The sequence below is a fragment of the Muntiacus reevesi genome, chromosome 22, assembly GCF_963930625.1.
Source record: "Muntiacus reevesi chromosome 22, mMunRee1.1, whole genome shotgun sequence".
Lineage (NCBI taxonomy): Eukaryota > Metazoa > Chordata > Mammalia > Artiodactyla > Cervidae > Muntiacus > Muntiacus reevesi.
Window position 1 is genome coordinate 48,092,646 of NC_089270.1, and position 144,179 is coordinate 48,236,824.

The following is a 144,179-nucleotide window of genomic DNA, read 5'->3' on the forward strand; positions in this document are numbered from 1 at the left end:
TCCAGTCCTATCACTTCATGGCAAGTAGATGGGGAAACAATGGAAACAGTGACAGACTTTCTTTTCTTGGGCCCCAAAATCACTGCAGATGGTACTGCAGCCATGAAATTAAAAGACGCTTGCTCCTTGGAAGAAAAGCCGTGACCAACCCAGATGGTCAATTAAAAAGCAGAAGCACTACTTTGCGGACGAAAGTCTGTCTCGTCAAAGCTGTGATTTTTCCAGTAGTCATGTTTGGATGTGAGAGTTGGACAATAAAGAAGGCTGAGTGTCAAAGATGTGATGCTTTTGAACTTTGGTGTTCGAGAAGACTCTTGAGAGTCATTTGGACAGCAAAGATATCCAACCAATCAGTCCTAAAGGAAATCAGTCCTGAATATTCATTGGAAGGTCTGGTACTGAAGCTGAAGCTATAGTACTTTGGCCACCTGATGTGAAGAGCTGACTCACTGGAAAAGACCCTGATGCTGGGAAAGCTGAAGGCAGGAGGAGCAGGTGACAACAGAGGATGAGAGGGCTGGATGACATCATTGACTCAATGGACATGAGTTTGAGCAAGTTCTGGGAGATGGTGAAGGACAGGGAAGGCTGACTTGTTACTGTCTGAGAGGTCACAAAGCATCGGACACAACTCATTGATGAACAACAAAAGCTTTCTAGATTTCTCACTAGAATGCCTGAAAGAAGTATGTATGGACAGGTTTATAAGACTATATAGGAGGTGGTGATCAAAACTACATATTGTCACACATCTTTAACGTCCATGGCTTGCTTATTAACTCTTGTTCCATTAATTCCTTGCTTAGAGGGCCCTAACCTTGCAGAAACATGAAAATATTTACTTGTTGGCAAAGAAAGAGAAAGAAAAAACTGAGGTAAAAAGATGGCAGAATACAATAAAAAGGGGGGGGGGTTACAACAAGTAATCAGATTCTAGGAACTAACATAAATGTTAGTCTGAGCAAGACAACCTATAGAACTCATTCAAAACTGCATGAATCAAGGTAGACCTGTGGGATTAAATATGAGAAGGCAGCTAAAACAATACAAAAGATGTAAGTAATGAGCTGAGGCACTGTGAAGAGAGCCCCGAGGAACATGAACTTGTACGAGACGAAGACCATTGCAAGGATCCCAAGAGAGAATATCCATAGGACTAAAATAAAATCAAAGGAATCTGTAGTGTTACAAAAAGTAGAAAACTTTAAGATGAGCAGGACTGTCAAATATTCTTTTAAGCAATTTAACAGAGGCAAAATATTGCTACGAAGTATAATAAATAAGAAGATATTGGCTAGAGATGTTCGTAGGAACACAAAATGTGTTCAAGCTCTTTGAGGAATGATTGGATGGCACTGATGGGGTGATACAAATTTAATTTTGGAAAGTTATTAAGAGACAGGAAAGAGTAAATAAATAACTGGAAAAAGAAACTGTGTTATGCTGACATGTTTGAAACTTCATAAATGTTGTTAACTATATAATTCATAGAGTAAGGGTCCTGAGAAGGGCTGGAGATGGCATAGGCAGAAGCTATCAATGGACAGGAAGAAGAGTCGTTCTTTAATAATATAAAAAGAGAAAATGTCAGGCAGATATGTTCTTAGGTTCCAGGACAGAAATTTGAGAGACTTATCTTCTGATGCCTTGATTTTCTCCATGAATTAGAAGGTGGGTGATGAGGGACAAAATGGAATCATAAGAGTGGGTAACTATTTCAACAGATGCTATAGAGAATTGAAGAGTGAAGAGTAAAGAAACAAGGACACTTGGCTAGGCAGCGATAAATGTTGAAACCATTGTGTGATTGTTTTTTTAAGCATCACTCAGAAACCCAGCAATGGGAATAAAGAAGATAAAATGTTGAGTGTTCAGGATTGGTGTGTCTCAGGGTGTCTGTGACAGATGGACAATGGGTAAACAGACATAAGGATATCGGCAAGAAAAAAGGTTGACATTACACATTTTCATGAGTCAATTTTGTTCCCCAAAGGACATCTGATAATCTTGGAGATATTATTGATTGTCATAAGAATAGGCTATGGGTGAAATAGCAGTTATTTTAAATTATAGCTCTGATATAAACTTTAGTACAAAGAACTAGTGGTCACTGTTGGCAGAATTGCCAGAAGCCCAACTTTAGGCTTGCCCTGACATTCAAAAGGAATTCCTTACCTAAAATAGATCTAGGACCTTCCAAAATTGGTCTAGAAGTTCAGTAAGGAAGAAATAAACATGAACACACTTATCAATATGATTTTCCCACCCTCTGCGGGGCTCCCTTCTGGCTTCACTCTTTGTAGAAAGACTTGTACTTTTACAGAACTGTGGAGCTTTTGATGAATTTCTTCACCACCAAGGATCATGACTTTTTTTGTTGGTTTTTTTTTTTTTTTTTTCAGATTAAAAGCTCATCGATCATTTCTGTTGGATGAACCTCTCTGGTATACCATCTGAAGGGTATTAGGGAAAAAAATGTCATATTCCTCTAAAGACTGAAAAAGAAACATGATATTACTGATTCAACATGATAGCTGTTTCGAAGGCAGAATTAAAGGAACATAATTTCAGCAGCTTCCTCTTTTCCTCTAATCCCAGAGTTCATTGTTATTTTATACACTGAGGCACTTTGGAACCTCTCAGATGCTTTTAATCTGGCACTTCCTAGTTGGCAATTACTACTTCATCCTCGGTCTTTATGCTCTCAAGAATTTGAGCTCATAAAACAACATTGTTCTTATAATTGTGGAAAAACCACAGGAAAAGAAAAATTCCCTGTCTTGATCAAGCCCCACTTGTGAACATTTCTATATTTATTATACTTATTATACTTTAACATGTTTTAAATTTAAGGTGGAATTGCACTCTCTTTTTGGAAAAGGGGGAGAAATCAAGAAATCATTCTCACTGAACTACACTGGGAACATACATTAAGGGGTGTAAAAAAATTAAAGCGACTCCCCATGTTGCAAAATGAAGTTTAAAAGGCGTCTGAACTAAAGCTAACATCGCATGCGGCCAATGCCCTGGCAGAATGGAGGGATGCTAACTATGCCTGCCTGCAGTGTCACAGGAGCCAATTCATGGGAGAAGAATGATGGGACTTAATTAAAGGTGGATGATGTCACTTGAAACAACTTTTGGACTGAGGTTAGGTCAGGGTTAAGTTAAATTCTATGAGGAGTCCCTCTATGCCATGTCAGTGGACAGTTCAAACAAAGTTGATAGAAGGGAGGTAAAAGCCAAGAAGTTAAAAGTCGCACAGTAAAATAAGTATCAATGTGTAAAAAAATGATGACAGTTTAAAGCATTTTGAATGCTGAAAATGTTTAAGCAGGAGCATCAGAAACAGGCTTACAAAAGCTGTTAGACCCCAGTAAGGGTGGAGCTTTTATAAGATATATCCAATGAATCCTGGCTCTTTGAAAAGGGCTCCATTTCAAATGAGTCACTTACATACTTTCCCCTGCACATCAAGAGCACCATCTTAAAAGGACCAAGGAACACTAGAGAAATCTCGTGGATAGTACACATTTTAATAGCATGTTAAGATTATGTAGGCAGGGTACACGGTTGAGAAATGTGAATTTGATCTACATAAGTAAATGATCTTTGTAAAATAATTTTAAGGAAGAAAAATTTACTCTTGGTACTATGAATTTTGCCTAAAATGTTTGACAAACAAGATATATCAATGTAATAGTCAAGAAATATGTATTGATTTCCCCATTGATAGACATTAATATAATGTCTGGAAATGTTTTAGAAAATGTAAAGATGAAATGGACATGACCATATCTTTAACAAGTAAGAGAAACAGGTATTAAACAAATGGTAACAATTAATTTAGGTAGGCATAGATATAAGAAGTCTATAACAGGTATAATCAATGTCATGAGGAATGATAGGTATAATCAATGTCATGAGGAAAATGATAGGTATGATCAACATCATGAGGAAAAATTATGGCCTCCTTCACCTAGGAATAGTAACAATTATATGATAGGTATAACCAAAGTTGTGAGGAAAAAAAAAACAACAACCAGTATCCTTCACCTAATTTAGAATTATAAACATGGATTATAAGCCTACCCCAGTAAGACTGGTGCATCTAACCACATGAACCAGGTCTAATCACATGGTTCCTCTAACCACGTGGACCACACCCTTGTCTAACTTAATGAAACTATACACCGTGCCAAGTAGGATCACCCAAGATGGACGAGTCATGGTGAAGAGGTCTGACAGAATGTGGTCCACTGGAGAAGAGAATGGCAAACCACTTCAGTATTCTTGTCTTGAGAACCCCATGAACAGAATGAAAAGGCAAAAAATAGGGCGCTGAAAGACGAACTCCCCATTCGGTAGGTGTCCGATATGCTACTGGAGATCAGTGGAGAAATAACTCCAGACAGAATGAAGAGACAGAGCCAAAGCAAAAACAATAGCCAGTTGTGGATGTGACTGGTGATGAAAGAAAGGTCTGGTGCTGTAAGAGCAATATTGCATAGGAACCTGGAATGTTAGGTCCATGAATCAAGAAAAATTGGAAGTGGCCAAGCAGGAGATGGCAAGAGTGAACGTCGACATTTGAGGAATCAGCAAATTAAAATGGACTGGAATGGGTGAATGTCACTCAGATGATCATTATAACTGCTACTGTGAGCAAGGATCCCTTAGAAGAAATGTAGTAGCCATCATAGTCAACAAAAGAGTCTGAAATGCAGTACTTGGATGCAATCTCAAAAAACAACAGAATGGCCTCTGTTTGTTTCCAAGGCAAACCATTCAATATCACGGTAATCCAAGTCTATGCCCCAAACCGTAATGCTGAAGAAACTGAACTTGAAGAGTTTCTTCAGCAGAAGAACAGAAGAAACTTGAACGCTTCTATGAAGACCTACAAGACCTTCCAGGACTAACACCCAGAAGGATGTCCTTTTCATTATAGGGGACTGGAATGCAAAAGCAGCAAGTCAAGAAACACCTGGAATAACAGACAAACTTGGCCTTGGAGTACAGAATGAAGCAGGGCAAAGGCTAATAGAGTTCTGCCAAGAGAATGCACTGGTCATAGAAAACACCCTCTTCCAAAAACATAAGAGAAGACTTTACAAATGGACATCACCAGGTGGTCAACATTGAAATCAGACTGATTATATTCTTTGCAGCCAAAGATAGAGAAGCTCTATACAGTCAGCAAGAACAAGACCGGGAGCTGACTGTGGCTCAGATGATGAACTCCTTATTGCCAAATTCAGGCTGAAATTGAATAAAGTACAGAAAACGACTAGACCATTCAAGTATGACCTAAATCAAATCCCTAATGATTATACAGTGGAAGTGAGAAATAGATTTAACGGACTAGATCTGATAGACGAGGGCCTGTGTTTCTCCACTTCCCCCTCCAGCCTGTGACCCTGGTGCTTCTTTTCATCACAGCCCCCACTGAATGCTCAGGGCACAGCTGGTAAGTGAATAGATCAGAGGCTCCATTCCTCCACTGAGAAGCTCGGATGCTAGTAGGAGGAGGTATAGGCCAGGTCAGGGGCAGGGGAATGTGTAGGAGTGCAAGGGCCACTCTCCTCGCCCCCGCACTGGACACATGACCCCTTTGATGGGAACCTCTCATACTGCACACCCAGCAGGGAAAGCACAGCACAGACCCTACCTCTGAGAGACTTCAGGACACCAGCATTCCGTGGGCCCCAGGAGGGAATGTGAGAGGATCCACAGGAAGCAGGGGCTTTGAGAGGGACCTTGAAGAGGACCCTCAGCCTCCTCTTGTCCACTTCAGCCGGGGGGTGTCTCATTCGCTTCTCAGGACTCCTCACCACAGCCAGTGCAGATGTCCTGACCTTGATTCCATACGAGGTCCAACAAGGTGGTCTTTGCCTCAGTCCAGGAGAAATGACGCATGTTTCTGTCACCGTTGCCACCCCAAGGTCCACCCCTCCCCTGACCCCACTGCCTATGCTCCCTTCCTCTGACGTATGTCAGTGTGTACTTGTGTGCACACGCAGAGAATCTGCTCCACATTGCCAAAATATCCTGGGGTCTCAGGACCTCTAGTTCCCACGGCAAACTACGTGGCAGGGAGACAGCGCTAGCCTAGGAGATCCTAACTCTCCCTTCATCTCAAGACTCTGCCCCTGCCGAGGCTGATTAGTAGTAACACACACACACACACACACACACACACACACACACACACACACTAAATAAAACTTCACAGGCTAAAACGTATTGACTGAAAATTTATAGAAGCAATAGATAAGTTTGGTACCTATTATCTGACTCAGTTGACCAAGTAGAAATTATTATTCTTAAATCTTACAAAGACAGAATCTATAGTCATGAAATGATGATTAGGATAAGAAAACTTGACATTTATTTTTTTAAACAACTGATATCAAGTCCAACACTCTAAGGAAATGTAAAGTCAGGATTTTCCAGCCAGGAGTCCTGGGGCTGACAAACGCCCCTCCCCGCCCCCACTGGGCCTGGAGCGAGTGCGCAGGCGCGAGAGGCTGCAGGTGCGAGTGCGCAGGCGCGAGCGGCCACAGGCGAGTGGGCGGAGGCACAGGGACGCCAGAGCTCCCGGACCGCTCCTGAGGGGAGGGAAGGTGGAGACTGGGTCGGTCCCCACTGCGAAAGGCCCCGGACCGGGGAGCAGCGCAGACACGAGTAAGTGCAGCTCTATCCGCAGCCCCTCACCGCGCGCCCCCGCCTGCCCAACGGCCAGCGGCCCCCGACTCCTCCAGCCTCGGGGAGCGCGAGCCTCGCTGGGTCCTCGGGTCCGGGGTCGCCGCCACCGGCCGCAGGGTGAGGACCCCGGGCCGGGGCCCAAGACGGTCGTGGAACTGTGGGCGCCCCGCGCGCTCGCAGCCCTCCCTAACTCGGCGCCCCTCGACCGCGGGGGGCGGCCTCTGGGTCTGTGGGCGCCGCCTGGACCCGGTCGCCGCGGGCTCGCGGGTTCGGGAAGGGGAGGTGCCTCCGAGGAGCCCGAAGTCGGGGCCGCGGGGTGCGCGTCGGGCGCGTTGGGTCCGCGGGTGTGAAGAGGTCTCTGCTCCCGGATGCGCGCCGGTGATGGGGGCGCCCAGCTCGGGATCCTGTTCGCTGGCCGCCAACAGCGGGTGTTCAGGTGGGACTCCGTGCTCTTTGCTAAAGCCTTCTGGAGGATAGGCTACAAAAGGTTATTAACGTTCACTTTCAGCGTTTTCAGGCTTTATTGACGGTCACTGACTCTAAGAGCGCGTCTTGGAGGGCAGTTTGTGACATACTAACATCTAAGCAAAGTTTGAAATAAAACTATTCCCGCCTTTGTATGTTTTGGGGTATGGTGAAGAGTTTTTCTTGATTCCGTTAGGCTTTTCAAGCCTAACGACTTTTGGCGACTTTTGGCGGAGCTGCACTGCTCTTAAATGGTGACAGTATTGTCGCTAAGTCATGTCCCAACTCTTGGGACACCGTGGACTGACTGTAGCCCTTCAGGCTCCTCTGTCCGTGGAATTCTCCAGGCAGGAATACTTGAGTGCGTTGCCATTTGCTTCTCCAGGAGATCTTCCCAACCCAGGAATCGAAGCCGAGTCTCTGGCATTGTAGGCAGATTCTTTAGCAACTGAGCTACTAGGGAAGCTCCTAAGTTAAATGAGCATTTAAAAAATACTTCTTTGAGCAGTTACCATAGACGCTCAAATATTTGAGAATTTTAGTTATAGTAATGGGCGTGGTTTCTTTGGTTTTTTGTTTGGTTTTGGGTCTTTGGTTATTTTTTGTTGTTGGTTGGCTGGTTTTGGGATTTTTGGATTTCTTTGGGTCGGGGTAGAGTTTGCATCAGGAGGAGATGGTATCCAAATCAGGAGAAATGTTTATTTCATGGTGTTCTGGTATGCAGTGTTGCAGTTTAAAGTATCTAATCCTGGTTAAATCTCAGATTGGCTCCAGCAAATGGATATTTTTATTGAGAATAGTTTGGGTTTTGTTCTGTGGGTTTTTTATGTGCTTTTCTTTTTTAGTACAATCTGCTTATTTAGCATGCTTCAAATCATAATAGATTGTAGTTAACACTGGTGGTTGATGCAAGGAACAATGCTTTGTAACACAGAGATGGGTTGTCTTTTTCTACAGAAATTTGTTCTTGAGTCAGTAAATTTCCACGTAAAACTCTCAGGAGTGACTTTTGCTATAGCACTTTGGTCTCTGTAATGAGGAATAAAGCATATCATTTCACTGTTGAAGATAATGGCATATACTATAAAGATAGGCATCGGGTACATAAAAGGAATTCGAGCCTTGAGTTTGGTGAATTAGTGTCCTCAATGAAACGGCTTGTCTCTTCGAAGAGAAGGAGCGCGATAACCACATGGTGATGACCAGGGTTCTTTCCCTACCTTGAACACCAAGAGGAACGGGAGGAGACAGAGTGATTTTCAGAAGAACTGACGTTCATTTATCAACCACGTACCCTCGTTCCTTGCTGTTTCTTAATTCCCAGAGAAATTAAAAAACGTGGTTCCTAACCAGGATATTTGAATGGGAAAGGTCCTTTCAGTTCCCAGGCAGGTAACTGAATCCGTTGTATAAGCGTTCATCTGCCTGTACCTTGGAAGTAACACTGAGAAAATCGTCTTCTCTAATGGATGAAGTGGGCAGAATAGGAGGGTGGTGGAGCTTTTTGGGGCAAGTTTTCCAAAAGTTGGAGCAAAAGTAAATCAGTCTCTTCAAAGGAACAGACTCATTAGATACCAGCATTTGGGCCTTAAGGTCTTTTGCAACATCATGTAGCTTGTTAGTAAAAATACTCCAGACCAGAGAAAAATCCACGTGGTCAAATGCTTATTGGATGAAAAGTAATGAAAGAAAAAGAACATGCTGAAGATTTTTAATATCTGGTATTTGACCCAGATCAGTTGACTGAGTACAAATAAAGGTCAGTCAAGAAATCTTCCAGAGAGAGAATTTAGTCATTCAGCTGTGATGTGGACAAGAAACCTGCTATTTATTTGTTAAAAATTAATCCCAACTAAAATACTTTGTTAATTAGCAATAAATATGGATAAACTGCAAGTAGTTTACTATGCTGTGTTTTCAAAGCAGGATCAAGGAATTAAAAGTTACTGAAGTTTTCTCTGGAAAGTACTTTCTCAACATTATTTTTCAAATATTGTAATTCTGATTGCAGTGTGTATGAATCTCAGAGTAAAATCTGTTGAGGAATTGATATTCTCTGAGGTCAAATGACTGATTCAGAAGAGCAGGGTTAAATTGGAGGGTAAAAGTGTCAATAACACAAATTGATGTCTGTCATTTTAAATGTACTAGATTGAGGGCCATTTAAGTGGATCGTATAATTAGCATAATTGTGCGTATAATGGTTTATGCTAAATTACCACACAACTCCCCAAATTTCAGCAGCACAGCACTATGGTTCCCACATCACAGCCCTGGGTGGGTATTCACTTTGGGGAGACTGCACTCCTTCAGATGGTCATTCAGGAACCCAGACTCCTCCCATCCTATACCGTCTCCCTTCCCTTAGACCTCATCCCCATCTGCATCCATCAGCAGAAGGGGTCAAGAATATGGAGAAATGCATATGGAAGTTTCTGATGAGCCAGCTCTGGAAGGATCCAGGTCAGTTTCTCTGCTGCTGTTTTGGCCACAGTCCATTTCTGTGGCCACAAGAGAGACTGGGGATTCTTCCAACTGTTCTCCCCAGGAAGGGAGAACAATTAAAGTTGTCAGCAACTTTATGAATGTCAGTCATTCATTTCGATTTAATTCGTTTTCAAATCTTTATTGGCTGTTTGCCATACACCAAGCGCTGTGCAGAGTGTGACCTGAGAATTGGTTGAGCAGCATCTTGATCTTGGAGGAGTTGTGAATCCTCAGGAGAGAAGACAGAGTATGAAGTGCCTGCCATCCTAGGAGAAAGGGATTAAGAGAACCTGCTTTGAAAGTTCAGGGAATGATTCTAGATTTGAAAGCTGCCTGGAAATGATTGATTTGGATTCCACTTTCAGAGATGAACAAGATATGATTGTGAAAGAAGCTGGCATCAGGAGCCGTAGAAACAGGTCCTGCGATACAGGGTATCATAAAGAATATCATGTCGTCATTGTTCAGTTGCTAAGTTGTGTCGGTCTCTTTGCGACTCCATGGAACTAAGAAGAGATATATCATTTTACAGCTAAAGCAGCTGAAGCCTAGAGTAGGAAGGTGACCATCCAGGTCAGGTAAAGGGGTTGAAGATCAGGTTTCAAGCTGAGAAAGAGTCCACGGGGACTCAGTCTGAGCAGTTCCAACACTGAAAGGAGACCACTAATGTTCTGGGAAGGCTGGCATCTGGCCTCAGTGTGGGATTTGAGACAGAGAGTGGGCCCAGGGGGAACTGAGCCTCCGCAGTGGGCAGAGGAGGCCACCCCATCTCCGAAAAGTGCCACTGACCTCAGAGTGGGTGGAATGAGCAGTGAATTCTAGTCCACCTGAGAAAGCAGTCCAATCTGAATAACTCTGAGTTTAGGTTTATCTTACAAACTTCTTAAGAAAGAACTTGGACAAGGCCAAGTCAAGTGCAGCCTCTTGAATTCCACACCCAGTATTCATTGGTGGAAGTGCTTAAACCCTCCAAGTGATTCCAGTATTTTAATTTTACTCTGTATTTAATTCCAACAGTCCTATGATTACTTAATGAGCAAATAACTGGAATCAAAAAGAGTGTGAATGTATTTTTAATGTGAGGACAGGTGAAGTGAAGCAGTCTGGAAGAGGGAACCAATAAAAAGGGATCTTGGTAAATAAATAAAGACATCGTTTAGAAATGGAGAGGTATTTGGAAGGAAATTAGTGCCTGACACCATACTCTGCTCTTTGCATGTTTAGGAGCTAGTTTCTGATGTTATTTTCACCACAGATCTCCCTGTGGTGAATTGTATTTGACCTCCACACTGTTTATCTCCTGGACACATTGTGAAATTTTGAGAAGAAGCAGGTATTAGAATTTGTCTTGAGAGCAGCTATAAACATTTCCTGGAACCCCTCTAGGGTAGAAGAAAAAGGAAAGGAAAATGGAAACAAGGGATAAAGACAGCTAATAATGTTGGAGATACCACTGGGATTTGTGGTCTCTTTTTGAAATGGCTTCCCTGGTGGTTGAGACAGGAAAGAATCCACCTGCAATGCAGAAGTCCTGGGTTCGATCCCTGGGTTGGAAAGATCCCCTGGAGAAGGGAACGACTACCCACTCCAATATTCTGGCCTGGAGAATTCCATGGACAGAGGAGCCTGGTGGGCTACAGTCCATGGGGTCACAAAGAGTCGGACACAACGGAGCACTTTCAATTCACTTTTTGAAACTAAATAGAAGAAGTCAGAACGTGACTGTTTCTTGATCATGGTTTGTTTTCATTTTTGTCTTTTTTTTCTTACTCCTTCATCAGTTATTCCAGTTGATAGAACATTATGTCATCTTCAGTTTCAGTGTGAGTGCTTGTCTTGCTTCCATTTGTATTATTCATGCAAACGTTGATTGAACTGATGACCCCAAGTCATCAAGGAAACATTAAATACACTGATGAATACATTTCTTAATTTTAGAAAAAATTAATGAGTGAAGGTTAAAATACTCTTCTTAAATTTGTCATTTAAAAAATTCTCATATGCATACCTCATTGCCTAATACTGCCAGAAAAATGAAGAATTCCTATGTGTTAATGAGCCTGTATATTTTTTTACAGGTATGACTATTACCGAGTGTAACAGCCCAGTTTGCTGGCCACGTCCTGTCTCCAGGAAAGTTGTAGCTGCTGTTGTTTCAGGTAGTCCCTTGGGTACCAGAGGTGAGTTTATGAAGCTATACGACCTTTTACACTTATTTAAAAAAATTGAAGTGTCGTTGATTTACAGTGTTGTATGTCAGCTGTACAGGTAAGTAATTCAGTTGTGTGTGTGTGTGTGTGTGTGTGTGTGTATTCTTTTCCATTACCGTTTATTACAAGGTATTGAGTAAGTTCTCTGTGCGATACAGTGGGTTCTTATTGTTTATTTTATATATAATATGCCTTGCGTGATTCACGCTGGTCAGACAACGTGATTATGTTCACTTCTGATATAATCTTTTTAGGTACAGCCTTAAAGTCTTTGATAAGATATTTTAAAATAATTTTAGCATGTGTGTGTTCTAATTCCAGTGGTAGTTATTAGAGATATGATTTTGCATGAAGTATTTCTCGTTTTGTCCTTTACCAATTAAAAAAATTGTTTTTTTTTTTTTTTTCTGATTGGTTTGCTAGATATTTGTGACTACATTAAAAATGTTAACTTTTGTCTCATCTTAAAATACGATCTGAATTAGCAATGAATATTGTGCTATACATAAGCGCTGTGACATAAATATAGTTTCTAACTTCATAAACACATAATCTAGAAGGGAACACAGACACATATGTAACAACTGCATTTGTTTACTGAGTGAAATAGTGAGATGGATAAAGTTCTAGTAAGCCTTGAACAGCCAAATCAGCTTCAGAAATAGATGTGCAGTTATTTTAAAATATTTTAAACATTTTCCAGCTACATGCAGAAAATAGTGTGAAAAAGGTATGGTTTTTACTATAAGCAATTTAGCATTTTGACATTCTGAGCATCCTCATCATGAAATTAAGTCCAGAAGGAGTTTTTTTCCATGTCTCTTGAAATGGTCCTTGTTCGTCCACAACATTTCCCATAATAACAGAGGTGCTTCCAAGGGCAGGAAACGTCAACATTATTAAAGTTTCACAAAGCAAAGTCAGTTTTAAGAATATGATGTCCCCAAACTGACAAAGGTCTTGAAAAATAATTTCAAGGGAGGCATAAATTATTTTCTGCTTGTCAAAGGGCAGAAATATTTAGGTTGAGCTAATGAATGGTTGAGTTTTAGAGTGGAGAATATCCTTAAAATATTACATAGATTTATACTGTCAGTAGATGCTACCTACATGAGGTTATTTGTATTTAAACAAATTTTAAAATTAAAACTTCAGTTTCTCAGTTGGATTTGCCATATTTTAAAGATGTTTATTAGCTACATGTGGCTAGTGAATACTGCATTGGATAGTACAGATGCAAAACATTTTCATTATCATAAAAAATTCTATTGAGCAATACTAAATATATACCCAGATATTCATAGAGGAGGCAACCAAATCTCAAGGAAGTAATAAAACTTCCAGAGGTCACACAGCTGTGTTTTTAAAGAAACGCAGAATGATGCAAAGGAAGTAATAACAGAGGCATTAAAGAAACCCAGGAGGTTTCTGGAACAGATAAAGTAGAGTTTAACCGTGCAGGCTTAGTTGTTAGCAGGGTTGAAGCTCATGATCATTAGGACGACCTACCTGATTGAATTTGGACAGTTAAAATTTTATGCAGTGAATTAAAAGCAGAAAAATATTTCAATTTCAATCAAAAGCTGCCAGCTCCATATTTTTAGCCTGTGCTCTGCTTCCAGATTATGTTTATCACTTTAGTATACAGGGCACCACTCAAACCAAACCCGAAGTTTGGTTTGCCTGGCCCCAAGAAATGAAACAATCTTGAGGGGTTATGGCTATATTTGAAAAGGTTGATTTTTCAATGCATCATGCAGACTGGCCCTGTTTTAAAAGGGACTCCTGCCACCACATAGTCGAAATGTGAACTCTTTTCTCACTTGGCAAAAGTCAAAGATAGGCCCTGCCTTTTTATTATTTCATTAAAATCCAAATATTATTTTTCCATTTTCTACCTTGTTTTCATCACAGTGTGATCAACTGTAGTCAAGAAAGGAAAGGTTAGATTTATCAATCGAAGTGTGATAAAGGCCCTCTAAATAATTGAACCCTCAGGAGAAACAATCCTCATGTATTCTTTTTCTGTTGCTTCAATATCTTCATAAAAAGTCATTTCAGTATGTTTGGTCCTGTAGCAGAGATTCTGTGAAGTGCTTATCTTCCTCGGAGGTCCAGAAAGCCTGTGAGTGTGTGGATAAAGGTGGGTCTTAGAGAGAGAGAGGGAGGATGGAGAGAGACTTGATGCTGAGAGAGGACAATGTTCTAAAACCTCCTTGGGTTGAAGGTAGGGGAGCAGAAATACCCATGAGTAATCTAGAGTAAAAGTTAAATAATCAAGGAGATGAATACTCTGAAGGAACATGGTAACTTCCCTCCTAGAAATAAAAGTTACCCTTATTAATTCTCTTCCTTTTGCCCCAGAAAAGCATTAGTTAGGTCTAGAGAGGGGTATTATTGCCAGAAATGGAAAAGGCAGTTTGAAGAGACTAGCCTGGAGCAGAGAGAGCAAGAAAGCTGAGCCAGTAGATGGAAAGCAGACTTCATGGAAGTCTCCAGCTCAAGTTCTGGGAACACCAAGTTCAAGTCCAAAAGGGCCCACATGGGAACTGAGGAAGACTGGCAGAGAGGGCAAAGTTACACTGAAGGTACAGTATTTATTATGGGATTGAACTTCTGAAAGGCCTTCCAGTAGCTTCCGATCTGTTCAAGAATCCTTCATGTCCTGCTGCTTCCCAGTGAGTGGCTCACAGCTTCAAGACCTCTTCTCCAGGCTAAAGAACTATTTGTAATATACCCTGCCTGTATTTTTTACTTTGGCAACCCGGACAAGGAAAGTTGAACAATTTTCAGATTCTAGAGCTTTTGCCCCAGCCCTGGAAATGCTGCAGACAGCCAATCTCAGCTAAAGGGAGCCACTTAGCCCAGGGTCACATCACCCCTTCGTACAATGCCCTTCATCCAATGACAGGTGTAAGAATATAAAAGTTAAGACATCCTCCTGAATTGGGACATCCCCCTGAAGGGGTCATCTCATTTTAAGAACTCTCCCCCAAAGGGTCACCTGAGGTTTCCTGAGGCTGCAACACAACTTTACTTCTACCTTTGCCCAATCTGATGTCCTTTTCTTCCATACGTTGTTGATGCCAAGAGTTGTCCCTAATTAATCTCTTAGACACTAATCACTGTCTCAGGGTTAGCTCTGAACATGGTGGCATTTGTTTATGATTTGGAGTGCATACCTAGACTTTAAAGTGCAGCAGTGCCCAATTGCACAAATATGTCTTTGTATTTCTCTCTCTCATCTCTGTTTTCATTTTCTCGCTGCTAGATTAGTCAGGGGACTCCCAAGTTCTTCATTGTGTCATCCTGGTACCAAGATTCTCCTGGAAATTATGAAGTTATTCACCTTCTACATCAAGTACTTCTTATTTTTCCCTAGAAACATAAATCATCCTTAAAAGGAATTAGAGTGTCAAATCTTAAATATATTTTAGTTTCTCCACCACTTTATACATTAAATGCTTTTTCCTGGAGACTGCTTCTGACATTGGCGTTCACTGTGCTCTCAAACTGCCTAATTTGGAAGCTACTCCTGTTTCCAAATGCTGCCTTCTGCTGGTCTCCTGAAGTTCTGAAGTCTGCCCTGCCTCCACTATTAGGTATAGTTCAGTAGTTGTCTACCTCAAGGTAATAGGGTATCTTTTGGAAGCTTTATTCTTTTTCCATTTACACAACACACACACACGTATATGATTACATATATTATATAATTCTAATACTTAAGCGTCTGTGTGACCACAGCTTTATCTGCAGCCCACAGGTTTTGCTACAGTATATTTTCATTCAGTTCAGTTCAGATGCTCAGTCATATCTGACTCTTTGCGACCCCATGAACTGCAGCATGCAAGGCCTCCCTGTCCATCACCAACTCCCAGAGTCCACCCCAACCCATATCTGTTGTGTTGGTGATGCCATCCAACTGTCTCATCCTCTGTCGTCCCCTTCTCCTCCTGCCCTCAATCTTTCCCAGCATCAGGGTCTTTTCAAATGAGTCAGTTCTTCACATCAGGTGGCCAAAGTATTGGAGTTTCAGCTTCAACATCAGTCCTTCCAATGAACACCCAGGACTGGTGTCGTTTAGGATGGACTGGTTGGAGCTCCTTGCAGTCCAAGGGACTCTCAAGAGTCCTCTCCAACACCACAGTTCAAAAGCATCAATTCTTTGGTGCTCAACTTTATAGTCCAACTCTCACTTCCATACATGACCACTGGAAAAACCATAACCTTGACTAGACGGACCTTTGTGGCCAAAGTAATGTCTCTACTTTTTAATACGCTGCCTGGGTTGGCCATAACTTTCCTTCCAAGGAGTAAGTGTCTTTTAATTTCATGGCTGCAGTCACCACCTGCAGTGATTTTGGAGCCCAGAAAAAGAAAGTCAGCCACTGTTTCCACTGTTTCCCCATCTATTTGCCATGAAGTGATGGGACCAGATGCCATGATCTTCGTTTTCTGAATGTTGAGCTTTAAGCCAACTTTTTCACTCTCCTCTTTCACTTTTATCCAGAGGCTCTTTAGTTCTTCTTCACTTTCTGCCATAAGGGTGGTGTCATCTGCATATCTGAGGTTATTGATATTTCTCCAGGCCGTCTTGATTCCAGCTTGTGCTTTCTCCAGCCCAGCGTTTCTCATGATGTACACTGCATGTAAGTTAAATGAGCAGGGTGACAATAGACAACCTTGACGTACTCCTTTTCCTAATTCTGGAACCAGTCTGTTGTTCCATGTTCAATTCTAACTGTTGCTTCCTGACCTGCATACAGGTTTCTCAAGAGGCAGGTCAGGTAGTCTGGTATTCCTATCTCCTTCAGAATTTTCCACAGTTTATTGTGATCCACACAGTCAAAGGCTTTGGCATAGTCAATAAAGCAGAAATAGATGCTTTTCTGGACCTCTCTTGCTTTTTCGATGATCCAGCGGATGTTGGCAATTTGATGTCTGGCTCCTCTGCCTTTTCTCAAACCAGCTTGAGCATCTGGAAGTTCACGGATCAGGTATTGCTGAAGCCTGGTTTGGAGAACTTTGAGCATTACTTTACTAGTGTGTGAGATGAGTGCAATTGTGCGGTAGTTTGAGCATTCTTTGGGATTGGAATGAAAACTGACCTTTTCCAGTCCTGTGGCCACTGCTGAGTTTTCCATATTTGCTGACATATTGAGTGCAGCACTTTTACAGCATCATCTTTCAGGATTTGAAATAGCTCAACTTGAATTCCATCACCTCCACTAGCCTTGTTCGTAGTGATGCTTACTAAGGCCCACCTGATTTCATATTCCAGGATGTCTGGCTCTAGGTCAGTGTTTCATTATCATTCAATTAATGAAATTCTAATTCCTATTATGACTTTATCTTTGACATCCATATTTATCAGAAGTATGTTTTGGTTTTTTTTTTTTAATTTAATTTGTTTATTCAGCTGCACCTGGTCTTAGTTGTGGCTTTCAGGATCTTCAGTCTTCATTGTAGCATGCAAGGTCGTTTAGTTGTGGCATGAAAACTCTTTGTTTGTGGGAACCAGTTCCCTGACTCGAGATGGAATTCAGGCTCCCTGCATTGGGAGTATGGAGTCTTAGTCACTGGACCACCATGGAAATCCAGAAGTGTGTTTTTAATGTCCAAATATTTGATAAAATATTGGTTATACATTTTTAAATTTCTTGATTATTCTGAGTCTTGTTTTATACCCAGCATTCAGTCAACTTAAAAATGTGCCATGTACACCTCAAAATTTGTATGTAAATGTGCATTTCATTCTTGTTAATGCAGTGTTTTATGCAAATGTAGGCCAAAGAGTTTTTCAATTAATTTATTTTAATTGGATATAGTTACATTAAGGATATTGTGATGGTTTTTGCCATAGGTCAACATGAAATGGCCACAGGTATACATGTGTCCCCCCCAATTCTGAACCTCCTCTCCCATTTCCCACCCCACTGTATTCCTCTGGGTTTTCTCAGAGCACCGACTTTAGGTGCCCTGGTTCATGCATCAAATTTGCACAGGTCATCTATTTTACATATGGTAATGTACATGTTTCAATGCTCTTCTCTCAAATCATCCCACTCTCATCTTTTCCCCCTGAGTCCAAAAGTCTGTTCTTTACATCTGTGTCATCTTTGCTGCCATGCATGTAGGATTGTTGGTACCATCTTTCTAAGTTCTCTCTATATGCATTAATATAGAGTATTTGTCTTTCTATTTCTGGCTTACTTCACTCTGTATAATAGGCTCCAGGTTCATCCACCTCATTAGAACTGACTCAGATGCATTCCTTTTTATAGCTGAGTAATATTTCATTGTGTGCATATAGCACAACTTTCCTATCCATTCATCTGCTGGTGGACATCTAGGTTGCTTCCTTGTCTAGCTTTGTAAATAGTGCTGCAGTGAATGTTGGGGTACATATGTCTCTTTCAATTCTGGTTTCCTCGGGGTGTATAGGCCAAAGACTTTAACAATGGTATTCAGATCTTCTGTAGTTTACTGATTTGTTGTTGTTCTGAATTATTGATCTAGGTAATTTAGATTTTATTTCTAGTTAGTTTTCAGAATTTCCCTTCATATATTGCCTCGAAGTTTAGTTTTATGACATGTTCCTTGTAAAGTAATGGTTGGTTTTATTATCCTGTCTTATCTCCAGTGATACTTTTTGCTTTCACATCTCCCATTATTTTTTTTTTTTCAGTTTTGCTTATTGTTTTTATGACATAAGTTTTGCATCCTTTAACTTGCAGTCTGACTATGGTGTCTTGTAAGGGGCATAGAATTAAGATTTTTGTTTGTTTCAAAAAATCTCTGCCCTTTAATGTGACTATTTACAGTTAACGTATCTTATTATAGACCTTTTACTCCTTGTTTTCTGCTTGTCCTTCCTTTTTATGTTCCTCTGGCTCTTCCTTTTAAATTCATCAAACTCCATTTTCCCTTTATTAGCTCACAATGCTTATATAGGTAGCAGTTACACATGCACCGTGACTTATTAGCTCCTTTACTGCTTCTCAAGCAGTGCTGAGACCTTAAATTTATTTTATTACTTTTTCCTCTTCCTCTTGTTTTAATGCATTCTAATTTTTATATATTTCATTATTACTCTTATGTGCAGTTAGATTTTATTCAGATTTATTCACTTACGCTTCCTTTCTGTTCTATTTAATTCCTTTGTCAAGTCCTTATTTTCCTCTATGATAATTTTCCTTCTGCCTGCGGGTCTCCCTTTCAGTTGGTTCTGATGAGAACATATTCTCTAAATTTTGTTTGTTTGCAGATTTCCTTATTTCATCTTCCAAACAACATTTTCTCTGCCTCTAGAATTCTCAGTGAGCAGTTATTTTCTTTAGCACGTTCCATTATTTTCTAGTATTAATCATTTTTGTTGAGAAGTAAGCAGTAATCTTAATCTCATGCGTTGTTGAAAGGTCAACTGTTGTTTTTCCTCTGGTTACTTCTAAGGTGTTCTGTTTTTCTTTGCTATTTGTAAATTGTACTCTGGTGGTGTTAGATATGGTTTCTTTATATTTACTCTTGTTGCGTTTTTTAGTGCTTGTTGAATTTATGGCTTGATATATTCTTTTTAGTTTTTGAGAACTCTCAGCTATTATTTCTAAATATTGTTCTCGCCCGAATCTCTCTCTTCTTTTCCCTTTGGACTCCAATGTAAACATATGATGAAAATGTTTACTGTGGCCCATATGTTTCAAATGCTCTTTTCTGTACTTTTTTATCCTTTTTGTTTTCCACGTTTAGTCTTCCTATTTTTACTGCTACTCTGTCTTCCAGTTCATTTATCTTTCTTCACCTGTGTTCGGCCCACTACTGAGTTTAATTTTGAATTCTGTCAGTTCAACTTTAATCAGTTTCTAGTTGTCTAGTTAAATTCTCTACCTTGTCATCTATTTTCCTGAACTTGGTAATATTTATCAAAATATATTTGAACTTTAATATCTAGGTCATCCATGATTCTGATTCTGTTTTTTATTCTAATTCTCCTTTTCTTGGGAGTCTTGGTGGTTCTTTGATGAACACCAGACTTGGGATATGACAAGTTGTAGAGAATCATAATGACATTCCAGTTGACCTTTGAACAACCTGGATTTAGATTGCACAGATCCACTTATATATGGATTTTTTCCCAACAACTGCAGCACTGCATGATCCGTGGTTGGTTGAATCCTCAGATGCAGAACCATAGATAGGAAGGGCCGCCTATCAAGTGATATGTGAATTTTTGACTGCATAGGGAGTCGGTGTCTCTAAGTCTTGTATTGTTGAACGGTCAACTGTCCTTTTTTCAAGAGAGAATTTCCTATTCCCAGGTAAGGAGCAGAAGGAAAGATCAGCTTATTGATCTTCAGTCATTGCACAAGCTTCATACTCATTTTCCTTCTTTATAGATGTTTCCATCAAGGTAGCTGTTTCATCAACCTTCCTAACACACATTCACGTGGACACAGATACATATAGAAACCTCCAGTGTCCTAATTCATATCATTAGCTTTCCACCGGGCCACTATTCTTTGGTGGGTTCTGAACCTCAGTTTTATCTCCTCAGCATTACAAGACTCCTGAGTCTTTGCTTTTGACTTCAGTTAGCTTTTGTTTGACTTCTTAACATCTTGCCTTGTCTACCTACGTGGAAAATGTGATAACGTCAAGGGACCACTGTTGCTGAATTGAGCTCGAGTCTCTGAATCTTTCCCATCTCTGGGATTTTGATCCTTAAAATTCTAGCTGCCTTGTTATTTCTAAAGTCCAACCCTGCTCTCTCCTCAGTCCTCCAATATTGTCCTAAGATCTACTGGCTTTTCTGCCTCTTAGGAGCCATATTTGGTTTCTCATGCTTTTGATTTTCATCAATAATTTCTAAATGACTGGATTAGATAAAGCATGTGCAGAATACTGTTCTTACTTCTATGAGTTTCTTTTCTATTTTATTTTTCTATGTCATGGCTACCTCATTAGCTTTATAATGCTCACAGTCAAATGTTGCTTATGATTTATCTGACCTTTCTAGTATGGTTTCCTAAGGTAAACTGATATAGTTGGAAGCAGAAGTCCTTACCTACTATTGAAAAATTCTGTTTTAGCTTTCTATGAGTTCTTTCATTTATTTTCTTTTGTCCCATCTTCCATCACTTTTTCCTACCAGAAATTCCGATTCTCACAGTTAATTTTAAAATTAAAAATTATAATTAAGCTAATATGTTAATAGTCAAGGGATTAATTTTGCTTTGAAGAAGAACACAGATTGATGAATGGAATATGGAGAATTTCTTAAGACCTTTGTCATTTCTAAGCATGGGAATCAGCCATCTGCACCATGATAAATTAGTCAGATATGTAAGGAAGCACTCATTATAAAATCAGCATTACTCAGTAACAATCTCAAAAGTTGCTTCACTTTCCTACTCATGTTACCAATTCCCACATGTTCAATAGGAGCTTAGAATCATGAGATAGGCCATTTTCCATGTCCTATCTTAGTAACTATAATTATTGGGAAAACAAAACTATAAATAAGGATTTGCTATGAATATATTCAAACCTTTTGTTCCTAAACATCTTCTAGAAGAAGACTGAAAAGTTTGACATAGAAACACCTCTTGATAAGTAAGAAACAGTAAAATTTCTCATAATAGTTCTTTTCTGATCCCATTATGTGATTCTCAGGTTCACACAAAATTATTTTTATATGAACTTCACAAATCTTATTTTTACTATTAAATCAGTGGCCCCACTCTTTTGAAACATGGGGCAAAATAGTTGAAATTGGAACAATTTTCCAAAACCCAGGGCATATGACATATGTACCTATAGAACGCAATATTTCTGTCTGGTTCTGCGGTAGAATTTTTCATACCTGCCAGTCTAAGTTGACTATTGTTTTTACAGTGCGTTAGTAGAAATCAAACGGTAAATTCAGTCAAACAGTCATTTCATACATCAAAAAGAAAAATCAGTCAACACAACTGTCTGACTGAAATAAAGGAAGAAAACAATTCAAGGCAAACAGTTGTCCTAGGAGACTTGTATAAATGCAGTAGCGGTGTCATGTGCAGAATTAACCTTTCCCCACCTTTAACTGGAGAACATTCTGCCAGCCAATTCAGTCAGCTCAGATAAGCCTGAATTTTAATATTCCAGTCTCATCACTCTCAGTTGATGGTGACTGCGCTTCCTTCTCCTTCCCCTGTCACTCAGTGGAGAACGTCAGAGCAGGAGGACAGTGATATCGGCATACTGTAATGGCCTGCCCTGGACTCTACAGCTTCAAAGTTCTTAAGCTGACTCAGTGATCTTACAGAGTCTGGTGCAGAAGGAATATGTGAATTAAATTACAGACCGTTGACTGCCTTCTAGCACTATCATCCCTTATTTCTGGTTCTAATATATCACTAAATACTCAAGAAGAAATTTTTGAGTGTTTAGCAGAAATATGGCTCCAAAGCAGACACATTGAAAAGAAACATTGTCATCTATGATTGGTTTTAAAGTTGACTTGTCTTTTACTCATAAACAGATTTAGTGTGAATTCAGTTTTGCTAAACGTTAGAGAATCTTTTGGAGGGACGTGCCAACTCTTTTGAGTTTTTTTGCACTCTGACTTTTAAAGCAAGGTTATTTTTCAAAAAGTTTAAGGGTTACTTGAATACTATAAAGATTATTTGTATTTTTGAGTTGCCAGTTCTCTAGAACAAATTTGTGTGCTTGAAGTTCTTAACTGTAGTACCTAGATGGCACGTGGAAAGCAAGCAAAAGAGATGACTTTTCTGCTTTGAGAGACCTCTGCCTATCTTTGTAAGTAACAGGACTCATTCCTCATGAAACAATGTTCAGAAAGGAAGGAAAGGTAGTTTTCTTAGTTGAAGCTTATGATACTGAAGAGGACTCTAAGAATAGCTTCATAAAGAGGATCTGCGTAAAACAGAAGTAACCCTAGGAAACATGTATTTTCTGATGGACTCTTATCTTTGTGATGGTGAAAAGAGGATATGGCAAGGAAGTGACACTCATACTGGCGTGTTACATCAAGCTGTCTCCTGGGATGCAGGGGTAAGCACGTGGGACAATAAAAGCACTTGAGAAAGAGTCAGCTGTCAGCCATCCATCACCTAGTTTGTGAGCATACTTGTGCCTCTCCTCCTCCTTTCCTTTTGACCATTTTACTTTTCTCAGCATATTTAAAAGAAGGCAAGGTGAAAAGAGTGGGTTAACTGTCAGATCAGTCTCATTTTCTGTTTTATAGTACCTCTCCCAGTTTGAGAACAGATAGAGAGCTTCGGAATAATGGGAAAAAAAGAGTCTCTTGGATCAGTAATAGACTCTCATGATAGTTGGCCAATCTTGTGCTCCTTTAGGACGCTAAATAGCAGGTGAATGTACCAACTTCTAATTCAGTAACTAATTGAGTGCTCCTTTAGATAATATACCTGGGTAAGGGGAAAAAAACCCTATTTTTCTTTACCTTGTCATAGCATTAATGGATGTTGGGGGGAGTCTGTGTTTATCTGTCTATCCATCTAGATATAGATACATATTTTGGATTTGCTAGATTTATTATTCCTGTACCTGTTTCCCCTCAGATGTATTCCCTCTCCCTTTCTTGCTCTGCTGACCCCTAGAAGCTACATACTGTTCACATGATTAGATTTAATGAGAATCCTTGATATGTAGTTGAGGAGCAGGAGGAAGGGAGAAACCAGAGTCTTTTTCTCTATCTTGATCTTGCTGGCATCTCTGGCAGGAATGTCTTCAACTCTTTGACTCCAGGTCCTAAAAAGCCTGTCAGCCAGGTGACCATAGATGCTGTCTTGACTCTTGGTGATATCACCTGTTTCCTTTGACCTCCAGCCTAAGAGAATAGTAGTCTTCTGTTGGTGATAATCTGTGGATTGCACACATCCCTTATTTGGTCTCATGGCTCTTCCATGACTGGTATAACCAATTCTCTGTACTTAATTCCCTTTATTCTTGCTTGGAAAATGGTTTTCTTTCCTTGGCTAGCCCCTGGGATACAATGGATAGGGCAGTTTTTCTCATGACTAACTCACTAATCAATGAGGATCAACCAATTCCCAGTAACATTAATATCCTAATTTTACTAACTCATTAGCTGCATTTGACTAACTGTAATATCTGAGCCATCCTTAGAGTATCTTTAAGGTAGCATGATTTGGGGGGTCTTGAGAAAGGTTGTAGGACCTTTCTACCAACTTCATAAATTCTCCTTCCAATGTCACATGTATAATCATTTCTTAGTCTCACAAAATGTGAGAGATAGAGGGGGAATTATAACTCTGCAACATAGTTTCTGGAATCAGATGCAAACATTTAAAACATTAATCACACCTGTTTTTTCTAAGACAATATGAATATTTCAAATATTTGGCCTATATGAAACTTAGTAATAAATGCAGTTTATAATCAATGTCCCTATGAGATATGCCTACTGCCACATTTAATTTTTACTAACCAGGCATTTCCCCATGCAATAACAAACATGAATCATTACACAATCCTAGGGGTACAAGTAATATCAGATTTTTCATATAAATACCATTTATTTTGGATCCAGACACAAACCACCTAGTTGGGCAAATGTACAGTGTCATCTAATAGTGGGAAACCCTTCCATTATTTTGTAGACGAGATCGGAGGCTTCTTCTATACCAGAAAAAGTGAAGAGAGACTTGGTCCTCATTTGCAAAGGTCATGCCTGCCAATACTTTTTGATCAGACCAGGAATGATCCCTTTGAAGGTGGAGGGGATTCCAGAATATCATGATTTAGAATCCACTCCATAGACACAGCACGTTTAGAAATCCTTCCATACATGGGTGCCATGTTCAATTTGTAACCACTGTCCTCTGCTTCATCCTCAGTGACCTCACAATAGCTAGGGTCAGATCATCCTTGTTAGACCTTGGCACTCACTCTGTCAGCCAAGTGATATGCCAGCTTCGTAATGGACTCACTGTGAAACTGAAGCCACAGTGTAGTGTTTGCCAATTTCTGTAGTGGGACTGCTCCCATGGTGGTCAGTTTCATGTTACCAACATGATGTCAGTGAAGGCAGAGTTGGGAACAGATTTTTTTTATTATTTCCACCATACAAATTTAAGACATGTAAATAACCTCAAGAAAGAGCACAGATTATAATAAAATGCAGTATAATAATTAGGAAGTGATGAGTTTTGAATATCCGTTAGTATTGTTGTTAATAAAATTAGTTTCACAGTAAGTTTATATCATTTAAATTTTAATGATGACTGTATTTGACAACACAAAATTCCTGAAAAAGATAAGCAAGAGAATATGAGCTATCTGTAGTACACTACCATTTGTCTTTCTCTCCTTAGATTCTCTTGGAGCCTGCCAGGCTCCTCCCGCCATGGAATTCTCCAGGCAGTAGCACTGGAGTGGGTTGCGGTTCCCTTCTCCAGGGGGTCTTCCGGACCCAGGGATGGAGCTCAGTCTCTTGCACTGCAGGCAGATGCTTTACCCTCTGAGCTACCAGGGAAGACCTGGAGTGTCCCCAGTCTCCACACAGAAACAGCCGTTGTAAGAACTGACAGCATCGTGGTCCATGGTCCTGGGTCTGATTTCTTTAAAGAGGTGTGAAGAGGATCCTGTCTACTATGCACCTTGTCACATGGAGAGTTAAGAACTAGAACTGTGGGGCTGACTGTGCTTCTGGAGAGAAGGGAGTTAGGGTTGGAGACTGTAGGGAAGCTCATTTTTATATGTTTTTGTGAGTACAGAGCAGTAAAACACAAAATGAAAATGGATTTATCAGTAGACTATTTCACTACGTAAAATTTTGACTCAGTCACCCTACTAGGATGTCACAGAGGGCTCCCTTAGAGTGCTCCCTGACTAATGTAGATGCCAGGCACCGTAGGGGGCTCCCCAGCTGGCACTAGTGGTAAAGAACCCGCCTGTCAGAGCAGGAGACATAAGATGGACAGGTTTGATCCCTGGGTCAGGAAGCTCCCCTAAGGAGGAAATGGCAACCCACAAGAATGATAGTATCAAGAGTTAAGGGTGTAAGGAAGTGACTTAAGAGTCAAGAGGTGAACCCTTATGAATGAGATGAGTTTTCTTATAAAAGAGGCCCCACAGAGATCCCTTGTTTTTCCTGCTATGTGAGGATGCAATAAGAAGTCTACAACCCAGAAAAAGTCAGCAGCCAACCATGTTATCACTCCGATCTTTTGATGTACAACTTTCAGAACTCTGAGAAAGTTCTGTTATTTATAAATTGTCCAATTTATAGTGTTTTGTTACAGCAGCCCAAGTGGATTAAGACACCAAGTATTTGCTAAGAGTGTTTTTGGATGAGATTAAAATTTAAATCGGCATATCGAGTAAACCAGATTGCCCCCCCTAATGTGAGTGGGCCTCATTTAATCATCTGAATGCCTAAATAGAACAGAAAAGCTGACCTTCCCCTGTGAAGAGGGAATTCTGCCAACTTGTGTCCTTTGAACTGGGACACTGACTTTGCTCCTGCCTTTAGACTCGAACTAAAACATTAGCTCTTCCTGATCTCAAGCCTGCTAGTTTTTAGAATGGAACATCATCATTGGCTTTCCTGATTCTCAGAATTGTGGACTTAGGCTTGAGTCTTCAGCTCTGACTTACCACCCTGCAAATACTGAGACTTCTGCATCTCTCTAATCATGGGAGCTAATTCCCTGTAATGAATGTGTTTGTGTATAAATATATACATATATTGTTATAAACACACATATATACATATTTATGCCCTATTGGTCCCATTTCTCTCGAGAACTCTAATGCATTGCCTGATATTCTTAATTTTGACTCTGTTGACCTCAGCACTCTATTATGGAACATGGTATAATTTTTATTTAGCAGTAATTACCTTATTGAATACATTTTTGAAGTAGGAGGAAAGATATTTTCTTTTTTGCAGCAATACAGATTTTTCTTTTTTGCTATAGATGTAGATCCCAATGATTATTTCAATTAGCTGATTTAGTATTGATGAAAATGATGGAGAATATTTTTAAACCAAATTCCAATTACATAATCATAAACCTTCACACTTAATTAATCATAGTTTACATGTTTGGAAAATTAAATCACTCTTAAGGAGCCTAAGTAGTTATTTATGTATACTATAGAAAATTACAGAGGCAGGAAATTTGTTGATACTCCTTTTAAGGTTCTTTTGAATTTCCAAAATATTTTATAAGGTTTAGGTTACTTTGAAGTAGGATTCGCATTTATAAAGAAGTAATCAAAGTTGAAAGAAGGAGCACAAAACTAAAAGTCAAGTCTCTTAGAAACTAACCTTGACTCTGACAATGATTAGCTTTTAACTAGTTCACAGCAGTGGATCTCACTTTCATTATGTATGAGTACTGGTAATAATCAGATAATATGTATGCTCTTAGTATTATTTCATCTATAGGCAACAGTGTGAGATAAGTTTCTTTGTTCTGACTCATCTAAACTCATCTTACTGACTTGGGTTTTTCTCATCCTACTTCTATGACCACAGAATGACTCCCTCCTCTGGCCAGACTGCACTAGGGAAAAACAAATCTGATATTCATCTGTCATGAGTTTAAATAATTTAAAAGGGATTCAAGTGTGATTGACTCTGTGTTGCTGCATTTGTTTTGCATTTTAACAAGACCGACATTTTTAGCTAAATGAATGAAACTCAAAAGTGGAATTTCAGATGACAGTATAGTTTGGGACAGAAGTTTTCTTAGCCATTTGAAGAGCTTTCAGGGTGATTGTTTATTTGGCTTACCTATAATATTGAGAGAAGAATGTACAAGTCAGGATTGGCCAAGAGATAGAGGAACTGCTGCCAACCATACTTCATTAATTTTTAATCAAGTATTATGTACTAGGCATTGTGCCGGTTCATAGGTATGTAGGGTTAGCGAAGATGGTGCATAGAACTTATTAACTACTTGTGCTTACTTGTGACCATGAAATCTACAAACTTAGAGAAATATTGAAGACCCCAGGCCCACAATGCCCTACATCGCATAACAGTCATCTATTCTTACTTGATAGAGTTTGAAACACTGTTAAAAGCTGGAGGAAAGATTAGAACAATTCTTCATATCTTACTTCAGCCCTGAAATAACCTCCACATTTTCTCCTGTATCTATCTTTCTTTTTTTTTTTTTTGTCCTGTTTTGCTTTAAGGAAGAAAGGGCACTTAAAACAGTAAACAGGGTGATTGAGATAGAGACAAGTAAAAAAATAGTATCAATGCATTTTGATAATTGATCCCTCAAATTGTACAAATAGTATGAGATAATTGTATAATTAAATTGTAAAATTGTATAAACGTGTATGAGATTAAGTTTAATTGAAAAGAGTGTTACTGAAAATGATTAAATACCAGTTAGCAATATTTATCTGCTACTATTCAAAGTCACAAGCTGGACACTAATAGTAATGCTCAAATTTATAATCAACAGTAAGTAATAAATAGACTAGCAAAAATTCTTTTATAGGACTTCTATAGCCTCTTAAATTAATTCACCAAAACTCAAATACTGTCCTTGATAGCATTGGAGATGAAAGCTTTACTTTTTAATGGGAAATCTGCATCTCATTGTAAAAATGGAACACTTCATTCCTGGTCTATACATATTTTCAGAAACAGTAGTTTTTGGATTGCCAAATACTTCACATAAAGACAGTCTTGAAAATTCATTTCAGGCATAAGACACCTATATATATAGAAAGAGGACTATTAAAATGAAATAACCACTTCCTGGGACCAAAAGGTTATAATGATGAAAACTCTTCAAAGTGATACCTTTTGCCTTATGTTTTGCAATCCTAAGCCTGCAAGTACAAAAAAAAGATTGAAGAGTGAGAAATAGATACAGTTTATGATGATTATTGATATAATTGCAGTTCCTGGTACTACTTGGGTCAACTATCAAGGAGCAGGGAGAATTTCGGCAGTAAAACAGTCTTATCAGATTTATCAAATTTTTTCTTAAACTTGATCATTAGTGTCTCCTACATGCAACCATTATTACATTTTTCCTTTTGACATTTTCCTGCTTTGCTAAGAAAGAAAATATATATTAGACTGGTAATATAGAGCCTCAAGTTTTGGTTCCAAGTTTGTGATTTGGAATAAGTCCTGTATCTTATATAAGCCTTCTATTGTAAAAGTAAAACTTCCATTTCCAAAGTTTTAGAGAACAATATTTACAGTGGGTTTAAGTTTATGAAGATTTTTTAAAAGTCCTATATAAGAATTCCCTCTAGATTTGATTATATTGACATTTGATTATAAATTTAGAAGGTGGATCATGACCCCAGTTACCAGTGCTGGGTACTTTCTACAACACCAAGATATCTCTCACCTTGAAGATCAAAAAAGTAAAGTGTGTTCAATTCAGATTGATCTGATCTGACACCTTGGTGTTGAGACTCAGGCTAACTAACATTTGTTAATGAATGTAAGCTGTCTCTCAGAAATGTGAGTAGATCCGTTGGTATTTAGATTGAGTTTAAAGTCAACCAGTTGGAATATATATTTCACAAAGTTACATGCGTTTGTAGATCAAATGATCCTGGGATTTCTGTGACTTTGTTGTGAAATGCCTAACTGATAGAGCCTCAGAAATTACCTGTAGTTTGTGTAGGAGAACATAAGGACAATGTGGCAGATGTGGCTAATGGACTGATAATGAAAAGTCATACTTTCCTGAGCTTGTTTGCAGAGAGATGGGGCCCTGTGGCTGCTTCCCCCTAAAATGAATGTAAATGAGAGCAACACACACATCTTCAGGGCCAAAGCAGTTAAGGACAGATGCACCTTTCCTAAGGTCTCTTTTCTCCAAATACACAGTGAGAGGATCCCAAAGACTGAGCCGAGGACAGGATTTCTGAAGGCCGTTAAATGAGGAAACCCCACCTGGCCATTCAAGTGTCAGAAATAACATCTGTTGTGTGAAGGCACTAAACTGTGGAGAGTTGCTGGCCGTACTGAATTATTACCAGACCTTCCTAATACAGAATTTGATTTTTTTTCTTTTTTTTTTTTTTTTTTTTTTGCTAGTGATAGCACTAACTCAAAGATATTTAAGGGCTGAGGAAGAATGATACCATCAGTTTGTTTGCAGTCTCTCAGTTTATATGGTTTACGTTTATGTTTTTGTCCTGTTTATGCTGTTTGTCCCTACTGGGGAGTTGAGGGGCACAAATCCATAAAAACTTTACTGGAGAAACCGAGGGTTTAGGGGACTTCCTTAGAACACATTGCCAGTGAGTGTCACAGTGCAGTGGAGATTTGTAACTCAGGCAAATGGATCCAAAGCCCACACTTTTCCAAAGTTCTTCAGCCTGAAAAAGCCTACAAGTTAGTTAATCCAAGAGATCCATGGTGGTACAGATGCAGTCTTAAGGTCCAACTATGTCCTTCCTTTGCAAGTTTTATTGAGGTGTATTCTATGTAGAGGAAAGTACAAATATCATGAATGTTTCATTTCAAAGACTGTGACAAATAAAGCACAACTGTGCACCCATCATGCAGATGAAGGCGGAGCCCTCCATACCCCCTGCACTGGTTCCTTTCAGCAGCTCCTCGCCTCCTTTAACCTAGAGACTAGTTTGACTGCATTGCATTTTATATAAATTTGGTAATATAGTGTGTATTCTTTGGTGTCTGGCTCTTGTTTTTTTTTTTTTTTTTTTTTTTTTGGCTGATTAGCATATTTAAGAAAGCCTCACTGTTGGGTGAAGTGAAGATGATTCTTTTTCATTGCTTGTGTTTTCTTCTTGTTTGTGTAAATCACAATCTGTTAATCCATCCTTCTACTCACGGGCACTTGGGTAGTCTTCACTTTGGGTTTATTGGAAATAATCATACTCAGTGAGTCCCACATTTTCCCAAGGGAGCACACAAGTGACAGGACCAGAGGGCGCAGTGTCTCCTGCTTGCCGCCTCCCCTGCGTCCCAGCCCTTCACGTTTCGCTGGTCGGACTCTTAAAGGAAAGGGAACCAGAGGACCCTTGGCATCCACCTTCTATCTGATTTTACACTGTGTGTTTTGGTATTTTTACTCCTTGGATACTCTGTATAGGTTTACCTTTTTGAGTATGCTGAATGTAGGAAGTCTAATTTTAATTTATTCTTTATATACAATATTAAAACAATTAATAAACATTTCAAAGTTGAAAATATCAATTTAGTATACAGAAAAGATCATTGGACTTTGAATTCTGGAAAAGTAGATTTAATTTCTATCTCAGGGACTTTGTTTCAAAAAAACCATCTTCAAGACTAAAATTTGCAATCTGCGTGATGGAGCTATATTCCTGCTGCAGAAACTTTTAATTGTGCAGATGTTACATTTGTGAATGCCTTTGGTAATCCTAAGGGGAGTACACAAATATTGGTCATTATTAGGGATAAACTTGCAAAGAAAGTGGGTGCTAAGTCTGAGTGTTCATAATAGCTGAAACAAATCTAAGGTCGAATTTGTTGAGATTTTCTTCATTTAATTTTCTTTTCTGTGTGTGTGTGTGTGTGTGTGTGTGTGTGTGTATGAATGTACTTTTAGGTCTACTTTTATTTACTTAGACAAGAGAGTGAAAGAAAAAGAGAGAAGGGAACGCTATCCAGGAAAAATGAAGCTTAAAATTCTTGCCACAAACTAGACAGGCTCCCCACAGAGTGAGGTGTTACGGTTATGGACATCCGTTGCCCCCTCTCTTGGGACTCATAAACTGGCTAGATGTCCTCCAATTTCTACCCCAGACATAAAACAGCTCGGGTGCATTGTCAGCAGTGATTACACCCTCCCCAAGGGACCTGAAGTTTCAAGCACCCACTCCTAATCTCCCTGCTACAACAGAAGTCCCCTGCAATCAGACAAATTTGTAGGTCAATGAGTTGAAAATTGGTTGTCTTTAACTTTCTGATTTTTAAATACATTTTGTACAAATTGGTTCCAAGGAAAAATACGATGGGATGGTGAAAAATAAGAGCTGCCACCTTGCATTAATATTCACAATATTGTCGTCTACTTACTTTTGGTTTCTGGATTAATGTAGCTCTGACTTGGCTCCTGTCTCTGTCAGTAATAAAAAGATAATAAAATGGGTAAATGGAAACCAGAGAATTTGCAAGCTGTATGATGAGTGTGGTTTTTCATGTTTAAAAAAAAATGTTCATCTGGGAACAAACTAACTTAAAGATTTTAAAAGCCAATTTCAGCTTAGCGGCTGGGGTTTGTTTGAAATCTTAACCACTGACTGAGGTGTGACACTTACATTTGATACAGTAAATCTTGTCGACTGTTATTTTAAAGGACTGAAATGTGCTTTTATTGCAAAATCGTCTCAGATAAAAAATACATTTTTACAATCTCACTCTGTCATAAACTTTCATGTCAGGTTTTGGCTCCGCAATGCATGCGGGGGAAGCATTATACAGAAATAAGAAGGAGACATGTATAATATTTTATTTTCCATTTTAAGAGAGGAACAGAGATGGTCTTATACCATTCTCGTTATCAAAATACTAAATATTACATACTTGATCGGAAATGATCTGTAAGCATATCTCAAGTCATAAGACTATTGCTTATTGTTGCAGAATCGTTTTCTTAGTTTGATATACTATAATGTCATATATATAAGAAGTTCTGTGAAATGTGTTTATACTTTCTCTCACTTATCATATTTCCTGAAATAATTATTAAAAACTCCAGGCCAAAATTCTACAGGAGAGGGGAGCTTGATTTATATGATTCTCACACTAACATTTCAAAAAATTGAGTTTCTCAAAAAAAGTTTTCAATGAATTGTGTTGTAATTACTTAAACTGTAGATTTCTCACTATTATAAGTCCTATGATTTCAAGTTTAAAAGTACTTGAAAAGATTCCATTTATATGAATAAAACGTCTACTCAAGTCTGTGTTTGAGAATGGAAGGATACAAATTTGAAATGACATTGATTAGCACAACCATTGGCATATTTGTCAATAGATATCAATGATAGAAAACAAACTGGCAAGCAGTTTTTGTCTCAGGGCCATTTCTTTTTAGAATATATTATTTGTTTATTGACCTTAGAAATCTGGGCACACATTAAAGCTTTTAAACATAAAATAATGATGGTGGGAAAATTAATTACAAGGCATTGCTCACATGTTTCAAAACACCAAAATGCTATAATTCTCAAAGAGAAGTCCTCTGCCCTTAGCCTTAGGATTTTAGGGCTTCAGTGTATTTATATATAGGCATACCTCAGAGATTCTGTAGGTTCAGTTCCAGACCACTGCAGTAAAGCAAATATGATAAAGTGAGTCACATGAATTTTTTTGGTCTCTTGAGTGCACAAAAAAGTTATGCTTACACTATACTGTAGTCTAGTGTGCAACAGTATTATGTCTAAAAAAGTACATACCTCAGTTGAAAATACTTTATTGCTAAAAAATGCTAACCATCATTTGACAACGCAGTCTTGCCACAAACCTTCAATATGTGAAAACCACAATGTATGTGAAGCTTGATAAACTAAGCACAGTCAAATGAGGTATGCTTGTATCTGTATATTCACAAATAGAGGGTTGTTCATATTGTTCCTTCCCTTACACTGGCACTAGAAAATGCTCTTAGGGTAATTCAAACAGGATAAGGAATGTTAAAGTGCTTTGCAAGCTAAGAAAAAAAAAAAAAGCTTTGACTCCTGTGCCACCCCCGTGAGTTTGGTATACTCTTCACATCTGTTGACTTTTAGAATGACTTTTGTGATTATTTTTGCTTGACATGAGAGTCTCAAGTGAGCTGTGATTTCCACTTGATATGTGGGTGTTGAGCGCTTCCTTGGTGGCCCAGCAGTGAAGAACCCACTGATAATGCAGGAGACACGGCAGGAGCTGAAGGTTCAGTCCCTGGGTCGGGAAGATCTCCTGGAGAAGGAAATGACAGCACAATCCAGTGTACTTGCCTGAAAAATCCCATGGGCAGAGGAACCTGGTGGTATCTCTAAACAGTTCAACATGACTTAGCGACTAAATAGCAACAACAGCAGCAGAGGCCAACTCGTTCATAAGATTTCTGACACCAGATGTCTGGGATTTTTCCCACGCTGAATCTCCAACACCAGCTTGATATCCTTTATTCAGTTCTGACACTAACCAGCGGTAGCATAGAGGCTGCTGGTTAAGGGTTGTGAGACTGCCCCTCCCCCAACCCCTAACTTCAGATACTAATCACTAGTAGTAGATCCTCGGGTTGCCTAAAATTTCTGACCAACTTGGCTGCAAATTGGAGGTTCCCACAGTACCCTCCCTGGATTCAGTAATTTGATCGAGCAGCTCATAGAGCTCAGGAAAACAGTTCACTGATTTTATATTTTATAAAGGTTACAAATGAAAAGCTGGATGAAGACATACGTAGGATGAGGTCTGGAAAGGTCTTGAGTGCAAGAGTCTACCTTTTATAATTGAAATGCGCTGTCCTCCACGCACGTAGGTGTGTTCACTAACGGGGAAATACTCTGAACCCAGTACTTTTAGGGTTTTTATGGAGGATTCCTAATGTTAGCATGATCACAAACTGCACTTCCAACCTTTTCCCCTCCTGGAGAATAGGAGATGGGACCAAAAGTCCCAAAGTTCTGCTCCCAGCTTGCTCTTTCTGGTGACCATCCTCCATCCAAGAGAACAGAAAGATATTCCTATCACCTAGGAAATCACAGAGGACTTAGGAGCTCTGTGTCAGATGGTCCCATCACTCAGTAAATTAACGAAAGTCTCAAGAGCTTTGTGTCAGGAACTTGGGTCAAAGAGTAATGATAGTATCTCCCTCTACAAGTCCAAGAGATCTGTGTCAGACACTGGGGCCCTGACCAATGTATATGCATATATATAATGTTTGTTTCTTATTTTACAGAGGGTCTACACTGCTGAAGAATGAGACAGCTAGGCTTTTAATCTAGGCTTCCATGATAAACTCAGGGCACTGAGTTTTCTATCACATTAAAAATTCTAAGGAGATACTAGCATCATTAAAATCTTATTTAATTATACTTTTTATTAAGAAGTGTTAATGTGGTTACCGAGTGCTGCTGGATTGTTAATAAATAATCTTTCCAACAAGAATTTTATGATCATGATATACTAAATAGAAAAGCTCTTTAGATTTATCCATGTTATGATTTTGAAAAGTAGTCAAGTTAGGTATTTCTGATGTCAGAAACCCAGTAAGAGTAAGCTGCTGAATTCAAGTTAGTAAAGATATTGAGCCATTTCTTATCTGTATGAACAGCAAGAATCTGAAAGCATAATTCCAGCAAATACACTCTTTGAGAATCAGCCCATATGTCACTAGACGTCTTAATATTTAAGGTGAACTAGAAAATAAGACCAGAAAGATTTCATTTACTTCCAATCTAATTCAACAAACACTTATTGAACTCTTATTAAAGGAAGGTTCTGTTTCAGAGACTGTGCATATATAGATGAATAAAACGAAAACAAACAGAAAAAGCCGACTCTTGCCGACCTCATCCGCAGCGTTTATGGTGGTTGAGCTTGCGCTACGTAAAGCCTGTTTCCTCTGGTCTGCCTTACTTAGACCAGGACAGAGACTCTGGGTACCTGCATGTTCCCAGTGAAGATTAAGACCTCTGCAGGAAGAGTCGAAAATGATTTGCAGACCTGCTCAATCATTTCCTGCTGATTGCTATTGAAATTCCTTGGAGACTGACACTGGCTTACACATAGCTATCGCTATAGTCCCTACACACTTGTTGCTCAAAGTATGGCCTGTGGGCTAACAGTGTTTGAGTCTACTTGAAAAGTATAGATGACAACTTTTCTCTGTTTGGTAGAATTCACCTGTAAAAGCTATCTAGTCTTGGCATTTTGTTTTGGGTGCAGTTTTTAAATTATCTGTTCTGTTTCATTACTGGCAATTGGCCTGTTCCTATTTTGTATTTCTTCCTGACTCAGACTTGGGAAAATGTGCTTTTCTAAGAATTAGTTCAGCACAGAGGGCCTTGAGACAACTCAAACTCTTTATTTAGTACTGAATTATGATTGGGTAAGTGTGTATGTTTCATGCTTAAGTGATTTTTATCCCACTTGTGTGTTCTTTTGGAGTTTAGATACCTAAATGTATTAATGCAGACCAGGTTATGTCCTGTACATTCTAGGTAAGCATTGTGATGTGTGTTTACTGAAAATGCCCAGTGCAGTCAGTGAGTTAGAATGCTGTCTCCTGCAGTAGCTGGTCTCTGTTAGGGTTCCATAACCAGTCCCAGCTGCAGCTTCTCTCAGAGTCACTCTGTCTGACGCTTCTGGAGACGCCGTGTGGAAACAGAGCTTCGGGCGCTGAGCTGTGTCTCCTGTGCGTCGTGGGCTCAGTTTTGTCCAGCTCTCTGTGGCCCCGTGGAGCGCTGAGTTTCACATGGTCTCAGTCCTTCCTCCTCAGATCGAGTGTGTTGTTTTATTTAAGATCGATGAAACATATCTCATTCCTGTCATCTATTATTTCCATTATGTAAGATACTTGAAATTTCACTTTTGTATTTCCTCCCGCAAGTGGTTAATTCTATATTTATGTATGCATTAACTTCTGAAAGATTTGCCTTCTTACAACTAGAATACAAGTCCCATGTATTTAGAGAACATTCGCTTTGTTAACCATTATGCACCAGTTCCAAAAACTTGACTCAACCTATAGTAGTTATTAAAACATATTTATTAAAAAAAATTTTTTTTAAACATATTTATTGAATAAATAAGTACATTCCCATACTGTCAAATACCTTTAAACCTCTTTTAGGAGTAGATTACTTATCATATTATGAATGATTTAGTTCAAAGCCCTTCTACATGTTCCTCTATTTTTCTCTTTAAAATGCTGTCTTTATAAAATGTGGCAAATTTTACTGCTTCTCTAGGCTGATATGATCCTCTGAGTTTCATTTTTCCATTTTAGATAATTTCTACACTAATTAGAAAGCAATGAAAAACATACTATTATTTTTAGTCTCTAAAGCATGAGACTGTAGTGCATTTGTTCTTCCACTATAGTTATTTTTAAAATAAAAGGCAGTGTTTCAGTTTCATAGGTTTCTCTTAACTGCCTGGTGAATGCAGTCATTCTTTTGGGAGGTACTTTCTGACATATACTTGGAGAGTAGAGTATAAGAGCCTGTCTTTAAAAACTCACTGTCCAATAGAATATAAAAATCTTAAGGGGTGTGCCAACAGCCCCTAAAGATCAACAGAAAATCCTGAATCCAGTAAAGCTAAATTTATTTGACATATTGCAATAAGGGAAAATACACTATAGCTGTCACACTCTTGGTAACATCTCTGAAGGGGAAAACCGGGGAGGTGGGGAATAGTTGCATGGTTTTAGAATTTTAGAGAGTAATTTTCAGGTGAATCTTGCAAGAGAGGGAACCAGCTGGGACCGGGCAGAGTTTATGCTGTAACTGCTTTGGGTTGGCACGTACAGGGAAGTGAGGGTTTTGAAGTGCGGTGTGACAAGTAAGTCTCGTCTCCACAAGTCAACTGCTCTTATTTGCTCAGCCTTCTCTTCTAGGAGGGAGTATTCCCTGGAGCAAAAACCTAATTTTACTTTGCTTATTCTCAGTATTGTTTAACATAGTCAGAGGAAGTTTGCTCAGTCTCTGTATTGTTTAACACAGGAAGAGAAAATTATTTTGGCATCAGGTTTCAGTGCTTCGTTTTTGTGATTTATCAGCTTTGGCTGAAGAAGACTATTATCATCTGATCACATGATAAATTATATATGTATCACTGTTTGAGCTATCCAGCTCTTTGGGAAAGACCCTGATGCTGAGAAGGACTGAGTACCGGAGGAGTAGGAGACCAGAGAGGATGAGACAGTTGAACGGCGTCACCAGTTCAAGGAGTCTGAGCAGACTCTGGGCGATAGTGAAGAGCAGGGAAGCATTCTGCGGTCCTTCAGGGCACAAAGAGTAGGACATGATTGAACGACTAAACACCAGCAGCACTGTTTGATGTTATGGCTGCATATAAAGTTTCTGATAATAATCACTGCAGCTGTTTAAGATTTTCTTCTCTATTGGGGGGCAGGTAATTTATTATATACATATTGTTTGATGGAATTGCAGCCATGAAACAATATTTAAGACTGAAGATTAAACAATTGAGCACTACAACACAGACACATACTAATATGAATTATTATCATCAGAACTGTGGTTCACTTCTAAGCCAGAAATAGTCCTCATTCTTGAGAATAGATCAAATCCCACACCCACATTATCTCAAATTATGTATGGGTATTTCTTGTGTTTGTCCAGTTTTGGCATCAGGGTAAATTGAAATAATAGAATGAGTTGAGAAGTATTCTGTCCTCTTCTGTTTTTTAGAAGACTGTGTAAGGAATTGGTCGTGTTTTCATTAACTGTTTGACCATAAAATTCTTTGGAATTCAGCCTCAAAGCAATCTGTACACTGCATTTTTAAAAAATTGTTCATCAACTCACAAATCTACAAGTTATCTGAAAAGTTTATCTGTAAAACTCTACCTTTCCGTAGCTTCATCACATACTATGGATATTACCTTAGCACTTTATGGAGCAGTGTCACATACAAAACAAATCCCCTCTTCTTTTTCCTGAACGTAAAGTATTGTTGATTTGTTACATTGAACTCATAGTGAGCAGCACTATAAGTCATGCTTGAATGAAGCTTATCTAACACACATTTTTTCCTAAGAAGCACATCACAGCCGTCTTGTGCTTGTAGACAGCACTTCACTACACTTGAGGCCATTTAAAATAGCAAAATCACAAAAAAAAGCACGAGAACATGAAAAACTTGACACTAAGTATACGTCAGAAAAGAAACTTGTTCCGTGTGAGAGCTGAAATGACAGGGCAGTGTGTTGCCTGATTTGACCTCAGTTAGAACATGTTTTGGGTGACTCAGATGATTCATTACTTTTTATATAAGTTTGTAAATGACTGTGAACTTGCGCTGAGTGTCCGTTTGGGGGGTTACAAACACATTTTGCAAGTCGTCAAATTTGCAAATGCAGAATCCATGAAGAATGGATCCGTACGTTAGTATGCTCAATAGTGTCCTACATTTCTCCAAGGCTCTCTTCATTGTTCCTCATTCTTATTTTTTTTCTGCTCTCAGATTCTGTGATCTCTATCAGCCTGTCTTCGTGTTTACTGGTTTATTCTTCTCCTAACTCCCATTTCCTGTTGACCCCTGAAGCAGAATTTTTGTTTGGTTATTGGGCTTTTTGAACTCCAGAATTTCCTTTTGGTTCAACTTATCATTTCTATTTTTCATTGATCTTTTCTAATAGATGAGACATTATCATCATATCTTCCTTTAATTCTGTAAGTGTGACTTTCTTTAGTTCTTTGAAGGTATTTGTAATAGCTACTTTAGAGTTTCTCTCCTCAAAGTACATTTGGGCTCTCTAAAATGCAGTTTCCTTTGCCTGTTCTTTTAAATCCTGAAACTATGCTTTCTTGTTTATTTGCCTTTCTCATAGTTGGTACTTTTTTAGTTCCAAACTGGATATTTGATAATACATTGTAGCAGTTCTGATACTAACTCCCTATTTCTAGGGCTATCATTGTTAACTAGTCTACTTGTTTGTTGGCATTTATTTTCTAGTTAGTTGCTTGTTTTAGCTGAGTGAAATTAGTTTTTCCCCAAATGTGCAACCCTTAATGTTGAGCTTAGAGAGTGCAGGCTTGAGTATGACTCCTCCTACCCCACTGGGTTAAAATGGTTTTATCTCTGTCCTCTTTGATTATCTCTTTCAGTGAACTCCCTTTGAGGATACTGCTTTAGTTGCAGATGGCATATCTGCATTGGTATCAGATGCCACAGTTAGCCTATGCTAATTTCTAGCTGATTGCTCTATTGTTTTGACAACACCCTGGTAAATAAATTACTCTGAAGTCTGATCTGATTCTGCTTGAACAGAAACAATCTGATTCCAGTGCTTCTACAACTTCTGTAGGAGTTGTCTTTGAGGTCACATTTTAAGGCTTCCGCCACCCCCAGGAGGACCCTGCTACTTCTTTCCTCAGTTATTTCTACTAACCTTCTAGCTGTTCTGCCTTTTCTCGTATTGCTGTTACAGAGCTATAAGCCCCAACTAATTTACTTATCACCAAAATCACCACTGGTGATTCCAGTGTCCTTAGGCTTGAACTTCTCCACACTCCATTCAATATAAGATGAGTCCTCTTAAGGAGAAGTATGGAGTGCTCTGTGCTTTTAGGCTTCCTCTTCTTCCCGGGCAGAATGTACCTGCTACTGCTTCAGAGTTTAAGGTGAGGACAGCACCCTGTTTCTCTTGCAGAGACACCCATGTTCTATGAGCAGAGTTCTAGGCAAAGATACTGTATGGTCGTCTTGGCTTTCTCCTCCTAACATGGAACCTCAGCTATACTCGTGTACTAAGACGAGGATGCTTAAGGTCTAGTATTCTCAGCCTGTCATGGCTGCTGTGGAACTTTTGTCCTACAACAAGGCCCAGGTAGAGGAAGAGAGCCTCTACCTTCTCAGTCATTTTTGCCTGAAATAGAGCTTTAGCCACATGAAGCTGGGAGAGGAAGGGATGAGAAATAGGTGGTCTGCTCCTCTTGGCAGATACCATAACCCTAGGCTTGGACTGTCATGAAAGACTTACTCCATCTTCTTAACTTCCCAAGCCTAGATTAGACCTCCTGTCACTATACCTGGGAAAGGAAGGGGGCAAGGCATGGTTCAGATGGCACTGACTCTGTTCTTCTAAAAGTTAGCAGATTTTCTTGAATAAGTATTTCTCCATTTGTTATATGACCTTAGGATGGCTTCCAGACATATTTAAATTGTTTTCCATACTTTGATCATTTGTTTTTTATTGGGAAGAGGATCCACAGAGTTCCTCACATCACTATTCTAGAAGTGCTTCTGACTTGACTTTTCTGGGATGTGTCACTGTTTATAACATCTTTGCATGAAAAGTTCCCTTGATATCTCTAATTTTCTTGAAGAGATCTCTAGTCTTTCCCATTCTATTGTTTTCCTCTATTTATTTGCATTGATCACTGAGGAAGGTTTTCTTATCTCTCCTTGCTATTCTTTGGAATTCTGTATTCAAATGGGGATATCTTTCCTTTTCTCCTTTGTCTTTCACTTCTTTTCATAGCTGTTTGTAAGGCCTTCCTAGACAGCCATTTTGCCTTTTGCGTTTTTTTCTTGTTGATGTTCTTGATCACTGCCTTCCCTGCAATGTCACAGACCTCTATCCATAGTTCTACAGCCACTATCAGATCGAATCCCTTGAATCTATTTGTCACTTCCACTATATAATTCTAAGGGATTTTATTTAGGTCACACCTGGATGGTCTAGTGGTTTTTCCTACTTTGTCCAATTTCAGTCTGAACTTGGCAATAAGGAGTTCATGATCTGTGCCAGAGTCAGCTGCTGGTCTTGTTTTTGCTGACTGTATAGAGCTTCTCCATCTTTGGCTGTGAAGAATATAATCAGTCTGATTTTGGTATTGACCATCTGGTGAAGTCCATGGGTAGAGGCTTCTCTTGTGTTGTTTGAAGAGGGTGTTTGCTCTGACCAGTGTGTTCTCTTGGCAAAGCTCTGTTAGCCTTTGCCCTGTTTCATTCTGTACTCCAAGGCCAAATTAGCCCAGAGACTTTGAAAGATGGGGCCTGACTGTTCTCTAATTGTGATATACATCTATCATCACCGTGGTGGTTTGTGAACTTGATAACAGCTGTGAAGTTTGGCACTTCCTCACAGTTAATACATGCCGGTATCTGAAATTTGTTTGTTCTGTTGTGGGATAGGCATTATTTAATTAAATAACTGTAATGTATGGATGTGAGAGTTGGACTGTAAAGAAAGTTGAGTGCAGAAGAACTGATGCTTTTGAACTGTGGTGTTGGAGAAGACTCTTGAGAGTCCCTTGGACTGCAAGGAGATCCAACCAGTCCACCCTAAAGGAGATCAGTCCTGGGTGTCCTTTGGAAGGACTGATGTTGAAGCTGAAACGCCAATACTTTGGCCACCTCATGCGAAGAGCTGACTCATTTGAAAAGACCCTGATGCTGGGAAAGACTGAGGGCAGGAGGAGAAGGGGACGACAGAGGATGAGATGGTTGGATGGCATCACCAACTCGATGGACATGGGTTGGGGTGGACTCTGGGAGTTGGTGATGGACAGGGAGGCCTGGCGTGCTGCAGTCCATGGGATTGCAAAGAATCGGACATGACTGAGCGACTGAACTGAACTGAACTGAACTGAAATTCATGCATGAGCAAACTGTTCAGAGTGAGAACTGCCTGTATAGCATATGTTGAGTAATGTCCCATGGTAAGAAACAAATACCTAGAGGCCTGTAGGATGAGAATTTGTATCTTGTTATGAGGAAGTCTTTCTCTAAGCGGAGTGTGAAATTGAGATATAAAGGAAAAAGAGAGTTGCTTTGACTTCAGAAAAATGAAAGAATTCTGCATAGCAAAAGGCAACCCAAATAGAGTTAAAGATAACTGGCAAACTTGGAAACATAAACATTTGATGATGTCTTTGGCCAGCAATTCCCTTTTTTCACCGTAGAATGAGGGGGAAATCTCAGTGAGCCAAACCTCATGAATCAATAGATAAGAGGTTAGACTAAATTTCTCATATGGTGTGGATTTAATTTTATGGAATGCAAAGTATCTTCCTGTAGGAAACACGGAGTATTAGCAGTCTTATCCAAATCCTTAGCAGTGCACGCAGGTAAACCTTGCGTAACTGTGTGATGGGTGAGTCTCTTTTCTGTTCTATAAGAGAGAGAGAACAATGAGCAGAATGTGTGTTTCTCCAGGGCCGAATTCTAGTATTGTCTCTGGACCACTGAGCTTTTCAAAAAATCGAAACGCACAGTCTCTCGCCAATCACTCTGAAACAATCAAGAGGGAAAGAAATGGAAAGGTTGATGAACTTGCCAGTCACCGTTGTGGTCCTGACTCCTGAAAATAGTGATGATGGGGAGGATGAGATGTCACATATCTGAAACTTACAGGGCATGAAGATTCAGATGTCCAGGGTGTAGATTCACATGGAGTAGGGAAGAATGCCTCTCATAACCTACCTCAGCTGAATTACTTATTGGGAATTGTTGATTAAGAAATGAGAGGATACAGGCAGGAGCAACTCCTGAAATAGTGCCTAAATAACTCAAATATTCCTAAGGAATCCTGCGGACAACTGTGTCAGAGAGGAACTGACAAATGGAATATAATAAGCACAGAGATCATGCCCTTGTCAGCTAGCATACGGAGAGCATTACTGATCCTCAGCAAATTGCCGGGAGCCAACACACGAGACCCTACCCCTAAAGAGGCCATAGGGGAGAAAACCTGACGGGCAAGGCGAATCAGGTTTTCAGGGGTTTTGGAAAGCTGCCCCCGGCTCTCACCTTAAAGATGATATCTGTCTTTCTGATGCCTGCCTCAATGGACTACTCCCTAATTTCTCTGACACAGGCAGGAAGGCCTTCCCCGATCTCTTCCCAAATAAGAATCAATTTAGAATTTTAATCAATAAGTTTCCCAGGTGGTGGTATTTTATGAGATTATTTAGGGTGAAAGGAGTGTTTTAATTTAAACTCCTTTGCTGGTATTTTAGTTTGTTTGGCAAATGCGTTTAGGTCCTTGGTACTAATATGCATGATTGCTTATAATATCCTAATCATAAAACAGCATAAAGAACCTGATCACCTAAAGTCTTTAGTAGGCACAGAGCCCTTCGGGGGTGAGGAAGCCCTATGAGAGAACATAAAAATATTATTCTAAAAGTGGTTATAGTTAAAGATTTAGAAAAATAAGAGTTTAAATTTGTTAATTTTAACCAGGAATGCTAAACAGGGGCTGCCTCACTGGAGCTGCAGAGTCTTTGTGTGGTAAACCTTTTAGATAAATTTAACTGATAACTTCTGCAAAAGGATTGACCTTTGTGTTCATTAAAGAATAGATTACGGAAAACAGCTTTGCATTCACCTAGGTCATAAAATGTCAATAGGCCCCAAGGCCAGAAGATAATGTACAAGACCCTCATAAACAAAGAAGTATGCAGAAAACACCCTGGTTTCGTGAAGGACAAGCTGACGTAATGTTAAACTATCTTCCCCTTAGAAATGTACAAACTTAGGGTATAAAAGCTATGGTAAAAAATAAAGCATTGCCAGACTCTTCCAGACTCTCTGCACCCGCGTCTGGTCATTCTCTCTCTCTCTCTCTCTCTCTCTCTCTCTCTCTCTCTCTCTCTCTCTCTCGCAGACTTGGCCCTATCAATGCTAGTCTCTCGTCTCTCTCTCTCTCTCTCTCTCTCTCTCTCGCCGACGCCGTTCATCCTGAGGGTATCCCCTGGATCCTGCCGAGGCTGGACCCCGGCAGCAAATCATTACTGATCCTCAGAAAAATGTGATGTGACTGGGCCTAAAACCTGGTTGGAATTTTCCATAGATGTGTGATATTGGAGATGTGTTTGCAGCTGCACTTGCCAAATCTCCTTTTCAAAGCACAGTAGGTCATGGCCAGAGGAGCAAGGGCAGCTCTGCTCGCTCTCAGGCAGAAAAGGATTTTAGAAATGTCAGGTTCTCTCCCACAAAGGAAGGGGTTAGCAGATTATGAATTGGTGATTAGTACAAGTGTCTGTGATCCCTCAACTAATTTCCATCTTGAAGCTGGGATATAAAGACTCAGGTGCTGGGTGGTGAGTCACAATCTCTGAATAGGTGCTTAGTCAGGACGGATGGGCTGAATCCGGGTCTCGGCATCTGGTACCCAGCTCTTTTTCCAGCAGGATGCCTTTAGACATGACCCTGACACCTTTGCATCCATAGCTTTTTGTTGTTGTTTGGTTGTTTGAGTATATAAAATGGTGATAACACTACTTGGTGGCATATTCAATTAAAAAAAAATAGCAACCTTTCATTACTCAGTGCAAATCAAACAGGAAATGCTTTCTCTTAGTAACCCTGCTTAACAATTTTCTGGACTCTTCTGCGCTGGGCCAGATTCAGAAATACACAAGTGAAAGATGAGACAGTACATCATGTTTTATTCAATTGGGTCTTGATACCTGTGTGTGACTCTTAACCAAGTAGTATGCAGTAGTTAAGGACACAGATTGAAATTGTTTAGAGTGTGTCCTAAACTCTGACTGCCAGGATTTAAACCTCAACTCTGGAGATTGTAAAACCTGGGAAAAATTGCTCTCCTAAACTTCATTTCCTGCAACCGAGAAACATAACTGTATCTTCCTTGTTGTGTACTGAATAACACCCTTGTCCCTAAATATCCATATTCTAATGCCCAGAACCTGTGAATGTCACATTAAATGACAGAAGGGATTTTGCCAATGGGATTAAATTAAGGTTATTGATAGGAAGATTCTCCTGGGTTACCTGGATGGGCACTCAGTCATCACTGGTGTCCTCACGAGAGAGAGGTAGAGGGAGATTTGACTCCAAAGAGAAAGTGATGATGAAGCTAGGTTTGGATTGATGCAGCCAGAAACCAAGGAATGCTGACAAGAAAACAGATTCTGTCTTAGAGCCTCTAGAGGGGGCATGAATGGTCCTACCAACTCCTGATTTCAGTCCAGTGAAACTGGTTTTGGACCTCTGTCTTCCAGAACCGTAAGAAAATGTGTTTCGTTTTAAGCCACCAAGTTTGTAGTAATATTACAGCAACCGTACCGAACAAATGTGCACCTCTTAGGAACTATTACCCCAGTTAAGATGTGTGCCTGGAAGCACACTTAGTGGAATAGCGGCATGCAGCAGGTTTGCCATCATAAGCCATTCTTAAAAACCTGAATCCTTGGCTTTGCGGGATCATCAGATCCAGTACAGTGGTTGCCGTTTTTCTCCTTGTTCATCCTGGTAACATGTCTGGACAGCTAGTAGAGAGAGCTCTGTCCTTCTCCACAGGTCCTCTCACCTCTATTAATTAGAAGGAAAGTAAAAGTTGCTCGGTCATGTCCAACTCTTTGGAGACCCCATAGCCCCCCAGGCTCCTCTGTTCATGGGGAGGCTCCAGGCAAGAATACTGGAGTGGGTTGCCATACCTTGCTCCAGGGGATCTTCCCAACCAAGGGATCGAACCCAGGTCTCCTGCATTGCAGGCGGATTATTTGCCAACTGAGCCACGAGGGAAGCCCAAGAGTACTGGAGTGGGCAGTTTCCCTTCTTCAGGGGATCTTCCTGACCCGGGAATCGAACTGGGGTCTCCTGCATTGCAGGCAGACTGTTTCCCAACTGAGCTACCCAGGAAGTCCTAACGAGAGGGAAGAGGTTACTTAAGTAAGACGTTACTTAAGCCACCATCTTCTTTTCCTCTCCTTTATGACTCTTCATCCAACTGGTCTTTATAAATTTTAAAGAAAACAAAGTCATTTCTCAATGGATTCAGATACTACCCCAAATTAATATTCCCCAAAAGTTCTTATTCTTATTTCTAGACCTCATCACCAGAAATTCCTGAGCCTAAACCCTGCCTAGCTTCTAGGATCAGTCATTTTCTCATTTCTCCCTTTTCCTTTTAGTTGAGTCTTGTCATTTTTGTCCCTTCCCTAAACATAACTTGTAATAAGGTGACATAGCAAAGTGATGAAAGTATAGATGGTTTGTTTTAATCCTGGGTTTTTGCCATCTACTTACTGTGCGACATTGGACAGGCTCTTTAACCTCTCTGGGCCTCAGTTTCAAAAAAATAAGTCAGTATTATAAATAATACCTACCTAAGATTGCAATTGTGAGGATTAAATGGGCTTAAGCACTTGCTAAGCACTTAAAATAGTACTTGTTGTAGTGTAAGCACTGTAATTGTGCTTGCTAATAATCATAAGTGCAATTCCCAGCACATAACTTACTCAACTTTCTGTCATCACTTTGAGGTATGTATTTGATGAAATCAGTAAAATCATTCTGTTTCAAGGGGAACAGAAAAGTATTTTTGAGCAATTGTCCATGTGGCTATTTCACCACATTTAGTGTTTTCAGATTTCTGTACAACAGCCTGGGCTAGTCCAGCAGCAAATTAAAAATGGACAGAGCTTATGTTTTGCACCCTTTATCTCACTGTCCCCCCGCCTCCCCCACACACATCCCCATCTCTTTGGACATAAGCTTTCATTTTTCCTCCATGTTCTGAAAACCTACTTCTAAGAAAGTGTCTCGGTTCATCCATGTCGCCACAAAGTAGCATTGGCATATAGACACTATCACGTGTGAAATAGCTACTAGTGGGAAGCTGCCGGATAACCCGGAGAGCCCAGCCTGGTACTCTGTGATGGCCTGGAGGGGAGTGAGGGGAGGGCTGAGGTAGGCTCAAGAGGAAGGGGAGATACAGATATAGATAATTATATGTTTATATTATATATAATGTATATATTATATATGTATATATAATTATGACTGATTTGCTTTGTTGTATGGCATAAACCAACACAACATTGTAAAACAAGTATCTGCCAGTTTAAAAACCAAAGGTGTGTGATCTCCAACTTAGCGTGAATTTAAGACAATAGTGCCACTTGTCTCAGAGAGACAACTTTTCAAGCCTGGTTCTGTTTCTCAAGGTTGTTTTGTTTTTCTGTCTCTCCTAGCCTTTCCACCTTGGGCAAATACGGGAGGTCCACATTGTGGCTCCAACACTTAGCACCCGCGGCGTTCTCCAGGCCCGAGAGGAGCGTCTGAGGGCGGCACCCCTGTCCCGGGGCTGCTGAGGGACCGCGCCCGGCTCCGTCTCACGTGAGGCGTCAGCTGCTGCTCAGGCAGCCCCTCGCCTCTCGTCACCCTGGGTGACGGCAGCGCCCGGTCCAGGGAGGGCCTGGGTGGGCTCAGCATAGGCAAGGGTGTTTCTGGATCTCTGAGAAGAAAATATCGGCGACAAGAAAGACATGCATTCATGAGTCTGGGATTCTCAAATCTTCCACAAGCCGCCTGCTAATTCTTGAGAGGTATATGTGGGGAAAATGCCCTGCTTGATAATAACGAGAGTTTTAGCCTGAAGTTCCACACAAAATTTCTAATCTTAAGAAATGTAAGAGGCCCTAGGTGAGATCTCACTCGTGGCCTAGACCAGTATTGGGCACAGTATGGAATAAGGACTACCTGGCTCATAATGACCTGAAGTACTGGTTGAAATCCAGATTGTTAACTCTCCCACAAGGCAAGGAAATTAGGAGTGATGGGGCCAGAATTATGCCGTTTTCATGATCAGTAACTAGTGGTTATTTCCAGTCTAACCTGAAAGCAATTTGGTCTCTTTTCTTTCAGGGTCTTATGCTTCCTTTGGTCTTAGAGCTTCAAACTGAGGAGGGGGAGGGGCAAGGGTTCTGAAAGAGGAGGGGATCCAGGCAAGGAAACAGTGTTGCCTTTGAACATTTTAAAAATAGTTTATTCTGGGGAAATGGTTCAAGAGAACAAAAGAAGGTGGGTCAGATTTTAGGAGAAGTGATGACATTTTGTGAGAAAATAGCAGTTGAAGGAAAAAGCAAACTGAAATACAGCATGAGTTTAAACAGTTGATGATAGAGACAGAAGTAGGAGCATCATGCCTACAGAGAGGGAAATACAGTTCTACCATTCTGTTGTCCCCAGGACCGAGCAGAACTTAGTTAATTTAACTTACTGGTTTTCAACCCATAGCATCAACCTGTAAATAAAACACAGGACACTTTGTTGTGTTTGCATAACAAATTATAAATATTATCATCACAGGTAAAGCAAACATGCTATTGCCCAAAGGTGAGCTGTACAAGGGGAAAGACAGAACTGGGGGCACAAGCAGTCTCAGGCATAAAGAAAATGATGAGATTAGAGTGAAAGTGAGTACTGTAGCTATGTCCTATAGCTAATATTTCTTGAGAGCTTCCGTGTGTTGGACATTGAAGGCTGCAGATGTGTTATTATTTGCATCATCACGAGCAACTCCACGCAGTGGTGGTTATCATCCAGTTCCTCATCATACAGGTGAGGAAACAGAGGCCCAGGAAGGTTGAGTAAATTGCTCAGGATTGCAGAGCTAATAATATACTGAAGAACAAAGCTTCCAAGCCAAGTGGTCCATCTCCAGAACCAAGGCTTTTAGCCACTAGACTACTACTTCTCCCTTCAATAAAAGCCAGCAAAAATTGCATGGCATTACAGAAGAGAGGCAGCAGAAGTGATGAAATGAATATGATGTATTGGAGGGAAGAGGGATGAGAAGTAGTGGGGGTAGGAGTTTATCTTCCTGCCTCATGCTAGGGTGCTAAAATGGATCTACAATGGATACAGCAGATAAACATAATGTCTAGAATTATGGGGGCAACATTCCTGTGGCCAAAAACTGTCTCTGGAGAGGGGAACTGGGGTTAGAAAAGTTGAATTTCTGTATTTGAGATGCTATCATGTCCACATAGTATTTTCATAACAATATTTCCATTTATTTAGATGAAGCTTCAACTGTGTAAATGCATTAAAACATGAAATTCAAAATCATCTTTATATCTCATACATTTGCTAAGTGCTTGCCTTATCAGAATTGTTGTTTTCAGCTTTGAAGGATTTTTATTTTTTTAATGAAAAGCATTATAAATTTTAAAAGTTAAAAATTGTCCCTGGTGATGTTGTCCTGCATGGCCGAGAGAAGGTGTGGAACTATTAGAAGCAAACTGTATTTCAACCCTGCTTCTGGTAGGGAAGGAGAGCGTCTGAAGTCAGGCAACAGGAGCTTTGATCCTCTGGAGTCGGAAGGAACAACTTGGAGTAAATGAATCAGGCGGCAGGGTGCCGGGAGGAGGCTGTCGGCCTCTCTGTGATGGTGTTCTTTGTTTTGCAGGACTAATCTCAGAAATGTTGCATTAGGCTCAGTGCTGTGCATTTTTAGGCTGCAGTATTTTTCCATCTGTATACTTCATGAAAGCAAGCACTTTTATGCTCCCTTTAAAATGGGAATCTCCTATTTGAATTGCCTGGTGAGGACATTTGAAGTAATTCATTAAGCATACATATGCATGCTCTATCTCCATCTATGTAGCTATCAGTTATCCTTTCCCTACTCACCTGCCTGTATTAGTCTGCTCAGGCTGCTATAACAGAATAGCATAGACTAAGTGGCTTAAACAAGAGACATTTCACACTTCTGGGAAGTCTTAAGAGCAAGGCAGAAACACTTCCAGGTGAGTCCTCCATTTTTGGCTTGTAGATGGCCATCTCCTTGCTGTGTCCTCCTCACATGGTGGAGAGAGAAAGCTTTCGTGTTTTTTCTGTTTCTTATAAGAGCTAATCCTATCATGACAGCTCAACCCTCATGGCCTCTTCTAAACCTAGTTACCTCCTAAAAACTCCATCTCCTAATTCCATCACACATAAGGGGATAGGGCTTCAATATATGAATCTGTGGAGGGGGACAAAAAAATTGTCTTAACTCTCTATATCTGTCTGTCTATCTGTCTTTATGTGTAGAATAATAACAGTGGCTTATAATTCATTTCCCTGTGTTATTTTATCCTTCCAAAACTCGTGTGAGGTAAACTGGCCATAGGAAAATCACTGATTTCACTGAAACGTTTGAAGGTTGGATTAACTTTGTGATCACACAATCAATAAATGATGATGCCACAATTCAATCCACATCTTCTCCACCCTCCTTTCCTCTTCTCTTCTCCCTTCCCACTTTCTGACTTTCTTCCAGCCGCATTATTTACTAGCTTTTCCCTTAGGACATTGGTGTCCTTCTTCTGGGCCTTGCAGAGGTTATTCCCATTATCTGGAATGCTTTTTCCTCAGATATCTGACTCAGTTCCCTCCCGCTACACTGTTCAAACTCCACCTTCCCAGTAAGACTTATCCTGTTCTACTGTTTAACTGGAACACCTTGTTTCTCTGCCCATACACTGCTCAATCTCTGTTGCGTTTGTTACTAGGCTTCCCTGGAGGCTCAGTCAGTAAAGAATCCACCTGTAATGCAGGAGACCTGGCCCGATCTCTGGGTCAGGAAGACCCCCTGGAGAAGGAAATGGCAACCCACTCCAGTATCCTTGCCTGGAAAATCCTGTGGACAGAGGAGCCTACAGGTGGGCTACAGTCCCTGGGGTTGCAAAGAGTCTGACACAACTTAGCAACTAAACCACACCACCAGCTTGTCAGATAATTTACACTGATTTCTGTTCTCCCCTCTGACTACAGGATAGGCTACAGAGAGTCAGGAGTTTTGCCTTTATTGAACCTCCTGGAGGCCCAGCAAAACTCTAGGGTCTGCTAGAACTGGACACAGTTATACCTCTTATGTTTGGTATTTTAGCAGCCTATCTCAGAGCCAAGCCAGTTATTGAAGAGAATCTTTTCTGATACTTTAAGCAGTATGATCAACTTGAAGTAAACTTAAATTTTCAACAATTACAGAGCAGGCATGGACTCTTCCTTTGTTTCTCCAGACACATGAACCTGGATACAAAGTCCATCCTCTCTGGGTGAAGTGGGAACATACAGAGATGACTGGCCTCAGTTTCAATTGGATCAAAAGATGCACAAAAGAGACATTTAAACGTTTTCAAAAACGAAAACCATCAAGTGTGTTTCCTCTTCACACATCAGGGATTGTCTGGCCTCTGGTGTGGTTCGAGTGGTGCAGGGGGAGAGAGAGAGACATAGAGAAGTAAGGATGAGCTGCCCTGTCTCTGCCTCCTCTGGACCTTAGTTCTTCCTGGACTGTCACTCCTTACACTCAAAGCAGATTTCAGAAGTCAGCACACATGGTCATAATGTATGCCTAGCTCCACAACCCAGTCACTGGGACCCAGAAAATTTTGCAACCTTAAGTCTGCCTCAACACATCATGACTCATATATATCAATGGGTAAAGACACACAAACAGTAGTAGATTAACAGGAATAAGTTTTTACTTATATATAAATTACCTATATACATATTTGTCCATAAAGCTGGGAAAGATAAGTGTCCATTGAGGCAAATGGGTAGGGGGAGAGGAAGCAGCTAAAGACAGCTGTAGAACTTGCCAGTTCCAAGTGTAGGGAAAATATCCAGAAGTTTGGGTCGGCCAAGTTTACAGTCAAACCAGGGATGGCATAGTGGATGATACATGCAGATTACTTTCCATCCTCCACATGGAACTTCTCAATTCTGGTATGTAGTTCTGAACTGGGCTCAGATACTTCTCAGCCTGCACGACACACACACCCACCTTCCTCACCCATGCACATACAACACACACCTACTCGTGCATATCGCTGAGCGTGTGGTCCTTTGGCTCATTGCTGCTAAAGGCAACATCGTGCTCCTCCAAAGTCAGAGGGGTGCCCTGAGTTGGGGTCCCAGGAGTTCTGAGTGCAGACATTCCTCTCTAAATATATATGGTGCTATCCCCCATCGTACTACGTGGGTTTGGGCTGGGGAGGCCTGGGTGCTTTGTGTGAATGGGACAGCAGAAGTGTACCCAGTCACAGCGGGTGAGGTGCTGGCCCCCGTCACCCGCTCTGTGCTTTGCATATATGAGTTCCGAGCCCAGTGGCAGGTGCTGACACTGGGGCCTCCCATCCGAGATGAGATGTGGCTCCTTCCATGTGTTCACCCATGGTGTATTGGCCAGGTGGGTCCCAGTTGTACTGATGGGAAGTGTGGCTACCAGGTCCTCCATTCCTGGGAATGATGACGTTCCCTCCTATACCACCACCACTTGGATCTTGGACAGGTGGACCCCTTGTGTTTGGAAGTCAGGTGGAACTTCTAGTGGGTTTCAAGCCAGGGGTGGGTCTCACAGTTGCAAATCCAATGGATGCAGTGTTGTTCTAGTGAAAAGTTGAAATTGACTTGTCCCTTGACACAAATTTCTTCTTCATGGTGATGGGATTTGTAACTGTAGATTGTCTACACTCATGTGGGTCCTGGGTGCAGTGATGGGAAGTGGTAACACCCCGACCTCTAACCATAAGGATGGTGGTTTCCCCTGCCGTGACTCTACCACCTGGACTTGGCTGAAGGAGACCCCAGGCGTTTGGATTCAAGTTGGAACCAGATATGTGCCCGGATGCTGGGATGGGGGCTTGCTGTTCCTACTGCAGCAGCCAGCTGCAATGAGATGAGCCCAAGGTGATCTGGCCACAGTAGGAACACAGGTGGTGCTGGGTGTCCCACACAGTTCTGTGCAAAAGTGAGGTGGGCCAGATGCTTCTGAATAAGTGAGGCCTAGGGCATTCACACCAACCCAAAACTCCCACCAGCCATAGAGGCTGCAGCCCCATCAACAGTGGGCCTCATGTGGTACTAGCAAGACAACAAGCTACTGTCTCCAGGACTGGGCACTGTGGTATCCATTCCAAAACCAGAAGTAGCAGATACATCCCTGGGGAAAATACCTGAGCTGTAGACAGAGGGCGGCTGCATGTTGATGGTGGTGGTGGAAGACAGGGGATCTGGTAAACCCGAATCCATTATCCTTCCTCTGGGTGGCTGGACTGCAGAAGAGGTTAGCTTTTCATCTTGTGCTAGGGCTAATGGGTTTCCCAGTGGAATCGACTTGTTAGGCTTCTTCCTGTTGTTGGCCCCAGATGTGGGTTCAATGGTGAGTTCTGGGTTTCAAGCTTCACTTGAAACATGGGTACCTCTGTTGACCACGTCCACAGGTAAATAAGTCGAGGCTCGGGTCCAGGCATCGCTGCCACTGGGTGCTGTGTTCTCAGAACCAGGAAGAGCCATGTGGTATGAGTAGTGGTTGTCCTTGGAGTCAGAGGTAGACTAGAAAGTAAAGTCTGAGGAGGAGGTGCATCCATAGCTTTGATGTCAAAGACTGGTTTGACATCTGTAGAGATGCTGACTGCTGAAGCATAGATAACTGCCGAAGCCATAGGTGGGGGGCTGGGGGAGGCAGGAGCCGAAGCCATAGATGGGGGTTTGGGGAAAACAGGAGCTGAAGCAATAGATGGGGGGCTGGGGGAGGCAGGACCTAAAGCCATAATTTGGGGACTGAGGGAAAGAGCCAAAGCCCTAGAGAGGGGGCCAGGGAAGACAGGACCAAAAGCTGTAGATGGGGGGCTAGGGGAGAGAGTGGGCAGAACCCTAGATGGAGGGATGGGGAAGACACTGGCTGGAGTCCTACACAGTGGGGCCGGGGAAGACAGGACCCAAGGCCGTAGATGGGGTTCCAAGGGAGACATTAACCAGAGTCCCAGGTGGGGGCCCGGGGAAGGCGCCAGCCGGAGCCCCAGATGAGGGCCCGGGAAAGGTAGCAGCCTGACCCCCAGGTGGGGGCCCGGGGAAGACGAGAGCCTGACCCCCAGGTGGGGGCCCGGGAAAGGCAGCAGCCTGATACCCAGGTGGTGGCCCGGGGAAGGCGGCAGCCGGAGCCCCAGGTGGGGGCCCGGGAAAGGCGGCAGCCTGACTCCGAGTGGGGGCCCGGGGCAGACGACAGCCTGACCCCCAGGTGGGGGCCCAGGGAAGGCGCCAGCCGGAGCCCCAGATGAGGGCCTGGGAAAGGCAGCAGCCTGACCCCCAGGTGGGGGCCCGGGGAAGGCGGCAGCCGGAGCCCCAGGTGGGGGCCCGGGGAAGGCGGCAGCCGGAGCCCCAGATGGGGGCCCGGGAAAGGCGGCAGCCTGACCCCCAGGTGGGGGCCCGGGAAAGGTGGCAGCCTGACCTCCGGGTGTGGGCCCGCGGAAGACGACAGCCTGACCCCCAGGTGGGGGCCCGGGGAAGATGGCAGTCGGAGCCCCAGATGAGGGCCCCCGAAAGGCGGCAGCCTGATATCCAGGTGATGGCCCGGGGAAGACGGCAGCCGGAGCCCCAGATGAGGGCCTGGGAAAGGCGGCAGCCTGATAACCATGTGGGGGCCCAGGGAAGGCGGCAGCCGGAGCCCCAGATGAGGGCTCGGGAATGGCGGCAGCCTGACCTCCGGGTGGGGGCCCGCGGAAGACGACAGCCTGACCCCCAGGTGGGGGCCCGGGGAAGACAGCAGCCGGAGCCCCAGATGGGGGCTTGGGAAAAACAGAGGCTCTCTGCTGCCCATCAGTGGCTGCAGATGTAGGGTGAGGGTTGGTTTGGGAGTGAAAGGCATAGTTAAAGATTGAAGCAGGGCAGGAGACCGTCGGCACAAATGGCGCTGGTGGTGTCTGGTCTCCCTGCAGTGCGTGTCTGCTCCACCCCAATACCTGGGGGAGACTGAAAGGTTACAGCATGAGCCGGGGGAGTAGTGTCCATGTCAGTGACGTCCTGATCTGAAGGAGACAGGAAGGTTACACTTGGAGATGCTGTGACTGTGGTGGTAAAAGGGACTCCAGTAGAAGTTGTAGCAGGGGGAGCGATGGGGCGGTCTGGAAGAGGGGTGAGTAAGTATGAGGGAGGGGGAGAATCTACACACATGGGTGTTGGGGGTTCATTTTTGTCGGAGGGTGGCTGGAAGGGGAGGGTTGGGGTGCTCAGGGGTGTGGAGAGGTCAGAAATAGAAGGTGGTGTTGCTCTGACTGCACACGCAGTGCCCGCATCCTCCTTGAGGGCAGTTCCCACAGTGGGATTGGAAACTGGAGGCAGAGCATCTGCAGGACTAGCAGAATGAGAGTCCACGGGGGCTGTGTGTCTTGCCACCCGATCCACATAAGGTGTCAGGCAAGGTGGAAGGACAGCCAGATTGGGGAATCTGGAGGACAGGTCGGCCAAGTTGGTGGTGGTAGGAGGGACCTGCAACGTGTGACTGACCGGAGGCAGGGAGCCTGTGGTCCCTGGGGCAGGCGGGGCGGCGCTGCGGCGTCGCATGGCCTGCCTTGGATCCCTCAGGATTCTGTTCCTCTGACGGTCCCTGTTTTGTTTCAGGGTGCCCCGGGTTTTGGCGCGAGTCATGGCTGGAAGCTTCGGAGGCGGGGGAAGGTCACTGCGACCCCAGAGCAGCGGCAGCGGGGGCGGCAGTGGCGGCAGCGGGGGCGGCAGTGGCAGAAAAAGCGGCGGGGGCATCGTCCTCTTGCGGGGGCGCCCACTGCCGGCGGCTCCCAGGGGAGAAGAGCTTCTCCGCGGGGTGTCTGAAGGTGGCTCACGCTGCAGCGCCTTCCCGGACATCGGTGACTCTGGGCAGCCGGGTTGGTGGTCTTCACCCAGCACCACTTCTCCTGGCCTCTCGGGCAGCAGGCTGCAGCGCGGACTTGGGGCAGAGAGCACCGTGGCCAGGGGGCCAGGCTGCGAGGGAGGCCGGCCGTCTCCAGCAGTGCCGTCTGAGCAGATGGCGGGGCTTTGGGAGGAAGGCTTCGTCCGAGACACCTGGGCTTTCTCACTGAAGTTGCCTCCTGGGTGCCCCGGAAGGAGGTTTGGGAGGCTCGGGAGGGCAGTGGAGGGGCGGGAGGAGCCCGCCGGTCTCCTGGGGCCTAGGTGTCATTGTCATAGCCCCGCTGCGGTCCGGACTCATCTTTCCGTTGTCCTCTCCTTCGGCCTCTGTGTGACCTTCCTCCTCTGTCACGCCTTCCCTTTGATCTTCCTGGACCATGGCCTTACTCTCCTTTGCGCGAGGAAGTGGGCGGTGACTGGTTGGTACCGGCTTCCCAGCCTTGGCTACCTGAACAGGTAGCTCAGGGAGTGAACGCAGGAGAGTAATTTTGCGCCCCGGTGGAGGAATTCTGACGGTTCTCGAAGGTCCGAACATCATGGAATTACGAGTGGACAGGACGGGCTGCTGCTTCGGCCACTCCCTCAAGTTCGCCAGGGGTAGCCCGCCCACACGGGAGTACCCAGCCTCCTGGATTGGGTACCACCTTTTCGGCATGCTGTAAAACCCGGACGATGAGGGCACTGGATCCTGGTTGAGCAGCCTGCGACCAGGTTGTAAAGCAGGAGCTGGGGCGGCGGGGTGACCCCGGCCAGATGTGGTGGCACCCCGAGGGCGCAAAACCAGCGAGCGCCGGCCCAGCGGGCGCCGGCGGCGGAGCACAGAAAGAAGTTTACACAGTAAATTGCCCGTATTGTGCGCCAAATAACCCGAGAATAGAATGTGAAACTGCGAGAGCGTCTCCCTAGCTTCTTACTCCTCTCGCGGTGAAACACGCCCTGGAGAGAGGAGGACTCAGCCTGGCAATTGTGACTCGTCCATGGTATACGTGTCACAGAGAAACTGCAAATTCCGGGGCAAAGGGCGGGGCCCAGTGCATGACCCCTCCCGGGCTCTCTAGCCGCTGAGACCTCCCACTGTGGGTGGCAGGTGTTTGGCACCAGATGGGCCACCGTGCAGAGACTCTTCAGGACCGTGGGGGCCTCCTTCTCCAGAGCTCATCCCATCTAGCTCCTCATCATGCAGCCCCCTTGGTGCCTGCGTGTGTATCTGCCGGCCCTTCCCTGCCTGGGTCTCAGAGACCTGTGCAAAGCTGACTGCAGGAGCCACCCACCCTCCCGGGGGTGGTCCAGCACCTGTGGGGACCTCTCCAGCTTCTCTGCGAGGCCAGGAGCAGCTTCTCCGCCGCGGCTCCTCTGCCATCATCACCAGCCGGAATGCAGAGCCCTCACCTGGCCAGGTGCTGCACCCCACCACGTCCTTTTCTGGCGGGTAAGCCTCTTTCTTCACTTCTTTTTAGAAATTTGGTACAACAGTTAAATCTTAGACTGTTCTTCAGGGTGTGCAGATGGTAATGGCTTAGCCAGGATGTGACCCAAACCTGCTCTGGGCTGTGGTGCCTCCCCGCCATACATGCTTCACGTGTTACTGTTCTTTTCTTGTCCTCCTTATGGCACTTAGCCCTAAGTGTCATACCTATAATGAGTCTATATCCTACCCTGTAGGTTTTCTTTTGCTCAATTCATGAATTGATCACCTGCTGCGTTGAGTTCTGATCTCAGAAGAGGCAGGTTAAGGACCACCAGTTGTCAGCATAGCACCAGCGGAGGTTTTCCCTTTGGTATAGTTTGAAGGATCCAGATATGTAAAGATGATAGTCTAGATAAATCATGGGCTTTCCTGAAAGAAATTTACCAGTGCATTATTCTGTATGGATTAGAAGCCTGTTTCTGTGGCCTTCCTGGAGTGTGTTCAGTAAGGCAGCTCATTCATGTTGAGAAAGCAAACACATCACTTATTGCAGCTTCATAGTGGAGCCCTGTGTCAGCTTCAGTCAGTCAGTACAGTTTGGTCACTGTGAGCATGTCAGCTGGGTCCACTCTTTACTACCATATATAATTCTAAAGATTCTTATGCCCAGGAGAGAAGTCACACTCTTGGGTGTCTAGGACAAGGGAGACATGTTATTATTCACAAGGTAGAAGCTTCAAAAGAATAGGATAGGACTGAAAACTCCTAGTCTAACATGGCTTTATCGAGTTTGAATCTTGTTTCTTTGGCTTACTTCATTGGAGTGTTTTCTTTCTCCTGGGCTGACATTGTGTGTTACACAGCAGGCATGTGACATGTAGAGGTTTCAGAACCCAGAATTGTGTTGATCAGTGAAACTTTATTTATATATTTTAGTTTAAAATCTATTTAAAATAACACTGGACATAATTCATATATTATAAATTAGTTTGCCCTCTGCTCTTGAGATTCTTTTTATAGTATGTCAGAGTAAATTTGGACTTCCATCCCCAAGAAGATTTGAGATTGGAGGACACAAAAGGTTTTTCTCAGACCTAAATTATGTCTGAAAAAAGCGAGAAATATCATAAGCCCTATCTGACCTCTCTAGGAGCAGAAATGATTTACAGCTGTGGCATTTAACCATAATTCCTTGATCTCATTTGAGAAGAGTTCAGTAAGGAACAATCTCTTCATTTTTGTTTCTTCCTTATTTTCTTGTCTTGCTTACCAACAATCCATTGTAATCCATGGATTGATATGGCAGCAGGCTGAGTGGTCTCTGGAGCTCATACAATTAACTTTTTTCCCTAAAATAACTTTAATTTCCTTGTTTTTCAGCTCCTCTTCTTTCCTTGCCCTTTGCTATAACCAGAACTCACTGAAAGCTAACTGGCTTTGTGCAGACCCTCCTTAGGACAGTCTTTCCTTAGTTATTTTATTCATCACTCGGTTTCATTTTTTGCCTTCTCGAAATATGTTGAAATCTTTCTGTAGTTGATGACTTCCACAACCTCTTGGCTTTTACTGGCTTATTAATTTTGGTATTTCTACACTTTTATTTAAGTATGGTTTCAGAAGGAACAGAAAGTAAATGTGTCCTAGTCTGCCATCTTGAGCTGAAAATCCCTGTCAGTTTTAGCATCCAGCATTCCCATGGGGTGGGGCGGGGACCTTGGCATTAATAGGTGTAACACTCAAGATTTCAGCTTTTCTTGGGCAGTCACTAAGGACATAGTATGTGGTAATTTCTAATGGGAAAATAATAACTATTTCATGGAATTTATTTGAGGATTACATTAGATAATGAACATACAAATGCTTTCTAAAGTTTCAAAGTCCATAAAAATGTTTCTTGTTATTGATTTGGTGCTACTTCAGTTTTACTTGACAGTGATTCATGACCTTGCTTATGTGAGAAGATGCCTTCTGAAACAATTATGATCATTTAAAATATTTGTTTATTTTAAATGTTTACTTGTGTAAGGAGCTGTGCAGAATGAACTGGGCATCCCCTGCCCCCTAGTGGCTAAAAAGCTGCACACAAAACACTTTTAACATTTCCAGAGTGACTTGGAAAGGGCTGAGAGCTGGGAGACGCCGCTCTAGGGGACTTGCATTTGTGTACTGCAGTCTGTAATTGCCTGTGCCGAAAGTTTTAGCCCCTCTTTTTTTTCTGGCATGTTATCTAAAGCTGGCTAATTAGCATTCTTAAGAGTAGATCATTTGTTACTTTGAATTAGGTGTGTTTTGTTCAAGGACAAGTTAACATATGTCAAGTCATGCTGAATGTAGATTCTCATTTTCATACAAAATAATGAATATCTAAAACACTTGGAATTTGTGTTTTAAAGCGTGTCCTGTGAATTGTTGAAAATCAGTAACTTTGTTTCGAGGTTTATTTAAGGGTAAAATTATTTTTTTCATTTTATCTCTCGATCTCAAGATTTATGTAAAATCCCATATGCTGAGTCTGTTCTTTCCAGAAAGTGAACTGAAACATTTATCTAGAAAGCATCTCAGTTCTGACCTCCTGGTCTTTTGTTTTGAAGCAGGAAGACAGCTGAAATTTTTGTAGTTTTACACAGCCATGATGTTGTTCTTACTATACAGATATTGAGAAAGTTTCTATTAGCTGATCCTTAGAAATTTTATAAACACATGTGAAAAATTTTTACAGAGAGAAATGGAAAGTTCAGTTAATATTTTCATTGCCCAAAATAAATTATGAATTGTAGATGCATTTTTAAAATTTCAATTGAAAGTTATTTGGAGGAAAACACAAAACATAACAAAGATAGAAAGAACAAAAATAACAGAAGAAGGTGTTACCTGGAAAAAAAAGGAAAGCAAATTGTTCCTCATGTGTCCTGAATTATAAGCATTATTGTATTAGAGCAACAGTTATCTCAGGTAGAGAAAAAAAAAAGGTTAGGCTTGTACACGTGTTTCGTTTCCGGTTGTATATTTGTTTTATAGTTTAATTATGTTTTGGGAAAGTGTGACTAAGGCCTGTTTTAACACAAGTCAATAAATTAGACTGCATGCTTTTGTTATAATAGACATGTTAACATATGCGGTTCTTCATAAAATAAGTTTTTTTTCATATATTTTGAATCATTTTTTTCCTATTTTTCAGCCTCTAAATGTGACCTGTGCTTATAACTGACCTTACCTGTAAGTACAATGCTGTTGTCCTTCCTAGTTTTTTACTACTTTATTTTTAATTTTTACCCTCTTTTAAGAATCTGTTCCAAGTGGAGAAAATCAGAGTGTGACAGGAGGTGAGGAAGAGGCAGTGGATGAATGCCAAGAGTTAAATGCAAGAGAAGAGCGGGATATTGAGATAATGATGGAAGGCTGTGAATATGCAATTTCTAGCGCCGAGGCCTTTGCAGAAAGGTTGTCCAGAGAGCTGCAGGTGTTAGATGGGGTCAGCCTTTCTTGTAACGTGTGGCTAGTGATGTGTGGTAAGCTGAGGAGACTGGTGATGTTCATATTCTGCTGCCGCTGCCTTTGAGCCTAGACGGTGGGATCGTTGCTGTCTTTCCCTAGAAGCGCATCACCAGCTGCCTCCCTCTGTCTTTCACTGTTCTTGGTCCAGAGACAGAACCATTCCTATTAGGCCAGTGAAGGCAGTTGGCTGAGGTTCTGGATTTGGGGAGGTTCTTGATATGAAGTGATGGAAATAGAAAGTAGCCAACCTGAAACCACCCTGGGGGTTGATTCCCCCAGCCTCTGGAACACTTCAGAATAGTTCAAGGCTAGAGAATATAATTTTTGTGGTTTGGGGGGAAAAAAATAGGTACAAGTTAGAAGGAGAGAGAGTGAGCTGAAAGAAGCGAATCCTTTACCCAAAGAGAGCAAAATAGTGTAGTGAAAACAGGAGAGCCAGGGCAAAAGGATGTTTGACGACTCCTCTGAACTGCTGTGGAATAGATGCTGTTTATTTGTATGCACATATCTGAGCTTGTACCTGCATGTACATCTTTAGGAAGTAAAAAGCTGCAAGTAGCACCTGTCTTACGAGAAAAATCTAAAATGAGAGTGTTTTGTGAGGGGGGTGTCGTTTTGTTAGGCAAAGTATGAATTTAAGGAAAACTCTGAGAATAAGGAATGTTTTTAAGACTTAAAAGAGTGTTGGCATTTTATACATGAAAGGTACAGAAGTTGTAAGGTTGAACTGAGGTCCAGAGATTACACCAATAGCCCAAGCTTACAAATTTGTAGAACTCTCTGGAAGTAAAGCCTAGAAGAGACTTCAAGATGTTGAAGTGAAAATTGTCCTGATCAGTTCAAGTCACAGCTCTGCTGCTTAAGATTCAGTGGGTCAGAGCTCTGCTGCTTTACAGTTGGGCTGCATCTCCATGGGAGTTATTATGAATAGTATATAAAATAACATGTGAAATTTTAGCATCACCCATACAATGATATTATTTTAATTCTTTATCCAAATTTTTTCCTCATATCATGTTATCTGCCTTCTTAATGTGGCTTTGTGGTTTGTATTTTCTAGTTAATGTTGCATCTGTGTTTCAAGTCATCATATTACTTTGCAGTTTAATTTTGGGTTTGAAAGCTTCCATATTTCAGGGAATTGAGAATCAATAGAGTCTTTAGAAAATATTAATAAGGGGTCGGTGGTTTGTTGCTACTTTGTCTGGGGAAAAAAAAAAGTAGTTGCAAATGAAAGAGAAAAGAAAGAATATTGTAGAAGGAGCTATCTTATGGCAATAGACTCTTCCACATCCTATTAGTACAAATCATGCTACAGTTTTAAATTAGTTCCATGTATCTGTTAAAGACTGGCATGCTACTGCTACCCTCTTAACTAAGGTATTAGCATAGGTGATTATTATGCTTTTGTTTAGGGTTTTACATAAATGTTGCAGATTATAGAAAATGTCTATAGTTGATAGAGCTGGAAGCAGTGTCAGAGATGGTATAACCTAACGGCACTAATGAGAGTCCACCATTGCTGATGATACATCATGGCGCATGCCCTAAATATGCGGTATTGAGATCTGGTCCCTAACCTCCACATAAGGGGACGTGTGCTTCCCTGAAATACTGTGTGAAAAAGTGGAGTGTAAACACAAAGCAGCCAATTAAAGTAGACGTGTAGATGTAGATGTGTGTGTCAGCCTTTGTTGCCGCTGCTGCTGAGTCACGCTGCTGTCAAAGATTTATGGATATTTCATTTGAAGAATATGAAGTATTACTTCTCTTTTTAACTGTGTAGGCCAACATCCAGTCTATCATGGCCTCTGAAAAGCAAGTCAACATCCTAATGAAGTTACTGGATGAGGCTCTCAAGGAGGTGGATCAGATTGAATTGAAACTGAGCAGTTATGAGGAAATGCTCCAAAGTGTAAAAGAACAGATGGATCAGATCTCCGAAAGCAACCACCTCATTCATCTCAGTAACACTAATAACGTAAAACTCCTGTCTGAGATAGAGTTTCTTGTGGTAAGCATGGTTATAAACTACTAACAACAATTAAAAAAAAACAAAACTAATGATCTCTAAAGCCCATTTGCAAGTATTTTCTAGTTTCCTTAGGAGAGCAAGATTTAAAAATACTGAAGTTTCAAACACCCAGTAATAGGATTGCGTAGCATCTTACCTGTAAACTTCCTAAGAGTACACAGACAAATGGTGTGTTTATTTACTTTCCAGAGCCACATGGACCTGGCCAAAGGTCATATAAAGGCACTTCAGGAAGGAGATCTTTCTTCTTCCAGGGGCATTGAGGCCTGCACCAATGCTGCAGATGCCCTGCTGCAGTGCGTGAATGTAGCTCTTCGACCAGGTATGACCATAAAATCTGCCCAAGAACCTGGGACTAAGCTTCTGACTTAGTGTAAAGCTTTTGACAAGAAGTCCATGAGGCAGGTGGTTTAGGGTTAGATTATTAGCTATTGAAACAAGTTTCACTTACTCTCAAACATAATTTATATTGGCACGAAGAACTTGTTCATTTCAGTACCTTCTGATTGACCATCAGTGACTCTGCGTTAACACCAGCATTTTTCTTCAGCGCTGTTCACAGGACCTAGCACAAAGTAGATGCCGTAAGGCTTTGCTAGACCAGCGGTTCCTAAACTTGAGCTTGCATCGGGATCACGGCTAGGGGCCAGCGCAGAAGCAGTAGGTCCGCTCTGAGGCCTTAGAATCCATGTTTCTGACCGTTCCCAGGTGAGGCTGAGGCAAGACCGCAGCGTGAGGATCGCTGAGTTACACTGTTTTTCCCCCTTACCTTTCTTTTATAAACACACGCATAAACCAGCAAAAGGTTGAGTTCTTCAGAACTGAAATACGGCTTCTGTTATAAATGCACTCCTTAGACATCCGGGAGCTCTTTAACCCGTTGAATAAGCTGTCACGATTTCAGGCCATGACGTGCTTCTGGCAGTTGAGCAGCAGCAGCAGCAGCGTTTCAGTGATTTGCGAGAGAATTTTGCCCGGAGACTGGCCAGTCACCTCAACAATGTTTTTGTTCGACAGGTAATTTTATCTTATTATAGTACTGGCATGTTCCTGTAGCTTGAAATGAAATGGTCACAGAAAAAAATTTTTAATGTATTTAATTGGGAGCACAATATGTTCCTTTCTATATTTATTTGATTTTAATATTTTTAGATATGTATGTATTTGCTCATAGATGTTTTGGGGGCCTCAGTGGTCTCCTATGAAGACAGTTCCTTTTAGCCAAAATTCCCCAAGTTTTAAATAATTATGCTTGCATGTTACATATACCCCATTTAGACAATCTTGTTTCTAAAAATAAGTCCAAACTTGTTACGTTTTTAATGTTTGGCCTGTTTTATTTTTCAGTATTTTCAAGTGAGAACAGGGACTTGATTCCATGTTTTCAGTATTTCATTGGCTCCATATACTTATAAATATGAGAAAAATGACTAACTCAATTGTAAATTCTAGTTGATTTAATCTTATAGAAAACCTTTATCTCTATTTCTATGTGGAAAGGGTGTTATAATTAAGGTTGTGGCAATGATATAAATGTTACTGTTAAGTATACCTTAGAGGGATTTGACTAGAAGGTGCTTTTTTTAATAAATAATAAATTAGACTTAATATTTCTTGAATAAATTAGGTGTCATAAATTAGATTTTGTGTATTTATGATCTCTTTAATAGGGATTTGGGGCAAAAAAAAGTTGAGTGAAATTTTGTTCATCAAGAAATGCTGACTGATATTCCAGGTTCTTATTTTGTTTTCACTTTGTAGTATTCTGAAACAATTGTATTTACTCTATTTTATTTCTGATTAGTTTACTCAGGCCCTCCTTCAACTCTATAACAGGTCCTACTTTCTTTCCGTGCCTGTGGGTACATCAACTTTGGCTCCAGCTTCTCCGATTCTTTTTTTTCCCCTGTAAGGTTTACTAAGCTTAATAGCAGCAGAATCTTTATAGTTATAATTTACTGATTTGAGCTACCTGTTAACCATATTTGTGGCAGTTTTTTTAATGTCCCATAACAGAAAGTTTATTTAGATCCAAAGGCATTTAATCTCATTCTGCTTGCCTTTCTTTCTGTCATTCTTTCATTCACTCACTCACTCCTTTATTTGGAAGTCATTTGCCAAGTGATTAAAGATGCATTCCAGACGTTTCATTGGAATAGATGAGAGGCTGATTCTTTGCTCTAGTTGCTCACGATCTAGAGAAGGGCGACAAACAGACTGAGGGAGGGTGTATGTTATGGTGGTACCATGGGAGTAAAGGAAGACCAGCTAACTAACCGCGCAAGGGGGAACCAGGGGAAGACTCTCTTAACATTCCACTTGACTTGAAAAGCTTCAGGAAAAAAGTAAACCTAGGAATCACATAGGAAATACTAATGCACATTTTTCTTACACTATTATTTCAATAATATCTATTTTTACACAATTCCCTAGTTTTTTTAAATTATCCTGTTGACAGGCTATAGTCCACATTTGTAAATGGTATGGAAAATACCAGTCAGTAAATGATAATCCTTTCTCCACCCTTAATTGTTTGTTATAACATGCTATTATTTGTGATTTTTGCTTCCTTGCCTTATAAACTAATGGCTTTGTTTAAAATGAATGCATCCCAGTTCTGAAAATCTAATATGCATTGTTACATGTGAGTAATGCATGTTAAAAACCAGAATGTTGCAACAACCTGGAATGTGCTGATGAAGATGAAAGACAGTGTCCCAAGTGCAGAAAAGAGATTTTCTGTGTGTTAAATTGAATACTTCGTGTCACCTAGCAAAGAGTTGGGAAACAAGGGGATTTCTGTTCCTGGTTGTGGGACACACTGGGAAGATTCGATTACCGCACTGGGTTACATGTCTTTGTTCACCATCAAATTTTGATTGTGTGTCTGATTTGTGTGTTACATTGTGTGACAGGACTCACTGTCCTCCATATGTAAGAGTAAGAAATGGCTGCTACCCTCAAGATGCTTGTGAGGATGTGGTAAAGGTAATGTACTTAAAACTCTACAGCAGTGTATAGGGGCTACCTTAGGGACACCACAATGAAGTGAATGTGTCAGTAAAGCAAGTCACACAAATTTTTTGGTTTCCCAGTGCATAAAAAAGCTATGTTTACACAGTATTGTAGCCTATTGTGTGCAATAGCATTATGTCTAACAGAAGAATGTACACATTTATTTTAAAAATACTTCATTGCTAAAAATTGCTAAGCACCCTCTGAGCCTACCATCTGAGTCATCATCTTTTTGCTGGTGGAGGGTCTTTCCTCAATGTTGAAGGTGCTGGAGGACCAAGGCAGTGATTGCTGAAGATTGGGGTAGCTATGGCAATTTTTAAAAATAAGACAAGAGTGAAGTTTGCTGTAATGATCAACTTTTCCTTTCTCAGACAATTTCTCTGTGGCATGCAATGCTGTTTGATAGCATTTTACCCACAGTAGAACTTCTTCCAAAATTGGAGTCAGTCTTCTCAAATCCTGCTACTTGTTTTATCAACTTAGTTTATGTATTAATTATAGTCTAAATCCTTTGTTGTCATTTCAGTAGCCTTCACAGCATCTTCATCAGGAGTAGATTCTCTTTCAAGAGACCAGTTTCTTTGTTCATCCGTAAGAAGCAACTTCTCATCCATTAAATATCTGTTAAATGAGATTATAACAGTTCAGTCACATCTTTAGACTCCACTTCTAATTCTAGTTCTGCTTTCTACCACATCTATAGTTACTTCCTTTACTGAAGTCATACCCCTCAAAGTCATTCATGAGGGTTGGAATCCGCTTCTTCCAAAACTCCTGTTAATGTTGATATTTTGACCTCTTCTCATGAATCATGGTGTTCTTAAAGGCATCTAGAATGGCCAGTCCTTTTCAAAAGGTTTTCAGTCATCATTACTAATTTATTTATCTCTAATAAGAAACTTTAAACAATGTCTTAATTTTTAAAGTATATAAAGAGTAAAATTCTTAGCACGATTGAATTCTAGATATGATAGTTATCTATATTATTGATTGAATTAAGCAATTTAAGTATTTTTTCTCCTTCCTATATATTTTGAAACCAGTTTCTCTTAAAATCTTTCTGTTAACACTAACAATATTTAATATATCCTAATAGTCTGAAGGTAATAATGTTTTTATATCAGTGAATTTTCACATGATGATGATCTGGAAATGCTACTTACAGTAGAAAGTTTTGAATAGTAATATATGTAGAAGAGCTTTGTAAACCGTAAAATTCTCTATAAATGTTGGTTCTTCCATTTTGCAGGAGAGATGAAGGTTTTTAATTGAAGAGTTTTCCTGACATTAAATTAAATAGTACAACTTAACATGCAGTGACCTGAGTAAACAGCTATAGAAGAACATAAACCATGATTTTGAGTCTTGAATTATTGAAAAAATTATTGAGGAAGGATAATGGAAATATATCTAATGTTATTATTAATAAGGGTAAAATATTTGGAAAACATTTATCAGCAATAACAAGTTTGTCAAATACTCCTTCCTTTTAGTTAGTGTAACTTAATTAAGGCACAATTTGGAGACATTAGCAGACTTAAAACTAATCTCTCTCTGTGTACAGTATCTAATATCTGTGAGTCAGTGGAATCTCAGTCATCCTTCTGATGTGGTAAACATTTCTGAAATGTAATGTTTGTAATGACCTTCAGCAGTTTTTGAGTCTGGTTAGAATGGTTTTGTTTGGCATGTTTTTAAAAGAAAACAGAAGTGAGACTCACATGGCTGAGGTTCAGATTCTAGCCTTCCGCCTGTGTGGCCTGTGTGGATCACTTAGCCCTTTGAATTTCAGTTTGTTCCGTTGGGTCAGCTGATCTACTGGATCCATATACTCTAGAACAAAAGTCAGGATGCATCGTCTGCCTCAGGCTGATTGAAAACGTGCTCATTTATATAAGTCATGTCAAGGATTAAAAACAAAATTATATAGTTGCTTCTGTAGAAAATTAATGGAAAAATTAAAATTACATTATTATTAGGGGTTATCCTGGAAAGGGCTTCCCAGGTGGCTCAGTGGTAAAGAATCCGCCTGCAGTGCAGAAGACATAGGTTCAGTCCCTGGGTGGGGAAGATCCCCTGGAGGAGGAAATGGCAACCTACACCAGTACTCTTGCTGGGAACTCCCATGGACAGAGGAGCCCGGCAGGCTACAGACAATCTATTGGGTTGGCCAAGAATAGGATATGATCCAGCAACTGAGCACTGAGCGCTGCCCTGGAAAGCCCAGGAAGCAGTCATCTGCAGTCCTTCCTAGTTCTGACATTCTGTGTCCTGTGCATTTTCACCTGCTGTTTAAATATCGTAGACTCTAATGGAGATATCATAGATGGAGACAATTTGTTTTGAATGACTTCCCCTGTTCGGTGTGTGTTTCTTAGTAACAGTTTATATCATGATATTTATTTGCTTAGTCAATTGTAAAATGTTATGGGAGAGGTAAAGTTGATTAAACTATTCATTCTCAACTACTCTAAAAGATAAAATGAGTCGATTTATCAGAGAGTCATTCTTGTGTGTTTATGACTATTTTATGGTGGTGGTGTTCAGTTTGTATACACAGGATGATTAAAAAAAGACAAGTAAGTACTCAGTTCTTATATTTCTATGTTCTGTTGTTTTTGCTTGGCCATGCTTGATCATTATTAAGGATATTTAGTTACAACAGTGTTTCTTTATACTGTCAGTGATAGTTATGTCCTTATTTATTCACTCTAGGGTCGTGATCAGAGTTCAACTCTTGCTCAGCGCTCTATTGAACTGACTTTACCTAATCATCATGCATTTCATAGAGACTTACTCCGATATGCCAAGCTGATGGAGTGGCTAGAGAGTACGGATTATCGAAAATATGAGGGACTAACAAAGGTATGGATTTGACGTCAGTTACTCACTGAGTATAGAGCATTATCTTTTAGAATCGAGAGGTCGTGTGTTCAGTTCCGCAAGTGACATTTGAAGCACTATTGTATGTTCTTAAAAAAGCAGCAAGTAGTTGAATTTCTTAGTGCTCATTAGCTATGGAGAACATTTTTTTTCTTTTTCATTTATTTTTATTCGTTGGAGGCTAATTACTTTACAATATTGTAGTGGCTTTTGCCATACACTGACATGAATCAGCCATGGATTTACATGTGTTCCCCATCCTGATCCCCCCCTCCCGTCTCCCTCTCCATCCCATCCCTCTGGGTCTTCCCAGTGCACCAGCCCTGAGCACCCGTCTCATGCATCCAGCCTGGGCTGGTGATCTCTTTCACCCTTGATAGTATACTTGTTTCAATGCTGTTCTCTCTGAACATCCCACCCTCGCCTTCTCCCACAGAGTCTAAAATTCTGGAGAACATTTATTTTATGTACTTAGATGGAGAACAGCTAAAATTTGAACTTCAGTATAGTATTAGGCCGTACTGTAGCTTGAAGCATCATTTAGTTTAGTTAGTTAAATAATTATTTCCTGAGTTGCTTTATGTGCAATATAAAAACTAGAGAGTATGAAGTTATATTTTCAATGAGGCATTTGCTTTATAAGAACCTGTAATCTGTTCTTTTAAGCACATGCAGTGTGCCTCTTTATTAAGGAGACATTCCACTGTTCCAGGCACAGAGGAACATGGGTATTTCTGTTCCTGATTGTGGGACACACTAGCTGGAAAAATTGGATTATCATATTATGGTACATTTCTTTGTCACTCACCAGATTTTCACTGTGTGCCTCTTTTGTACTCACTAATCCATATGTAAGAATAAGAAGTGGCTCCCACACATGCTCCTACTTCCAGAGAGCGTCAGGTCTGCCCGGGAAGAGCAACTATCCTTAGCAGCCGGCCAGAGTTAAGTGCTGAACTGGATATGAGTTTAAATGTATAGCATGTTAGAGAAAGGAAATTCATGACCTGTAGCCACAGGAGAAAACTTCATAGAAAACATTGGACTTGACTCTTTTCCCGGGACTTTAAGAAGACCAGCCTGACTGAAGCTGAAATTCCATATTCTAGAAGAGTGAGAAGTTAGGTTGAAAAATCTGAGTCGTGAGTCCTAGCAGCATTCTTCAGACATAGGAAGAGACTTGATAGGGGAAACTAAGAACCTAATACAATAATGAACTGAAATGAAATCTTGGACGAAGAGGATGATAGTAGGAATAGAGATTATAAGTCACAAGAGAGAATCCCAAAACAAGGGACAGGATGGTGCCAGACTTGTGAGACGCAGAGATTACAACAGTGATAAATACCACTTGGGCTTCCCAGGTGGCGCAATGATAAAAAAAAAATCCACCTGTCAATGTAGAAAATGCAGGCTTGATCCCTGGGTTGGAAAGATCCCCTGGAGAAGGAAATGGCAACCGACTGCAGTACCATTGCCTGGAGAATCCCGTGGAGAGAGGAGCCTGGTGGCCACAGTCCGTGGGGTCGCAGAGTGGGACACGACTGAGTGGCTGAGCACACACACACACGGATGGCCACAGCTGGACAAGAAAGAGCCATTCACACGTTCCCTTAGCAAACGCGCTGAGCATCTGCTGTGTGCTGACACTGTTGTATGCACGAAAGAGAACGGCGCTGAAGGAGACAGGCGAACACTTGCCTGTTCAGAGTACATATTCCAGTGGAGAAGGACCAACATAAAAGTCAACTTCATAGTCTGCTGGAAGGTACTGCTGAGAGCTCTAGAGAAAATAAAGCAGGGAATGCTAGGACATCAGAAAGGTTGCGGTTTCAAAAAGGGTGGTCCGAGAAGGCAACATTTGAGCACAAATTTTAAAGATAAGCAGGGGTGCGCAGTGGGAATTTCCGAGGAAAGCTTTCCCAGCACAGCACAAGTGCCCCAAGGCAAGAGCAACCTGGAGCACTGGAGGAGCAACCAGGCCGTGGTGGTGGGAGCACGGCGAGTCAGGTTCAGGATGGGAGGGCGGGCGTGAGAGGTGCGGTGGGGGGCGGGGGGCGGGGCAGGGCAGATCTGGAAGGGACTGGGCACCGGTGTTGGAATTTGGTTTTTACTTGCAGAGAGATGAGGGAGGGGTGTTGATGGGCTTTGAGTAGCAGAATGACATGCTCTCATTTAGTAAACGGCCATTGTAGCAGGAACCCTTGGGCTCAGGACTCTACTGTTGTGTTGTATTCTGATTAGTTTTGAGTCAGCAGAATTCTGATTTGGAGATAGTTTACAGAAGAATATTTGCATGACTGGAATCTTTGCCTTCTGAAGTTTTAAGAGGATTAATACTGTATTTTGAATGATTAAATATCGTTACATCTTAAGAGTTTTGTGCCAACAAGTGCTTTGTCCCCTAGTGAATATTCAAATGAGTAAAATAATCAATAAGCTTTTTGCCTGATTGTGTTCTCAGTGAGTATTATTGCCGTATCTTTATATATATGTAGCTTCATGAATGTAATTTAAAGTGAAGAAGCAAGCCAGTAGCCAGTCTAGTGCTGAAGTATGGAATCATTCTCTGCTCATGGTATATTTTCAATTGACAGTATTGATGTGCTTTTTTAAATGAAATTATCTTATTTCCAAAGAATCTTGCTTTATCTTGTGTTTGAACTTGTGACAGACCATGCAGTTTTATGCCTGATAATCTAATTTGGTTGCTCAAGTGTTTTCAAAAATAGGAATCTTATTAATATGACCAAGAAAGGAATGAAAGGAAATGGAAGGAAAGGAATGAAAAAAGGAACCTGACAAATCAGTGTTTCTTTGGTAAGAAATAATAATTAAATCCAGATGCTATTTGTACTTGATCCTTTCCATGTAGTGTGTGCTAGTGGTAAAGAACCCGCCTGCCAATGCAGGAGACAGGAGATTCAGCTTCAGTGTCTGGCTCAGGAAGGTCCCCTGGAGAAGGAAATGGCAACCCACTCCAGTATTCTTGCCTGGAGAATTCCATGGACAGAGGAGCCTGGTGAGCTCTAGTCCATAGGGCTGCAAAGAGTTGAACCTGATTGAAGTGACGTAGCACTCACCTTTGTACTTGGTTATTTGTACCCAGCTCACACTTTTTGGCAGGATCAGGAAAAGCTTGTCTTCATTTCTTTAGGGAAAAGAATAACTAGGCCCTGCCCCAACTCTACTTACGGCTGAATCTAAGCAAACCCCTGATTTGGGGGTGTATGTAATTTAGAGCCTAAGGAAAATAGAGGTGCGTTGGGCATGTAATAAGCTCGGCTGCCCAGAATCCCTTCTGCCTAGCTGGGGCAGTAGAGCATGTAGAGCAGTTGAGCAGGGAGATGGTTTATCCTTGTTTAGGTAGGAACAATCTTTCCTCTCCCAATAGCCCCTTGAGGCCGACAGTCTTTAAGACTGCTCACACATTGTCTCAGCCTCAGTCCTATATTTGTAAATATAGAAAATAAAACATGGTGTTATCTGTAAGACTCTAAAGTGAGCACAAGAAAAAGTTGGAAATACTGCCTGAGATAACAGTATTTAAGCTCAAGATAGTTGGATTTTAAGTTAGGTGCTGTATACAGGATGCTAAGAGAAATACTCCCAGTGAGAAGCTTCTCTCTGAATTCAGTAAGTGAATGAGCTGGGAGTCACGCCTGTCTGTGGGCTTCCCCACCTGTGGGTTCTGTTGAGCACCTGGGGGAGGGTGTTCAGTCATTTCAATTGTATTGAAAAAGAAGGTGATTTTCAGTAGTCTGCTCAAATCACTGTTTTAGAAATAGCGACTGTTTAAATTGCTTGGGTAGTAGTGTGCACTTAGTTTGGGTATTGGAATGCAGTCTGTTATATTGAGTGAGTTGAGTAGAAATCTAATGAAGATTTTATGAATTATAAGTTGGTCAGCCATTTACATTGATTTCCAGTGATCAGTGTTTTTGTGATAATTTAAAATTCAACGAATGAGATGCTGAAAAGTGAAATAGCTGAACGAAATAGGAATAATTTTAGTGTCTGTTTAGCTTTAGATTTGCTTTTAAAGCTACACACAAAGATCACAGGAAAAAATTTCCTATTTAACTTTCCTTACGGAGAATCTGTGGGAAATGTATGTGGCATGCAAATTGGAAAAAAGAAGGCTCTATATTATGTTTCATCCAAAAATTTTTTATAAGGACGTATCTATCAATAAAATATCTAAATATATATAAATATATCTAATATATTTTTATATACTTATAAAATAACTTAAAAAAATCAATAATGAACTATGAGTCAGTATACAAATAATTTAAGTGATATACCTTTGAAAGTTACATCTGATGTTTAAAGCAAAGTAAACTGTTCTAAAACTGGATGTGTTTGAAATTGAAGTGTAGATTTCATGATAAATTTAAAAGAATAACTAGGCATAGGAGTTTTTCTGCTGCGGATTTATTTAAATTTAGTGAAACTCTACATAAGGCATTTAACATAGGATTTGGAAAAATACATGGCCTCCCACTGTTGACTCTTTCGTCAGGGTATAAAATATTTTTGTATGATAATAAGCATAGATGATGAGGGAATGAGTTTGCATGTTAAATAATAGATGTTTTCATTTGAACTAGAATAAATTTTGTTTTTTAAAAAGAAATCATTTGATTATGAAAACTGTAAGATGTGGTAATTAAATTCTTATGAGAGTAACCTATTTGGGGCTAATTTACTACCCCATGCTGGCAAGGTATGGTAAAACTCAGTGTCCTGCTTCAGTGTCATTGATCCTGTCTGTTGGTATAATAATTTTTGAAACAGCATGGTATTATGGAAGAAGAGTTAAAAGATTCCCTTATTCTTTAGCACTGTAATTTTACCCTTAGGAAATTATTCCAATAAAGCAGTTCATTAGAGATGAAAAGCTTGTTGTAACATTGTCTATCACAGGAAAACATCAAAACCAATTATGTAGTCTGTGTTAGGAGGTTGGTTTACTAAACTGAATATCAGCAGAGCATAATACTCTGCAGTCATTAGCATATGACCTGGAAAAGCGTGATTGTGCTGCCCCAAACACCCAGTATCGTATGAATGCAGCTATGTTTAAAATACATGAAAGGTAATGTGTAAATTACCATCGGATCATTGAAAAAGCAAGAGAGTTCCAGAAAAACATCTACTGCTGCTTTACTGACTACGCCAAAGCCTTTGACTGTGTGGATTACCAAACTGTGAAAAATTCTTCAAAAGATAGGAGTAGCAGACCACGTTATTTGCCTCTCAAGAAATCCGTATGCAGGTCAGGAAGCAACGGTTAGAACTGAACATGGAACAACAGACTGGTTCCAAATCAGGAAAGGAGTATATCAAGGTTGTATACTGTCACCCTGCTTATTTAACTTATATGCAGAGTACATCGTTTGAAATGCTGGGCTTCGTGAAGCACAAACTGGCATCAGGATTGCCAGGAGAAATATCAAAATCCTCAGATAAGCAGATGACACCAGCCTTATGGCAGAAAGTGAAGAACTAAAGAGCCTCTTGATGAAAGTGAAAGAGGAGAGTGAAAAAGTTGGCTTAAAACTCAACATTCAGAAAACTAAGATCATGGCATCTGGTCCCATCACTTCATGGCAAATAAATGGGGAGACAATGGAAGCAGTGAGAGACTTTATTTTGGGGGGCTCCAAAATCACTGCAGGTGGTGATTACAGCCATGAAATTAAAAGAGGCTTGCTCCTTGGGAGAAAAGCTATGACCAACCTAGACAGCATATTAAAAAACTGAGACATTACTTTGCCAACAAAGGTCCATTTAGTCAAGGCTATGACTTTTCGAGTAGTTATGTATGGGTGTGAGAGTTGGACTGTAAAGAAAGCTGAGCACCGAAGAATTGATGCCTTTGAACTGTGGTGTTGGAGAGGATTCTTGAGAGTCCCTCGTACAGCAAGGAGATACAACCAGTCAATCCTAAAGGAAATCAGTCCTGAATATTCATTGAAACAACTGATATTGAAGCTGAAACTCCAATACTTTGGCCACCTGATGCGTAGAAGTGACTCATTTGAAAAGACCCTGATGCTGGGAAAGATTGAAGACTGGAGGAGAAGGGGACAACAGAAGATGAGATGGCTGGATGGCATCACCGACTCAATGGACATGAGTTTGAGCAGGCTTCGGGAGTTGGTGATGGACAGGGAGGCCTGGCATGCTGCAGTCCATGGGGTTGCAAAGAGTCGTACATGACTGAGCAACTGAACTGAACTGAAAGTATAAAAGTGAAAATGTGAGTGTGATTATTCAACTTCATATTTTTACAAACTGTTAATATTATGATGCCAGTTCAGTTTTTTTAAAAGATGGAAAATAGCCTTCTTGTGTCCTATGAAATGCATCAAATATTTTAAGACCACAAAATTGAAAACAAGCACAAAGGATATGGGGGGATTGAGAAATGGAAATTGTTATACTTGTTTTATTAATGAGTATGTGTTGTTTTCACTTTTAAGAATTGCATGGATTGTTTGTCATGACTCTGTGAGAGAGAAATTAAAGATGTCTTTGAAGTTGCAAAGATCAAGATGACTGGCACAACTAAAGAAAGCAAGAAGCTTGGTAAGCTTAGGCACCTCAGTCCCCTTGTTTTCTCTTCTACTAAAAATTATTTATCTGTGACACATAATTTTAAGACTTTTTAGGCAAGGTGGAAGGAGATACAATAGAATTAGTAAAAGAATAAATCTAATGCATTGGTTTGATTTATAGGTTTTTCATGGAACAAGTATGTCTCTAAAGCCTTATTTTTACTAATTAAAATTCTGCAGTATGTGAACTTGACAGCAATTGTATATACATGCCGTGTCTAATAAAAGTACAGCGCAGACGCGGAACCCGTAAATACGGAGGACCAACCATGGGACTTGAGCATCCATGGATTTTGGTGTCCACCACTGGTGCTGGAACCAACCCTGCACAGATACCAGGGACAGCTGTGTATAGTCACAGCAGCAGCAGTTGGCCAGAGAATGAAGTGCAGTCTGGAGAGAAAGTACTAGATTAAGAGACAGATGTTGGAAGTTCAGTTTCTGATTTCCTAAAAGACCTTTTGTACCAGTTGGAGGCAAGTCTGTGATCTCTTAAGTCATTGCACTCCACAGGGAAGTGAAGTGATGCCTGGCTTCTTACTTGTCACTGGCTATTTTGAATCAAAAAGAAAGTTGCTAAGTGTTTTCTCCCCTGTGAAGGGGCTGTAAAAATGTCACCAAAATTTCTCCTGTAATTATACTTTATTTTTCCAAAGAGTTATTTTTGAAACAAGAGGGGTTTTTGTTGCTTCTAAATATGTTAAATAAACAAAAAACTTGATTTAAAAGGATAACCAGTGAAAGTATCAAGTTGCAAGGAAATGATTTGCCGAGGCCACGTTCTGCTCTTGCATGTACCCATCTCTGGGCTTTTTGGATGGAGTTCTGTGCCTGTCGGAGTCAGAACCTGGCCTTAAATGGCTACAGTGTGTCCTCTGTGTCTGCATAGCTCCCCTTTAGAACCATGAGTGTAGCATTTGCTTGTTGAAAGGAGCCTGTGCCCTGATTGAAATTGATAGCTCGTCTTTCCATTCTTTTCTTTAGGACAAAGAAGACTATCTTTAGTAGTGGGTAATTATTTTGTGATTCACTGGTTTGTGGTTTGTTTTTGTTTTTAATACAACACTAATATATTGGTGATACTAGTTCCGATTTTTTAAATGGTTTGAATCTGTGTATTACACTTTGGTAAAGATACTGATAAAAATATTGGGACAATAGGCTTTTGGAAACAGAAATGCTAACTCATCCTAAAGGTTACTTGTTCTTAAACGGTGTGTTTATATCCTTGTTAATGTTTCACCATGGATATGTTAAATTGAAGAAGGAATTCATAGGGCCTGGACTCCATCTCAGGCCTGTCCGTGCTGATCGTGCTCGGCTGCCTCTCCAGTGGACTCTGAACTCTCTGCTTAGTGCCTGTGGGAACGACAATGGAAGGATAAGACCCCCTCCAGACAGGGGAATCTTGAAGATCACATCCAGGTTGCTCATTGCCTAAGAGGAAGCATACCGTAATCACCCCTGTCTCCGGACAGGTCATAAACTTTTCCTGTATCTATCAGGATGTAATCACAGGCTTATCGATTATTAACTGGTTGGAATGTAACTCCGGGCTTATTGACTATTGACTGTTTGAACACACAACACTTGAATGATGGGGTTATTGTAGTTGTATTTACCCTACCTTTGTTTATGTAAGTCTCAACGGAATTGAGGTGGTGGGTTTGGACACGTACACATGGGGTAGGTGGTGGGGTTTGGGCACGTACACATGGGGTAGGTGGTGGATTTGGACACGTACACATGGGGTATAAAAGATTTTCACAAATGCTGGACGGGGTCCTTGGCTAAGAGGAGACTCTGCCTTGGGCCCGCCGGTGTAATAAACTGCACTCCACTATCTGCATTGTCCTTCTGAGTGAGTCTGTTTCCCGGAAAGCGTGGCTATAACAAAATCAGTTTTTCTTTTTAGTAAACAACATATTAATACAGTTACATGTTTAATGTTTTCATTTAGTATATTTGTCATCACTTGCTACTGCAGTAAAAGGGAAATCTTTCTAAAACTACCTCCTTGGGAGGTTATTAATGCCCCTGTCATAATATTAATTTATCAAGCTTAAGATTCTCATTGAGATAAATGACATAATTGGAATATAATTTAAATCAAATACAATACTATCTTAATGGTATCATTGCATTAACCTAAAACCTTAATTTTTTTTTCTTATTTTTTGAAGTTCTTAAATTATCTTGTTAAAAAATTTTTAATTAACCTAAGACAAGTTTAGAAGATACTTTTAAAACAGGGTTAAAATTACATCTCTCGTATGTATCCATTAAGTAGTAAGAAATAGGAGAGTAACCAAAAAATTATAGTTTCTATTACTTTGATGTTATCAGTTACAAGAAAGGAAAAACTAAATAATAAACAGAATTCAGAGGATAAAAACTATTTTGTTCATCTTTGAAAATGTAGCTTGTTGGTCAACATTTAAAAATAAATTTCAAGTTAAATACAAATGACTTCAGAAGTTCTAAATAGATAGAATGTAAACTTTTTAAAGATACCTTTTCAAGGATTCGAATTATGTTTAAATCAGTTCTTAATAGTAATTACAGTTAAAAGAGAAACCTAAAATTTGGGGAAGGTAAATTTTCAATGGATCAAAATTAAGGAATTATGAATAAAATTTTAAATTTGTTTTGTTTTTTCCTTGCTCTGAAAATGCTGCATCCGAGATACTAATAAAAATAGAAAGTCAGCGGCGGGCGGTTAAAAAAAAAAAGAATAGAAAGTCAGATTGAATGTATTTTACAAAAGGAAATTGTGTATAGTCATAGAGATTCAGGGGAATTCTCTCTTTTTGAACCATTCTTTACTCAAGTCTTTAACATCTACTTAGTTTAGATAATTTAAAACAATGTTAAAATGCCAGTAAAGCACTTTTTCTTTGCGGTAAGGTTTTTATAAAACCTTTGCCTTTCTAAGGTCAGAAGGTTACCCTGATACTCTCAGAGGTGTGGGATTGTCCTCCGGAGATTGATACTTTGGTGTTTTGTTTTTCTTCTGTATTCCTCAGATGTACTGAATGAAAAGACAGGCAAAGGATATCTAGTAATAATTTTTTAAATTGCCCATTTTTTTTCTTTTTACTACTAAGATAAGACACACAAGTATTAGTTGAGTCCATTTACATAATAACTTCCTTATCTTTAGTAATCCAAAACTTAAAAAATGATATGCCAAACACATTTTTTCCAGTGTTTGTCCACTGAAATTAAGAAATCTTGTTGACTCCAAAGGGAGTCTTGAACACAAGACTACATTCAGTCCTGAGTGGATGATTCATTCAGTAAATGTTTATTAATTACCTATTACATGATAATCGCTGCTCGATACTGAGAATGCAGCAATGAGCAAAGACCCTACCCTCTTGGTGCTTGTACTCTAGCAGAAATTGTTTAAGGATATTTAAAATTTACCAGAATATTGTTACTTCTTGCTGATAAATAATATAGACTTTTTTATGAGCCCAAATAGGGCACTAGTAGTATTTATTAACTACTTTAAAAAAGAAAACTATATGCAGAATTAGGCTTTGCTCTGAAACTGGTGAACTTAGTAGAGTGACACCTTAAGATCGCCAGCAGGTACTGTTCAGATTGACAAGCTAGTGGCTCCAGTGCATCCCCCGCTCCTGGTTGCTGTGTGTCCAGCCTTATCATTTCATATTCCTTTAAACTTCAGGCAGACAAGGCTAGGAAGATTGACATGTTTTTGGTGTGGCAAATTAGTAGTTTATACTCGAGCTTTTGCCTAGCAATAGCAACTATCACTATCCCTGTTTGGCAGGAGTTGACACCTTGTTTTCCGTTTCTTAAATATTTCTAGAGTTATATTCATTAATTTTCTGTTTTATTCTATAATTTCTTTCTTTGCCATTCAAGTTAGATTCTCATTTGGGTTTAGAATGTTTCACAAAACGATCTCTACAATTGATCGAACAAATACTAAAGAGAGGTTTTAGATAAAGGAAATGCCAAATGACCCTGAAAGAACTCCAATTCCCACATTAGACCTGTCTCTCAGCTTTACCCTTCTACCTACCCATCTCCCAATAATTAGTGTTTTGATACATGTGTTTTATTCTCAGTGTTCACAGAGCCAGCTAAGTTACTAAACAGTTTAGCTTATTATTTCTAAAATGGTTTTAAAACTCCACTCATAATTTTTTTTTATCAGAGGGAGTATAAAATTATTTAGTACAGTGGAGATTCCTTCCAAGAGCTTTCAGTGAATACAGGATTGTTAATGCATTTAATGTATAAATGTGCAAGTTCATTCTATTAAATTTTCACTGTATTAAATTATTTACTTGAACTCTGTTTTCTTCAGAAATCAGAACTTGGAAGTGTAGTCTTTAAATTTAAGTACATCAGCTTAGGAGACTTAAAAGTGTGGGGGAGGTTTACACATGTAGATATTTTTACCTGAATATTTGCATCAAATAGTACATTAAAAGACTAGTAAAGGTTTTTCTGTCATGTAATTTCTCAAGCAGTAGGTGACCAACTAAACATATGTTGCCTCTCTCGTTGCTTGATGCTCCTGGTTCTTTGCATGTGTCTTTTCAACTAGAGCTTTAACTTCCTCTTGTGCGCGGTTTGTGCAGATTGCAGCTTGCTAACTTGTCTTTGTCTGTGACGCTTGCAGCCTAACCCGTCGCAGCCACACTGCCTGGAAAGGCAGTGCTGTCAGACGGGAAGCCGAGAGTGGGCGTGCTCGGCGTGTCAGCAGGTGCTCTCAGTGCGTGTGTGTGTCTAGGAGCCAGTCGTTCATCCTGGAGAAGCTGCGCCAGAAACACTGCTTGCTCTGGGTTGCCAGGGCTTGGCCAGAAAGAAAACCAACAGAAAGGAAGTGGGATGACTGCATCCAAGAAATGTGTGGCATGGTTAAACATGTATGGTGGGTAGTCAGAAACTTATAAAAAGTCTTAACCGTTATACTTTTGTTTTCAGGCTGTGTTTAGAAACTATAAAATTTCTTGTACGTATGGTCAGATTTTGCATAATGAAACCAAAGTTTGTCTCTAACTAACTGTATATCATATTTGTTGTTGTTATTTTTTACTTTACATATACAAATATGATTTGTATATCATATTTTTTATCACTTATTTTATTATTTGTCCCTTCTGACCATCAGTGAATAATACAGGTTTAGCTGAGAAATAGTCAAGAAGAATAAAAATGTTTTACTGTTTAAATTTAATTCTGAATAGAAACATCACATTTTCTTGTAAAAATAGAATCCTTTAATAGTTTGGTGTATGTAGGATATTGTGCAGACATATTGTTCTCATTTTTCCTCATAGCTATGATAGATACCTATGTTTATACCTAAACTCAGATGTCCCATATTAATATAGTTAACTATGTATGTGTTATGTTAGTTGTATTTTAAATACAACAAATATTCAGGGTTTTGTTTTTGTTGTTTTTTTTTCTCTTTTCATTTTGTTTAGTTTTTAAAAGAACTTTAATCAATTCACTTGCTGAAAAAACAGGAGTGTCTGAGTTCAGGAATGTATTAAGTTGAGTCATGTGTAATTGACGTTTTTAGTAGGACAAGATTAATTGAGTGTTGGTAGTTTCATGTGGTTCAGCCTAATATGTTGATTCAATGTAGAGGCAAATAATATTGGAATATGGCAGTTTTTTTCTAGAAATACAATCATTATGTTAGCTAGTATTCTAGGGGGTCAGTGACTTTCATCCATAGTCATGTCTTCTGAGTGGAAAAGAACTCCTCATCTACTTTTGAAAAATCATCAGACAACTGTGATGAGACTGGGCAGGGCACAGTGTGATCTCTAAGATCCCTTTCAGTCTTATTCTGTGATTCTGTATGATTTCACCTATCTTTACATAGGCTCAGAAGTAGAACACAAATCTTAATGAAAGAGGAAGACACTGTACATCCTCTTCATGTGGCAGAGTTGTGCCCTAACCCATATGAGCCCCAGAAGAGCAGGACAGCAGAAGGGAGCCCTGATGGATGCCATGAACCTTTCATTCGTGAAGGTCACAGCTTTTAAAGGTTTATCATTTCCCAGGTCTTCACGGGAGTTCCGGGAAATTAACCGGGTCTACTTCCAGTCTAAATAAGCTCAGTGTTCAGAGCTCCGGGAACCGCCGGTCTCAGTCATCTTCCTTGCTGGACATGGGAGACATGTCGGCCTCTGATCTCGATGTCGCCGACAGAGCCAGGTTTGATAAGGTAAGATAAAATGACGCATGTTTCTTAAACATTACTGTCAGTTTTCTAGCACCAGTTTGTTACTGCTTTAATTGTGTTCAAAGATTTGGGCTCTATTGACTCTTTTAATTAACCGTGTCTTACTTTCCATTTCTGAATCTAAAAAAAAAAAAAAAATAACTGGTCAAATGGCAACTGAAATGTGATTCATCAATTAAATGACATAACAGCTTTATTAAAATTTGTTTTAAATCATAAAGAGCTTGCATTGTCAATCCAGTTATTTGAGTGACTACAAAGAGGAAACAACTTTTATGAAGCTAAATTGTTTAAATAAAGTTTTATCACTCTGTTCCTCTTTCCAGATTCCAAGTGAGTAATTGTTGTCAGTTTTGTTTTAGGTATGTTCTGACCCTGTTATGCCTCATCAGTACTGCATTGTCCTGTCAATCTTGGAAGTATTTGTTTGGGGGATTCTATTAAGATTATAGATAAAGCTTCCCTGGTTGCTGCAGAAAAGTGATTAAATGTGGAATGTTATTTTAAGCGTTTTGTTCAGTTCTTTGTAGAATCATTTTGGTTTTCTTCAGATCTTTGAACAGGTACTGAGTGAACTGGAGCCCCTGTGTCTGGCAGAACAAGACTTCATAAGTAAATTTTTCAAACTACAGCAGCATCAGAGTATGCCTGGAACTGTGGTATGGGTGACATTTATTTACTAGTGCATATTTATGATCTGTATCATAATTAGCATAATCATTATATTGTCATAATTTTAATATCAGAACAGAAAGAATTTACATTGTAAGGATTTTTAAAATATTTTTTATCATATAAGATATTAAAAAAAAGGATAGGGTTTGGGCATCTAATCTAATATTCTAGACTATCTTAGGGCTAAACATTCTCCAAATTGATGAGTGGGGGAAATGTCTGAGTTTACTTGGCAAAAAATATTTTTAAAAAGCAAATTTATTGTTTTAGTGATCAAGAAAAAGTAAATAGAATTAAAAAATTACAATGATGTTTTAATGTATATTTGTTGTTATTTAGTCACTAAGTCGTGTCTGACTCTTTGCAACCCCGTGGACTGTAGCCCACCAGGTTTCTCTCTCCATGGGATTCCCCAGGCAAGAATACTGGAGTGGATTGCCAGTTCCTTCACCAGGGGATCTTCCCAACCCAGGGATTGAACCCGTGGCTCCTGCATTGGCAGGCAGATTTCTTTCCTGCTGAGCCACCAGGGAAGCCCCCATGGTCTTAAAAAATAAATGAAAGCAAGCGAGAGAAAAATGGAGAGCCTCAAATCAGAATCTTTCTTATGGCTTTCTTACTATGAGACTGAGAGAGTAACAGGCGGGAAGGCCAGGGGTTTCCAAATGGAGGAATGAGGCTGTAAGTGCCAGACATTTTTATCTCTCCTAACCGGCAGAAAAGAACAAACCAGCGATCTGTTTTTCCTTCTCTATACAAAATTAAAAGGAGGTTTCTCCTAACATTCTGTGTGGCCATGACACCTGGTCTCACCTAAAGCTAACTACTCCCAAACCATGAGTTAACCAATACATTTCTTTTTCGTATGGAAATGTTGTCTCAAGCTATGTTAATGAACCCCAGACTCCATCTTCAAGTTGGTTCCGCCAAACGGCCTAACTTAACTTGTTCAGGTATTGTTCCCCTAATCTATGTAAACGAAACTATTTGTTGGTACAAGATGCAAGTCAATAGTTTTATGGCCTGGGATGAATTATCTGGTGCCATTCTAGATTTTATGACATTCCTTTCTTTTCTTTAACAGACTGTGAGTGACTATATACCATACAGCTAAAGACTAGGAGGGGGGTACTCTTTTGCCCCCTTCTGATGCCTATGTCAGAAGCTTTCTCTATCTCCTTTATACTTTAATAAAACTTTATTACACAAAAGCTCTGAGCGATCCAGCCTCGTCTCTGGCCCCGGATTGAATTCGTCTCCTCCGGAGGCCAAGAATCCCGCGTCTTATCGTTCAGCAACAACCTTTCAAGACCATAAACTAATTATTTAATCCCTACTTTTCCTCATCTATGTAATGGGTATAATAATGCCTATTGAACATGGCTCTCTGGTGGCATAAATGTAAGAAAATAAAATGAGCCATTTGCTAGAGTATTTTAAAGAACTTAAAAACACAATGCAAATCGAGTGATTTTTTTAAAATTAAGATGATCTTTAAAGAACTAACATATAAAAACAGTGCTCAAAATTAAGTCTTTCAGATGGTTAGGGGGTTTGTTCTTGTAGATGGTAATTGCTAGTAAATTTGTTAGTTTCTGTAAGAACTTCTGACAGCATTTTTTATGCTCAAGTTTTATTAGGATGATTAATTTTATTACAATGATTTTAATTTTCAATATTCTCCCTTGAACATGTCCCTAGATATTTTCAGCTTTTTATTAAATTGTCCCTTCGTTCCTGCACTCCCTCTGAGTCTCCTCTACCTTTCTCTCCCGCCCCACCCCCCCCAAATGTGCTCACAAGCAAACACAGCTTCTCATTCTCAGATAAAATCTGAAAACAAAGCTTCTCCTGAACATTCTGAAGCAACATGTTAAATTATATAATTTCATTGATAATACTACCTTTAAAAATCATTATTTCTCATCATACATTCTCTCCTAAGAATTTGGAGACTGAGCAGGCTATTGCTATATAAACTAAACTCTTCAATTTGTTAGCCTTTTATTATGTAAAGTATCTGAATAATTTTTGCAGACTGAAGCAGAGGACACAGATGGAGGAACTTTGTCACGGCAACATAATGCTGGCCCACCGCTGCCTGTTTCATCTGAGTATGTGTTTGTTACTATCTGTTGTTTATTGTGAAAAAAAAGTAAACTTTCAATTGAGCAGGAAGGAATGCTGCCCAGTGAGGAGTCCAGATTACTGTCCATAGCTGACAACACTCAGAGCACCGATCTGTGTGCCCAGTGTGTTACAGAGCTTCTCAATGAAGTAAACTTGGTCCCCTTTATAGCTCTTTGGCTTTTCTTTGCTCTTGTAATCACACAAAGGCAGTCAATTTTGATGTTTGCTGGTAGGAAGTTGCATTTGAATTGTAGTGTATTTCTCAGAAATCACAAAGCACATTTCAGGACCCAGTTCTACAAAGGACGTTATTTTGAGTGATAAAAATGCAACCTCAAAAAAATATGTTTATGTTGGAAACCACTCTAGAATAATTAACTATTTGGACAGTGTTAGTTGATATATCAAATTTTAGTCATTTGTGTATACCGAGTGGATTAAAGTTAAAGGTATTTACCTTGTAAATACCTTTACTAACTAAATACCTTGTACTAACTATTCTGTTTTGTATTTCTGAACAGGAAAGATATGATCCGCCAGATGATAATTAAAATATTTCGCTGCATTGAGCCAGAACTGAACAACTTGATTGCATTAGGAGACAAAATCGATAGCTTTAACTCCCTTGACATGCTAGTCAAAATGAGTCGCCATGTGTGGACTGCACAGAACGTGGACCCCGCTTCTTTTCTGAGCACTACACTGGGAAATGTTTTGGTGACTGTCAAAAGGAACTTTGACAAATGTATTGTAAGTTGGGTATTTTTTTTTTCAGTAACTTAGAACTCTTAACCATTGCAGAGTATCTGTGTGTGTGTGTGTGTGTGTGTGTGTGTGTGTGTGTTTCAAAGACTTCAGGCTTCCCACCAGGGGACCTACTGTTCCTGTCCCCACGCCTTGCAGCAGGGTATTGGCTGAAGTGTCCAGGAGCAGGCTAGTGCCAAGTTGTGTCCCGTCTACACTGTGAACCATGGCCAGTCCTGGAGTGGCTGACACAGAGGCAGCAGCGATTACACCCGAGATCCACTAAGTAACTGAAATCCCAGGTGACCAATTAGTGACCATAGATTTAATGAAGCAACTGAAACTTGAATTTATTGTTTTTCTTCTTTTAATATATCACAATAGGGTAATTAATATTTGGGTTATTTTAATTGATTAAAGTATTTTCTTTCAGTTCAATAGCTTTAATCATATTGCTTTAAGAATACATTGTTCTTATGACAACTTTTGGTAGTTATCATTTTTCTCCTAATAGGGAAAAAAATCATTAACTTTATTTTTTCTGTTAGGTTTTGGTAAGCTCATAGATATGAAGAGGATTGGGCCAGGTTCTAAAAAGAGTTTCATTTTATGAATATATTTAGTATTAATATGTAAAAATAGGTATTTATCATCTGAATTATTCTACTATGTAACCTCTAAGTTAAATCCAGTGCTTGAATAGCCATAGAATAATGAGTGAGTGAAAGTCACTCAGTCATGTTTGAGTCTTTGTGACCCCATGGTCTGTAGTTTGCCAGAGGCAAGAATACTGGAGTGGGTAGCCATTCCCTCCAGGGGATCTTCCCAACCCAGGGATCGAACCCAGGTCTCTCGCTTTGCAGGCAGATTCTTTACTGGCTGAGCCACCAGGGAAGCCCATAGAATAATGAGAGAATAATAAAAATATTAAGGGTGATTAAAATCCACTTCATCTTTTATACTTTTTAAAAATAATGCTTACTGATTTCTGAAAGTTTAAAAGCCATCCGTAGAAACGTAAATGTCACCTCAACAGACTTGTTAACCCTCCTTCCCCACCAAATGATTGCACTGGCATTTGAAATATTATGAAATTTGGCCACTTATCCTCTTCCCTGCCCAGCTTTCTTCAGAAGTGATGATAAACCTGTAAGGTCTGATTGTAAGCTGATTGCCAAAAAGAAAATAAAGAATTACTAAAGTCTAAGATAATGAGTCCCATGTGACATAGAATAAGAATAGCTAGAACATAAACCATGAGAACACTGTACATTTTTAGAATATGAAGATTTTCTTGCTCTTATCAGTGAATAAAGCTAGTATATAAAACTTTAATATAATACCTCTCAATCCAGTTGAATGTAATTGTTAGAAGTGTAAGATATAATAGTGTCAGGGAGATGTAGACATGGGTTCAAATGAAGTGCTTAGCACATTGCCTGGTACAGAATAAGAGCTTGTAACTAATTGCTTGTAATGGTGATGATGATGATGATGATGACAGTAATGAAAGTGAAAGTAAAGTCGCTTAGTCGTGACCGACTCTCTGCGACCCCATGGACTGTAGCCTAGCATGCTCCTCCGTCCATGGGATTTTCCAGGCAAGAGTACTGGACTGGGTTGCCATTTCCTTCTCCAGGGGATCATCCCGACCCAGGGATCGAAACCAGGTTTCCCACATTGTAGGCAGATGCTTTACCATCTGAGTCACCAGGGAACAATAGTGGTAATTAGTAATAGTTTGCTGAAGAATGTTCGTGTTCCTCTCAAATCTGGGAAGTGAAGAAATTTAGTAAAATTAACCTAGACAAAGGTATAAAGTCGTGTTTCTTCGCTAAATTGCATGTATTTCTAAAAGATGGACCTTGTCACTAAAGGGAAGAGGATGGTTCCTTCTGTTGGTTATCATCAATCTGTTTCTTAATTTAAATCAAGTCTTTTCACAGTGTCGTCAGTTGTGTGTGCTCAGTAAGTGTTACATGGTTTTGGTACTTGGGACAAGATCTGGACCTAAAGCATACCTTGAAAGAGTAGTGAATGGTTCTCTGTGTATTGAGCCAAAGAATGAATGTCAGACAACTGCAGAAAGTGGAATAGATGGTATCTGAGTTTAGTACTTTCATCTGGTGGCCAAGCCCAAAGTGTTCTTCAAGGAACAGGGCTAAAAAGATTAGCCTGCCAAGAACTAGGGATAAAATTAGAAACATATCAAGTACTACCAAGCTGGACACTGCACTCCAGTACATTTCTTACCTGCATTTACTTTGCTTTTCAGGATTCCTCACACTACAGTGATGTGGTTTTGTACCCTTTAACCTTTGAAAATGGTATGATCTGGGTGTCTCTGCCTCATTGTATATTCTTGCCTTCTTTGTCATAGATTAATTAACCGTATAAGGATGGGTTTATTCCTGGGCGCTCTGTTCTGTTAATGTACATGTCTGTTTTTGTACCAGTACCATATTGTTTGATGACTGTAACTTTGTAGTATAGTTTGAAATCAGGGAGCATAATACCTCTGATTTTGTTCTTCTTTCTTGAGCTTGCTTTGGCATTACGATCTTTTGTGTTTCCATACAGGTTTTAGAATGATTTGTCCAATTTGGATTCCTTTTATTTATTTTTCCTGTCTGATTGCTATGTCTAGGACTTCCAATACCATATTGAACAAAAGAACGGTTACTTTTCTAATCTCTACATGTCATATGGTTTTCAGGTTATACCCCCAGAATCTCAGCACAATGAAATTTTAGGTAGGAGTTGAAAATGACTCAACACTTGGGCAGTGTACTTCTTACTGGGAATAGAACTAGATCCCCTGGAAGTACACAGAATCATAATTGATTATTTTGAACCAAAGTGTCTATGTTCTGTCTATATGTCTATTTGTTACTTTGTATCCATCTTACACAAGTACTTTGCTATACTGATTTAGAGTAAATGACTAATAGGTACATGGAAAACTATATAATGCAAATCCACAGTAGAAGTACCTGTTCTCCTCTGTGCTCATACCCCCAAAACATAGAACTTCTCTATCCAAACAAATTTTAGGCTGATGAGATTTGGAAATGGTTGTGGTTCTCAACTTGACTATATAGACACCAACCAGAAATAATCTTGAGAGATCCTGTGTGTGCTCTGGTATCTGCTCTGCCCCAAAGTGGGCAATCATTATATACTTACCTTTTATAAATGATAGAAGTGTTCATTGGTTGTTTTTACTTGAAACAAAGACCTGAGGTTCACAAGCTTTGAGTGCATTTTGTTTTGAATAATTTGGATTTTTTCCCTTGATTTTAGTTCCTTCAGTGATATCTATGTACTTTTTAATCTCTAGAAATAGTTTTTCATAGTTATCCATATTGTGTTAATCTTTGATTAGTACATGTCCGAAATGTTCTAGGTATTAAATTACATCATGCCTTTGTGGTATATATATTTACTTTTAATTGTACGTTGTTTCTAAGTTGCTTAGCTATTTTTCTCCCTTGCTTTCTGCCTAACTTTAGAGTAACCAAATAAGGCAAATGGAAGAAGTAAAGATCTCAAAGAAGAGTAAAGTAGGAATTCTCCCGTTTGTTGCTGAATTTGAAGAATTTGCTGGACTCGCAGAATCAATCTTTAAAAATGCTGAGTGTCGTGGAGATCTAGATAAAGCATATACTAAACTTATCAGAGGAGTATTTGTTAATGGTAAACTTTTGTTACATTATGAAGAAGTTTTTGGTGGTGGTTTTCCTTATTTCTGGTGTTTTTGGTCAGTTGTTTTCATTATTTCTGATTAAGTTAGAAGTTGGGAGACAGATGTGTTCATTATTTTCCATAGTCTCTAGTCTTTTTTAAGTTTTCTGAAATTAAAGATTTCTTAAATTTGGGACTTCTCTGGTGGTCCAGTGGCTAAGACTCCACACTCCCAATGTGGAGAACCTGGGTTCAATCCCTGGTCAGGGAACCAGATCCCACATGCAGCGATGAAGTCCTGGCACAAGTAAATAAAAAAATATATATATATTAAAAATAATAATAATAATAAAGATTTCTTAAATTTGAAAAACAGTGTGTAAAACCCTTTTGTATTTACCAGGAACTACTTATATTTTAGGGTTCATATGGGCTATCAGTATGCAAAGTTGAAATTCATTTTTTAAACACAAAAATGACCTTGTGGATTACATTCGCATTTTAGCAGGAGTCTTCTTGAGCTGATCAACAGTGATGTCTGTATGTGTGTGTGCTTAGTCAGTCAGTCATGTCCGACTCTTTGCAACACCATGGACTGTAGCCCACCAGGCTCCTCTGTCCATGGGATTCTCCAGGCAAGAATACTGGCACGGGTTGCCGTGCAATCAGCCAGGGGATCTTCCCAACCCCGGGATCAAACCCAGGCCTCCCACATTGCAGGTGGTTTCTTTACCATCTGAGCCACCGGGGAAGGTCAAGAATACTGCAGTGGGTAGCCTATCCCTTCTCCAGGGGATCTTCCCGAGCCAGTTACTGAATCTGGGTCTCCTGCATTGCAGGCCGATTCTTTACCAGCTGAGCTACCAGGGAAGCCCAAATTAATGCTAAAATAGTGTAATTCATCATCTAGCTATGTCAGATCACACAGTTAAGTTACAGAAACAGTGTGGATGTGTTTAATTTGAAATAAATGATCTGACTGCATCAATTCAGGAATTTTTAAAACTAAAAAAAATGACCAAAGTAGAATTATCTCAACAGTTAGAGATAATACATTTTTGGTGGAAACAGGTTTAGGGGAAAGATGATAAATTACATGATTGAATGTTTATATGGTTGATATTTCTTTTAAAATTCAAAGTAGCTTTGCTTTGTCTGATTGTAAAGTAGTATATGCTCATTACATACCCCCCAAAATCAGCACACTGACTTTAAAAATCAAGAAGAAACTAAAGGTAATTTGTAATCTCATCATACAAAGGTTAACATTTAATTTTTACCTGTGTGAACTTTTCAGTATATCTCTCTCCCTGACAGACATGCACATATTGTGTGTTCTGTAATTTGAAATGTTTCTCACACCTTACACCCTGTTTGGAACCTGCTAGACTCTGTGATTCTAGTGTCTGTCCTTGTCTCCTGATACAGATAACCGTAGTCACTTCTGATGATTACATAGAGTTCCATCTGTCATTGTTTACTTAGCAGATCTTCTGTTAACAGGCATTTGGTTTGTTTCCAGTTTTCTGTATATTTCTGTATATTGTCCAATGATTTCCCTAGGATCAGTTATTAGAAATAATTCCTGGGTCAGAAGTTTTGTGTCTGTTGAGTTTCTGCCAAATAACCACACAGAAAGATTATACCTGTTTGGTCCTTTGAGTGTTTGGTGAAAGTTTCTGTCACATCTGCCTCGAGACCCAGTATTTCTCGGTATTATCAGTCTTGTTATCCTTTGTTAACCTAGAAGGATATAAATCAGTTTTGCTTATGGTATGTTTTACTTCCAAATTATATGTTAAGTTTATTCATCTTTCTCTTTATGACTTCTCAGTTTTGGGCCATTCTTAGAAAGTTCGTACTACCACAGAATTATTTCTTTAATTAGGTTTATTTTTCTTAGTACTTACAATTGCATTCATTTATTTGCCTTTGACATTTTAAGCACTTGAACAATTTAGAATTTGGTTGGCTAAAAGATGTGAAATAGGAATCCAAATTTAGCCATATATATATATATATATATATAACTGTTTTAGAATGATTTTTTATTTAGGTTTAGGTCGATCCTTCAATACAGTATGTTTTATTTGATTAAGTCCAGAAATGTGCTTACTTCTTAAAGTTATAAATGAAAAAAATCATGTAATTTTTCCATAGCTAAATGTGGTCATAGTCATACCAGGTCATCGTTACATTTTTTCCATTTTTGTTTTAGTGGAGAAAGTAGCGAACGAAAGCCAGAAGACCCCCAGGGATGTCCTCATGATGGAAAACTTCCACCATATTTTTGCAGCACTTTCTCGTTTGAAAATCTCATGTCTAGAAGCTGAAAAAAAAAGAAGCCAAACAAAAAAACACAGATCACCTTCAGTCTTATGTCATATACTCTTTAGGACAACCTCTTGAAAAGCTAAATGTAAGCATATTTTCATTCAGTATATTTTTCTTGGTTTTGAACCTGTGTTTAGATGTGAGTAACACAACAGACATTTAAATTTGCTCATTCATTGGTGGGTGCAGGAGGATAAGGAAGGATGGACTGAGATATTGAAGCTGCTCAGACACTGCTAGATGTTTTATATACATTATTTCTTTTAATTCTTGTAAACGATGATGTGGGGTAAGATAGCATTATCCTTGTTTTACAAATGAAGAAACTGGAAGTAAATAAAAAGTTATAGTAATTGACAGGTAGCAAAGCAGGGGGATTAACCGTAGATTTAGCCTTTTCCATTATACCAGTCTTCCATTTCTTACCTCGTAAATGGCTAACCTTTATCCCTAGCTCAGATGAAGATTTTGAAAATTCTATCAAGATAAAAAGAAAATAAAAAATTGTTTTATTCATTGCCTTTTCTTTATCCTTCCTTTCTTGACTTGTCATTCCCCAGAGCAAATCTGATCTTTAAACATGAGAAATGGTAGTTTTAGAGAACTTTGCAACATAGTAGAAGCTTAAATGGACCCTTCTAACAAATTAGGTCCACAGTGTGATTCGTCATCTTTGTTTTGAAGTTAGAGTCAAATAAAAATTGTCTATCTGTTGTCAGCAATTCAAATGCAGAACCAGTGCCTTGTAAACTGAAGAACAGGCAGATATTCCTTTAGGGTAAAGGGTCTGTCTCAGACCTAAAGCCTGCATGATGCGTAACTGCAACATAAAGGAACTTCCTTTGAAATCAAATTTAGAGCAGACACATTGATAAATCCTTTATTATGTAACATTGTTAGAGAAGCTCTAGCCAATGCAGTAAGACCGAAACATAAAGACATATGGAAAGAGAATCATACTGGAATGGACTGCCATTTCCTTCTCCAGGGAATCCTACCACCCAGGGGTCAGATCCGGGCCTCTTGTGTCTCCTGCTGGCAGGCGGAGTCTGTGACTGCGCCACCTGGGAGGCCCTCGGGCTTACAATCACCTGTGTGTGACCTGTGGGAGTTATTTCATCTGGTAAAGTAAAGTAGGTTTTTTAACCTAGTCAAGGTATATATATATATCAAAAAACAATTTGTTTCCTATATGTTATAATAACCAATTAAAAATCTGTGTAGAAAAATAAATACATTAATTAAAATCTGTGTAGAAAAAAAATTTAAATATCTGGAACAGATTTGTCTAGAAAATTATTATTAAAAATGTAGTAATTTAATGAAGAATAAATAAATAATTGCTAAGAAAATTTTAGAGAATAGTAGAGAGGGGATTTGACTTGTCAGTATTAAATCATGTTGTGCTCAAGTAAAGACTTGCCAATATACATGTTAAAAAACCACTTACACTTAAAAGGCAGCCTGAGAAGAATATTTATAACAGTACAAGAGTCAGTATGCTAAATATAAAAGATCTTTTTAAAATCAATCAGGAAAGCACTAGGATCCCAATATATAAATGGGTATGGGTTCTGAATGTACTTACTGAGCATATGAAAAGCAGATAAACTTCATTGCTAGCTGAAGAATATTGAAATAAAATGACAAATAAACCTTTCTTACCTTTTTTTTTTGGCTACACCACTTGGCATGTGGGATCTTAGTTCCCCATCCCCGTCCGTCCACCGGGGATCCAATCCATGCCGTCTGCATTGGAAGGGCAGAGTCTTAACCACTGGACTGCCAGGAAAGTCCCCCTTTTTCACTTTTCAAAATGACAAAGATTTTTCTTTAATTATGATAATGCTTATGATAGTATGATAAGATAAAATAGTGTCATATACTGCTGACAGAAATATAAAGTAACTGAACTTTTCTGGGAAGCAATTTGTGTATATGAAGAGTCTTCAGAATGCTTAACAATTACACTCCTCAACTGAAGAATTATAGTCCTAGAAATTTATGCTGGACAGTCATCAAAAATGTGGGTAAATACCTATGTATGAAAGTTATTTATAGCTGTATTTATAATAGATTTTGTTTTTGATGAGTAGATTTTGCCAACTTCAAGAGAAAAAGTAAAAAATATTAAATACTTAATACTGAAGGAATGAATAAACATAGTATAGTCATTGGACGGAACATGATGCAGCCATTAAAATTTATACTTTGGGAAAAACATATCAAAATATTAAATGAAAAATATAGCATACAAAATTAATCTCATTTTCATACTCACTCATCAAAAGACTAGAGGGAATTCTAGTCTTTTGACAGTGCTTATCTCTGAGTAGTGTGATAATAGCTGATTATTTTTTTATCCTTTATATTTTCACACACTGTCTGATTTTTACACAGTGGATATATACTAGTTTATAATCAGATTTTTTTTTTTTAATTTAAGTGGTAGTGAGAGCCGTTGTTAGCCGTTGTTTCTTTTCATTTCCTTGAAGCATTTCTTTGAAGGTGTGGAAGCTCGGGTGGCACAGGGTATAAGAGAGGAGGAAGTGAGCTATCAACTTGCGTTTAACAAGCAAGAACTCCGAAAAGTTATTAAAGAGTCTCCTGGAAAAGAAGTGAAAAAAGGTCTCGATAACCTCTACAAGAAGGTTGATAAACATTTATGTGAAGAGGAGAACTTACTTCAGGTATGCTTTAGTTCTCTTAACCTACCTAGATTGCACATCCTTTTATATATCTATTTTCCCCTAAATATTCCTCTAGAAATGCTATACATTTTCTAATTTTAGTGCAGGAGGAAAGCGCCATATAAAATGCAGACAAGATTAGTAAATTGTGAGGAAAAAAGGAATATTTATACAAGTTTATATGGCTATCTCTGTGTATTTTATATATCTGTGGTATCATTTTGAGACATTAAGTTGTTTTGCTTTTGTTTGGGGACGGGTTTTTCATGACTTTCTGTGTTTTGTTTTAGTTTGGAAGGTAGTAAGGGAAGGGAATGTGGAGTGATTGTGAGCATGGGAGCCTGGATATGGGTTCATAATCTGCCTCCAGGTAAAACTGCCTGGTTTGGAGCAAGTTAGTTCACCTCTCTGAGCCTCAGTTTCCTTATTTGAAAAGCAGAAATAATACCTGTACTCTCTAGGTGGGCACTAATATTATTGCCATTGCCATTTTATACATGTGAAAATCAGAGCTTGGAGAGGTAGAGTAATGTGACCACGATCCCATAGCTAATGTATGATAGAGTCAGGTTTAAACCTCAGTTAGAGATGAGTAAGAATCACTCTTGATTTTAGCATCATGGAAGGCTTCATGAAGGAAAGCATTTATGTTAGTCTCTGGAAGTCAGATACTAACTTAACAGATAAAATAGAAGTGGCATTCCTAGTGGAAGAAATACTGTGAGCTAAAAGATGAGAAGCAAAAAGTGTAAGTAAAGCTGTTTAGTAAAATAGTCTTAAGCTGACTATTAGGAATTTAAGGTTTGTGACATTTAGGATTTACAAGGAAAAATCCTCGAAGAAGGCACTCTTTGAGCTGGCAGATAGAAGTGGTGTTCGTTCATAGTACCCACCCTCACCAGGTTGTCATGAGACTTAAATAGAATAATACGTGCATAAAGCCCTTTGCACTGTGCTGATGTGAAACAAGTCGAGTAAGTGTAGCCTATTGACAGCGCTGCCGTGTCAGTGTGTGTGTGTCAGGTTCTGCCTTGATAGTTGTCTAAGATTTATTTTCTGATGGGACTGTTCATTTGTTTACTTTTTCTTGACTGAAGTACAGTTGATTTACAGTGTCGTATTGATTTCTGCTTATATCTGTCAGCAATTTAGTTTCCACTTCTAGACTATAGATCCCTTTGACTGCTCATGATTAGTCTGACTCATCTTGGTGTTCTCCATGTCATCAAGAAGTGTTTTGCATCCTTAATTTTAGATAAATTAAACTTTCATCTGCTGTGAAGTTTCATTTAATCCTTAGTCTTATTTCATACATAGTAGTGCATAGCCACATCTGTGTTGGCTATTGGAACAGATACAATAACAGCTGAAATGTAATAAACATTACTGTGTTGTCAAACACTGTTCTGAGCACTTTACATACATTCACTCATTTAATCTCATTTGAACCTGTGGGGAAGGTATTATTATCACGACCCAGTTTACAGATAAGGAGGGCCTTGAGGCACAGAAGAGTGGTGTAACATACTCAAGGTCACTCGAGGAGTTACGAATCTTCCTTCAGGATGTACATTCTTAACTGTTGTTGTTCAGTCGTTCAGACGTGACTCTGTGACCCTGTGGACTGCAGCACGCCAGGCTTCCCTGTCCTTCACTCTCTCCCAGTTCAGCTCCGTCGCTCAGTCGTGTCCGACTCTTTGCGACCCCATGGACTGCCCAGAGTTTGCTCAAATTCATGTCCATTGAGTCGATGATGTTACCTAACCATCTCATCCTCTGCCACCTTCTCCTCTTCCCACCTTCAATCTTTCCCAGCATCAGGGTCTTTTCCAGTGAGTCGGCTCTTCACCTCAGGTGTCCAAAATATTGGAGCTTTAACTTCAGCATCAATCCTTCCAATGAATATTCAGGGTTGATTTCCTTTAGGACTGACTGGTTGGATCTCCTTGCAGTCCAAGGGACTCAAGAATCTTCCCCAGCACAGTTCGAAAGCATCAGTTTTTTGGCACTCAGCCCTCTTTATGGTCCAAGTCTCACATCTCTACATGACTACTGGAAAAACCATAGTTTTGACTCTACAGACCTTTGTCAGCAAAGTGAAGTTTTTGCTGTTTAATATGTTGTCTAGGTTTGTCATAGCTTTTCTTCCAAGGAGCAAGCATCTTTTAATTTCATGGCTGCAGTCACCATCCACAGTGATTAACTACTATGCTATCCTGCTGCTAAGTCACTTCAGTCCTGTCCGACCCTGTGCGACCCCATAGACGGCGGCCCACCAGGCTCCCCCGTCCCTGGGATCTCAAGGCAAGAACTCTGGAGTGGGTTGCCATTGCCTTCTCCAATGTGTGAAAGTGAATTATGCTATCCTAAATGCTTAGAATATGTCTTGACAGTATTTCTACATTCTTGTTATGTATTGTTTCCTCTTGCAGTTTAGCGACTCTCATTTTCATTTTGTAGGTGGTGTGGCACTCCATGCAGGATGAATTCATTCGCCAGTACAAGCATTTTGAAGGTTTGATAGCTCGCTGTTATCCTGGATCTGGTGTTACAATGGAATTCACTATTCAGGACATTCTGGACTATTGCTCCAGCATTGCACAGTCCCACTAAACCTTATAAAAGAAGAAAAGATAAATGAAAAGAAACACTCTGAGTACACCAGACACTATTCAAAAATACCGAGCAACCATTTTGAGAACTCCGACTTGAAATTTTACGTATTACTTAATGTCAGATAATTGGGTAATGTGTGCATGCTCAGTTGAGTCTGACTCTTTGCAACCCCATGGACTGTAGCCCACCAGGTTCCTCTGTCCATGGAATTTTCCACGCAAGAATACTGGAGTGGGTTGCCATTTTCTTCTCCAAAATGGATGATGCCATACCACATATATTCAAGAGGAAAACTACCAACGAGTGTGGCAGTTTTATTCGCCCAGTAGGTTGTGTACTAACTTAAAGCATTTATCTCATCATAAATGCCTTTATCATTTTTCTACGACTGAACAGAAAATTTTCCTTTATTGTCTCGCTTCTTGTATTTGAGAATGGTTATCCTGTATGGAATTCATTGAGAGTTCTTCAGCTTTCAGTAATTCAGTATTGGTTACAAATCATGTAACTACTAAAATACTGTATCGAATTTTTCCTTCTGAATAACTATTGTGTATATGGATAAGGGTCTTGTGAAGATCAGTTGTAAACTTGAATTTTGAGGATCATGTGATTCTGTGTAACAGTCTGAAATACATTTTCCAAAAAGTTGAAATGTGGTAATATTATTCTTAAATTTATCATGTGCTGTCATTTGTATGAAAGCAAGTCCTTATAGAATCAATACGGAAGAATTATTACATGTCATTTATCGTAAAACATAGTCAGTCAGTGGTACTCAGTGAGGACTGAATCACTGCCATAAAGAGACTCGTGTCCTTAATGCATAAACACAAAGACCCTGTCAGTGCAGCGGCTTCACTTTTCTGACATTTATTTTACTTTTGGTTACGTCAGGATCCTCACTGCAGCCTGTGGGCTTCTCTCTAGTTGTGGCGCTCAGGCTCAGGTCCCATGGCCTATGGGATCCCAGTTCCTGGGCTAGGGATCAACCCACATTCCCTGCATTGGAAGGCGGATTCTTAGCCACTAGGCTGCTGGGAAAGTCCCTCAGTACAGTTGTAATAGCAAAAAATTGCAAATAATCCAACTTTCCATTAGTAGTAGATGGATAAATTAAGGTGTATTCAGTATTTGCCAATAGAGTAGTGAGAATTAGTGAATTTTATCTACAAAAATTACTGCAGATGAATACCAGGAAAATAATGTCAGGTTTAAAAAAAAAAAGTCACAGAATATATATCATATGATTCTATTAATATGAAATTTCAAAATAAACAGTATTTAGAGTTACAAGTGTTGTATAACTGAGAAAAAGCAAGGAAATGATCATAAAATTCTAGAGTGATTAGGGAGCAGGAAGGGAAGATTATGGTATCTAGCAGGGGCAGGATTTGAAAGGTATGTTATGTTACTTAAACTGGGCAGTGGCTACATGGATTTCATTGTACTATGATACTTGATACCTTACACATACCTTATAAATCTTATTTTATATTAGCTCAACGTTTAATTTAAAAACAAAATCAAACTCATATGTGTGTGTATATTCTTTATTGACATAGGAAAAAACCTTAACATTTGTAGATGATCTGGAGACAAAGAAGATCCAAGGTTGGTTGGATTGCTCGAGGTTCAAGCCAAGTATTTTCAGAGCTGATATTCCACACAACAGTGACCTCCCTCTCCAGAATGTTACAGATATAAATATATTTAAACATCTAAAGACCAAACACTGTCTAATGTTTCTATTAACAGACCAAGGTTAATTTTACCTGAGGTGGTATGGCTGTTATTTAAAGAAAAGGCAGATAGCAAAATACTTCTTAGAAAAGAATCTAGAAAAGTAAGCACGTCACATAACAAAATTATCTAAATAACTGGATAGAAATTTTGAGAAAGTAAGATGTACATGATTCCTATTAAAGATAAACATTGGTTAATTAATATGTCTCAGTTTATATTTGTGTTAGTATCTGTTTATTCTAAGGAATTAGAAACTAAGTTTAATACAGCTTTTCAAAATTAAATAAGATATTTTGAATGAAGACAGAAAAGGCAGTGGATGACTGATCAGCTACAATTTTCTAGATCTTAGAGATATGTAATATTTTGTGCTACAGATGGAATGAAAAAAGAGCAACATATGATAACTTAGAGAATATAAAGAAATGAAAAAGTGCTGAGAAAGCAAAAATGGCTATGCCAGGAAGGTTAAATATACAATGGTGTCTAGGAAGTAAGATTATTAATTCTCATAACTTTATGTTCTAGGATTCTCTGCATCTGCAAGTCCCCAATTTTAATGTACATATGAAACAACCAGGAATCTTGTTGAAATGCAGGTTTTGTATGATCTAAGACTCTGCATTTCTAGCAAGATCCCAGGTAATATCAGTGCTACAGGCCTATAACCCACAGCTGAAATTGCAAAGTTTTACAGTGGTATCAGTTCAATTCAGTCACTCAGTCATGTCTGACTCTGCGACCCCATGGACTGCAGCACACCAGGCCTCCCTGTCCATCTCTTTTGTTTCTTTAGGTAGATATACTCCTAAGTATTTTATTCTTTTTGTTGCAATGGTGAATGGTATTGTTTCCTTAATTTCTCTTTGTATTTTTTCGTTGTTAGTATATAGGAATGCAAGAGATTTCTGTTGTTAATTTTATATCCTGCAACTTTACTATATTCATTGATTAGCTCTAGTACTTTTCTGGAAGAGTCTTCAGGGTTTTCTGTGTAGAGGATCATGTCATCTGCAAACAGTGAGAGTTTCACTTCTTCTTTTCCAATCTGGATTCCTTTTACTTCCTTTTCTGCTCTGATTGCTGTGGCCAAAACTTCCAACACTATGTTGAATAGTAGTGGTGAGAGTGGGCACCCTTGTCTTGTTCCTGATTTTAGGGGAAATGCTTTCAATTTTTCACCATTGAGGGTGATGCTTGCTATGGGTTTGTCATATATAGCTTTTATTATGTTGAGGTATGTTCCTTCTATTCCTGCTTTCTGGAGAGTTTTAATCATAAATGAGTGTTGAATTTTGTCAAAGGCTTTCTCTGCATCTATTGAGATAATCATATGGTTTTTATCTTTCAATTTGTTAATGTGGTGTATTACATTGATTGATTTGTGGATATTAAAGAATCCTTGCATTCCTGGGATAAAACCCACTTGGTCATGGTGTATGATTTTTTAAATATGTTGTTGGATTCTGTTTGCTAGAATTTTGTTAAGGATTTTTGCATCTATGTTCATCAGTGATATTGGCCTGTAGTTTTCTTTTTTTGTGGCATCTTTGTGTGGTTTTGGAATTAGGGTGATGGTGGCCTCATAGAATGAGTTTGGAAGTTTACCTTCTTCTGCAATTTTCTGGAAGAGTTTGAGTAAGATGGGTGTTAGCTCTTCTCTAAATTTTTGGTAGAATTCAGCTGTGAAGCCATCTGGTCCTGGGCTTTTGTTTGCTGGAAGATTTCTGATTACAGTTTCGATTTCCGTGCTTGTGATGGGTCTGTTAAGATCTTCTATTTCTTCCTGGTTCACCAGTTTTGGAAAGTTATACTTTTCTAAGAATTTGTCCATTTCTTCCAAGTTGTCCATTTTATTGGCATAGAGCTGCTGGTACTAGTCTCTTATGATCCTTTGTATTTCAGTGTTGTCTGTTGTGATCTCTCCATTTTCTTTCTTTTTTTTTTAATCTCTCCATTTTCATTTCTAATTTTGTTGATTTGGTTCTTCTCCCTTTGTTTCTTGATGAGTCTGGCTAACGGTTTGTCAATTTTGTTTACCTTTTCAAAAAACCAGCTTTTAGCTTTGTTGATTTTTTCTATGGTCTCTTTTGTTTCTTTTGCATTTATTTCTGCCCTAAGTTTTAAGATTTCTTTCCTTCTACTAACCCTGGGGTTCTTCATTTCTTCCTTCTCTAGTTGCTTTAGGTGTAGAGTTAGGTTAGTTATTTGACTTTTTTCTTGTTTCTTGAGGTAAGCTTGTAATGCTGTGAACCTTCCCCTTAGCACTGCTATTACAGTGTCCCATAAGTTTTGGGTTGTTGTGTTTTCATTTTCATTCGTTTCTATATCAAGAGGCCTTTTAGTTCCTCCCTGCTTTCTGCCATAAGGGTGGTGTCATCTGCATATCTGAGGTTATTGATATTTCTCCCAGCAATCTTGATTCCAGCTTGTGCTTCATCCACCCCAGCAATTCTCATGATGTACTCTGCATATAAGTTAATAAGCACAGTGACAAAATACAGCCTTGACGTAGTCCTTTCCCTATTTGGAACCAGTCTGTTGTTCCATGTGCAGTTCTAACTGTTGCTTCCTGATCTGCATACAGATTTGTCAAGAGGCAGGTCAGGTGGTCTGGTATTCCCATCTCTTTCAGAATTTTCCACAGTTTATTGTTATCCACACAGTCAAAGGCTTTGGCATAGTCAATTACAATGGTGTAGGCTACATCATTCATACCTCTGAACAAATTAGCATAATTTGGGGTTTTTTGTTGTTGTTGTTTTGTCTTTTGGAAGACAGCTCACGTGTGTGCTTGTGGCTTTAAGAGTTCTCAGCTTTTAATATTTGGCAGCACCATGATATGGTATGCTGGTATGCATAGGTGCTGAGTTGTGTCCATCTCTTTGCAACCCCATGGGCTGTAGCCTACCAGGCTTCTCTGTCCAAGGGATTTTCCAGGCAATAATACTGGAGTGGGTTGCCATTTCCTTCTCCGGTGCGTGAAAGTGAAAAGTGAAAGTGAAGTTGCTCAGTCGTGTCCGGCTCAGCGACCCCATGGACTGCAGCCTACCAGGCTCCTCTGTCCATGGGATTTTCCAGGCAAGAGTACTGGAGTGGGGTGCCATTGCCTTCTCCAAGTACTAAGTGCATTTAGGTGCAATTCATATTTTGAAAAGAGGAAGAAAAAAGACAGTGGGGCAGATGAAAGGGGGGAGAGGAATATATGAAAAAAAGGGAGATCAGGTGATAAGAAACAATGGAGAATATAGCAAGCAAGACAAACATGAGTCTATGAGCACATGTCTTGCCCAAAAAGTCTTGAGAAAGCAGCTTCTCTGAGATAACATCTCGATCAATTTCACTGGCAAGATGGTGAGTCTTTCAAGAAGTTCCAGGTAGTCAGCTAGAAGAGAAGGTAGTAAAAAAGAAATTAAGAAATTGAGGGAATGTGCTTTAATCTGAACTTAAATTTGTCTCCATCTCACTTTAAACAGTTAGCCTTTCTGGATCTCCTTTCATTTCAATTATGTTGCCCTGTAACTCTCTCATAAGAGCCTATTCTTTTCCTTCATGGCACTTAACTATAATATGAAATATGTTTGTCTTTCTACTTCTTTAGTATATCTCCCCTATATCTAAGCCTGCAGTCTTTATGACTAGGATTATTTTGTGTAACAGTATCTGTCTAGAACATGTACGTACTTAAATATTGAGTTTAAACAGTAGAAAGTGAACAGGCAGCCTTGAATTGTTAACTCATGGAAGGAGGAAACCATTGCATGAATTTCTTTACAATTCTCTTCAATGTTTAGAGCACAACTGTATTCTTGAAAGTAAGTCGCATTAGGGCAGAATCTCTGTTCTCTGCTTGAACCTAGCACCTAATGTAACTAGATGTGAATCTCATTCTAGGTGCTGAGTGAAGGTTGTTACAAGGAAATTGGACTTACAAGATAAAGTATACTCTACTCCCAGTTTTTACCTTATACATATACAGGGTCTCCACAGTGGTATACATTCTATAAAGACTGACGAATTAAATTCATGAAGGGCCTAAATGAACAATGTCTTCTGTAGATTTCAGATATGCTCTCTTAGGGAGGCCGTGTACCTGATCTACTGTCAGCTCCTCTGGTAGACACTGTGAGCTGTGGGGTCTGCCTGCTCCTCCTGCTAACAGAGCTCTGCTTTTTACAGAGTAGGAACAGGCCAGACAAAAGTGAAACACCAAAGCTGGCATAGACTCTTGGATCCCGACCTGCTGCATATTAGAGTTGTGGAAATGTTTAAAACTCCTGATATCTGCACCCTACTCTAGCCAAATAAATATGAATCTCTGAAGATGAGGCCCAGGTTCTTACAAGCCTCCCAAACCATAATGGGCAGCATGCTTGGCCTGTTCTCAGCAGGCCATGACAGTCCAGCTCTCCTTTGCCTAGGTTTGATTGAGGAGTACATATTTGTGTAAACCCAGCTCTAGTCAGTGAGATCTAGGAGGAAGTCTGCTAAGAGATCTCGAAAGAGATTGTCCATCCTGAAAAAAAAAGAAAGTTCATAAGACATACAGGGTCTTTAGCCTCTATATCTTCTTCCTTCTTGGTATGTTGTGATAGGAGATGAGAGCCATGGCTGCTGTGATCATGAAGTAGGATTACCAGAGCCATCAAAGAAAAAGGTAAAGCATGCAATGATATATGTGTATTAAAACATGCAAGCATGTCAAAAAAATATGTATATAAACAGAGTAGGTGCAATTGTTTGAAAATTTAGGGTATTGAATGTAATTTGTTTAATGATTATCCATATGTTACTATTAATCTTTAGAGGTTTCTATTGAATTTTCATTACACAACCATGATCCTTATGGTTTTGCAGATGATTTTAAAATATGTGCAGAGAGATCTGAGAGTTGTTTGGAAGAAATTTTGTATTGTTTTGTTAGAATATATGCATTTGCTATAGTTTAAAAGAACACTTTATCGTGGGTTGTTTTTCTGGACCAACAGCTCTTATCTTACCTCCCAGTCTTTGCCAAGCTGTAGCTAAGCCAACATTGATCCTCTGCAACTTCTTTGAGGTCAGGTTGACCAGTCAATACTGTAGCACTTAGGGAAAGAGAACTTTCTAAAAGGATTTCTACGTAGTGGAATAATACAAAATTTAATCCAAAACACCACCTGCTTTCCTAAGGCAGTTTGTAGGCCCAACCTAAATTTAAATTTGAAAAAAAAAAAATCTTGAAGTGGTTTGTATTAAAATTCACTCATTATAATTTTACTTAGCTTTTTTAAAGCCAAGTTTATTTAGCTACAGCTATAAATGAAATGAACTACATCTAACTTGTGTTCATAAAAATTCATTTCCATATTTGTTTATTCAGGAGGAATAATCTGCTGTAAGATTGCTCAAACCATAAAATTTATCACAGGGAGCAGTTCTGAAAGTAGAAGAGAGCAGAGGAACAGCTAAGAGTATAATAGATGAATACTTTAACTTTTACTGATGGAGGCTGAAATTATGTGCCTCTTCCTAGGGCATCATCATTCTAAGAATTGTGATTTCTCTGCTTATTCTCTGGGTCCTTTGTCTTAATAATTTCCTGCCTCTTAGCCTTGTCTTTGTACCATAGATTGTCTTTTCTGCCTGAAAAATTATAGTATTGCATCAGGGGATATAAAATTAATCACAATAATCTAGACATGGATTGTGTCTCTTCCCATGTCACAGTAGGATCATTTGGATCCTGAAAGATTATCCATCACAGTCCCCATGCTCTGCAAAGACTAGGCAGATGATTGGTCTAACTGGGCCAATCAGGCTCTCCATCTCTGCCAGGAGTGTGAATCTTGGGCAGGCGACACTGCTTGAATGAAGGTACTTAGAGTTAAATCCTCCCCGTTTCACACCAAAAGAGAACACCCATAAATGTCTTCTATAAAGATCTCCAAAGTTGCCCTTGTTTGTGATCTTCCCAAGATGAAGTGGTTCTTTTTTCTTCTGATTTTGTGAATCACCCGATATTCTTCCCATATTGCAGTCGGGGAGTAGTAGGGAGCCCTTAAGTTAGTTGAAGTTAGTTTCTGTAGCTTGCAACCGAAGATCCCCAATTAATGCAAACTAAAATATGTTTATACACAGAATCAAATAAACTGTATAAGACAATAAATGGTATTTGCCAAATGAATGATACAGACAGTGTTGTAATAGCTCAGAGGAGTTAGATGTATCTGTAGTCTGATAAAGTCAAGGAATTGAGACATGCATCATTGAGTTGCTGCCACCCACCCATTGGGCAGCACCCGTGAAGATCAGTTAACAGTGTAACCTGAGCTGAGAGTTCAGACTCTGAAGTTAGCACAGGCCTCACACCCTGCCTCTCTCGGGCTGTCTGATCTTGTGCAGGTAAGTTAGTTCTGGGCCTCAGGATCCTAATTTGTAAAAGGGAAAGAGTAGTGCTTCTCTCATAGGTTCATTGTAAGGATTAAATCAGATGGTGTTTGTAAAATGTTTAGCACGGTGCTAATAAGCATTCAATTTTAAGAAGAAATGGATCAACGAGGCATTTCTGAGCAACGGTTGAGCAATCAGACTCTGCTCTCCAGGGTGAGTGGATGAAATGGAGCAACATCCTTGGGCCGAAAGATGACAACACCTCACTGGGGTCCGTTCCTCACCCTGACCCAGTCACCCACCGGGCAGGCGCACCTGCGTCTTCCCAGGACAGAGGAAGTCTCTCCAGGCCTTTGTCTGCGAAGCCATTACCCACAAAGTCCTTAGAAACTTGCTAATGTTGTTTCATTAGCCTTTCCAAATCCTGTGAGGCAAAGCAGAGAAGAAGGCTTCAAGCCTCAACCAGCCTTCTGAGAAATGTTAATAAGGTTAATATCTTAGACATCTTCCACAAATTCTGCTAAATGACCTGGGAAAGAACGTCATTCACTGAACCTGAAAACTAGATATGACCTGGGTCCTGTTTCTTACTCATAACACCAGTAATCTATTCACTAGGTTGGTCTGTCTCGTCCTTCATTTTAATCAGACTGCCAACGTTATGTCTTTTTTAATTTAGAATTATGTTACTAATTTTTAAAACATTGACAAATCCAAATGATCATTCAGCGCAGTTCATTTCACTTGAGCACATTAGGTAGCAGAATATGTATTGACTATGCTTTAAACATATCGAAAGTAAAGTAAGCCGTGAAAATTCTGGGCGTTACTGCTACGAGATCAGATAGTCACGTAAAAACACAAAAGCCTTGATGAATTGCCTTGTCATCATCCAAACTTCTCATTCCGTGCTCCCCGGCGCGTGCTCTGGAGCTGCGTCCCCCAAGCTCCCAAGCTCCAAGACGTGGGCTCGGAAGCTGCGGCTTCTAGGCTCCAAGGCTCCGAAAGGCAGGCTCGCGAGCTGCCTCCTCCAGGTTCACAGGCTCCCGGGCGTGGGCTCGGGAGCTGCGGACCCCAGGCTCACAGGCTACCAGGCGCGGGCTCGGGAGCTGGGGCCCCCAGGCTCACAGGCTACCAGGCGCGCGCTCGGGAGCTGGGGCCCAAAGGCTCACAGGCTACCAGGCGCGGGCTCGGGAGCTGCCTCCCCCAGGTTCAAAGGCTCCCGGGCGAGGGCTCGGGAGCTGCGACCCCCAGGCTCCCAGGCTCCCAGGCGAAGACTCGAGAGCTGCTGTAAAGCAGTCTTCGGGCTCCCGGGCGTTTGCTCAGGACCTGCGGCCACCAGGGTCAAGGGCGCGGGCTCGGGAGCTGCGGGCCCCAGGCTCCCAGGCGCGGGCTCGTGAGCTGCATCTCCCAGGCTCCGAGGGGCAGGGTCGGGAGCTGCCTCCCCCAGGTTCACAGGTTCCCGTGCGCGGGCTCGGTAGCTGCGGCCCCCAGACTCCCAGGTTCAGGGGCGCGGGCTCGGGAGCTGCGGACACCAGGCTCCCAGGCTCCAAGACGCGAGCCAAGAAGCTACGGCCCCCAGGCTCCCAGGCTCCGAGGGGCAGCCTCGGGAGCTGCCTCTCCCAGATTCACAGGCTCGCAGGCGCAGGCTCGGGAGCTGCGGCCCCCAGGCTCCCAGGCTCCGAGGGGCAGGCTCGGGATCTGCGGCCCCCAGGCTCCCAGGCTCAAGGGCGCGGGCTTGGGAGCTACCTCCCCCAGGTTCACAGGTTCCCGTGCGCGGGCTCGGTAGCTGCGGCCCCCAGATTCCCAGGTTCAAGGGCGCGGGCTCGGGAGCTGCGGACACCAGGCTCCCAGGCTCCAAGACGCGAGCCAAGAAGCTACGGCCCCCAGGCTCCCAGGCTCCGAGGGGCAGCCTCGGGAGCTGCCTCTCCCAGATTCACAGGCTCGCAGGCGCAGGCTCGGGAGCTGCGGCCCCCAGGCTCCCAGGCTCCGAAGGGCAGGCTCGGGATCTGCGGCCCCCAGGCTCCCAGGCTCCGAGGGGCAGGCTCGGGATCTGCGGCCCCCAGGCTCCCAGGGTGCCGGACCAGCCGGGAGATTTCAGCGAGCAACACGACGCGTTCCTTTAGGCTAAGAAATAAAGACACAGGACAGATGGGGTCGAGAGGATCGCTGCAGTCAACGATGCTCCTTTATTTCTCCAAGCTTCATTTATACTTAAACCAAGAAGGAGGCATCACAAAGAAAATTCTTCCCCATGTACATCATCTTAAGATAACAATAATTAGAACTCTCACTAGGCGTCAGAGCACAGGAATGGCATCCTGATTTAGATTAGGGGTAATCGTAAAAAGGCTGTCTGTCTGCGTCTTGTGTGCATTCAAGGCTTACTAGTGTTGTGTTTATCTTTGGATAGTAAATTCAGAGGGGTGGCGGGACAGAGAGCTATGTCCTTGAAGGAACCCTCGAAAATCAAGGCAGCTCCCAGAGTCAGCTCTTTCAAGCCGCTCCCCGCAGCTCCCCCTCTTTTATTTAGTAAAAGGGCACGCCTGATTCTTTTGGCGTAAGTAATTACTGTGTAGGACAGCCTTGATGTCCCACAACTCTGTAATGAATTTCTTTATGATACAAGGAGCAATGCACACAAAAAGTGCAAACACTAGGAGCACAGCCATGACCCCTGAAAAAAGATGTCAAAGTGAGGTAATCGAGGAAAAATTGGAAAACAAACTGTTAACAAACTCTTCAGCATTTTTTGCCAAATCTATACTAGCCCGAGGAGCATTTTCTATATCAAGAATTTCCTGATGAAGTTGTAATAGATCCAAGGAAATGTTTTCATTATACCAAATACCATCTAAATGTAATTTTATCTTATTCCAAGGGGTCTCAGTATTATTATAAATTTTTGGTGTAACACAAATCCAACGATAATTAGCATGACATCTAATTTTTGTTCTTAGCTTTAACCCTTGCACTTCTCCTCCCAAAAATCTTACTGCATCATAAAGCGCATTTAGCCTATCCTCTAATTTTCTATCTATATCTTCTTGAACTCCTAAGGCTTTTGAAGTGTTCTTTGCCAAATCATCTACAATATTAGCAGCATGCACAGATTGAGCTAAAGATACAGAAGCAGTAACAGCAGAAGCAATCAAAGTTATTAGAGTTACTACTCCCAGAATGATTAATCCTATCCCCCTCTGTGGCCTAGCAAGGGCTGTACGCACCTTATTCCATAGCTCAAGCCCTGACTCCTCATACCAAGGTTCAGTAAGGTTCACAGGCATCATGACGAAGGGTGGTTGTTTGACTATCAAAGCCCCAGAATTATTTTCCATACCTCTTATACAATTAGTCAGGGTACAATTAAAACAATGAATATAATATTGACTATTTTTCTTAGTAAGATTTACAGAACCAGCAATAATCATAAATGGATAAGGTACACAAGCCCGAGGATATCTCCAGGTTGCATTCCAAAAAAGTCCACCTTTAACCTTTTCTCCAGTCTGCAGGAAGGATCCGCTTGTTTCAAAAGCGGCCAGCAACTTCCAGACCTCAGTTTGATAAACAAGGGTGCCACCAAGATTCCAAATTCTCGCTGCAAACTGTCTGTTACTTTCCTTTCCGGGGTTTCTCTCTGAGTCTGGCGACCAGTCTCACAGTGAGTGCGTGCTGTTAGGAATAGAATACACCGTAGCAGTCTCATTCCGGCAGAGTTTCCATGGCACCGCTATATGTTTCCCTATTTGCCCCAGGCCACAGAATGGGATATCCTGGGGTCCCGTTCCGTTGCGTCGCTGTGCATGCCCTGTGAGCTTGGTCACACCAGGAATATCCACACTCCAGCCAGTGCTGTAATCAGAATATCCAACATCTGTAACAGTGAGACAACCTGAAACATTATGATTTAGGGAAAAGCACATTGGTAATTGTGAAGAGGATCCAGTATAAGAAATGTTGGCATTCTGCGGAAAAATATGTTTATCAGAAAACACCCCCAAAAGTATTGTGTCATTCACATACACAGGAACAGAACTCATTTCCCATCCGACAGGCTGCAAAAGAGGGGGATCAGGAACATATGCCCAGAAGACATCAGCATTCATGGAACTTATCTGGTTTAAAAGGAGTAATAAAGAAATTAATATACTAGTAGGAGAGGCGGGGGAAGGGTTTGGAGCATTCTCACATGCCATCTGTAACAGGGCCTGTATCTGCTGAGCTGTCGGCAGCGGGACCGTCTCCTGGATTGTGAGCTGTCTCATTCGCTCCACCAGTGACCTCCTCCGCCGTGCGTACCAGCCTTTCCGGGAGCCAGCGCGGCGCTTCGGCATTCTGCGGGAAAACACAAACATGACCTCTCCCCCATGTTAGAACTGGATCCGGCCCATGCCATCTGCCTTCCAGCGGGTCTTTCCACCTGACTAATGGCCGAGCCTTTTTATTGTCATAGTGCCAAAAACGTTGAGCTGCTGATTTGCCATCCCGGTCAAGACTTAGAAAATTCAAAATGAATAAGGCATGGCTGAGGAGATTGTTAGGAGTAATAGTATACAAACTCCCCCTTTTTAATTTTTTCAATTGGTGCTGAAGGGTTTGATGTGCTCGCTCAACAATTCCTTGGCCTGCGGATTATATGGAATACCAGTCTTATGCACAATTTGTAACTGGGCACAGAAGGCTTGAAAATTGCGACCAGTATATCCAGGGCCATTTTCTGTTTTGATGCATTTAGGTAGGCCCATAGCAGAAAAGCTCCGTAAGCAATGCTGAATACAATGCTTACTAGCCTCTCCAGGTTGAAGTGTGGCCATGAGGAAACCAGAAAAGGTATCAACAGTAACATGCACATATTTCAATTTTCCAAAATCAGAAATATGTGTAACATCCATTTGCCACAAATCGTTGGGGAGTAAACCCCGAGGATTGACTCCATAAGTGGGAAGAACAAAAAACTGCGGGCAGGTAGGACAAACTTTTACAATTTGACGAGCGGCTTCCCGAGAAATTCCAAATTGCAGCCGTAAAGAATTGCTATTCTGATGGTGTATTGCATGAGAGGCCTGTGCCGCAGAGATAGGGGTTAAGGAAGAATAACATACCATACGGGTGGCTTCATCCGCCAGAGCATTCCCGGCCGTTAAAGGTCCAGGAAGGGCAGTGTGAGCACGTATGTGCCCAAAAAAGCAAGGATGAGTTCGGGCTCGAATGAGATTCTGAATTTTCAAAAACAAGGTTTGAATAGAGGGCTTTGCAGCTCCAATGAGGGGTACTGTTTCAATGACTGAGAGAGCTCTGACAACATAATGACTGTCAGAGTATAAATTAAAACTTTGAGGAACACGTTGCAGAGCTTGGAGTACTGCAAAAAGCTCTACTTCTTGAGCTGATGAATATGAGGTTTGACAATAATAAGATTCATTTTCAATCACCAAACTGGCCATGCCATTGGAAGATCCATCAGTAAAGACAGTTGTCCCCTTTTCCAAAGGGCATTGCTGCACGACTTTTGGAAAAATAAACTGATGCAGCTGTGCAAATTGTAACAATTTATTAGCAGGATAATGTTGTTTAATCTCCCCTGCATACTGTGCAAGCGCAATTGCCCAATCATCAGAAAATTGAGAGAGCCATAGTTGCTGTTCAGTTGAAAAAGGAATACAGATAAAGTGGGGATCCCTCCCTAAATAATTAACGGATTCCTGTCTGCCTTTGGCTATTACTTTAGCTACAAGAACATGATAAGTACTTAACACCCGTAAAGGAGAAACTGGCAAGTAAATCCACCTTAGAGGGTTATCTTGAAACAGGACACCTGTAGGTGAATGTTCTGAGGCAAGGATATAAAGTCCCCAAGGCCTTTCATAGTCACAGTAACTGGAATGCTGCTGTGATAAGGCAGTTTCCACTTTCTGAAGAGCTCGCTCCCCAGCTTCTGTAAGGCTGCGTGGGGAGGTAGGATTATTATCTCCCTTTAAGACATCAAAAAGAGGCTTTAATTCATATGTTGCAAGATGTAAATAGGGCCTAATCCAATTAATGTCCCTGAGCAACTTTTGAAAATCATTAAGTGTTTTCAGATTATCTCTTCGCAAAGCAATGGGCTGAACTCCAAATGTCTCCCTTTCTAAACGAAAGCCAAGATAGGAATAAGGAGGAAAAGTTTGCACCTTTTCTTTGGCTATTATAAGCCCTGCAGCCTTCAAAGTTGGTTCCATGAAGGCATAAGCTGCTAACAGATGTTTTTCATCAAAATGTGCCAGCAGTATATCATCCATGTAATGCAAAATGTAAACATCAGAGTATTTTACTCGAGTCTCTTCTAATGCTGCTGCAACAAATTTTTGACATAAAGTCGGACTATTAGCCATACCTTGAGGCAAAACTTTCCATTGATAGCGGCGCATTGGTTGAGAGAAATTAACAGATGGAACACTAAAGGCAAATCGAGGACAGTCTTGAGGTGCTAAGGGAATAGTATAAAAACAATCCTTTAGGTCTATGATTATTATATGAGCATTTCTTGGAATAGCCATGGGGGAAGGTAAGCCAGGTTGCAACGCTCCCATGACTTCCATAGTTTCATTAACCTTTGATTTACAATCTTTTGCCCAGTGTCTTCCTTTTTTGTTATTAATAATTGCTGCACGAGTGCCTCCAGACTCTTTGTCGGAGGGGCAGCTGCTGCCTGCACATTTGAATCATCAGTTACAAGTAATTCCCAATGATCATCCTTATGGTAAGCAGCTGCCTGTTCCTTTAAACTTTCCTCATCCTTTGGAGTCAACGTTCCCTCATTTTCCTTCAAAGGTTTGGCAGATTCTAATTCAAAGTTTGTGGGTCTTTTCCCTTCAGGAGTAGCATAAACTTTAGGAGTAGCATAAATTGGATCTTCAGGTGAGAACATGTGTTTTAATTTACTCCCTTCCTCATGTTCAAAATCAAGGCAGTCTCTTATTAAAGACCATAATGAAAATGTCTCCACAGGAACCTTATTAGGTCCATGGAGAGTATAATATGTTTGAATCTGTTTCCCTATCTTTTTCCATATCTCTAAACTCATAGTCCCTTCCTGTGGAAACCAGGGACATACTTCCTCAACAAAACTAAGAAAAGTCTGCAATTTTGTTTTAGTAACCTGCATTCCCCGATGCTTCAACATTATCTGTAACATATACACAAACAACTGACGACTATGATCTTGCCCCATAGTTTATACTCTCGACAATAAACCTTCCTACCCCACAATATTCAAGCAAATATCCTTTTACTTACTTACTGCAAAATTTCCAACGGGTAGCGGCCAAGAGGAACTTTCGACGAGCCACACGCTTGGGCGCCACTTGCCGGACCAGCCGGGAGATTTCAGCGAGCAACAGGACGCGTTCCTTTAGGCTAAGAAATAAAGACACAGGACAGATGGGGTCGAGAGGATCGCTGCAGTCAACGATGCTCCTTTATTTCTCCAAGCTTCATTTATACTTAAACCAAGAAGGAGGCATCACAAAGAAAATTCTTCCCCATGTACATCATCTTAAGATAACAATAATTAGAACTCTCACTAGGCGTCAGAGCACAGGAATGGCATCCTGATTTAGATTAGGGGTAATCGTAAAAAGGCTGTCTGTCTGCGTCTTGTGTGCATTCAAGGCTTACTAGTGTTGTGTTTATCTTTGGATAGTAAATTCAGAGGGGTGGCGGGACAGAGAGCTATGTCCTTGAAGGAACCCTCGAAAATCAAGGCAGCTCCCAGAGTCAGCTCTTTCAAGCCGCTCCCCGCACCAGGGTAACGGGCGGGGGCTCGGGAATTGTGGACCCCAGGCTCACAGGCTCCCAGGCACGGGCTCGGGTGCTGCGGACCCCAGGCTCCCAGGCGCGGGCTCGTGAGCTGCATCTCCCAGGCTCCGAGGGGCAGGGTCGGGAGCTGCCTCCCCCAGGTTACCAGGTTCCCGTGCGCGGGCTCGTGAGCTGCGGCCCCCAGGGTCCCAGGCTCCCAGGGGCAGACTCGTTAGCTACTCTACACAGGCTCCCGGGCTCCCGGGCGTGGGCTCGGGAGCTGCGGACCTTGGGCTCCCGGGCCCCCAGGCTCACAGGCTCCCTGGCTCTCGGGCGCGGGCTCGGGAGCTGGGGCCCCAAGGCTCACAGGCTACCAGGCGCGGGCTCGGCAGCTGGGGCCCCAAGGCTCACAGGCTACCAGGCGCGGGCTCGGGAGCTGGGGCCACCAGGCTCACAGGCTACCAGGCGCGGGCTCGGGAGCTGGGGCCCCAGACTCCCAGGCTCCCAGGCGAAGACTCGAGAGCTGCTGTAAACTAGTCTCCGGGCTCCCGGGCGTTTGCTCGGGAGCTGCGGGCCCCAGGCTCCCAGGCTCCCAGGCGCGGGCTCGGGTGCTGCGGACACCAGGCTCCCAGGCGCGGGCTCGTGAGCTGCATCTCCCAGGCTCCGAGGGGCAGGGCCGGGAGCTGCCTCCCCCAGGTTACCAGGTTCCCGTGCGCGGGCTCGTGAAATGCGGCCCCCAGGGTCCCAGGCTCCCAGGGGCAGACTCGTTAGCTACTATACACAGGCTTCTGGGCTCCCGGACGCGGGCTCGTGAGCTGCGGACACCAGGCTCCCGGGCGCGGGCTCGGGAGCTGGGGCCCCCAGGCCCCCAGGCTCCCAGGCTCCCGGACGCGGGCTCAGGAGCCTTGGTCCACGTGTTCCGGGGAGCGGGCTCGGGAGCTGAGGCCCACAGGCTCCCAGGCACCCCGGCGCGGGCTCGGGAGCTGCGACCCCCAGGCTCACAGGCTACCAGGCGCAGGTTCGTGAGCTGCCGCACCCAGGTTCCCAGGCTCCAGGGTGCGAACTCGGGAGGTGCCTCCCCCAGGTTCCCAGGCACACGGGCGCAGGCTCGGTAGCTGCGGCCCCCAGACTCCCAGGCTCCCAGGCGAAGACTCGAGAGCTGCTGTAAAGCAGTCTCCGGGCTCCCGGGCGTTTGCTCGGGACCTGCGGCCCCCAGGCTCCCAGGTTCAAGGGCGCGGGCTCGGGAGCTGCGGACACCAGGCTCCCAGGCTCCAAGACGCGAGCTAGGAAGCTACGGCCCCCAGGCTCCCAGGCTCCGAAGGGCAGGCTCGGGATCTGCAGCCCCCAGGCTCCCAGGGTAACGTGCGAGGGCTCGGGAGCTGTGGACACCAGGCTCCCAGGCGCGGGCTCGGGTGCTGCGTAACCCAGGCTCCCAGGCGCGGGCTCGTGAGCTAGATCTCCCAGGCTCCGAGGGGAAGGCACGGGAGCTGCCGCCCACAGGTTACCAGGTTCCTGTGCGCAGCTCCCGAGCCTGCGCCTACGAGCCTGTGAACCTGGGGGAGGCAGCTCCCGAGCCTGCCCCTTGGAGCCTGGGAGCCTGGGGGCCGCAGCTCCCGAGCAAACGCACGGGAGCCCGGAGACTGCTTTACAGCAGCTCTCGAGTCTTCGCCTGGGAGCCTGGGAGTCTGGGGACCGCAGCTACCGAGCCTGCGCCCGTGTGCCTGGGAACCTGGGGGAGGCACCTCCCGAGCTCGCACCCTGGAGCCTGGGAACCTGGGTGCGGCAGCTCCCGAGCCTGCGCCTGGCAGCCTGTGAGCCTGGGGGCCGCAGCTCCCGAGCCCGCGCCGGGGTGCCTGGGAGCCTGTGGGCCCAAGCTCCCGAGCCCGCGCCTGGGAGCCTGTGTGCCTGGGGGCCGCAGCTCCCGAGCCTGCCCCTTGGAGCCTGGGAGCTTGGGGCCGCAGCGCTCGAGGAAATGCCCAGGAGCCCGGAGACTGATTTACAGCAGCTCTCGAGTCTTCGCCTGGGAGCCTGGGAGGCGACGGAGGAGTCTCGTGGTTTTTCTAGAGTTGCGGTGGGAACCTGGGGTATATTCTCGAGTTAGGCGTGAGATGGCCCTTCCAAACACGGGTGTGTTCAGCGACGTCCGGACTCCTGTCTAGTTGGGAGGGACCCCCTCAGGAGTCTCCTCGCGGCTTGAAAGGGCCATAAGAACACCTCTCGAATTGAGGCGGCAGACCCAGGGTCCCTTTCCTGTTGCCATTGGGATCCTGGGATTCCTGTCCATTTTCCAGAGAAGTCAGGCATCGTCTCCTTTGGAATCATTGAACTCAATGTTCCTCTCGAGCTGTGCAATGGATGGGAGGCCGCCTGTCGAGAAGGGGCAGCGAGCTAGGGCTTTCTCTAGTGTCTCCCCAGGGGCTTCAGAGATCCCTTCAACTTGTGAGATGAAATCCAGCTTGCATTCAAGTCACTGCAGGAATTCTGGCCTGATTTCGAGTCAGGGCATCTCGGGGTCGATTCCATTGGAGGCCGCATGTTCAACGTCCCTCTCACAGACGTACAGCTGAGAGAAGCCTCCTCTTGTGGTGCTTGTGGACAGTTGGCATTCCTCTTGATTTGAAGCCAGGAAATCAGGTCTCACCTCGAGATGATTTTGGGTACACGGAGATTTTTCCGGTTGGTGCAGTGACCTCAGGATCCCTCTAGACTTGAGACAGTGTTCCTGGGGTTTCTCTGGAGTGACATCAAGGAAATCAGGCTCCTTTCGGGTTTGATCGGGAGCACGGAATTGCTCTGCACGCAATGCAGGGGAATCGGGCCTCATCTCGCCGCAAGGGGGGAGTCTCATGGTTTTCCTCGAATTGCGGTGGGTACCTGGGGTATATTCTCAAGTTGCGATGGGGATGGCCCTTCCAAACACGGGTGTGTTCAGTGACGTCAGGACTCCTGTCTAGTTGCGAGGGACCCCCTCAGGAGTCTCCTCGCGGCTTGAAAGGGCCATAAGAACACCTCTCGAATTGAGGCGGCAGACCCAGGGTCCCTTTCCTGTTGCCACTGGGATCTTGGGATTCCTGTCCATTTTCCAGAGGAGTCAGGGATCGTCTCCTTTGGAATCATTGAACTCCGTGTTCCTCTCGAGCTGTCAAATGGATGGGAGGCCGCCTGTCGAGAAGGGTCAGGGAGCTAGGGCTTTCTCTAGTGTCTCCACAGGGGCTTCAGACATCCCTTCATCTTGTGAGATCAAATCCAGCTTGCCTTCAGGTCACTGCAAGAATTCCGTCGTGAATTCGAGTCAGGGCATCTCGGGGTGGATTTCATTGGAGGCCGCAAGTTCAATGCTCCTCTCAAAGACGTACAGCTGAGAGAAACCTCCTGTTGTGGTTCATGTGGACATTTGGCATTCCTCTTGATTTGAAGCCAGGAAATCAGCTGTCACCTCGAGATGATTTTGGTAAACGGAGCTCTTTCTGGTTGCTGCAGTGACCTAAGGATCCCTCTAGACTTGAGACAGTGTTCCTGGAGTTTCTATGGAGTGCAATCAAGGAAATCAAGGCTCCTTTCGGGTTTGATGGGGAGCACGGAATTGCTCTGCACGCAGTGCAGGGGAATCGGGCCTCATCTCGCGGCGAGGGGGGAGTTTAATGGTTTTTCTCGAGTTGCGGCGGGATCCGGGGGAATATTCTCGAGTCACGACGGGGATGGCCCTTCCAAACACGGGTGTGTTCAGCGACGTCAGGACACCTGTCTAGTTGCGAGGGACCCCTCGGGAGTCTCCTCGCGGCTTGAAAGGTCCATAGGAACACCTCTCGAGGTGAGGCGGCCGATCAAGGGTCCCTTTCCTGTTTCCACTGGGATCCTGGGATTCCTGTCCATTTTCCAGAGGAGTCAGGCATCGTCTCCTTTGGAATCATTGAACTGCGTCTTCCTCTCCAGCTGTTCAATGGATGGGAGGCCGACTGTCGAGAAGCAGCAGGGAGCTAGGGCTTTCTATAATGTCTCCCCAGGGGCTTCAGACATTCCTTCATCTTGTGAGATGAAATCCAGCTTGCACTCAAGTCACTGCAGGAATTCCGGCCTGATTTCGAGTCAGGGCATTTCGGGGTCAATTCCATTGGAGGCCGCAAGTTCAACGTCCCTCTCACAGACGTACAGCTGAGAGAAGCCTCCTCTTGTGGTGCTTGTGGACAGTTGGCATTCCTCTTGATTTGAAGCCAGGAAATCAGCTCTCACCTCGAGATGATTTGGGGTACTCGGAGCTATTTCTAGTTGCTGCAGTGACCTCCGGATCCCTCTAGACTTGAGACAGTGTTACTGGGGTTTCTCTGGCGAGCCATCAAAGAAATCAAGGCTTCTTTCAGGTTTGATGAGGAGCACCGAATTGCTCTGCACTCAGTGCAGGGGAATCGGGCCTCAACTCGCGGCGAGGGGGGAGTCTCATGGTTTTTCTCGAGTTGCGGCGAGAACCTGGGGTATACTCTCGAGTTACGACGGGGATGGCCCTTCCAAACACGGGTGTGTTCAGCAACGTCAGGACTCCTGTCTAGTTGCGAGGGACACTTCGGGAGTCTCCTCGCGGCTTGAAAGGGCCATAGGAACACCTCTCGAGGTGAGGCGGCAGACCCAGGGTCCCTTTCTTGTTGCCACTGGGATCCTGGGATTCCTGTCCATTTTCCAGAGGAGTCAGGCATCCTCTCCTTTGGAATCATTGAACTCCGTGTTCCTCTCGAGCTGTCCAATGGATGAGAAGGCACCTGTCGAGAAGGGGCAGGGAGCTATGCCTTTCTCTAGTGTCTCCCCAGGGGCTTCAGACAGCCCTTCATCTTGTGAGAGGAAATCCAGCTTCCACTCAAGTCACTGCAGGAATTCCGGCTTGATTTCGAGTCAGGTCATCTCGGGTCGATTCCATTGGAGGCCGCAAATTCAACGTCCCTCTCACAGACGTACAGCTGAGAGCAGCCTCCTCTTGTGGTGCTTGTGGACAGTTGGCATTCCACTTGATTTGAAGCCAGGAGATCAGCTCTTACCTCGAGATGATTTGGGGTACACGGAGCTCTTTCTGGTTGCTGCAGTTACCTCAGGATCCCTCTAGATTGAGACAGTGTTCCTGGGGTTTCTCTGGAGTGCCATCAAGGAAATCAAGGTTCCTTTCGGGTTGAATGGGGAGGACGGAATTGCTCTGCACACAGTGCAGGGGAATCGGGCCTCATCTCACGGCGAGGGGGGAGACTCATGGTATTTCTTGAGTTGCGACGGGAACCTGGGGTATACTCTCGAGTTACGACGGGGATGGCCCTTCCAAACACGGTTGTGTTCAGCGACATCAGGACTCCTCTCTAGTTGCGAGGGACCCCTCGGGAGCCTCCTCGCGGCTTGAAAGGGCCATAGGAACACCTCTCGAGGTGAGGCGGCAGACTCAGGGTCCCTTTTCTGTTGTCACTGGGATCCTGGGATTCCTGACCATTTTCCAGAGGAGTCAGGCATCATCTCCTTTGGAATCATTGAACTCCGTGTTCCTCTCGATCTGTCCAATGGATGGGAGGCCGCCTGTCGAGAAGGGGCAGGGAGCTAGGGCTTACTCTTTTGTCTCCACAGGGGCTTCAGACATCCCTTTATCTTGTGAAATGAAATACAGCTTGCACTCAAGTCACTGCAGGAATTACGGCCTGATTTCGAGTCAGGGCATCTCGGGATCGATTCCATTGGAGCCCGCAAGTTCAACGTCCCTCTCAAAGACGTACAGCTGAGAGAAGGCTCCTCTTGTGGTGCTTGTGGACAGTTGGCATTCCACTTGATTTGAAGCCAGTAGATCAGATCTCACCTCGAGATGATTTGCGGTACACGGAGCTCTTTCTTGTTGCTGCAGTGACCCCAGGATCCCTCTAGACTTGAGACAGTGTTCCTGTGGTTTCTCTGGAATGCCATCAAGGAAATCAAGGCTCCTTTCGGGTTTGATCGGGAGCACGCAATTGCTCTGCATGCAGTGCAGGGGAATCGGGCCTCATCTCGCTGCGATGGGAGAGTCTCATGGTTTTTCTCGAGTGGCGCGGGAACCTGTGGTCTATTCTCGAGTTACGACGGGGATGGCCCTTCCAAACACGGGTGTGTTCAGCGACGTCAGGACTCCTGTCTAGTTGCGAGGGACCCCTCGGGAGTCTCCTCGCGGCTTGAAAGGGCCATAGGAACACCTGTTGAGGTGAGGCCGCAGACCCAGTGTTCCTTTCCTGTTGCCACTGGGATCCTGGGATTCCTGTCCATTTTCCAGAGGAGTCAGGCATCATCTCCTTTGGAATCATTGAACTCCGTGTTCCTCTCGAGCTGTCCAATGGACGGGAGGCCGGCAGTCGAGAAGGGGAAGGGAGCTAGGGCTTTGTCTAGTGTATCCCCAGGGGCTTCAGACATCCCTTCAACTTGTGAGATGAAATCCAGCTTGCACTCAAGTCCCTGCAGGAATTCCGGCCTGATTTCGAGTCAGGACATCTCGAGGTCGATTCCATTGGAGGCCGCAAATTCAGCGTCCCTCTCACAGACGTACAGCTGAGAGAAGCCTCCTCTTGTGGTGCCTGTGGACAGTTGGCATGCCTCTTGATCTGAAGCCAGGAAATCAGCTCCCACGTCGATGTGATTTGTGGTGCACTGAGCTCTTTCGGGTTGCTGCAGTGACCTCAAGATGCCTCTAGACTTGACACAGTGTTCCTGGGTTTTCTTGGAGTGCCATCAAGGAAATCAAGGCTCTTTTTGGGTTTGAAGGGGAACACGAAATTGCTCGGCACGCAATGCAGGGGAATCTGGCCTCATCTCGCGGCGAGCGGTAGTCTCTTGGTTTTTCTCGAGTTGCGGCGGGAACCTGGGGTATATTCTCGAGTTACGATGGGGATGGCTCTTCCAAACACGTGTTTGTTCAGCAACGTCAGGACTCCTGTCTAGTTGCGAGGGACACCTCGGGATTCTCCTCGCGGTTTTAAAGGGCCATAGGAAGACCTCTCGAGGTGAGGCGGCAGACCCAGGTTCCCTTTCCTGTTGCCAGTGCCAGTGGGATAGTGGTATTCCTGTCAATTTTCAAGTGGAGTCTGGCATCTTCTCCTTTTGAATTATTGAACTCCGTGTTTCTCTCGAGTTGTCAAATTGATGTCAGGCCGCCTGTCGAGAAGGGACAGTGAGATAGGTCTTTCTCTAGTGTCTCCCCAGGGGCTTCAGACATCCCTTCATCTTGTGAGATGAAATCCACCTTGCATTCAAGTCACTGCAGGATTTCTGGCCTGATTTCGAGTCAGGGCATCTCGGGGTTGATTCCATTTGAGGCCGCAAATTCAACATCCCTCTCACATACGTATAGCTGAGAGAAGCCTCCGCTTGAGCTGCTTGTGGATAGTTGGTATTCCTCTTGAGTCGAAGCCAGGGACTATGCTCTCATCTTGAGTTGATTTGGGGTACATGGAGCTCTTTCGTGTTGCTATAGTGACCTCAGGATCCCTCTAGACTTGAGACAGCTTTCTTGGGTATTCTCTGGAGTGCCATCAAGGAAATCAAGGCACCTTTCATGTGTGATGTGGAGCACGGAATTTCTCTGCACGCAGTGCATCGGAATTGGGCCTCATCTCGCGGCCAGGGGGAAGTCTCATTGTTTTTCTCGAGTTGCGGTGGGAACCTGGGTTATATTCTCGACTTACAACAGGGATGGCCCTTCCAAACACGTGTTTGTTCAGCGACGTCAGGACTCCTGTCTAGTTTCGAGGGATACCTCGGGATTCTCCTCGTGTCTTGGCAGGGCAATTGGGACACCTCTCCAGGTGAGGTGGGAGACACAGTGTCCCTTTCCACGTGCCACAGGCATACTGGGATTCCTCTCAGTTTTCAAGTGGAGTCAGGCATCGTCTCCTTTTGAAGCATTGATCTCCACGTACCTCTCGAGTTTTCAGAGGATGTTAGGCTTCCGGTAACGATTCGGCGTGGAACTAGGTCTATCTCTATGGTCTCCACAGGGTATTCAGACATCCTTTCGTCTTGGGAGATGAAAGACGAGCCTGCACTCAAGCCACTGCAGGGATATCTGGCCTTATTTCGAGTCAGGGCATCTCGGTGTCCATTCCACTTCAGGCCACAAACTCAGGGTCCTCCTCACATACATATAGCTGAGAGAAGCCTCCTCTTGAGGTGCTTGTGGAATGTTGGTATTCCTCTTGAGTCGAAGCCAGGGACTCTGCTCTCATCTCTAGTTGATTTGTGGTACATGGAGCTCTTTCATGTTGCTACAGTTACCTCAGGATCCCTCTACACTTGAGACAGCTTTCTTGGGGATTCTCTGGAGTGCCATCAAGGGAATCAAGGCTCCTTTCGTGTTTGATGTGGAGCACGGAATTTCTCTGCACGCAGTGCAGGGGAATCGGGCCTCATCTCTCGGCGAGGGGGAAGTCTCATGGTTTTTCTCGAGTTGCGGCGGGAACCTGGGGTATATTCTCGACTTACGATGGGGATGGCCCTTCCAAACATGTGTTTGTTCAGCCACGTCAGGACTCCTGTCTAGTTGCGAGAGAGACCTCAGGATTCTCCTACAGGCATGGCAAGGCAATAGGGACTCCTCTCAAAATGAGGCGGGAAACCCAGCATCCCTTTCCAGTTGCCACAGGGATATTGGTATCCCTATCAATTTTCAAGAGGAATCAGGCATTGTCTCCTTTTCAAGCATTCAACTAGGGGTACCTCTCGAGTTGTCAAGAGGTTTTATGAGGCCTCCTGTCGAGACGAGGTGGAGAACTTGGTCTTTCTCTAGGGTCTCCACAGGGGATTTAAACACCCCTTCATCTTGGGAGATGAAAGACGAGCCTGAATTCAAATCACTGCAGGGAAATCCAGCCATATTCTGAGTCAGGGCATCTTGGAGTCCATTCCACTTTATGCCGCAAACTCAGGGTCCCTCTCACATACCTATAGCTGAGAGAAGCCTCCTCTTGAGGTGCTTGTGGAAAGTTGGTATTCGTCTTGAGTCGAATCCAGGGAATCAGCTCTCATCTCGAGTTGATTTGTTGTACATGGAGCTCTTTCGTGTTGCTGTGGTGACCTCAGAGTCCCTCTAGACTTGTGAGAGTGTTCTTGGGCTCTCTCTGTAGGCCATCAGGAAGTCATGGCTCCTTTCCTGTTTGATGTGGAACACAGAATTTTTCTGCTCGCAATGCAGGGGAAATGGGTCTCATCTCACGGTCAGAGATGAGGTTCGATTACCCTGCATTGGCCCCAGAGCCATCCAGCATTCCCCATCAAACACGACAAGTGGCTTGACTTCGCTTAGGCAACTCCAGACATTCCCTGAGAACACTGTCCCAAGTCTAGAGGAACACCAAGTTCAGCACAGCAACTCGAGAAAAACTCCGTGTACCCCAAATCATCTAACAAAATATGAGAACTGATTCCCTGACTTCGACTCAACAGGAATGCCAAATTTCCACAAGCACCTCAAGAGGAGGCTTCTCTCAGCTATAGGTATGTGACAGGGACCCTGAGTTTGCTGCCTCAAATGGAATGGACACCGACATACCCTGACTCAAAATAAGCCCAGATTTCCCTGCAGTGACTTGAACGCAGGCTCGTCCTTCATCTCAGAAGATGAAGGGATGTAGTAATCCCCTGTGGATACCCTAGAGACAGCCCTAGTTCCACGCCTCATTTCGTCAGGAGGCCTCACATCCCTTTGAAAACACGAGAGGCACACGGAGTTCAATGCTTCAAAAGGAGACAATGCCTGATTCCTCTTGAAAATTGATAGGAATCCCAGTATCCCTGTGGCAACTGGAAAGGGACCCTGGGTCTCCTGCCTCACCTCCAGAGACGTCCCTATTGCCCGGCCAAGCCTCAAGGAGAATTCTGAGGTGTCCCGCTCAACTTGACAGGAGTCCTGTAGACGCTGAAGAAACACGAGTTTTGAAGGGCCATCCCCGCCACAACTCGAGAACATGCTGCAGGTTCCTGCCGCAACTCGAGAAAAATTATGAGACTTCCCCCTCGCCACGAGATGAGGCCCGATTCTCCTGCATTGCATGCAGAGCAATTCCGTGTTCCCCATCAAACAGGAAAGCAAACTTGACTTCCTTGAGGAACTCCAAAGAGTCCCCAAGAACACTGTCACATGTCTAGAGGGACCCTGAGGTCACTGCAGCAACATGAAAGAGTACCGTGTCCCCCAAATCAACTTGAGATGAGTCCCGATTCCCATCCATTGGCTCCAGAGCCATCCCGCGTTCGCCAACAAAAACAATAAGTGGCTTGACTTCCTTTAGGGAACTCTAGAGATTCCCCAGGAACACTGTCCCAAGTTTACAGGAACACTAAGTTCAGCAGAGCAACTCGGGAAAAGTTCCATGTACCCCAAATCATCTCGAGATGAGAGCTGATTCCCTGGCTTCGACTCAAGAGGAAGGCCCTGTTTCCACAAACACCTTAGGAGGAGGCTTCTCTCAGCTATAAGTATGTGAGAGGGACCCTGATTTTCCTGCCTCAAGTGGAATGGACACCAAGATGCCCTGACTCGAAATAAGGCCACATTTCCCTGCAGTGACTGGAATGCAGGCTCGTCTTTCATCTCACAAGAGGAAGGGATGTCAGAATCCCCTGTGGAGACCTTAGAGAAAGCCCTAGTTCTCCACCTCATCTCAACAGGAGGCCTCACATCCCTTTGACAACTCGAGAGGAACGCAGAGTTCAATGCTTCAAAAGGAGACGAATTCTGACTACTCCTGAAAATTGATAGGAATACCAATATTACTGTGGCAACTGGCAAGGGACACTAGGTCTCCCGCCTCACGTCCAGTGGCATCCCTATTGCCCTGCCAAGCTTCGAGGAGAATCCCAAGTTGTCCTTCACAATTAGACACGAATTCTGATGTCGCTGAACAAAGACGAATTTTGAAGTCCCATTCCTGCCGTTACTCGACATCATATCCCAGGTTCCCACTGCAACTCGAGAAAAACTATGAGACTTCCTCCTCGCCGCGAGATGAGGCCTGATTCCCATTCACTGCATGCAGAGAAATTCCGTGTTCCCCATCTAACACGAAAGGAGCCTTGACTTCCTTGATGGAACTCCAGAGAGTCCCCAAGAACACTGTCACAAGTCTAGAGGGACCCTGAGGTCACCGCACCAACATGAAAGAGCTCTGTGTACCCCAAATCAACTCGAGATGAGGCCCGAATCGCCTGCATTAGCTCCAGAGCCATCCCGTGTTCCCCATCAAACACGACAAGTGGCTTGACTTCCTTTAGGCAACTACAGATATTCCCCGAGAACACCATTCCAAGTCTAGGCGAACACCAAGTTCAGCACAGCAATGGAAGAAAAGCTCCAAGTACCCCAAATCATCTAAAAAAATATGAGAAATGATTCCCTGACTTCAACTCAAGAGGAAGGCCAACTTTCCACAAGCACCTCAAGAGGAGGCTTCTCTCAGCTAAAGGTATGTGAGAGGAACCCTGAGTTTGTTGCCTCAAGGGAATGGACATCGACATGCTCTGACTCAAAATAAGGCCGGAACTCCCTGCAGTAACTTGAATGTAGGCTCGTCCTTTATCTCAGAAGATGAAGGGATGTTGGAATCCCATGTTGAGACCCTAGAGAAAGCCCTAGTTCCCCGCCTCATCTCGACAGGATGCCTCACATCCCTTTGACAACTCGAGAGGCATGCAGAGTTCAATGCCTCAAAAGGAGACGAAGCCTGACTCCTCTTGAAAATTGATAGGAATCCCAGTATCCCTTTATCAACTGGAAAGGGGACCTTGGTCTCCTGCCTCACCTCAAGAGGCGTCCCTATTACCCTGCCAAGCCTCGAGGAGAATCCCGAGGTTTCCCTCACAACTAGACTGGAGTCCTGACATCGCTGAACAAGCATGAGTTTTGAAGAGCCTTCCCCACCGTAACTAGAGAACATACCCCAGTTTCCTGCCGCCCCTTGAGAAAAACCATGAGACTTCCCCCTTGCCGTGAGACGAGGCCCGATTCCCCTGCATTGCATGCAAAGCAATTCCGTGTTCCCCATCAAGCACGAAGGGAGACTTGACTTCCTTGAGGAACTCCAGAGAGTCCCCAAGAACACTGTCACAAGTCTAGAGGGACCCTGAGGTCCCAGCAGCAACACAAAAGAGCTCTGTGTACCCCAAATCAACTTGAGATGAGTCCCGATTCCCCTGCATTGGTTCCAGAGCCATCCCACATTCCCCATCAAACACGACTAGTGGCTTGACTTCCTTTAGGGAACTCCAGAGATGTCCGGAGAACACCATCCCAAGTCTAGAGGAACAACAAGTTCAGCACAGCAACTCGAGAAAAGCTCCATGTACCCCAAGTCATCTCGAGATGAGAGCTGATTCCCTGGCTTTGACTCAAGAGGAAGACCACCTTTCCACAAGCACTTCAAGAGGAGGCTTCTCTCAGCTATAGGTATGTGAGAGGGACCCTGAGTTTGCTGCCTCAAGTGGAATGGAAACCGAGATACCCTGACTCGAAATAAGGCTGGATTTCCCTGCAGTGACTTGAATGCAGGCTCGTCTATCATCTCACAAGAGGAAGGGATGTCTGAATCCCCTGTGGAGAGCCTAGAGAAAGCCCTAGTTCCCTGTCTCATCTCGACAGGAGGCCTCACATCCCTTTGACAACTCGAGAGGCATGCACAGTTCATTGCCTCAAAAGGAGATGATGCCTAACTCCTCTTGAAAATTGATAGGAATACCAATATCCCTGTGGCAACTGGAAAGGGACATTGGGTCTCCCACCTCACCTCAGGAGGCGTCCCTATTGCCCTGCCAAGCCTCGAGAAGAGTCCCGAGGTTGCCTCTCAACTAGACAGGAGTCCTGTCATTGCTGAACAAACACGAGTTTTGAAGGGGCATCCCTGCCGTAACTTGAGAACATAACCCGGGTTCCCACCACAACTCGAGAAAAACCATGAGTCTGTACTCATAGTTTCGAGATGAGGCCCGATTCCCCTGCACTGTGTGCAGAGCATTTCTGTGTTCCCCATCAAACACGAAGGGAGCTTTGACTTCTTTGAGGAACTCCAGAGAGTCCCCAGGAACACTGTTACAAGTCTAGAGGGACCCTGTGGTCACCACAGCAACGTGAAAGAGCTCCATGTACCCCAAATCAATTCGAGATGAGGTCCGATTCCCCTGCATTGGCTCTAGAGCCATCCTACATTCCCCATTAAACATGACAAGTGGCTTGACTTCCTTTAGGGAACTCCAGAGATTCCCCGAGAACACCATCTCAAGTCTAGAGGAACACCAAGTTCAGCAAAACAACTCGAGAAAAGCTCCATGTACCCCTCATAATCTCGAGATGAGAGCTTATTCCCGGAATTTGACTCAAGAGGAATGCCACCTTTCCACAAGCACCTCAAGAGAAGGCTTCTCTCAGCTATAGGTCTGTGAGAGGGACCCTGAGTTTGCTCCCTCAAGTGGAGAGGACACCATGATGCCCTGACTCGAAATAAGGCCACATTTCCCTGCAGCGACTTGAATGCAGGCTCGTCTTTCATCTCACAAGATGAAGGGATGTCAGAATCCCCTGTGTAGACCCTAGAGAAATCCCTAGCTCCCCGCCTCATCCTGACAGGAGGCCTCACATCTCTTTGAGAAATCAAGAGGCACGAGGAGTTCAATGTCTCAAAAGGAGATGATGCCTGACTCCTCTTAAAAATTGATAGGAATCCCAATATCCATGTGGCAACTGGAAAGGGACCCTCAGTCTCTCGCCTCAGTTCGAAATGCGTCCCTATTGCCCTGCCAAGCCTCGAGGAGAATCCCGAGGTGTCCCTCGCAACTAGACAGGTGTCCTGACGTTGCTGAAAAAACAAGAGGTTTGAAGTACGATCCCCGCCGTAACTCGAGAATATACCCCTGGTTCCCGCCACAACTCGAGAAAAACCATGAGACTTCCCCTTCGCCGTGAGATGAGGTCCGATTCCCCTGCATTGCCTGCAGAGCAAATCCGTGCTCCCCATCAAGCACGAAGGGAGCCTTGACTTCCTTGATGGAACTCCAGAGAATCTTCAAGGTCACTATCAAAAGTCTAGAGGGACCCTGAGGTCACCACAGCAACACAAAAGAGTTCTGTGTACCCCAAATCAACTTGAAATGAGGCCCGATTCCCCTGCCTTCGCTCCAGAGCCATCCCGCATTTCCCATCAAACTCGACAAGTGGCTTGACTTCCGTTAGGAAACTTCAGAGATGCCCCGAAAACACCGTCTCAAGTCTAGAGGAACACCAAGTTCAGCACAGAAAATTGAGAAAGCTCCAAATGCCCCAAATCATCTCACGATGAGAGCTGTTTCCTGGCTTCAAATCAACAGGAATGCCACCTTTCCACCAGCACCTCAAGAGGAGGTTTCTCTCAGCTATAGGTCTGTGAGAGGGACCCTGAGTTTGCTGCCTCAAGTGGAATGGACACCGACATGTCCTGAGTCAAAATAAGGCCAGATTTCCCTGCAGTGACTTGAATGCAGACTCGTCTTTCATCTCACGAGAGGAAGGGATGTCTGAATCCCCTGTGGAGACCCTAGAGAAAGCCCTAGTCCCAGCCTCATCTCGACAGGAGGCCTCACATCCCTTTGAAAACTCAAGAGGCACACGGAGTTCAGTGCCTCAGAAGGAGTCGATGCCTGACTCCTCTTAAAATTTGATAGGAATTCCAATATCCCTGTGGCAACTGGACAGGGATAGTGGGTCTCCCGCCTCACCTCGAGAGGTGTCCCTATTGCCCTGCAAGCTTTTAGGTGAATACCGAAGTGTCGATCGCAACAAGACAGGAGTCCTGACTTCACTGAACAAACACGAGTTTTGAAGGGCCATCCCCGTCATAACTCGAGAATATACCCCAGGTTCCCGCCGCAACTCGAGAAAAACCATGAGACTTCCCCCTCGCTGTGAGATGAGGCCCGATTCCCCTGCATTGCGTGCAGAGCAATTCCGTGTTCCCCATCAAGCATGAATGGAGCCTTGACTTCCTTGATGGCACTCCAGAGAGTCCCCAAGAACACTGTCACAAGTCTAGAGGAACACTGAGGTCACCGCAGTAAGACGAAAGAGCTCAGTGCACCTCAAATCAACTCAAGATGAGGGCCGATTCCCTTGCTTCACCTCGAGAGGAATGCCGACTTTCCACTGGCACCTCCAGAGGAGGCTACTCTCGGCTATAGGTATGTGAGAGGGACCCTGAGTATGCTGCCTCACGTGGAATGGACACCAACTTCCCCTGACTCGAGGTAAGGCCTGACTTCCCTGCAGTGATTCATATGCAAGCTTGCGTTTCTTCTAACAATGTAAAGGATTGCCTTAATCCCCTGTTGAGACCCTGGAAACAGCCCTAGTTGCCGACCTCATCTTGACAGGATGCCTCACACTGCTTTGACAACTCAAGAGGAATGTGAGGTTGCTGCTTCTACAGGAGATGATGCCTGACTCCTCTTGAGAATCGATAGGAATTCCAATATCCCAGTGGCAACTGGAAAGGGACCCTGTGTCTCCCTAGTCAGCTACTGCCCTGCCATGACTTGAGCAATATCCCAAGGTGTCCCTGGAAATTTACAGGAGTCTTTTTGTTGCTGAGAAGACAAGAGCATTTAAAGAACATCCCCGTCATAACTCGAGAGGAAACCCCATGTTCCCACCGCAACTCGAGAAAAACCACATGGTTTCCCCCTCACTGCGAGATGAGGCCCGAATCCCCTGCTTTGGTTCCAGAACAATCCCGCATTCCCCATCAAACACGACAGGAGGCTTCACTTCCTTTAAGCAACTCCAGAGATTGCCCAAGCACACCGTCTCAAGTCTAGAGGAACCCCGAGGTCAGCACAGCAACTCGAGAACAGCTCCTCCCCAAACCATCTCGAGATGAGGGCCGATTCTCATTCTTCGATTGGAGAGGAATCCCGATGTTCCACTCACACTGGATGCGCTGCCTTGTCTCACCTGTTGAAACTCGAGAAGAACACAGAGGTCCCTGCTGTAAGTTGAAAGGACATCGTGTTCCTCCTCAGCTCGACATAAGGACTGATTCCATGGCAATGACTTAAATGAAACTCCGAGTTTCCTCTCACAACACTAAGGGAGGACTGATGCCCTTTTTGCACTTCTAGAAAAAGCCCGAGTTCCCCACCTCATCTCGAAATGGGGAGGGCTTCCTTGCCTCTGAGAGGGTAACAGGCAGGAAGGCCAGGGGTCTCCAAATGGAGGAATGAGGCTGTAAGTGCCAGACATTTTTATCTCTCTTAAGCGGCAGGAAGGAACAAACCAGCGATCTGTTTTCCCTTCTCTATACAAAATTAAAAGGAGGTTTCTCTTAACATTCTGTGTTGCCATGACACCTGGTCTCACCTAAAGCTAACTACTCCCAAACCTTGAGTTAACCAATACATTTCTTTTTCGTATGGAAATGTTGTCTTAAGCTACGTTAATGTACCCCAGACTCTATCTTCAAGTTAGTTCTGCCAAATGGCCTAACTTACTTACTCAGGTATTGTTCCCCTAATCTATGTAAACGGAAACTATTTGTTGGTATTCTGCCCTTCTACAAGATTCAAATCAATCATTTTATGGCCTGGGATGAATTATTTGGTGCCATTCTAGATTTTATGACATTCATTTCTTTTCATTAACAGACTGTGAGTGACTATATACCATACAGCTAAAGACTAGGAGGGGGGTACTCTTTTGCCTCCTTCTGATGCCTATGTCAGAAGCTTTCTCTATCTCCTTTATACTTTAATAAAACTTTATTACACAAAAGCTCTAAGCGATCCAGCCTCGTCTCTGGCCCCGGATTGAATTCGTCTCCTCCGGAGGCCAAGAATCCCGCGTCTTATCATTCAGCAACAACCTTTCACCTCCACAGGAGAGGATGCCTGACTCCCCTTGAAAATCGATACAAACCACAAGATCCCTGGCTCAACAGGCAACGGACCCTGGAATTTCCGCCTCAACTCGAGATGTGTCCAGATTCCCCTGCCACAACTCGAGAAGAATCCCAAAGTGTCTCTGGCAATGAGAAAGGAGGTCTGACATCCCTGAGAAACCACGAGAGGTTCACTGCCATCCCTGTAGTTACTCAAGAGGAACCACGAGTTTCCTATGGCAACTTGAATAAAACCTCAAAATTCCACCTTCAAAGCAGTTAACTGATCTGTTCATTCAATAAGTCAAGTATTATATAAAGAATAATCTGTGATTGGATATTTAATTTGCATTGTTTCCTACCAGATCAGAAGAATATAATTTAGGGAAGAAGTTAAAATAGAGCATTACATGTTTTTAAATTACTGAGAATAATTCTAAAAGCCTAAAACACAATTGCTATTTGAATGAGATGGCCTATTTCATCACTACAAATATCCCCTCTTCACTATTCAGTATGATAAATATTTAAATGTCATTTTGTGGCCATTGATAATGACTCTCGTACACTATATAGATTTGCAGTTTTACTCTTCCAAACCCCATATTATGTACACAGGTTTGAATGGCAATTTCTCTGTAAATGAAAAAGAAGCAGAGGAGCATTACAGATTTGAAAGTGAATTGTGAATATATTGGTTCTGAAGTTTTCAGAAAATGAAATAAAATATTTTAATTACTAAGGTCCTGTGTTTTATATAGCTGAAGTCGATAATTTTGGTGGAATTATTAGTTCTCAGTAGCTTTCTCTAGTCTATGCTTGTTGAACTTCTACCAGTAGAAAGATATTTATTTATTCAAAGGTGTAATAGTTATAAATACATTATTAGATCTGGTTTTACATTACTTTATAGCAGTGACTAGGAGGCAAAGGAGGTAAAAATAACAGAAATGAAGAAAGAAAAGTCAGCTTGAGATATTAAGACATGTGATATAGGAAAAGAAAGAATTAAATATTTTCAGGATGACTGATTATTAGAAAGATTTGAACAGTTTGACTACACCAGTTAGAAAGAAACCAATTTATGCAAGTTAATAAGACACTTTGGGAGACTAAACCTCAAGTGAAACTTATTAGTATCCTCAAATGCCTTAGTGAACATCTAAAACACATATTTTTAAAGTTTGAGATGATGTATTTTGAAAAAAAATAGACGTAATTATACTTTGCTTGTTATCCTTTTGTTTGACTATAAAATATAATATTTTATCTGTAAATTAAGCACAATTGTAAATTAGGCACAAAATAAATATAGCTGATTTTGGCCATGTATGTATATCTCAAGATTCCAAATTTGTTGATCTTTTTTTTCTGTTTATCACATTTGCACCTAGGATGGATGGAAGGAAATTTCTCACATATAACGTTATCCACATATTATATCTCATATATTTGTGCTGTTTTATTTTCTCTCAGGGTTTCAATTATGTGTCTATTTTCTCAATAACTAATAGTGAGAATAGGAAAGAGATGACTGATTTTTTTCTACAGTACCATTTCTTGAATTCTAACAAGGCATAATATCCAGTTATGGTTGATAATATATGCTAATAGAATGGTTATGTAAATATACTACATTATACAGTGTTAGTTTTCAAATCAGGTATCAAAGTTGTTTATGAGGAATTAATATTTTCCAGATAGGGACAAAAAGGACATAAGGAAAACCTTTCAAAATAAAAGTAAAATCTTTTTTTTTTCCATTTATTTTTATTAGTTGGAGGCTAATTACTTCAAGTTTTGAACCCTTTCCATTATAAAATGCCCCATGCTGCAGTCAATGGGGTCACAAAGAGATGGATCAGACACAAACTGAGTGACTGAACTGAACTGATGACAAGGAATAATATGCATCATTGTATTTACATATGTATAAAGATTGATAACTATCTGCATGGCTACAAACTCCTGTGAGTCATGGAAAATAATAATAACGTCACAGAATTTATTCTCTTAGGACTTTCTCAGAAAAAGGAAGTTGAAATTCTCTGTTTTTTTATTGTTCTTACTTTGTTACGTTGGAATTCTTATCAGAAACCTACTTGTCATGATTTCTATCACCTCCAGTCAACTTATGAAGCAGTCGATATATTTCTGAGTCATCTATCCCTCACAGACCTTTGTTACACCTCCACTGTGACCCCTCAAGTTGATCGCTGACTTGCTGGCATCAAAGAAGACCATTTTTTACCATGGCTGCATGACACAGCTCTTCACCATGCACTTCTTTGGAGGGATCGAGGTCTTCATCCTCACAGGGATAGCCTATGATCACTATGTGGCCATCTGCAAGCCTCTGCGCTACACTCTGACCATGACCAGACAGAAGTGTGGGGCCAGGATTGCTGCTTCTGGCGCTGGGGGCTTCCTGCATTCTTTGGTCAGTTTCTTCTGGCCATCTTTTTACCCTACTGCGGCCCCAATGAAATCGATCATTACTTCTGTGATGTATATCCTTTGCTGAAACTGACCTGCACTGACACCACCAGAATCAGTCTCCTTGTCATCGCCAATTCGGGCCTCCTGGACCTGGCGGCTTTTGTGGTCTTGTTATCTTACATGGTCAGGTCCTACTCTGTAGAGAATCACTGCAAAGCTCTCTCCACCTGCAGTTCCCACATCACTGTGGTGGTCCTATTTTTCGCTCCTTTATTCTTCATTTACATTCGACCAGCAATTACATTAGCAGAAGACAAAGTGTCTGCTCTTTTTTATACGATCATTGCCCCCAAGCTCAACCCTCTAATCTACATGCTGAGAAACATGGAGATGAAGAGAACCATAAATAACTCTGGTGCCATATCACAGTAAGAAAGAAAATGAACTAAAAGATACCTCTGATTTTCACCACTGAACTTATTGAATGTATGAATTTTATACACAGAAAACTTTAAAATGTATAATGCTTGCCTATGTTTTTTGTTTTGTTTTAGCAACATATAGATTCAAATATGGACAAAAGTTTACAACTCCCTGAATTTATCCAGACTCTCTGCTGTGCTCTTTTCTAATTTTCTTGTTTTCTTATTTATATCTCCTCTTCCCCTCTGATCTTTTGGCTGTGTAATCAATTTAGGTATTTAGCAGTCGACTATCAAAGGCATCATGTAATACAAATCAACACTGAGAACCCATACAGCCCATTCTTGTACATGACTTTAATCAATAAAGCCAATTCCAGGTAGCAATGATTTAGAAGATAATTCCAACATTTACTTGCATCATACAAAGAATATTCTAAAAGACCAAATTTTGGACCTGCAACTATATTTCTTAAAAATATAGCTTTCTACTCTGATAATTTTGTAGCCAGTGGCATCTGGAGCTTCTTATGTGTCCAACACTAGGACTCTTTTCTTTTGTTCTAAGGAACTGTCTCTCCCAACTCTCTCCGTGTAAACGTGAACTGCAACTCTGGCTAATTCTAGCACCTAATCGTGTGTATTTCTGATGGGCATGAGTTCTGGACCCAGAATTACTTACTAACTATGAGGACTGGGACATATGCTCAACAAACCATCCATCAAGTGGCAATAATAGCCCAACACACAGTCTTGTGAGGATATGTGCAGCACTGAAACACTGCTTGGTCACACAGTAAGTAGTCAATTAGCATGAGCTATTTTATTGCCCAGTCTCCTGTTATGCATCAGAAATGTAACCATTCTGATAATAACTTTCCTTTGGAGCAGTGAAGGTGTGAGAATGGGACTCATATTAATGTCATGTTCTGACTAGGCTTCCCTGGTGGTTCAGACACTAAAGAATCCACCTGAAATGTGGGAGACATGGGTTTGATTTTCTTGCATGAGAATTTGTTTTCAAGATGTAGAGAGAGCCATGCTAGATACAAAATGAGTTGTCAGTGTTGAGAATTCTCAAAATGGGTACACAATACAAAAAGAAAAATAACATAGTTCTATGACTCAGTTTAAAATGCCCAGCAAATAAACCTAAAAATATGTGCTAGAAATTCTTGCAAAAGTATCCTAACATATTTGCTTGTTGTTTTAAACCTAGCTCTTAACAGCTTTCTGAAAGCTCCTGGATCAGGCATGCACAGTATACACGTCAGAGAACATAACAGAGCAGGAAAGTGAAAGATCACCTTCTGGTGTGAAATAAGCAGGGTCTTTCATAAGAAGACCAGCCAGCCCTCAAAGTGTCGCTCTGCTTCAGAAGCTCTATCCTCCAATCAACCAGATTTGTATTATTGAAAAATAAAACTTCAAAAATTAACACAAATGTTTCTGTTTTATTTTTACCCTTGGAATAAAAGTCGTGAATATAGATTACTAAAATAATTGGAGACTGCAGCAACACGGATGAACCAAGACGTTATCTTACTAAGTAAATTAATTCAAACAGAGAAAACCAAATATATGCTATCACTTATATGTGGAATCAAGAAAAAAAAAATTACACAGATGGATTTATTTACAAAGCAGAAACAGACTCACAGATGCAGAAAACAAACAGGGTTACTAAAAGGAAAAGGGGAGGGGAGGGATTAATTAGGAGTTTGGGATTAACAGATACAGACTATGAAATATAAAACAGGTAAACAACAGTGATTTGTTGTATAGCACAGGAAACTATACTCAATATCTTCTAATAACCTATAATGAAAATGAGAAAACATAATGAGATGGAAAATATACATGCATATAAACACACATATATATGAATTGAATCACATGACTACATACCTGAAACCAGCACTGCATTTTAAATAAACTGTAGGTTAATAAAATAAGCAAACAAACATGGCATTGTCAATATCAATCATTAACTAGGGAATTCCTTCACTTTTGCACTTTGATCTCCTCCCTTATCAGTTTCTCAAGAGCATCAGCCGTATTTCTCTCTCCAGCTGGATCATTAATAGCATGTAAAATATCAGTTAAATAGACTGTAGGTTAATAAAATAAGCAAGCAAACATGGCATTGTCAGTATCAATCATTAACTAGGGAATTCCTTCACTTTTGCACTTTGAGCTCCTCCCTTATCAGCTTCTCAAGAGCATCAGCCATATTTCTCTCTCCAGCTGGATCATTAATAGCATGTAAAATATCAAGAAACCATGACGAAATTCTTGGTAATTTAGTGAGTGACCTTACCAGTTCTTGCATTCAGGTTGTTACCCACCTTTCATTAACTTTGGCAAAAATATTTTACAAGTCAAAACAGAGAAGTTCATTCACACAAAATAATATCAGTGCCAACAACTTCTGGCCATAGAAATTCAAATTGTGTCAGGTGAAATGTGGTTAGTGATAGCCCTTTGTATATTTGACTAGTTTTGCATCAACTTATAAATTCATTTTAGCACCCCTTACTGACTATAAATATGTGGGGAACTGTTGTCTGAACCAATGGTAACATCTTACTGGTTTGTATATTAAATATTAATTATAAGTTCAAGAGAATCTTTGACATGTTCATTACACATTTGTATAAAAACACAAATATGTTCTCTATTAAAATGCATCATTTGTTCTGTACAGAACAGAATTTTGGACTCTGTGGGAGAAGGCAAGGGTGGGATGTTTCGAGAGAACAGCATTGAAACGTATATTATCTAGGGTGAAACAGATCACCAGCTCAGGCTGGATGCATGAGACAAGTGCTCGGGCCTGGTGCACTGGGAAGACCCAGAAGAATCGGGATGGGGAATACATGTAAATCCATGGCTGATTCATGTCAATGTATGACAAAAACCACTACAATATTGTAAAGTAATTAGCCTCCAACTAATAAAAATAAATGGGAAAAAAAGGGGGGGGGGAAGCCAGGTATAACATAAAAAAATAACATGCATCATTTGACAAACAATAAGCTTTAAAAAAAACTCTAAAAATAGATCCATTCACAGATACCCACTGACTGCTTAAAAAAATTCAGGGATACATGAAAAGATCTTAGAAGCTTTCAGACAGACCATAAACACAAAGTAATTTTTTTTCAAAGTAAATTTTTTAAAAGATGAATTCAGTTGTATGATTTCAGCTTTTGAACAGATATAAATACTACATTTTCAGGTACAAAATGTATGAGAAAATACAATTGTTTTATGGAATTGCATAAAGTAAAATTCAAGAGACAACTAAATAATAAACATCTGTATAACATAAAACAGTCGAAGATTCGCAGCTGAGTAAAACTTCTATAAATTAAAAAGAAAAGACCCACAGCTTCCTATTCATTTATTTAAAATATACTATTTGTAATTATACATTTGCGTGTTTTGTTGTTGTTGTTGTGTATTTCATTGTCTGTCTCCTTCTTTAGTCTCCAGCCTCATTTAGGGCAACGACCTGCTTTGTTCACCACGAAGCATTTTCTAGCGCCCCCTGGTGGCTCTGTTGTAAAGAACCCACCTGCCAGTGCAGGAGATGTGAGTCTGATCCCTGGCACAATAAATTCCCTTGGAGAAGGAAATGCAACCCACTCCAGTATTTTCGCCTGCAAAATCGCATGGACAGAGGAGTCTGGTGGGCTACATTCCATGGGGTTGCAAAAGATTTGGACATGACTTAGCAACTAAGCAACAGCAAATGCATTCTCCATAGTAAGGTTTATCTAAAACCTTACTAAAACCTTACATAGTAAGGTTTATCTAAAAGTCAGAACTTTTAGAAGTAGGAAATAGTAAGTATTTTTATATTAATGAATTTATGAGACCATTTTATGTTTTTGTTATAATTCTTTTTAAAATAAATTTTATACAAAATACATATGGAAAATTCAATCAGAAAAAGCACATCTTTTTAGTAAGGAGTTAGCCATACAAAGATAAATTAGGAAATAATCTGCACATCTGGCAAGAGAACCCATGGGTCCACCCCCCAAAAAAACCAACCAACCAACCAACCAAAACAAAAACCACTCTAAAGCATAGGAGACTTTTCCGGGCGTCACCTAGAAATTGTAATGCCCTAAAAAAAAAATACCCTCTCCCAGGGAAAATTCAATCTTAAATTATGTGTCTACTCTCTGAACTTTGATTCTGGTCGTAGGGTTCTCAGTATTTCCCATGGCAGCTCATTTCAGCCTCCCTCAGCTAACTGATTCTGCCCTGTTCTGACAAATGGGCATTATATACAACATTCCTTATAGTCTCTATGTCCCATGTCAAATCACAGTGCCTTGGATGTAGATGCAATAGAGAAATGTAATTAAGGACTTTGGCATTTTTATTTATTAGGTAGAAGCTGAGAAACTGAAGCTATGGTTTACATCTTTGGCAAAGTATACTGATGGGAAATTTCTAAATCTTCAGAGATATTGAGACATATTCCATATTAAACATTTTTTCAGAATTCTCCTTAAATGCCAATTCAACATCGAAAAGAATATATCATATATATATATATATATATTTATATATTACATACATATACATCATATACATGTATATGATACAATATATCATATACATATGTATACATGTATATATATAACACAAATATATATACACATATAACACAAATATATATACACATATATATAACATATATATATATAACTTTTCTATAGAGGCAAAGGCAAAATATCAAAGAAACACATTTACTTTTTAGAAATGGAAATATTGGGTGCTAAAAGTATCTCAAAGTTAGTTCAATTTGCCAAATATATCGCTATCAGTGGAACTCTTGAGTTCTCTTGTAAGATTTTATGCAGTTAGAGATGGGTTGCTGCATGGAAATGGTAATTTTTAAAATTCTGACTTTATTTTAGGTGTGAAGCTTCATCTTATAAGAAATCTGTCTGATGAGTTAAGTAGCTGGTGAGTTAAATCCAGTTCCTAATTATACTAGTGACTTTCCTAAAAATGAATATTTGAATCATTCTGATTATATTTATGATCTAAGCATTCTAACTGAACTTTGAAAAATCCCAAAATCTTTAAAATGCTACTTTTACTATATGGGGAAACATTCTGGCTTCAACTATCATGAATTGTGATTTGCACATGCGCTCTTAAAGTTATCAGTGCTATATCTCTCAGCAGCTATCAAAATACTACTAGATTTACTTATTTTTTAATATTTCATACATTTGATTTGATTTGAATTCCATGATGGAAAAAAGTTGAATATGAAGAAGAATAGACTGGCCCAGCAGATAAGTGGACAGTATTGCCGGGAAGGAACTGAATATTAAAAAAATCAAATCAAATCAAATCAAAACACCAGTATGCTTCTAAAATTATGCAGAGGCAAAAATGAATGATGAAACTTTCAAACCTACTTGAATGGATAGTATTTAAGTGGTAGGCTTCTTTTTCCTATGTTTAGATAATGTGTTTTTTGAAACGAAGAAAAATTATCAAAGGAAAATACAAACATCTGTCTAATTTGGGTAGGGTTAATTAGTTGAAAAGAAAGAAAACAAAAGTATTAACTGATGGAAATAAGCAGAACATTTATCTTCAGGAGCGTGGTGAAGCCAGCGCAGTCCATACCAGAGAAGGGTTTTGCTTCATGATAGAGTGTTTCTCTGATGTGAGGTACTACAGCCTTCAAGTGAGAAAGAACAGATTGTTTACGGCAGGGAAACTATGCTGTCTTCTCTATCTATCTTTATCCCACGTTACAATATTACATATTTTAAATAAGCTCAAAATATATAGTAGGAATAATACAATATACCCATTGATATGACAAACATAATGTCAATAACAATGAATGTTTACTAAATGTTTTTTTCTTAATATATACCAATGTCTGTCCTAAAGGCTTCCTTGGTGGCTCAGCTGGTAAAGAATCCACCAGCAATGTGGGAGACCTGGGTTCGATCCCCGGGTTGGGAAGATCCCCTGGAGAAGGGAACAGCTACACACTCCAGTATTCTGGCCTGGAGAGTTCCATGGACTGTATAGTCCATGGGGTCACAAACAGTGGGGCATGACTGAGTGACTTTCTATTTCACTTTCACTTTCTGTCGTAGTGAAAGTCACTCAGTCGTGTCCGACTCTTTGCATCCTAAACTGTTACATGAGTGAACTCATCACATCTTTATAGCAGATCTCAGAGTTAATTACAGCATTGTTCATTTTATAGATGAAGAAGTTGAGGTTACATATTTTTTCTGTGATTATGCTCCAACATAATTTTGGACCTGGCATCTCATTCTATGCAGATCCAGAACTCATAACCTTAATTGCTAGAATCTACTACTACTTGAATAGTGTAAGGGCCTCCTAAATTTATAACACTATGGAAGTTTCAAGAGGAAGGAGGTGAAACTAGCATGTTTTTGAGTATCAGATTCTGTATATGTCAACTTGTTTACATTTCACAATAGTCCTGTAAATTAAGCACTGCATGCTTATTTGAAGGAAGAAGGAAAAAGTGTTAAAGGAGGTGAAGACTCTTGAATTTGAGTATCAAAGTGGTGTGCTGAACTCAGGTCTATCTCCAAATTTTCTGATATTAACATTAATAATATTTCCTATATTGTTCAGAGAAGGATATTACAAGATGCAATTCCTGAGCTGGTGTACTTACATTTTCTCTGGGACCTTGATATTTAGGAATTATATGTTTTTAGCTCAGTTGTGTCTGATTCTTTGTGACTCCATGGACTATAGCCCAACAGGCTTCTCTGTCCAATTTCTCCAGGCAAAATTATTTATTGAGGTGGGTAGCCATTCCCTTCTCCAGGAGATCTTCCCAACCCAAAGACTGAACCCTGGTCTCCTTCATTGCAAGCAGATTTTTACCATTGGAGCCACCAGGTAAGCCCTAATTAATTGTAGAGAATGGCCAATAATTATTGAATGTATAGTACTTTCCAGATATGCTTTAAGAAATTTCATATTTAGTAATTTTTATTCAAAAAATCACATATAAAGAGATATTATCTTTACATCAGTTTTACAGAAAAGTAAACTGAGGCACAGGAACTGTAATGAAATAACCACTTGCTGATACTGTACTTTTTATTTTTTATTTTCTCAATGTATCAAGCAGAGAAGGGAAGGCAGGAGAGAGGTAGACAGATATCTTTCCCAAATTAATGGAGAATCAGCAGTCACACATTATTGAAATCTGGAGAGATCTTCATAGATTATCTAATTTCTTATTTTATGAGTGGGAGCCTGAGATCCTAGGGCATGAAGAACTAAACAACAGAATGAGAGGGAAAAAATTAGGTATTTTATCTATTTATATAGTGTATTTACCAGATGATTAGTTGAATGAAGGTATAAGTGCTCCTATATTAGAGAATTGATAACATCCTTTTATATAGGCATGCAGATTGTGTGGGTGAATTCTCTAAGAAATTAAGGGAAGAAGTGCTACATCGTGTTTATTGGATTTGTGTTTGGGGGAAACTATTTTGGAATTAAAAGATCCCATTTCTCTATAATATTTCCAACCTAGGCAACTGTAACTGTAAGATGTAACTCAAATAGTTTACTATTTGAAACTCAATAGTTTCAAATTTACCTTGAAAGAGGAAATAATCTTGCAAGAGAAATACAGGCAAATAGAAATAGCAGAGTTGTATATACACTAACCTATAGATGTTACAAATAAAGTTTAAGAAATATAAAAATTTCATGGAGTATTTCACATGAAGGAATTATTTCTTCATATAAATCAAAAAGGATTATGAGTCCACTCATAAAAATGATTTGTTCTTCAGTTTTATCACGAATTACTTGACTGATGGATGATTGCTTATTTCTTTTATTATTCCTTCAAAATTATAGCATATTGTTTGCTTTCCAGTTTTTTTTTTAATTTTATTGATATTTATTTAACATTGACTATGTGCCAAGCCCTGTGAAACCCAGCCACACATCCTACACTAATTTTGTGATTTCATTTGAAGCCATTTAATCAAGCAAATTCTGTAGTTACCTCTATTTTACATCGCAAGTTGGTGCATTATATGTCACCCTACTGAACACTGTTAAGAGTATCTCTTCTTTCATTCTTGACAAGTATAATTTCTTTCTTCCTCAAAAAATAATTTAAATTATATAAAAACTGAAACTTTCTCTAATTTGCCATTGTATTCTTAGCTCTTAGAAGAATATTAGTACTAGATATTCAAAAGAGTTCTATTACCTGAAAGTGATTTGAGTGGGTCTCAAAATGACTTGTCTTTAAAAGGCATTGGTGCCATTTTAAGTAGATATTAGGTTTCCACGTTCTCATCATTGATTCGTTTCATTACTTTTGTCATTTCAGTCAACTTTCTTGAACATCATCAGATCGTGGAAGCTAGAAATAATGTTACTGAATATATTCTCTTGGGACTTTTTTCAGCCAAGAAAGTCTGGATCCTCTGCTTTTTATTTTTCTTACTCTGTTATCTGGATGTTTGGTTGGGGAATTTGATCATCATGATTTCTATTACATGCAGTTAGCTAATAATCCAGCCCATGTACTTCTTCCTTAACTACCTTGCACTCTCAGATCTCTTCTACACCTCCATTGTGACACCCAAACTCATGACTGACTTACTGATGGGGAAAAGGTCACTTCCTATAAAAATTGCATGACACAGCTTTTCACCACACACTTCTTTGGAGGGTATTGAGGTATTCATCCTCACAGGGATGGCCTATGACCACTATGTGGCCATTTGCAACCCTCTCCACTATGCTATCATCATAGCAAAGATGTCACTCAATTCTCATAGCATCACGTGCATGGGGACTTCTTCATTCTCTTGGTCTCTTTCTTCTTGCAGTTGTTTTACCTTTATGTGGCCCCAATGAAACAGATCACTATTTCTGTGATGTATGTCCTTTGTTGAAACTAGCCTGCACACAAAATTGGCTTTTTTTGTCATTGCCAATTCTGGCTTGATGGGACTGGTGATTTTTGGGGTTTTGATGGCCTCCTACATTTTGATTTTGTATAACCTGCACACATATTCTGCAGAAAGCCACCATAAAGCGCTTTCCATCTGTGGTTCCCACATCACAGTCGTGATCCTCTTTTTCCCACCTGTCATCTTTGTTTACATTAGACCTGCCACAACATTACCAGAAGATAAAGTGTTAACACTCTTCTACACAACTATTGTCCCCATGCTAAACCTGCTTATCTACACACTTAGAAACATGGAGATGAATAATTCCATGGGTTTGGTGCAAAAAAAAAGTTCTGGGAAGGGAGGTTAATGACTTGAAGGTTGTTCATCTTTGATGCCAGTGACTGTCTTCTCATCACTCCCTCTGTTGCTTATTCTCTCCTGCTAGTGGGAAAATCAGTCAGAATGTGTAACAGCTTGCCTTCAGTGGTTCCTTCTTTGTTTTCCTCTCAATATGTTTTCCTTGATTTCGCTTTTTACTAATAATCCCATTTGTTAAAAAAAGAAAAAAAAAGAAAGAAAACTTTTTACAGCGTAAAGACACATTGAAAAATCTGGAGAAAGAGTGATCCTGCCAGTATGGCAGGCTAAACCTGGGTGAGACCTAGTGCTCAAAATACTTGGCCTCAATGTATAAAAGGTTATAATATGTTAAAAGGTCAAAGACAGTTAAAGAATCCACCTGCTAATGCATGAGACACGGGTCTGATCCTTGGGCCAGGAAGATTCCCCTGGAAAAGGAAATGGCTACCAATTCCAATGTTTTGCCTGGAAAATCCCAGGGAGAGGAGCCTGGTGGGCTACAGCCTATGGGGATGCAAAACAGCTGGACATGACTCAGCAACTGAACAACAACAGAAAGGCAGTTATAGGAAAATAGGAACAATCACATACTGCAAACTCCTTACAGAACTATATACTAGCCTTGTATCTTACAACTGTAGAGTTTTTTTTTTTAATCAAATAACTAGAAACATTTTTGTGTATTTGTGAACCATTATTATTTTACTTAAATGAAGAGGATGTATAGATCTAAGTAGAACATAGTAAAGTCCAGTCTTATAGTCTACAAGTGACTTTGCTGCAAAAAAGGAAGAAAATATAAATCCCCTAGTTCTTCAAAATAGATGATTTATCTCAAAGTTAAAGATTTTCACTTACTATCTAAATTCAAGTGTAGAATACTCTTAAAATAATATTTGACAAACTATAGATCAGACTCAGTGATGGGTGTGTGTATATATACACATTCTGCTGCTGTTCTTAGGTGTATCTGACTCTGTGCCCACCAGGCTTCTCTGTCCATGGGGATTCTCCAGGCACAAATATCAGAGTGGGTTGCCATGTTCTCCTCCAGGGGTTCTTCCCAACCCAGGGACTGAACCCAGATCTCCCACATTGCAGGCAGATTCTTTACCGACTGAGCCATCAGGCAAGCCCAAGAATACTGGAATGGGTAGCCTATCCCTTCTCCAGGGGATCTTCTTGTCACAAGAATCAACAGGGGTCTCCTGCATTGCAGGTGGATTCTTTACCAGCTGAGCTACCAGGAAGTCTGGTATATATATAATATATCTGAATATTTCACATCTGAAACGTGAATAATATTTAAGGTATGGACCCTAGAACATAAGAGTGGAGGAATCCTAGACAGAGAAAATAGAAGAAAAAAAGTTTTAGATTGCCAGATTCTAGGGTAAGTTTAGAGAATGTAGAGGGGCCCAGTGTGGCTGGATAAAAGCATATAATGAGAGGAAATTGAGGGATAAAAGATGAAGGAACAAAAAAGAACCTACTATGAATTTCTTGTCACCAAATCCCATGCAAAGCACCTTGTATGAGTTTCCTGTAGCCATACCCCAAGCAAAATTTAACAGATGGTAGCCCAATTAATATTTCTTTTAATGACCAATGAAGCATAATGTTATTTCATAGACATTCATTTTTAAAAACAATATAATTAGAACAAATTTCCAAGACAAAAGCATAAAACCAAACAAATTGAGGAGTCACCCAGGTTTCCTTGACCACCCAATCTCTTTGTAACCCCATAATTTTTTTCAATGTGATGATTTATGAAATTAGATAGTTATACCTAATTTTCTAATGCATGAGTGAGAAGGTTGGATTTTATTTCAAGAAAAATATGTTCCTCAGCAATTATCGGGCAGGTTGGTCATACAATAAGACATGTGTTTTAGAAGGACATTTCTTACATTCCTCCAAGTGCTCACACGGAAAACTAGTTGGATCCTTTAAAGTGCATATTGTAGTCTGAATCACAGTAGCATGCTTCATTGGCTAACCTAATGCCAAGTGTGAGAGGTGGACTATAAAGAAAGCTGAGTGCCAAAAATTGATGCTTTTGAACTGCAGCCTTGAAGAAGACTCTTGAGAGTCTCTTGAACTTAAGAGATCCAAAAAGCCCATCCTAAAGAAAATCAGTCCTGAATATTCATTGGAAGGGTTGATGCTGAAACTGAAACTCCAATACTTTGGCCACCTGATGTGAATAACTGACTCAATGGAAAAGACTGATGCTGAGAAAGATTGAAGGCAGGAGGAGAAGCAGACAACAGAGGATGAGATGGTTGGATGGCATCACCGCCTCAATGGACATGAGTTTGAGTAAACTCCACAAGTTGATGACGGACAGGGAAGCCTGGTGTGCTGCAGTCCATGGGGTCGCAAAGAGTCAGACACAACTGAGCGACTGAACTGAATGCCAGACGACATTTATTTCAATTCCTCAAAGAAAGTGTATATGTTTTCTTCTAATACCTCAAAGGACACAGCTCCAGGAGACGAGACATGAATTCTAAACTATAATGAGTAGCACCCTATTTACTTTAAACCTGAGTGTGTCACTTTAGGCCATACCTTCCTCAGGGCGATTTTCATCTCCATGTTTCTCAGG

General features: G+C 41.4%; 2 protein-coding genes and 1 non-coding gene across 3 annotated transcripts; all 3 read left to right on the plus strand.

Annotated features, from left to right (window-relative positions):
- The first annotated feature begins 5,910 nt into the window (after positions 1 to 5,910).
- Positions 5,911 to 60,638, plus strand: LOC136152768 (uncharacterized). The gene is made up of 5 exons (XM_065914140.1): positions 5,911 to 5,995; positions 6,457 to 6,687; positions 11,739 to 11,840; positions 55,732 to 57,442; positions 60,600 to 60,638. Exons 1-4 carry the CDS (start codon positions 5,911 to 5,913, stop codon positions 56,184 to 56,186), a joined length of 873 nt encoding a protein of 290 aa, XP_065770212.1. The 3' UTR covers positions 56,187 to 57,442; positions 60,600 to 60,638.
- On the plus strand, positions 57,388 to 98,462 carry LOC136152769 (exocyst complex component 1-like). The gene is given in 17 exon segments (XM_065914141.1): positions 57,388 to 57,442; positions 60,706 to 60,893; positions 62,703 to 62,930; positions 63,141 to 63,273; positions 63,856 to 63,968; positions 64,756 to 64,809; positions 68,685 to 68,834; positions 75,344 to 75,449; positions 81,541 to 81,704; positions 82,274 to 82,381; positions 84,435 to 84,511; positions 85,049 to 85,277; positions 88,784 to 88,967; positions 91,174 to 91,289; positions 91,291 to 91,374; positions 93,785 to 93,979; positions 96,440 to 98,462. Coding segments are annotated over 17 exon segments (2,337 nt in total). The 3' UTR covers positions 96,593 to 98,462.
- TRNAG-CCC (transfer RNA glycine (anticodon CCC)) lies at positions 89,154 to 89,226 on the plus strand. Its single transcript has one exon. It is a non-coding gene; the product is annotated as a tRNA-Gly (tRNA).
- Positions 98,463 to 144,179: the final 45,717 nt, after the last annotated feature.

What these genes read in the sequence shown, in the direction of transcription:
- LOC136152768 (XM_065914140.1), top strand. Translation starts at nt 5,911, where the DNA reads ATGACGCATGTTTCTGTCACCGTTGCCACCCCAAGGTCCACCCCTCCC. An exon ending in GCTCCCTTCCTCTGACGTAT is followed by an intron (nt 5,996 to 6,456) that starts GTCAGTGTGTAC and finishes AGGATTTTCCAG; the next exon opens with CCAGGAGTCCTGGGGCTGAC. An exon ending in GGGGAGCAGCGCAGACACGA is followed by an intron (nt 6,688 to 11,738) that starts GTAAGTGCAGCT and finishes ATTTTTTTACAG; the next exon opens with GTATGACTATTACCGAGTGT.